The sequence below is a fragment of the Paroedura picta genome, chromosome 3, assembly GCF_049243985.1.
Source record: "Paroedura picta isolate Pp20150507F chromosome 3, Ppicta_v3.0, whole genome shotgun sequence".
NCBI classification, from domain to species: Eukaryota; Metazoa; Chordata; class Lepidosauria; order Squamata; family Gekkonidae; genus Paroedura; species Paroedura picta.
The window spans coordinates 160949525-161092721 of record NC_135371.1 but is presented as its reverse complement, the minus strand read 5'-3'; the positions used below and the strand labels follow the sequence as shown (position 1 = coordinate 161092721).

The 143197-nt window shown below is 48.0% G+C and overlaps 2 protein-coding genes and 2 long non-coding RNA genes across 4 annotated transcripts; 3 read left to right on the top strand and 1 right to left on the bottom strand.

The window, feature by feature from the left end:
- Window positions 1-35731: 35731 nt before the first annotated feature.
- On the top strand, window positions 35732-60841 carry SMUG1 (single-strand-selective monofunctional uracil-DNA glycosylase 1). The gene is made up of 3 exons (XM_077329068.1): window positions 35732-35798; window positions 46927-47189; window positions 52425-60841. Exons 1-3 carry the CDS (start codon window positions 35774-35776, stop codon window positions 52950-52952), a joined length of 816 nt encoding a protein of 271 aa, XP_077185183.1. The 5' UTR covers window positions 35732-35773; the 3' UTR covers window positions 52953-60841.
- A 1019-nt stretch (window positions 60842-61860) lies between these two features.
- LOC143833361 (uncharacterized) lies at window positions 61861-64210 on the bottom strand. Its single transcript, XR_013229625.1, has 3 exons — window positions 64130-64210; window positions 63291-63335; window positions 61861-62330 (listed from the first exon to the last, which is right to left on the bottom strand). It is a non-coding gene; the product is annotated as an uncharacterized LOC143833361 (long non-coding RNA).
- A 3-nt stretch (window positions 64211-64213) lies between these two features.
- Window positions 64214-117944, top strand: LOC143833360 (uncharacterized). Its single transcript, XR_013229624.1, has 3 exons — window positions 64214-64481; window positions 116329-116452; window positions 117756-117944. It is a non-coding gene; the product is annotated as an uncharacterized LOC143833360 (long non-coding RNA).
- Window positions 117945-139463: 21519 nt separating this feature from the next.
- On the top strand, window positions 139464-140668 carry LOC143833357 (ribonuclease H1-like). Its single transcript, XM_077329067.1, has one exon. It carries the CDS (start codon window positions 139491-139493, stop codon window positions 140286-140288), a length of 798 nt encoding a protein of 265 aa, XP_077185182.1. The 5' UTR covers window positions 139464-139490; the 3' UTR covers window positions 140289-140668.
- Window positions 140669-143197: the final 2529 nt, after the last annotated feature.

Below are 143197 nucleotides of genomic sequence, written 5' to 3'. Positions count from 1 at the left end.
AGACAACCTGCAGGCCACCAGCAAAATAAATATATGGAGGTAAAGGAGAGCTACATCCACCTCCAACGACCCGCCCTCACACTCACCTCCCTCTCCCTTACTCCAGGGGACGGGAATTTCTTTCTTTTTTGTTTTTAAGGTGAACTGCCTGGAGCAACGAATAGGCAGAGACACACCTTAGCAAGCAAGCAGATACACAGAAGTACTTTATAATCAGGTTCCCATTTCACACAATTTACAATTTAACTCAGTCTCGCCAATGCAAGATTCTCATTGTGCGCCCAGGAAACCCCCCGCCCCCACCCCCACAAAAAAAGAGATTGTCTCCGCCTTGATGAATATGTGAATAGGTGCTTAAATGAATAAGTATATATCTCTTTTTAAAAATACAAAATTTGGCAATCGCCAGGAGTGCTGGAAGGGGATTGGTTTCCCAAAGTGATTGACAGTGGTAAGTAGGCCAAAGCACAACAAGCCTAATGTGCATTGCTCTCCTCGCTTTTCTGGAAGCGAGTGAAGAGTGCAAGACACGCGAAAAGCAGCTCGAAACATGTGAGACAGCTTGAGAGTTTTAATATAGTGATTCCTAGAGCGGCATGTCACTGTCTGCTCCCCCAGTCTCTATACCACATAATGCTTCCTCTTCTATGGACCTTCCTAGCGCCTCTTGTGGCGCAGTGTGGTAAGGCAGCAGACATGCAGTCTGAAAGCTCTGCCCATAAGGCTGGGAGTTCAATCCCAGCAGCCGGCTCAAGGTTGACTCAGCCTTCCATCCTTCCGAGGTCGGTGGGGGGTAAACTGTAATGACTGGGGAAGGCACTGGCAAACCACCCCGTATTGGGGTGCCATGAAAACGCTGGAGGGCGTCACCCCAAGGGTCTGACATGGTGCTTGCACAGGGGACACCTTTACCTTTACCTTTAAATGCTATCATCTAAGCTGGCCTCGCACTGAACTCTTTTTATCGTTTAGGGTTGCTCACCTCCGTGTGGATTCTAGCCATCTCCCACTATTACAATGAACCTCCAGACAAGAGATGAGTTCCCTTGAAGAAAATGGCTGCTTCGGAGGGTAGACTCCATGGGATTGTACCCTGCTGAAACCCTTCCCCAAGCCCTACCCTGTTCAGGCTGCACCTCCTAAATCGTCTCCACTGGATGCAGCAGATTCCAAGGGGTAGGCTGTTGTAGCACAATTAAACAGGGGCTCAGCAGGGCCTCAAGAGTAATGGCATTTATTCCAGCAAACGCCTTCATGGGGCAGAAATCGGGTCAAAAAGAACCTTTTGAAGCCCGGCAGACCACTGGAAGTTGGTTGAAATGTCCCTGTCTTTGTAGGTTCTTGTCGGATTAGCTGCTGTTCCCAGGCTAGAGTGATTGGGGGGTGGGGGGTGGGCTATTATTTCTAGAATTATATTTTAGAGCCATATTTATGGTTGCATTCATCTGGTTTCTCTTGCCGTTCCATTCTTTATTAGTCATGCCTATTGTTTTTATGGAGGCGGTTGTGTTTAAAAGTGCCTCGCAGGCTGTCTGAGCCAAATGGCAGGGCAGACATTGCAAGGAGATGAAACAAAGCAATGTTTTATGTAAAACTAGGGGCCAAGCCCGTTGCATTTAGGAATACAATGAGTGCTAGATTGGGGAGGGGGGTGGAGTGGAAGAACTCTGCAGATAGTCTTCCCCTCCCCCCCCCAGGATCTGGAAAGTCTGCAGGCAGCTGTTAGGGAACACACTGGCAGGGGCAGCTCTCATGCGGCATGGATCTGCAGCCTCCAAGCCTCGGAGAGAAGTGGAAGGAGGAGGGGGTGGTCAAGGGTGGCAGGCGAAAGGTGATTGGCTGGCTGCTGGAAAGAGGAGGAGGCACTCAGGGCGGGACAGCTGCCCTGAGTGGGTGTTAAGCGCTGAGTGGCACTTAAGCCATGAGACACACTCCTCCTCCAAGCCCTTACCCGAAATATTAAGTGGAACAGATAAGAAATGCCCGTTGATTGGTCCTGTGTTGTGACACAATCCCATCTTTGTGGAAGTAACCCTTTCCCCGCCCCTGAAGCAAAGCATGGCGGAACCTTCCTGCCCCAGCTGCTTGTGTGCACACAGAACTCCGGGGCGGATCAGCTCGGTGCGGCCATCGCTGTGCATAATGGGTCTGAGTGACTCAGTTCCGGGTTTATATCATTGGTTGCTTTTAGCGAGCCTTCCTTTTGGCGTTGCCACCTCCTGCGTCAGAGACTGCAGCATTGCTGTTTTTAAAGGGGAGGTGGTGCTGGGAATTCACAGTCAACTTTTGGCAAGCCTGTAGAGTTCTGAAGGGCTATTCAGAGTCGGTTTGCCATGGCCTGCCCCTGTGTGGCCACCCTGGACTTCCTTGGGGGAGGGGTCTCCCATGCAAGTCCTCACCACGGCTGACCCTGCTTAGTTCTGAGATCTCATGGGATCAAAGCTAGTCCGGAACACCCGAACCATGGCTTTAAAGGGGAATTCTACTGTTCTTATGCAGCAGGGCTTTTATAGAATCCTAGAATCATAGAGTTGGAAGGGGCCACACAGGCCATCTAGTCCAACCCCCTGCTCAACGCAGGATTAGCCCTAAGCATCCTAAAGCATCCAAGAAAAGTGTGTATTTTGCTTGGCTTTTAAGAACTGCCACCATATTCCTGATCTATAATTACTGTTAGCCCCAGTGGGGATAATCCATAGACGTTTGGGTGATAATCCACAGAACACCTGGGGTTTTGCATTGATTGATTGTTGGGGAAAGCTCCTAGTTCTTGAGTTTTGGCTCCGACCTGGAAAATTCCTGCTGTCACCACATGATGGCACATTTCCAGGAACGATTCGGGGCTTGAAAGGGTCGCAGCAAAGGGCAACTTGAGCCTTCAGGGGTCCTTGGCCCGGCAAAGTCTTCTAATGCTATGCCAGCTCAGATTTCACTTGCGGGATGGCATATTTGGAAGATCCAGTTTCAATAGAGAATTTCCTCGGCAAAAGCTTACGTGAGCCTTCCATCTGGAGGGCCGCAGTTTGACTACCCCTGAAATAGACTATGCTTCAGCAGTCTGCGTGTGTGTGTGTGTGTGTGTGTGTATGTGGGGAGCCTAGTTCACCTTTGAGACCCAAAGGTATGTTGTTGGGTGTGGGTGGCTGTATTCCCAGGGACACTCTGGGGAGGCTCTGCTGGGGAATGTCTATGGTGAGCCACTGAAGAATTTGGATGAGGATGGCAGCTTTATACCAATCATTGTTTTGTATGTTATTCATTGATGTACTATTTTGCTATGAACAAACAATAAATACTCTGCCCCGATGAGCTTACAGTTCATATTTCAACAGGAGGCAATCAACAGAGGAAGAGGAGAGCTAGGAAAGGAAAGGTTAGCCAAGTTTTAGGTGCATAGCCGTGTTGGTTTGCACTAGAAAAGCAAGATTGAAGTCTGGGAGCACTTTAAAGACCAGCAAGATTTTCTGGGTAAATCTCCCTTCCTCGGGTATCTTATCTGAGGAAGGGAATTTTGAGGGCATTTCTGCACCTGTTAAATATAGTGAAATGCTTACCTAATATTGTCATTATATTCCAGCCCCTCCATATTACATCGCCAACATCCAGCATCTGGGCAGTAACCGGCTGGCTACATCCTCCATTTGAAGTGCTAGTTGGGGAATCACATAAAGTGGATTCACCAGCATATTTAGTGTGAGCTACAGGAGAGCAATCAGCAGGCAACCAGCAGAGGGAAGGTATGGAGGCTCAAATGTGCTACAGTTGCCTGCCTCATCCCGCCCTCACACCTGCCACCCTCTCCTTTGTACCCGGAGACAGGAATTTCTTTTACAAAATGGCTAACTTCCTGGAGCAACAAATGGGTTGACAAGCGGGCAAGTGATGCCAAAAATAAAAGAGTTTTTTCCCAAAGTTGTAACACAAAGCATGCCTCTCTAAAGCCCCCCTCCCAAAAATCAGGAATGAGATTAATTTTTAAAAGTATCAAAATATTTGTGATTCCATAAGGGGTGGCGTTCAAAAAGCGCTATGCATCTATGATTATATGCATAGACGTTTAAACAGAGAAGTGTGAATTAAAAAGAAATTAGCAAGCATAGTGAGACCTTTAAAGCATGGAGAAAGGGGATTAGCTGCCTGGATTGATTGACAGGCAGAAGAGAGTCGCGTATAAAGCACGTTGCTCTCTCCCGAAATTTCCAGAAGTTGATGTGGAGGGTGAGATGTGCGAAAAGGCGGCAGACTAGAGCGAGACAGCAAAAAGGCGAGGAGGGGCTTGGAGGCATGATAATATTTAACTCTACGCCATTCAGCTGCCGTAACGCTATTTTTAGTGATGTGCAGAAATGCCCTGACTCTATACTCTGGAGGGCTTGTTGTGAGCCTTAAGGTGCTGCTGAACTTGAAGGTTAGCCAAGGGTACAACTGAAGGACTGCTGTTGCCATTGCGTTGATTTCAAATTGGGGAGTGGGGAGGACTGAGAAGTTATGGGCTTCACAGAAGAGGCAAGTTCTGGGATTTGAAGGCAGGGATCGTATGTAAAGAGGACAGTGTTAACGCTGTACTTCTTGGGGATGGGAAGGCTGAGCTGTTAAATTGGACTCAGTTGCAAGCATCTGATTATAAGCATTTGGAAGGACTCTTAGATCTCACCGCAGTTAATTGCTACAAGCAGATGTGCCAGAGCTCAAGGTTGCCTGGAAGCCACAGTCTCTGATCTAGAATCTCTTCTCTTGAAGCCAGAGATCTGTGGCTTCTGGCGGGGGTTATTCAATATGCAGGTAATAGGCTCTGAAGCGTCTCCTCTTTATTGTAGCTTCAAACGTTCTTGGGCTGAGTCCTGGGTAGTAAACAAAGAGCTCTGGTTCAAATTAATTAAACCCTGGGGAACTGATAACGGAGGGTGGGAGGGGGATTCCTCTTTCTGCTGAAGTGGCTGCCCTGATGTATTTAAATTAGGATAACCTTCCCCTTGTTTCCCGCGAGGTGGTTCTTTGGATGTTGAATGTATTCTGTTTCTGTGCCAGAAGCGATGCTGGTGCTGTTGTCTTGCCTGCATCTGAAGCGATCTTAAGACAGGAATGATGTTGTACAGGATGGCCCCATGCAAACAATCCTCAGTGCTGATTTTGCATCTGATAAAGAGCAATCGCATGAGCTGCCCTCTCTTTGTGCATGTCTGTGTGCGCACATGCACACATGCACGTTAGGTTCAGTGCCAATTCCAAAAGCGGATTTATTCTGATTTCCCTCCTCCACGTCTCTGTGGTTGTTCTGTATTTTACGGGTAAAATGCCCACAATGGCCATTTGTATGCCCCAATGTGTATGCACTGAGATCCTTTATATGCAGAGACTTTGTACAAACTCTATGGGAGCATGGGAGATCTACAAGCCTCACCCCTGTCTCCACTTAATTATAACTTCTTCCACTCATTCTCATAGGCTGCACAAGCAGCTCTATTTCGACTATGCCCCCTGCAGGGCTTTACGCTCTGCGGGTATGATTTTGTTGGTCATTCCCTGCCCCAGAGAAGCCCGCCTGGCCTCAACCAGGGCCTGGGCTTTATTGGTTCTGGCCCCGATCTGGTGGTGTGAGCTCCCGGAGAAGCTGTGGGCCCTGCGGGAGCTTTCAGCATTCCACGGAGCCTGTAAAACGGTGCTCTTCCGGCAGGTCGGTGGTTGAGGCTGGGCCGCAAGGTCAATTTGCCCCCCCCCCCAATATCTATACTAGCTATAGCAGCAGTAGCTAAAACCAACTTGCACTCCCATTCTCCATTTGCACAGCTCCGCCTCTTCTGGCGGCCATTTTGTAGTTGCACTTGTTTTTCTGCTATTTCTGCTTTTCCTTTCAATCACACAGTAGATCCATCTGCCCCCCCCCCCCCACCCGCTTTCTGCAAACACTTGGTTGCAACAGGAACCTGAGCTGTATGGAAGGGCGGTATAGAAACAAAATAAATAAATAAAAAATAAAACTGTCATCAGCCTCTACAGTGCCCATGGGCATCATGATGAATACCTCATTCTATGGTCCAGGAGAAATCCCACCCTAATTTCTCCCCTCCACAGTCACTGCCCCCATGTCTCCAGAAATGTCCCAGGCTGGAGTTGGCAACCCTAATAGGGAGCCCATTATACAAGTTAGGGGGGCAGCAATCCTTTTAATCCAAGCACTGCAGTCAGGGGGGTCTCTTGAGGGCACCATTCTGTACAGCAGCCTTTTGACCGTGGAAGAACCCCTGAAATATTTTTCAGGCTGTGGGGAACCCTGGAAGTGGTGCCGTGTCCTCATAGTGAAGTGGGCACCAAAGTAAGATGTGGAAGCCAGCCTGCCAGCCAATCAATCACTTACTGTTTCCGTTGTGGAGAAAGAGCCCATTCTGCACACCATGGTTAATGCACCTTCAATGCACTTTCGAAGTAGATTTTCTCGTTCTGCACAGGAAAATCCAGCTGCAAAAGCACAGCGAAAGGGCATTATCCTACAGGAGCGGAATGCCAGTGATATAGTGATGTCAACGTCCATCTGAACTTCTGAGAAATGATGTATAATTGCTGCAGAGCTCTCACGTAACCCCGGGGTTTCCTGCTCCTCAGGGGGAGATAGAATTAGCCCCTTCTCAACGGCGCCATCTTCTTTTGTCATACCAAACTTAATACGAGCTGTTGCAAACCAAGCCCGCTCCTTTGCATGCTGCCCCACCCTTGTTTATATTTGTCAGCCTGCCACTGCAGTGCGGAATCTGAGGAATTTGGCTTTTATAAAAACAATAGATCTTATCTGAATCCACAGCTGCCTGCTCCCTAAGTCTCAGATCAGCTAATCATTGCTCTAAAAGCAAATATTAAACAGCTTGTTAAAATTCAGCATAGTCTCCCTCATGCTTATAGGCTCCGATTCAAAGCAGAACTAGGGTCACTGAAGGGAACGGGATTGTTACAGCGCCAGAGGTCGACTGTCAGAAGAGGAATCCAGTGTGTTGCTGCTGGTTGTAAGATTTTTACATTTGTGTTGGGAGCCAATCTAACCCGACCACCGATTGAACCTAATGAGTGGGGATTCTCCTAACACAACAGGGGGAAAAACTTCCCGGCTGTCTCAATTAAAAACTACCTTTGCCCAAAAGGAAGGTGATCTTGGATGAATAGCTGTCACTCTAAAAATTGTGAAACGCAAAGCAATTTTGATGGTGAAACACAGAGCTATGACACGGCCATACTCACCATCACTATCAAAGCCCATTACTACCAATGGATCTTTCAATAAAATCCACCCATTTTGAGATAGGTGTGTAGCTCTTTCATTGTACACCCCAAAGGAGAGCAATCCTAAAGTTTAATAATCTCTCTCTCTCTCTCTCCCCCTCCCTCCCCTTTTGGTACATTGTAAACTTGAGCACTCCATAAAGTTTCTTTTTCAGCCTTCTGGAATTTCACTTGCCTTATAAGATTTGATCAAAATTAAAATCAACAGAGCAGAGATCTCCTCTGCCAGCTCCTCCCCCCCCCCCAAACTCTTGGGTGCAATTTATCCCAGGCTGCTGATTTTAAAATGTTTATTCCTAGTAGATGCTGTTTAACATCCTCCCCAGGTGCAGTTTGCCACGGAAGATGGTTCATCATCATTATAGGATATGGATGTATCACTCCGCTTCTTCCCAAATACAGAACAGAAATATTTATTGAACACTTCTGCCTTCTCTCCGTCATTAATAACAATTTTTTCCCCATCGCCCGTCGAGTGATGCCTCCACATCATTGTTAGGGTTTCATTTGTTCTTGATAAAAACTTTTTAAAAAATCCTTTTCTTATTGTCCTTAGCTCTGTCAGCGGCGAGCCTTTCTCCAATAGCTGCCGCTTCTCTTATTAACTCTGCACACCTAATTGATAATTTATATTGATTCTTTGCCCTTTCATTTCCTCATTTGCTTTTCCCCCCTGTTCTAGCCGGAGGAAATGGTTCTGTTTTGGCTGCAGGAAAAGAAGCATCCTTATCGGGAAGGGCTGGTTTGGATCCGACATTTCCCCCGTTCTCCCATCATGCTTTCCACAAGTAGCATCCTAAAGAGAGGTGGGGCATGCATGGGAACCACGTAAAAGCCACAAATCGCTCCACACCCACGTCCATTGCAGCCATCCAGTCTTTCCTCTTCGGAACCCACCCGATAGATGGCACTTATTTATTTTATTTATCATGCGACTTCTTAGCCTCAGGGTGGTGAACAACACAGACTGGTAAAACAATCAAAATAAAAACCAAGATGTATACATTCCTATTAGAAGTATACTAAAATATTTACAATATAAAGGTTAGTCTAAAACAGATTAAAAGCAGCTAGCCCCATGGGGGGCAGAGGGCCAAATGTGGGCCCTCCAAGGTTCTCAGGTGAGAACCGGCACAGCTGCATTCTGGACTGGTTGCAGTGACCGGAACATGAACAAGGGAAGGCCCATGTAGAGCGAGTTACAGTAATCAAGCCTGGAGGTGACCGTAGCCAGGTGCTCTGGGGCCAGGTAGGGTGCTAGGAGCTTGGCTTACTCATGTTCATTCCTTGGAAAAGATCCTCTCCCCCTTCCACATCTCTAATAATGAAGAGATTATAAATATGGATTTGAAAGCACAATAGGATGTCTTGTGTGAGGGTTGCCAACCTCCCGCTGCAGTCTGGAGATCCCCATTGATTACAAATGCTCTCCCAAACAGGGTTTCCCAACCACAGTACGGAGGTACAATACAGTACTCTGAAGGCCCCTCAATAGTACTGCGGTCGGGGGGATTTAAAAATGGCAGCAGGAGAGAGCCCTCCTACCGTGTAAAAGTTTTTTAAATTAAAAAATATTCTACCTTTATTTGGGCAGGTTGAACGCCCCCCCCCTCCCAAAGCAGCCAGTGATGGGCCTGGTGGGGGCAGGAAGGGGAGGGGCCCCAGTCATTTAAACCTTTGCCACCCAAGGCATCTTTCACTTCCAGGGGACATGGCAGGGAGGTGTGGTCAGCTGACATCACTTCCTGGTGATGGGCAATAATAATTTAATAGGCCATTCCTGTGCCCAATGATCTTGCATGCACATGGATGTAGCCTATGAATTTAATGGTTAACCCTGAAGCTGGAGTCTGGGAGTAAGCCCCTTTGAACCACATGGAATTCACTCCTCAGTGGATCCCCATCGGCTTGCTTGTTTCTCAGAGCCTCATCCGCCAAATCCGTCTCTCCGACCCCCAACAGCCTGTGCCACCATGATGCAGTGAATGCCAGATATTCCTGTACGTAGAGCATTCACAACAATCTTGTAAGGTAGGTTGATATTATCTCCATACTAGATGTCTTTTTCTAGGGGGCAGTTATTGATTTGCGTTGCGTAATCTGCTTGGAGCCTCCATGAGAATGATGGACTATAAATACAGTGCATAAATAAATATTGCAGATTTGAGGGGGAGACTGCAGTGAGGGTGGAAGGGCTTGTCTGAGACTCCCTAGTGAATTTATGACCGAGGCAATTGAACTAAGGATTTTCACAGCTCCATCTTTTTTTTAGCTCAGCCTCAATCTGCTAGCCTTCCTGGCTGTACTGTGTTCTGTCAGTAGAGCAAACGTACGGACATATCAGTGGCTGCCCTAGTAGAACCGAGGTCTGTCAATGTCTGCGTTTGGATCCTTGATAAAAGAGTGAATGCCAATCTTCTGCAGTTGCTAGCGTTGCCAACCTCCAGGTGGTAGCTGGAGAGGTCTTGCTATTACAGTGGATCTCCTGGCAACCGAGACCAGTCAACCTGGGGAAAGATGGCCACCATGGAATGTGGGCTGTATGATATTATATCGCATTGAAGTCCCGCTCCTCTCCAGACCCTGCCCTCCCTAAATCTCCAGGCATTTCTCAACCCAGAGGTGGCAACCCTAACAGCTACTGTTAAGCACATATGGGAGAACAGATGCCTACTGAAGTGGAGAGGAAAACTGTCCCTCGGACGCCAGCTTCAGGGTTAACCATTGTGACGCAGCTTGACCAAAAATCTGTATTGTGCCGGATCTTACAAAATGAAGAGCTCAAGCATAACATTGTGTGTGTGTGTGTGGATTCAAATGGGTAGCTGTGTTGGTCTGAAGCAGCACAATAAAACCAGAGTCCAGTAGAACCTTGAAGACCAACAAAGAGCTATTCAAGGCGTGAGCTTTCGAGTGCAAGCACTCTTCCTGAGACTTTTGTCGGCCTTAAACGCCTTGAATAAATCTTTGTTGGTCGTAAAGGTGCTACTGGACTCTGATTTTATTGTGTGTGTGTGTGTTTGTGTGAAGTTGAACAAAACTACTTAAAAGATCTACCAGCAAGAAAAAAAAGACCTTAACAAAGTAGTTTTTTGTGTGTGTGCTGGGGAGCAGTACAGATAGGGAGTGTTCCACTCCCCCTTGACCTTTCTGTGTTTTAAACAAAATCTAGTGGAATGGTGTCAGAGGAAGTGATACATGCTAAAACACAGAATTGTGTGTTTTAAGGAAGGGCAGGCTGGGAAGTTTAAAAAAAACCAAGATCAAGCCAAAGTTGGTTGGCCCTAGAACCAACACAGCAGAGGCCTGGGCAGTTGAGCCCACCTGACCATCTGCCATGGGCCCAAGGGGAGCTGGCAAAAATGTCGGCTGGGGTCCGCTCGCCCCTGGCCATCAGCAACTCTCCAGGGCAGGGGCCCACTGGGAATTTCCACTCCTGGTTTTCAATCTCTCCCAACATCCTCAACTTTCTGAGGATTTAGCCAGGACTTGAACCAGCCTCTGGAACTTGTCCCCAAGACAGTCCCAGTAAAACCAGCAGAGAAAGGCTTGAGCCAATCCCATGGCTTTCACGGTGCTTCCACAAACACCGGATAAGGCACTTTAGAGCTAGGTTTTGCTGCTGCGCACAGGGATATTCAGCTGCCAAAGGACGTCGAAAGTGCCTCGTCCAAGATGGGTGGAATGAGCAGCCCAGGCCAACCCAATCTTGTGAGGCCTTGGAAGAAGAAGAAGAGTTGGTTCTTATAGGCTTTTCCCTACCCGAAGGAGGCTCAAAGCGGCTTACAGTCGCCTTCCCTTTCCTCTCCCCACAACAGACACCCTGTGAGGTGGGTGAGGCTGAGAGAGCCCTGATATCCCTGCTCGGTCAGAACAGTTTTGTCAGTGCCATGGCGAGCCCAAGGTCACCCAGCTGGTTGCATGTGGGGGAGCGCAGAATCGAACCCGGCATGCCAGATAAGAAGTCTGCACTCCTAACCACTACACCAAACTGGCTCTCAGTTAAGCAGGGCCAGTCCTGGTTGCCACTTGGGCGGGATATCTCCAGGGAAGTCCACGGCTGCTACACAGAGGCAGGCCACGGCAAGGCACCTCTAAGTCTCTTGCCTGGAAAACCTTACACCAGGGAGTCTGTGACCTGGTGGCATTTGTCCTGAGAGCCGCTAGCAGGGCCTAGGCCCTAAGCCCTGGAGGGGAGGAGGAGGAGAGGCTGCCAGTGAAAGGAACACAAGCCACTTCTGGTTATGCCTAAGGGGCTCCTGCACACGCCCCAGAAGACACATGCACAATTGGCACACGGGCCTCAGGTATGGAGGAGCGCATCCAAATCCACCCTTTGGCCTCCATTCCACCCCCCTCTTCCCAGCACAGTCCTGGTAGCATCTCTCTTCCCATCGCAACGATGGAGACAGTCTCCGTCTCTCTCGCCCCCCCATCCCCAACCTTGCCTTGCCTCCCATCCGCAAACACCCCGCTCCCCTCCAAGCCCCCCTTCGCCGTCTGCCTGCCCCCTCTCCCCCTGTCTCCTTTTGTCTCTCCAAGACAGGCAGCAGCGTGTCTGCAGGATCGCCCCCCCTCCCCCCTCCCTGATGTACGAGCTGCGGAGGGAAATGTCAGGGAAGATTCTAAATTGGACACGAGCGGCTGCGCGGTAGGGAGGGTGGGGTCCGCGCGCTCCTTTGCTCCAAATGCGCCTTCCCTGCTAAAAAAGGAGCAGGGGGGGGCGCATATCTGCATGGCGGCGGATGGGAGTCTCTCTGCTCCCCCCCCCCCCCGGTCTATGCAAGGGGATCGGGCCAAAAAGGAGGCGGGCAAGCTGGTGAAAACCCAATAGAGATTTTTTTTTTTGCAAAGTGGGGCGGGTGGGGGGGGGAGAGGAGAGAGAGCGCGCGAGAGCAGCCGCAGCAGCCCCGGGCCGCCCGCGACCGAGGCGAGCCAGCGGAGAGGAGCGAGAGAGCGAGCGAGCGAGCGCCCGCCGCTGATGGATGGCGCTTTCATAACTTCCTCTGTATTAAAGTGCGGGTTCACCGCGAGGGCAGGCCCATCCATCACGCCGCTGAATGGGCCTTTGATTTGCTGAGAGCACCAGGCGCTGCGCGGGCTGTCTGCTCTGCCGGCGCGGTTAATATCTATCGCTGCAGCCGTGGGGGAGACGATGACGCGCGGAGGGAGGGAGGGATGGGAGGCAGAGAGGGGGCGAGCGAGGGAGGGAGGGGGGGAATATAGGCCCGGTCGGAGGAGAAGAGGCGGAGGGAAAGAGGAGGCGGCGGCGCTTTGCAAGCCGCGTCGTCGTCATCGTGGTCTTTTTTGGAGGCGAGGAGAGGAGAGCGCGCGCGGGCGCACAAAGGCAACGATGCCTCTCCACCCCCGCCCCCCCTCCTCTCCAGCACGTGCAACCTTCACGGCCGCTTCAGGCAGGACGGCGAGGGAGGCGTTTGCAGGACGCTTTCCTTCCCCCCCCCCCCGGGGGAAAGGGCCGCGAGCGGCTGCAGCTGGAGCGAGCAGACGGCCCTGGAGCCGTTGGGTGTAGCTGGTGCCTTGGCAAGCTGGCGTCTCCCCTCCGAGCGCGAAGGATCAATAGCCGGGGCGCGGGGCGGCAGAGCTCCAGGCGCCTCTCGCTTCCACTTCTTGGGGCGAGGGGGGGGGGGGGTTCAGCCGGGCTCAGTCCTGAGTGGCCACGAGAATGCGCTTCCAACGTCCTTTCTAAGCAGCATTTTCTTGTGCGGGACAGGAAAAACCCACTTCTGAAGTGTTTTGGAAGTGCATTATCTGACCTGTGCAGAATGGAGGCTGCTCCGGTTGAGAGCCTAGAGCAGGGGTAGTCAAACGGCGGCCCTGCAGATGTCCGTGGACTACAGTTCCCATGAGCCCCAGCTCTGAGCAGTACCAACAGACATTCCTCTGTTCAGATGCCTGGAGCAGTTGCATACGTTTTCATAAATAAAGGTTTAAAACAAGGCAAGGGCAGAATGAATAAACGCATGCATGTCCATGCCAGGGACTCCCAACCAGGGGCCTACAGTAGCCTTTCCCCTCCTGCCTTAATGCACTAATGCAGGGGTAGTCAAACTGCAACCCTGCAGATGTCCGTGGACTACAGTTCCCATGAGCCCCACTCATGGGAACTGTAGTCCATGGACATCTGCAGGGCCGCAGTTTGACTACCCCTGCCCTAGAGAGCTGCTGTTGGTCAGATGGGACAGCATGTGACCTTCATGTGCCAGGGGCCTGATTCTGTGCAAGGTGGCATCCAGTGGGCCCAGTGCAATTCTCAGAACACTTGCCTGTCCTGTTGAGGGAGGGATCTCTGCGTTGCTTAATAGAACCATAAGCCTGGTTTTGAGGACTCCCCTCCCCACAACCACATCGAATGTAGAGTGTGCAACCTGAGTACTGGCTCTGGGAAGCCATAGGCAATCCTTTTTGCGCTCTGTGTGCTTATGCAGCACCGGCTCGCCACCCCTGCAAATCCAGTGGTCAGATCTGAGCATCTGCATGACGGTCTGCCATCTTATCATCTGCAGAAGTGTGGTGAGAGTTGGAGAGGGGGTGGGAGGCAAAGATTTGAGGATACAGAGAGAAGAAGAGCTGGGTGTTTGTACCCTGCTTTTCACTACCCGAAGATGGCCCAAAGTAGCTGGCAGTCGCCTTCCCTTTCTCTCCCTGCAACAGACACCCTGTGAGGTGGATGGGTCTGAGAGAGCTCTGTGACTGGCTCAAGGTCACCCAGCGGGCCTCATGTGGAGGAGGAGTGGGGAATCAAACCCTATTCTCCAAATTAGAGGCTGCCACTCTTATTCACGACACCAAGCCGGCTCGGAAAAGGGTTTCTGCTGACGTGGCCGACAACGCATCTCCACTTAACCTCCCCTCTGCATAAATCGTACTGCGTATAATAATATACATTCCCACCCATACAGACACTCTTGCAGTGCTTTAAAGAGTAACAAGCATATGTTTGTTTTGTTAGCATGCTTGCATCCGTTGAAGTGGGTTCTGACTCCTGTAAGGCTATGCAACAAATCTAGGATTCTGTTTCTTTCCTTGACACTCTGGCCTTCTCCCCAACGGGGACCCAAAGCTGCTTATATTGTTCTCTTCTCCATTTTATCCTCCCAACAATCTTGTGAGGTAGATGAGGTTGAGGGCAGGTGACTGGATGAAAGTCACCCAGGGAGCTTTCGTGCCATGAGTGGGTGTTCCAGGTGAGGTCCAGAGGGCCCCATCGAATGAATTGGGGACACTTGTATGCAGAATGTGAAAACACCATGTTAGAATTTACTGGATCATTTTTTAAAAATTGAGTTTCAGCCCATGCAATTGTCGGTCAAAAAACAGCACGACTCATATTCAATTAAGCATTTTGACTTTCTCTTATCCATGGGAATCCATCTTGAAATATGACCCTTGTTCTGATCTGCTCCTGCTTTCACGTATGGTAGACTGCTGGTTCTGGGCAAGGAGATAATTGGAGATTTTGGGGGTGGAGCCTAGGGGGTGGGGTTTTGGGAGGGGATGGGCCTCAGACGGGTATGATGTCCTGAGTCCATCCTCCAAAGCAGCCATTTTCTCCAGGGAAACTGGATCTCTTGTCATTTGGAGATTTCCAGGTCTGATGACCCTGCATATGGCCCATGCTTGAATCAGAATCGTAGAGTTGGAAGGGATCTCCAGGGTCATCTAGTTCAACCCCCTGCATTATGCAGGAACTCACAACTACCTGCCCACCTACCCACAGTGACCCTAATTTCATGTCCAAGTGATCCTTCCACCAAAAATTTCCAGAACCCAGCCTGGCCTAGAGGAAACACCAACCAAAATTTTGTGGATTCCGCCTCAGTCTGTTAAATGTGATCAGATGCCTCTCAACAACATACATTCCAGGATGTGTGGGACTGTGCCACGATAAAGTTAGTTGTTAAGGTGCCACAAAAATCTTTGTTGTTGCCATTGCTGTGCAGTGTTTTTCCAGCACGTGGATTCCAGGGGGTTCACACTGGAGTGACTTGCAAAGCTGGCCCTATGAAACAGCTATTGCTCCAAAAGTGCAACCTGCCCAAAACATTCTGTGGTTTCTCTATAGCAGGCGTCCCCAAAACTTGAGCCTGCAGGCACATTCGGAATTGACACAGCAGGGTGGGCAAAGCCGCAGAATGGCGGCAGCAGGAGGTGGAGCCTGCCGTATAATGCTTCATGCAGTGAAGATCCTTGTGCTGCCGTGGAAAATGCTGACAAAGCAGCATTAAAAAGATCTGCACACCTAAACAAACCTCCAATAGCAAATCAGAATGTTTGCTGGCCAGAGCCCTGTTTAGCCCTATTCTAAAACAAATTGTTAGTCTCCCAGAAAGGTGAAAGGTGTCAGCAGGCTCACGACGGAACTTCTGCTCTGTAGCATAGTGCTGGTCCAGCTGCCTCTATAACTGTCCTAGAGAGCAAAGGAGTTAGGTGCTTAGTGTTACGGAATGAATCCTTGGAAGATTTACACCAGGGATAGTCGGCCATCCAGATGTCCATGGACTACAATTCCTATGACCCCCTGCCAGCAAATGCTGGCAGGGGCTCATGGGAATTGTAGTCCATGGACATCTGGAGGGCCGCAGTTTGACTACCTCTGATTTACACCAACAATTGGGGGGGGGGGGCAGCAGAAAATTCAAGTCTGTAAAAGAACCAGTTAATCTCGATTTCAGTGTGTGTAGAATTCCATTCTTTATCATAGATGCAGATTTGTGCAGACACCATCAGATATAATCCCACCCCTCCCCAAACCCAGAGACAAATTCATTGCACTGGAAAGCCTGCCCCAGTATGCACCATATTCAGTGAGGCATCCCCAACCTATCAGAGTGGTGGAGGAGGAGCGGGGAATCGAACCTGATTCTCCATATTAGAAGCCACCACTCTTCACAGAATCATAGAGTTGGAAGGGGCCATACAGGCCATCTAGTCCAGCCCCCTGCTCAACGCAGGATCAGCTCAAAACATCCTAAAGCATCCAAGAAAAGTGTGTATCCAACCTTTGCTTGAAGACTGCCAGTGAGGGGGAGCTCACCACCTCCTTAGACAGCCTATTCCACTGCTGCTCTTAACTGCTACCCCAAGCTGGTATAAACTCATACATACCTTCAAGTCCAAATTTTCAGGTCGAAGCTCTGTTTAACAGAATGCCTTCTAAAATTTACATGCAGCTTTAAAATATTGTTTGGCATGCCCATATCTTACCTTCAGACATGCAGTGAATATTCTTATGCTGCGGTGGTAGCTTTGCTGGAAGTAATTTTTAATAAAGCTGCACAGCCAATCGGCTCTCCAGTGGCCCATCAGAAGCCTTGTGGAACTCTGCCCACTTTCTAAAAATACTTGAGGGGGATGTCATGACGCCTATAGACACCATGTTGGCCCATAGTTAGAAATTTTTTGGTATCGTTTTGAAATATTGCACAAGTTTTCATCCATCAAGTTACCTGTTTAAAAGGTGAAAGGAATGTCCATTTTAGAATTTGGGGAGCTGGTGTTTCTTTAACACAGATGTCCCCCCATCCCCACAGGCACGTATAACCTCATAAATTCTACTGTTAGAATGCTATGTAACCTTCCCGAAAACGGCTGCCTGGAGGCTCCGGTACCTTACCAGGAACAGGTAGGAAGCTGAGGCCCATTTTGGGCCTCAGTATGGGAGGCGAGGAGCCAAGACCTTGCTAAGTCTCCAAGACTTCCACTAAGTTTAAATTTCCAAACCCAATATATTTTGCCAGCATGTATAGTCGTTATTTTTAAATATGCATGCAACTGAGTTCAATTAATGTTTAAAGAAACCAAAAACGCTGGGAGACAGTTTTTAAAATTGTGCACCATACTCTCCTAATACATCTCCATCTTTGAATACCCTTCTCCCAAATCAGTTTTCCATTTAAAATAAACAGCATTGGTGTTAGTGACACAAAATCATGTATAACAGCCCTACAGACAAAGGCCTTGTCTGCACAAGTTATCTGCGCTGGGTTATCTGTCCACTTCCCTGCAAAACTGTGATGCATTTGGACATTTCTCAGAGTCCTCTGGCTATTATATGATTTTTGTCAGACCTCCTTTGCTCTGGAGTTTTGGGAAAGAACGCCGTGCAGCATGGACAGCTGCTGTCTGGATGAGAACGTTTGGATATTCCCACCTATCTGGGGTCGAGGGGAGGGATCTCAACATGGCATAATCCCATAGAGCCCACCCTCCAAAGCAGCCGTTTCCTCCAGGGGAACTGATCTTGGTTGTCTGGATATCAATTGTAACACCAGATGTCCTGGTGCCGCCTGGAGCTTGGCAACCTTGTTCATGGATTGCAAAAAAAAAAAGAAAAAAAAAGAGGAAGGAAGACCTCCAACAACATTTTCCAAAGGAATATAAGAGCCAGCTATAAGAGGAATATAAGAGCCAGCTTGGTGTAGTGGTAAGGGGTGCAGACTTCGATTCTAGTGAGCCAGGTTCAATTCCACACTCCCCCACATGCAGCCAGCTGGGTGACCTTGGGCTCGCCACAGCACTGATAAAGCTGTTCTGACCGAGCAGTAATATCAGGGCTCTCTCAGCCTCACCCACCTCACAGGGTGTCTGTTGTGGGGAGAGGAATGGGAAGGTGAGCCCCTGCCAGCCATCAATGGGAATTGTAGTCCACGGACATCTGGAGGGCCACAGTTTGACTACCCCTGGAATAGATGATACTGACTTTGATGGACCAAGGGGTTCATGTGAACCACACAGTGGTACACAGTAAGTGAACCACACAGTGGTACGGTGGTCCAGAGCGGACAAACCCTTCTTGTACATCTTCAGGGGAAGCCTGGCCTAACCCAAACCTCACGGAGAAAGAGGAGCACCACGTTCAGACACAGGCTCACGGGAAAAACAGATGGTTAGAGACGGCCGTGCTCGTGCTTTTGCCAACGTAAATCAAAAGCACCGCAAAACGAAATAACACCATCCCCTCATGAGGATTATATGCAGCCGCAGAGCTGTCCCCTGCACCCTGAGGCTGACATAGACAAGAACAGGCTCGTTAATCTGGATTAATCCCAGGATGTTTTATTTCCCTTTGCCGGTGCCTTAACTCATAACCAGGAAGCGGCTTTTATAAAGAGAACAGTGCCCTAGCCGATACCATTCTTTTTGGTACGTGGTATCTGTTTATTGTTATTTATGTTATTTATTAGCCTGCACTGTGTTCTAATTCCGTTCGCTGCAATGTGGGACAGATCGCACCGGTTTCTTTTTCTTTTTTTTTTTTGCTTGCAAATTTTTGTAAGTCGACAACTGTTGCGCTATTAGATGCCTTGTGAGACCATGCAATTTGATGGCCTCGTTTTGAGTCTCAGTGGAGAAAGGTGAGGTATGAATAAAGGAAATAAATAAATACCAGTTGGAGATGGCAGAGGCATTGCGATATGCAGTTCTTTTGCCAGTCGTGCTTTGGTCGGTCAGGTTATACAAATGCCGCAAAAACCTACAAAGCTTGTTTGATCTGGGAAAACAGCCGGATGAGCGATCTACCGCAATAGGTAGGGATCCCTGCAGCCTAACAGAGGCCAGAATCCCTACCCAAATTTGTGCCCCCCCCCAAGCCCCCGCCAGTTTGGTGTAGTGGTTAGGAGTGTGGATTTCTAATCTGGCGTGCTGGGTTCGATTCTGCACTCCCCCACATGCAGCCAGCTGGGTGACCTTGGGCTCGCCACAGCACTGATAAAGCTGTTCTGACTGAGCAGTGATATCAGGGCTCTCTCAGCCTCACCTCCCTCACAGGGGGTCTGTTGTGGGGAGGGGAAAGGGAGGGCGAATGTAAGCCGCTTTGAGACTCTTTTGTGTAGAGAAAAGCTGCATATAAAAACCAACTCTTCTTCTTAAACCACCCTGACAGTAACTGCAGAAGGGGAGTTCAAGTGCCCTACTAAACTAGACCATTAATCTGTCCTGCCATTCTGAGGATCCACTTGCCCATAATACTCTAGTACAGGAGTAGTCAAACTGCGGCCCTCCAGATGTCCAGGGACTACAATTCCCATGAGCCCCTGCCAGCGAATGCTGGCAGGGGCTCCTGGGAATTGTAGTCCCTGGACATCTGGAGGGCCGCAGTTTGACTACCCCTGCTCTAGTATGTATAAACCACCATGCCTATCCCCCTAAAATAAAACAAACCCATCAGAGAGCCTCAGATATTTTGTCCCTAACAAAAAAAAACTCAAAAAATTACCGCAGTTAGTTTGTGCAGGCACCCTTTTGGATTTCTCTGCCGTGTGCGCACGCGCACACTAACCGAGGCAGGAGTTGTCTGTGTGGGTCGCCATTAGTATGCATCGCTCGGCTGCCAGGGGGAAATTGCACAGCGCAGGAATTGCAGCTCTGCCCTTCACCGAGATATTCACGCGGCCCACATGGCCAGCTGAAAAAGGATCGGCTCTGAGTTTTAACTTTCATCGCTACTGTGAGCTGAAATGAGCAGAGAGGACGCACTGGAGGGAGTCGAAGGGAAAGCTGTGTTTCTGGCCGGCAGGCAAGCCGCTTGATTTTCAAAAGCGACAGGCCTCTTGAGGTTGCGTGGGAACTCTGCTGGTTTGCGCTGGGGTGCCACAGCCCATGATGGGGGAGGCACAGTTGAACTGGGCCTCAATCTCCGAGAAAGGGTTGGCAGGAGATCTTCCGGGCTTATGGCCGATTTGCAGAGGACAGAGTTCAGTTCCCCTGGAGAAAACGGTTGCTTTGGAGAGTGGACTTGATAGCACCATGCCCCACGCTTTCTGCCCCAAACCCTGCCCTCCCCTAGCTTGATCTCCCAAATCTTTCGGCATTTCCCCAACCTAAAGCTGGCAACTCCATCAAAGTGGGTGGGGATGGGGTTTTAAATAGTGTTTTTGTGTAATTTTATTGTTGTAACTTTTTGTCTGAAATGTTTTGCTGTTGTGAACCGTCCCAAGCCCCTATGTGGGAGGGCAGTATAGAAATTAGATGCCTGGGGATGACAGGGACCTCAGTGGGATAGAAGGCCACAGAGTCGACCCTCCAAAACATCCATTTTTGTCCCAGGGAACTGATCTCTGTAGTCTGGAGATGAGCTGGAATTCCAGTGTTTTCCCACGTCTCACTCGGGGGCTGGCATCCCTAATTTAAATCAAGCCTTAGCATACAGGGAAACATAGAAACACAGAATCATGGAAGGGGCCATACAGGCCATCTAGTCCACCCCCCTGCTCAACGCAGGATCAGCCCTAAGCATCCTAAAGCATCCAAGAAAAGTGTGCATCCAACCTTTGCTTGAAGACTGCCAGTGAGGGGGAGCTCACCACCTCCTTAGGCAGCCTATTCCACTGCTGAACTACTCTGACTGTGAAAAACTTTTTCCTGATATCTAGCCTATATCGTTGTAGTTTAAACCCATTACTGCGTGTCCTCTCCTCTGCAGCCAACAGAAACAGCATCCTGCCCTCCTCCAAGTGACAACCTTTCAAATACTTAAAGAGGGCTATCATGTCCCCTCTCAACCTCCTTTTCTCCAGGTTGAACATTCCCAAGTCCCTCAACCTATCTTCATAGGGCTTGGTCCCTTGGCCCCAGATCATCTTCGTCGCTCTCCTCTGTACCCTTTCAATTTTATCTACGTCATTCTTCTTTCATAATGCAGGCCTCCTTGAAAATTTTGTAAGCTGACACTTGGGCTTTATGAGGAAGTAGATCTCTCCACACCCCCCCCAGAGGGGTGCATGGGACATTTGCATAATATTTCCCAGCCTAGCATGTATTATTTGGGGTTGCCTGCTTTCCTCCAGTCTACCTTTCGGGCAGGTAGAGGCAAACAGGCCCAGAGTGGGCACATTTGCCATGCGGCTCTGCAGGGAATGCGCCGGCTGCCTGAGCACTTTGAGGCCCACCTGCTCATAAAGCTCAACATGGGCATAAAATAAAACAAGGATGACACCCCTTTCAAAACGAGAGGCTTCCAACCATCTTCTTTCTGATTTGCGGCATAATAAAGCAGAGGCCTCTTTGCATAATCCTTCAGCTTGATTTATAGCTTCCAGTAGAGAGTTCACACAGCCCGATATTTGACTGGTGATTTCCCCCCCAGTCTTGCCCCTCCTCCTCCTCCCCCGACTATCCCACGGCCTTTCCATCACACTGGCGAAGCTGCCTTGTACTAAATCAGGCGATGAGTCCATCAAGGTCAATATTGTCTACTCTGACCGTCAGCAGCTCTCCAAGGCCTCAGGTAAAGGTCTTTTGCATTACCTGATGCCTGGTCTTGCCAGGGATTGAACCCGGGACCTTCTGCAGGCCAAGCACAGGCTCTTCCTTTGAGCCACAGCCCCTCCCTTGGTCATTGCAACAATATCTCCTGTCTAGCTCAGGGGTAGTCAACCTGTGGTCCTCCAGATGATCATGGACTACGATTCCCATGAACCCCTGCCAGCAAACCCTCACAACAACATGGTGAAGTAGGCAAGGCTGAGAAAGAGGGACTGGTCAAAGCTTTATGGGGTATAGGGATTTGTGTGGGTAGATAAACAAAAGGCTTGTGACACCTTTTGAATCCAGCATATTTATTTGTTTAGCAAATTTGTACTCGGCCTCCCTCCAGAGACCTGCCCAACATTGTGGGCAATGTAAAAACAATACAATGAAAATAGAAAAAACATAAATATAGGAATTATCTATTAAAACAAGCCAGGCGTCATTAAAACAACATATTAAAAACATTCAGCAGCTGAAAATTATTTTCATGAAGAAGGACTGGCTTTCTTATACTCGCCTTTTCGCTACCTGAAGGAGCCCCAAAACAGCTTACAAACACCTTTCCTTTCCTCTTTCCACAACAGATTCCCTGTGAGGTAGGTGGGACCGAGAGAGCTCTAAGAGAACTGCTCTGTGAGCCCTAAGAGAACTGTGACCGACCCAAGGTCACCCAAGCTGGCTGCCAGTGGAGGAGTGGAGAATCAAACCAGGTTCTCCAGATAAGAGTCCATGGGTCTTAACTACTACACCATGCTTGTTCTCCTCAGGCTAGGAGATCACAAAATCAACTAAAAAAATAAGACCCTCAGTTAGATGTCTGAGTTAAAAGCCTGACATCTAAAAGACAGGTTGGTACCAGGCAGGCCACAAGGGGTAAGGCATTCCAAAGGCCCACTGAGAAAGGCCTGCCTCCGACTATAGTCCACCTCCTCGCCACAGGTGAGGCCCAGAGAACAGAGCTTGGGAAGAAGATTTTAACTGGAGACAGATGTTGAACACTCACAGGAACTTTTGATTCTGTCTTCCCAGTTTGAGAATCACTAGTGAGCAGTCCATGTAAAGATGGCAGGAGACTGCTAGAACAGGAGCTGCACGGACCACTCAGAAGCTTAATGAACTGGTCTTCACTTGTGTTATCTGCTTGCAGAGAGTTACACAGTGGTCAAACAAAAGATGTTTTCTCTGCCCATCTTCCTTCTCTTGCTGCAAAACTGTTAATGCCCCTCTCCCACTTATGGAGGATAGGTCTCCCAGTGACTGCTAGCCATGGTGACTGAGGGGAGCCTCCATGTTCAGAGGCACTAATCCTCTCAAGGAAGCAACATCAGGAGAAGGTCTCGGCCTCTGGGCCCTGTTGTTTGCCCTCCAGAGGGACTGGTTGACCAGAGGGGAGGCTGAGAGAGCCTTGATATTCCTGCCTTCCCTTTCCTCTCCCCACAACAGACACCGTGTGAGGGAGGGGAGGCTGAGAGAGCCCTGATATCACTGCTCAGTCAGAACAGCTTTATCAGTGCTGTGGTGAGCCCAAGGTCACCCAGCTGGCTGCATGTGGAGGAGGAGCAGGGAATCCAAACCGGCTCACCAGACTAGTCTGCACTCCTAACCACACCAAGCTGGCTGCCAGTGGATATTTATTCATAGGTCTACTTTGAATCCCATTTTTCTTCCCATTGGGCCCCCAGAATAGCTTGCTTTGTTCTCTTCACTTTCATTTTATCTACACAACTTTGTGAGGCGGGTTAGCTTAAGGTGGTTTGACCAGTCCAAGATCACCCAGTGGACAGAAGATTCGCACCTGAGTCACCCAGCACTCTGACCCCTGTGCCACACTGCTTCTCTTTATATTTAAATTGTTTTGTATGAAATTGTTAGATTAATTGGTGTAGTGGTTAAGAGCCAGCTCTGTGTAGTGGTTAAGAACGGTGGCTTCTAATCTGCCATATGCAGGCAGCTGGGTGACCTTGGGTGAGTCACAGTACTGATAGAGCTGTTCTGACTGAGCAGTAATCTCAGGGCTCTTTCAGCCCCACCTACCTCACAGGGTGTCCTGTTGTGGGGAGAGGAAAAGGAAGGCTATTGTAAGCCGCTTTGAGACTCCTGGTAGAGAAAAGTGGCATATAAGAACCAACTCCTCCTCCTCTTCTAATTGTGTTGTCTGCATGGAGCCATTCAGGGGCCAACGCAGAGCAAATGTTTTGAAAAGAAGCCAATTAAGGGATGAGATCTCCTCAGGCAGAAATATCTGCATTATCCACATCGCAACCTTGATCACAAACGTATTTTATTCAGAGGTGCAGCCGATTTCAGTAGCATTATACATTAAAGGAAGAACGTGAAACGTTTCAGCCTTAATTTAAAAATTCTAATCAATGATTCTGTTTCATTTCCTTTTTGCATTTAGTTATAGTTCCCTAGGTAGGTGCTCCTCTGATTTCCTTCCCCCGGAGTGCAATACTAGTTGGAAGACTGCCTGAGCTGTCTTGAAGAAATAGTGCTTTCTGCCAATCGTTCCAGTACAACTATATCTCCCTCCCAAGAGCTCTTGGTGCTGCACATGGTTCTCCCTGCCTCCCTTTTATCCCCACAATAACCCTGTGAAGTTAGTTGGGTCCGCTGAGAGATTTGGCTCAAGGTCACCTAGGACAGAAAGGGGATTCGAACATGGGTCTCTTCATTCATAAGCATTCTAACCACTGTATTGCCTTTAACATTGGTCTGGTAGAAATCCAACAGGATAAGTTTCTCTTGGTGCACTGGTGGCAGGCTTCGCTAGGGTTGCCAATTCTGGCTTGGGAAATTCCTGGAGACTTTGGGGGTGGATTTGGGAATGGGCAGGGTTTGGGGCAAGAGTATAATGCAGTATAATACTATGGAGCCCAGCCTCCAGAGAAGCCATTTTTTCCCCAGGGAACTGATCTCTTTAGTCTAGAGATGAGCTGTAATTCCAGGAGATCCCCAGGTCCTCCCTGGAGGTTGACATCCCTAGCTTCATCAGTTGAATTTATGCTCTGGCAGCTGTTAAAGGTGCAGTATCTCTAGACAGGGGTAGTCAAAGTGCGGCTCTCCAGATGTTCATGGACTACAATTCCCATGAGCCCCTGCCAACTAAGACTGGCAGGGGCTTGTGGGAATTGTAGTTCATGGACATCTGGAGGGCTGTACTTTGCCTACCCCAACTCTAGAAGAAGGGGGGGGGGAGATAGCAACTATATCCATCAGAACTTTAGGGAGAAGTGCAACAGGAAATGAATCTAGGTAGCTCAAATAAGTGAACCCATCAGGGAGCATATAAGGAAATATGGGACAAAAGGTTATCCACGGAAAGAAAGCAAAGCAGGCAGTGCACAGGTCAAAAAGGAGGAGAGTGAGAATTCAACTTTCATTGAGAAGGGTGGAAGGAAATCCATCTGCTATCACCGATTTTTAAACGTTGTATTGGTACGATTCAGGACAAACAAACAGGGTGCATCTTCATCAGGTCTATTTGGAGTTTTCCCATTCGTGTATAAAAGAGGAGGTCTAATTTTGGAGGAGGGGAGAAGGTGCAAGCTGAGCAATATTAAATATTTCCTGCTAATGGCTATAGACTGTCCTACCTGGCTCTTTTCAACTCACCTGAGCTCAGATACCAACAGTGGGCACTCGGGGAGGTCAGCAGGAAGAGAAGAGAGAGACACTTCATCTCTGCCATGTAGTTCTTCTTCTTTATAAAATTAGCCCCCCCCTCTCCTTATTTTGCATATGGTTTGTGGACACATCTGCATTTAGACAGCTCTGCTTTGCCTCTTGCTGCATTAGGGAGAAACTTGGGCTTCTTGCACTACCTGTGCTCAAATCTCTGAAGACTCTGAATTACTTGGCAGAGTCGGTGTTCCAGAACAGCTTAGTTCAGAAGAGGAGCTACTGGAGCAATAAATCAGAAACCCAAAGAACAAAGCATCTTGAACAAGCTCTGATGGGAATTCACACCCTGTAATGGTCACTCCTGAGTGGCAGGTTTTCCTTACCCCGTGTGATGCCCAATTTTGATCACGGCTGTGGCTTTGCTACCAGAGCTTTCACCTTTCCTGCCCTTACCATTTTCACAATGAACAATGGTCCCCACTGAAACCCCCATGTCCATTCTTGAGTTTCCCTAATAGGCCAATGCGTGACCCAATGGACTGTAGCTTCTCTCAACCCCTATTGAAAGGATTGCTGAGCTCAGGGATCTCTTTTGTTCTGATCTATCAAGACATTTCTTATGTTCCTAAGCAAGGATACATAATGTGGCCTAGTTATGTTTTTGGTGTTGCATTCTGAGTGCATTCTGAGTGCATACTCTTGGTGTGCCATTTTAGCACACATCAGTGGCCTATGGAGAATTCTGGTGAAAGAAGAAAATATGGTAAACCCTCAAGGTGGCTTGCCCACTAATGCATACCCACTTCATTAAAAGCTCATGGCCCACTCACAATATTCTGGATTTTAGGGATTTTTGGAAAAAATCGGCAGCCCAGAGCATGTGGGTGCATGCACGCACACATACACACACAAACTAGCTTGTTACCTACCCTGGCCCCACACAAGCTTCACGTGACTTAAAGATAGCCCCAAGAATGTCCAACCAGTGTACCTCTGGATGGCGTTCAGGGAGGCAGGTCTTGGTCCTTTGTACATTGTGTCACCCTTCTTTTAGGAAGTCACTTTAACAACGGTTGACAAATTTGGTTTGAGAAATTCCTGGAGGGTTGGGGGGTAGCGGCTGGGGAGGGCAGGTTTTGGAAAGGGAAAGGAATTCAGTGGGGATGCAATTGCAGAGAATCCGACCTTTGATGCTGCCGTCCCGGAGGGCTGATCTTTGTGCTCAGGAGACCAACTGTAATTCTAGGACAGTTCCAGGCCCCACCTGGAGGTTGGTAAGCCTACCTGTCCCTCATGAGCTCTTCCGCCAGGTTTACGGTTGAGGCTGGCGCTCCAAGGGAAGAGCTGGAACCCCCCAGGGCTACTCTTGGCGGTGAAGGGATAATCGGCTTCGTGCCCGCTGGGATATGAGTGGGGTTGTAGTGTTGTAGTTCTGCCGCCTCTTGGTGTTGTGTTAGATTCTTTTTAGGCTAATGAACTTTTAGTGTATTGGGGGTTTTTATTGGGGATTTTATTGTACTGTAACCCACCACGAGCCTTATGGGAGTGGCGGGCTAGAAATCTAACAACAACAACAACAATAATAACAATAACAATAATATGACCCTTCTACTGAGCCCTGGTTTGGCCTAAGCACCACCCATCCTTGTTCACATTACAACCCTCTCCCTTCTTGTCATGACATGCTTGATGGACAGGCCTGGGGATGATTGAAGGCTTTGGTTGTCATGACAGGGGACTTTTAAGCCATCAACTATTCCTGTCTGCTTGTCACCCAAATTACTTTCCAAGGCTCTGAATTCCCCGGACACGATAGGCTCCTAGCTCCCTCCCTCAGCATGTATTATCCGTTTTGACATAAAGGTTGACTGTGCACCAAAGACAATTCTGGCCTGGTGCGCTCCTGGCATAAAGGCACATATATTTCCAAGACCACCGATCTATCAAATCCCAGATGCTCCAGTTAAAGTTAGTTCTCTTGCTGCCGATGTGGGTGCAACCTTTCCTCTAAGACAGGGGTAGTCAACCTGTGGCCCTCCAGATGCCCATGGACTACAATCCCCATGAGCCCCTGCCAGAATTTGCTGGCAGGGGCTCATGGGAATTGTAGTCCATGAACATCTGGAGGACCACAGGTCGACTACCCCTGCTCTAAGAGGCACACTAACTTCCTAAAGAAGAAGAGGGTTTTTTTTAATTCCCTGATTTTCACTACCTGAAAGAATCTCAAAGCAGCTTATAATCGCCTTCCCTTCCTCTCCCCACAACAGACACCCTGTGAGGTAGGTGGGGCTGAGAGAGCTCTGACAGAGCTGCTGTGTGAGAACAGCTCTAACAGGACTGTGACTAACCCAAGGTTACCCAGCTGGCTGCATGTGGAGGAGTGGGGGATCAAACCCAGCTCGCCAGATTAAAAGGCACCGCTTTTAACCACTACACCAAGCAGACTCCATGCATATCTAGAAGAGATACAAAGAGGGGAGGGGGAGGCAGCCTAGGGGACAAAATTCTCTGAGCTGTGGGTCACCTGGAGGTGCATAGAGCTGGGTGAGTGATGAAGTTAGTTAGCTGTATGAGTGGGGTCTGAGAGAAGGGATCTTAGAAGCTAAACAGGGTTGGCCTGATTACTGTTTGGAGAGGAGAGCACCATGGGGGATCACACAGAGGGAAACCACCTCTCTCCCCTTAACCCCCCCCACAATTTGACTCATGGTGACCTGTGGATTCAGCACATGCCCCCATTATGTGCTCGCCACGGCCTTGTCCTATCCTGTCTCTCTGCCATGCTTTCCCCTTTCAACTCCTGCCACATTCTTTAGTAGCACTGTTATAATAACAAAACTTGAGTCCAGTGGCACCTTGAAGACCAACCGAGATGGATTCAAGGCGTGAGCTTTCGTGTGAGGAAGCGTGCACGAGCACAAACACTCACGCCTTGAATCCGTCTTGGTTGGTCTTCAAGGTGCCACTGGACTCAAAATTTGTTGAGCTGCTTCAGACCAACACGGCTACCCACTTGAATCCACCGTTCTAAGAATACTCCTTTCCCGAATTGCACCGTGCCACAACCGTCTGGAGGAATCCTGGGCCACAGCTCCATCGTTGGCGCCTCGCTGCTGGAGCTCTGTGTCATGCACACGAATGCCTACGCCGCCTGCAACCACCGCCTGTGCATTTCCAGCTCTCGCCAAGAGCCGGCTCCCTGGAAAGCATCAGGCCTGGGGGATGCCTTGAGCTCCTCGGCAGTGCCTTCCTTGGGCCAATAGATGGCGCCCTCTGCACAAGACAGCTCTGGGCTGCTGGGGGAAGGGGGGAGCCGTGTCTGGGCAGCAGCTGGGAGGAAAACTTAACCCTTTCTGTTTCCCAGCAGCTGGGAAGAGGAGGAAACGGAACAGCATTGCAAGACCCAGAGAAGGCGCTCAAGCTCTAGGGTTGCCAACAGCCTGGAGGAAGCAACACCCTCTCCCTCTAGCAGGTTTAAGGGGGGAAGTTGCCGGGAAAATTGAACAAAGGACATCAAAATAATCATCATCTTTATCTTTATTACTTATAAATAGTGCCTGAAGCCGATCTTTTTCTCCTTTGGTTGAATTATCGTCTTTCTGGGTTGGGATCCCCAGTGGAGGCAGGAGGCCTGTGCCCCAAGCCCTGCCCCCAGCCACTGATGAGTGGCTTTTTTACTGGAGGGTGGGGGTGGGGATTATAAGGCGATCGTGTAGAAAGTCACCCAGGGATAAACCCGGATCTGAGTAGTCCAGGCAAGCCTGATCCGGTCAGAGCTCAGTGGGGAGAGAGTGCAGAGAGGCTTGCTTCCCTGGAGGAGCCCCTGAAATAATTTTTCAGGTTTCAAGGAGTCCCATAAGTGATGTCAGCTGGCCACGCCTCCCTGCCACGCCCCCAGAAGTGACATATCACTGGAAATGACATCACCACCTGCATTAATTGGTAGGCTCGAAGAGGAGGACTGGGGGAGGGAGGGAGACAGGGTGGTTAAAGGCGGGAGTAGGCATGCAGGCTGCACTCTCTCCCAGGTGCACAAACCACGCATGCTTGGGAGCGGAGGAGGGGCAGCAATGGAAGTGGCTGTTTCCCTAGTGCATTAGTGCAGGGGTAGTCAACCTGTGGTCCTCCAGATGTCCATGGACTACAATTCCCATGAGCCGCTGCCAGCGAATGCTGGCAGGCGCTCATGGGAATTGTAGTCCATGGACATCTGGAGGACCACAGGTTGACTACCCCTGCATTAGTGCATTAAGGCAGGAGGGGAAAGGCTTCTGTAGGCCCCTGGTTGGGAGTCCCTGGCATGGACCTGCACGCATTTATTCATTCTGCCCTTGCCTTGTTTGTTTTAAACAAACCTTTATTTATGAAAACGTATGCAACTGCTCCAGGCATTTGAGCAGAGGAATGTCTGTCGGTACTGCTCAGAGCTGGCTTCTGCTTAAACTCGAAGAACTATTTTCTTTCTCCAGAGCTTCGTCTCGGAGGAGAGAAGTGTATTTCGGACAGAGTAGAGGGGAAACTTCCAGACTGGCCCCAGAACGGTCTATCTAGTACCATTAAAAACAAACTACCCATGAAGCTGCTTCCTACAGAGTCAGACTTTCTGTCTATCAAGGATATTGTCTCCTCTGACTGGCAGTAGCTCCCCAGAATCTCAGGCAAAGGTCTTTCATAGCACCTCCTAGCTTTTAAGAGGGATTGAATCTGGGACCTTCCTCATGCAATGCAGATGTTCTGCCATAGAGCCAGAGCCTTTCCCCAGAACTGTCTATCCTCCAAGGAGTTTGCAGCAGCATACTTTGTTCTTCCTTCCCCTTTCTATCCTTACACCTTCCCTGTTAGGTAGGCTGGGCTGAGAACATGTGACTGGCCCAGGATCACCCAGTGAGTTTCACAGCAGGACGGGGATTTAAATGTGGGTCTCCTAAAACCCAGTTGCTCTAACACCACTACCTACACTAGCTCTAAAAATGAGAAGCAGCGTGGTGTCGTGGCTATGAGCGGCAGTATCTAATCTGGAGAACTGGATTTGATTCCCTGCTCCTAGTCTAAGTGCAGCCAGCTGGGTGACCTTGGGCCAGTGACAGTTCTCCTAGAGCGCTCTCAGCCCCACCCACCTCATAGGGTGTCTGTTATGGGGAGAGGAAGGGAAAGGTGTTGGTAAGCCGCTTTGAGACTTCTATGGGTAGTGAAAAGTGGAGCATAAAAACCAACTCTTCTTCTACATTTGTCCATATCATTAATGCTTACCAACAACAACATGTTACATTAACCAAGTAGTGGTGAAGGAACGAGGCATTTTCAGTGTGATAAAGCCTTTAGCAGTGTCATTCTAGGCAGGATTAACACTGGCCTCAGATTGCCATAAACAGGGTGCCACCAGAGACAGAGAGAGACAGAGGCAGACCTACCCAAGGTCTCAGTGAACTTCCATGGTAGAGTGGAGACTTGAACCTGGGTCTCATAGATCCTAATCCAACCCTCTAATTCAATCTTTCTCAAGCTTTTTACTGTTGAGAGACCTCTGAAACATTTTTCAGGGTTCCAGAAACTCCATAAGTGGCACAATCGTGCATAATAGGGTCGGGAAGCAGAGCTTACATGCCCATCCGGGGCCCCTCCTCTCCAGGCCCATCACTGGCCATTTGGGGAGAGGGATGGGTGGGTGGATGTGACCCTATACATTCATATCACCCGATAAATGTTTAACAAATTTAAAATATATTTTAAAATTAATTAACTTCCACCCATGCTGAAAACCCTTCCAGGACCATCAAGAAACCCCACGGTTTCATAACCCCCTGGTTGAGAAAGCCTGCTCTAACCACACCACACTAGCCATCATAAACATGTACATGGATTTCTCATAGGTCCAGGCTAGCTGGACCTTGTCAAATCTTGAAGCTAAGCAGGGTTGCTATGCAGAGGGAGGCAATGGCCAACCCCTTCGCTTCTTGCCTTGAAGACCCTACGAGGTCACCTTAATTCAGCTGTAACTTGGGGGCAATTTTTCCTCTCTCATAAATACTCACCGGGGACGTATGTCTGAATTTTCAAAATTCACCGCATGCTTTCTCTCTGTCCTCACCACAACCTTGCAAGGTAGGTCTGCCTTTCCCCCGTCCCTCCCTGTTGGGAAGCCCTTCGAATGAAGCCCAGCTCAGCAGCGCCAAGGACTGACCCATCCATCAGCCAGCGCTCCCGTGTTTCTCTGTAGCTGTGTCCGCTGCTCTCAAGATGCCGTATTGATTTTTGGAAACAGTTCATTTATAACCATTGGGTAGTTGAATTTTCACCCTGTCATTTCCTCCCGATGTTTCTGGGAATTGCTGGAGAGAGGGCTTTGGGGCTTATTTAAAAGGAGGCAAGTGACAGGCCAGGGCATGCTGACGGTTTAACAGATGCTTGCCTCCCTGGCTAGGGATGCCAGCCTCCAGGTAAAACCTGGAGCTCCCTCTGAATTATGGCTCATCTCCAGACAAGAGAAATTAGTTCGCCTAAAACAAACAGATGCTTTGGAGGGCAGACTTTGTGTCCCATTGAGGTCCCTGTCTTCCCCAGGCTCCACAACCAAACCACAATAATGCAGAATATGGTTGGGAAGCATTGCTTTGTACATGCCCACCAGGAGCCCCTCCCCTTCCCACCCCCTCCAGGCCCATCATTGGCCATTTTGGGAGGGAGTGGGTGGATCGACATGACCATATATAATCATATCGGCCGATAAATTATAACAAACTTAAAAGATATGGGCTACACAAACTCCTCAATCCGTGCGTACCGAAGCAAGATGCATGTGTTATCCTATTCCAGGGGTAGTCAAACTGCGGCCCTCCAGATGTCCATGGACTACAATTCCCAGGAGCCCCTGCCAGCAAACGCTGGCAGGGGCTCCTGGGAATTGTAGTCCTTGGACATCTGGAGGGCCGCAGTTTGACTACCCCTGTCCTATTCAGACAATAGGTTGACAGAGGAAATTGGGAGGACTGCGTGCAACACACATTCCATCTGAACAAGCTGAAGGTGGTTGAATATGCATTCCGTGCTGCATACCTGAAGTACCGAGGAGACCATAAGATCACTAAGCCCAGAGTCTAAAATTGCCTAACTGCACCAGTTACCCAAGATAATCTGAACTGGAGACGTGAGGGATTGAACTGGTGTATTCCCGCTCCATTGCAAAACATCTGCTGCACCACTGAGCTATTCCTCTGCCAGATGTTCGTTCGCTCCGGAGGCCTGTCATTATCTTGGGACGGCAGAAGCTAGGAGAGGCTGCTCTAGGGAGGCCAGGAGGGTTATCTGAAGCTTCAAAATATTTGGGTCTTGGAGTGAATCACCGCTCTGATCTTTTAAACACCTACTTACGGCGAGCAACCCACATACAAGGGGGCGGCGTCTGGGGGGTGGCGGCAGAACAGAGCCGGGGTCTGTTAACAACAGAACCGATAAGGGCCTGAGTGTTGACAGAAGCAATAACGAGATCCATTCACTTCTGCTCATTATCAGCTCTGGGAGGCGGGGGGGGGGGGGCGGTGTTTTGTAGGGGGAGGGAATGATCCTGGAATGTGAAGAAGAGACGGCATTGCACATTTTCACCCATGTGTTTTTGTTCTCTGAATTCTCTCAGCGATGGGCCCTGTTGTCCGGGAGGGGGAGCCGCATAATTTGAGCCCTGTTAGCTGCATTCCTTCACACGTAAACAACCGTTTCCCAGTTCAGCCAATATTTATTTTTCACTTTATCCAATGTGTCTCTGGCCTAGGTAGCTGGATATCTCCTGGGATTACAGCCGATCTGCGGGAGACAGAGATCAATCCCCCAGGACAGGGGTAGTCAACCTGTCTACCAACCTGCATTCCCAACCTGCGAATGCTGGCTGGGGCTGATGGGAATTGTAGTCCATGGACATCTGGAGGGCCACAGGTTGACTACCCCGGCCCTGGGAGAAAGGGTCTGCAGTAGAAGGTGGACTCCATGGTATCCATGGAGAGGAATGGGAAGGCGACTGTAAGCCGCTTTGAGCCTCCTTCGGGTAGGGAAAAGCGGCATATAAGAACCAACTCTTCTTCTTCTTCTTCTTCTTCATCATATCTCACTGAAGTCCCCCCCCCCAAACCTGGCTCTCCTCAGGTCCCATGGCCCAAATCTCCTGGTATTTCCCAATCTGGAGCTGGCAACTCAACCCTGGCTCCAAAGGCTTTGCTGGGGAAACTCATGTCAGTACATATAAGAGCTGCCACCATCTGCTCGCAACCCCTGGGAGCTTTCCAGCACAGGGCATGTCAGCATTTGACATCTCAGTATCACTTCCGGGTACATAAGTGGAAGTGATGTCACTGCTTTCCCCCTTCACTTTGATCCTGCTGCTCTGTCATGCATATAAGAACCAACTCTTCTTCTTCTTCTACTAGTAGGAGCCCAGGGGTGGGAAATCTTCTGGCACTGTAGAGACTAGGCATCTGGGAGAGATGCCCTTGTTGGTTCCTGTGACCCTGTCAGTCTCTGCTTCGATCTCCTGCCGAACTTCATTAAAATCTGTAAACTTCTTAGACTTGCAGTGCAAACATTCGGCATATTCTGTTTTAGAGAAGATAAGCTGGAGGATGAGAGGTTGCTTGGTGACAATTCCAGAACCACGAGGCAGGAAGTCTCAAGGACGGAGTTCTCAAGGACGGAGCTCTTGCCAGCGCTCTGGCCGCCCACCACGGAGCTTCTCCTTGCCCTGGTTGCCCATAGTGTCTCCCAGTGGCATTCCAGGTAAGGAAAAATATCTCAGTCCCCATCTGAATTGGGCCTTTATACACCTGATAAGAGTTCCCAGAACACATCTGTGACTGCAGTAGGAGCTTTCCACTGAGGGCAGGTAATCCTATTGTGCCACTACATGGGAAATGAACACGTGACCCAAGAACACTTGAACTAGAGGGGGGACAGAATTACCAATCCCCAGTGGGGAACAATTAGAAGGCACAATAGCCTTAGAAAGAGCTATTGTCATGCTTTACAAGTCCCCGTGAATCCCCTGCCTAGTAAATCCCTGGTTCTTTTTGTTGCGGAGGTGTAACAGGTGCTGTGGCTCAGTGGTAGAACATGTGTTGGACATGCAGAAGGATCTTGATTCATTCCCTAGAATCCCCAGCCCAAAAGGTCAGGTTGGAGGAGACGTGAAAGGGCTTTGCCTGAGACCCTGCACAACCATTGCCAGAGGAGACATACTCATGTCCATAGGTGTGATTCAATATAAGTCTAGTCCACACCAAAGGCACTTTGATTGCAATAGTTCCAAAAGTTTGGGGAAAAATTAAGCAAAGCAGGAGAGGACCTGGAAAGTGGTCAGTTGGAGGCAATGTCATGTGGCTGCTCAAAAACCTAAGAGTGCAGGCCATATATAACAGTTTAGGCATGTAATCCTATCTCTATTCACTTGGGAATAAATTTGTAGAATTTAGTGGTTTACTTCAAAATCCAGCATGCCAGTTAAGATCTTCCCAAACCCCGCTAGCCTGAGGACTCCTTCCTTCCTTCCTTCCTTCCTTCCTTCCTTCCTTCCTTCCTTCCTTCCTTCCTTCCTTCCTTCCTTCCATTTATGTTTTATGCTGTTGAGCGGTGTTGTGTTGTATGTGTTTTTACACCTTGCTTTGTTTTCAAGTGTTGTGTTTGTATTGATGATTTTTTATTATTTCTTTATAATTGTATTTGTCACCCCCCCTTCAAATCTCTGTGGGATTCTGTTCCTGTTTTAACAATTTCATTGTATTGTTTGTGAGCCAGCTCCAGCAGGTCTCTGGAGAATCTGCCAGTACATTTCCTCAATAAATAAAAATGAATAAACTCAATATGCATAGATTTGGGATGAACACAGTGGCGTCTGCCTTCCAATAAACACAGTAGACAGCAAACTGCCATGGGGAATAAATTCCATTGTGCTGAATTTACTTTTGTGTGCAGGATCAGTGGCCTGAAGTACATTATTCTGTTCTCGAGGGTTGCCAACTCCAGGTTCAAATGTTTCTGGAGATTTGACTGGAAGTCTGGGGCAGTGGAGTTTAGAGATGGGATGGAGCTTGTCAGGTCACAAGGCCATGCAATCCAGCTTCCAAACCAGCAGGTTTTTTTTCAGCATTAGTGTGGAATAAATATTTTCAATAAATAATAAACAAGTCATCTATGTGCTCTGAAGATCAGCTGAATTTCTAAATTTCTTTATCCTCCAACTGGGCGCTGGAAAACCCACATCTAATCCAATTAACTACGTTACCTGGTTCCAGGTGTGCCGCGTGGGTACTTTGCAAACCCTCATACAGACTTTCTTCCTTTTTATTTGACCCCCTCCCTTACAAATTCATGGAAGTAAGCCCAATTGAACAGAGCGGGACTTACTTCCGAGCAGATCAACCTACGACTGCGTTGTAAACTTCGCCTAAAACCACCAACCCAACGTTGTTATTCTAGCCTGGGAACTACATCCCCCAGAAATCTCAGCCAGTTTCCCCCGATGGACACTGGGAATTATAGTAACAGGGAGGAGGAGCTGGTTTAAATGACAACATTACCACGTGGGAAGGCAAAGACTACACTTCCCAGCAGTCTGCGGAGGAAATGCATGTTCGAAGGTGGGCTTGCTCCAGGTAAATTGTATTCATCGGACGGAGAGACAATGGGGAAGGGGGGGCGAGAAACGAAAGGTTGAAAGAGAAACTATGAAATTCGGGGTTTTGGTGTTTTAGGCCGCATGCATTTCTTCATGGGTGGCCAGACTGCTTTTCCGGGTTAGATCCGAATCTCCCTGACATTAAGGACTCAGGCAAAGCCCAGCAGCATCGCAACCCAAGTCTGTCCTGTTTCCCGCCGTGCTCTGCCACTTATGGGGAGCCCGCTAGCCGGGACGCCAAAGCGCCCCTTCCCTCGTTCGTATCCAGGGGTTTACTGCCTCGGAACGTGGAGGTTCGATTTAGCCAGCATGGCTAATGATGCACCTGTTCTCCGTATATTTGCTTAACCCCCCCTCCTCCCTTTAGTAGCTGTCACTACTTCTTGTGGCAGAGAGATCCCAAAGCGACTTGTATGTTGCTTGTCTCTCTAGGTGTAGCCCAGCGCTCATGCTCTTAACCGTGGTCGAGTGTCCTTGGGAAGCAACAACAGTGGACTACAGCTAGTGCCCTCCTATTCTTTGCCTCCAGCATCTTGTAATCTGAGATATACTCCCTCTGAATTTGGAGGTTCCATTCTTTTGGATTGTAGGGGGTAACTACTGAGGGATGGGGACCCTACGTTTGTGCTTTAGTGGCCCACCATGAGTATATCGAGCTTGGCTGTTGTTTCTGGCCCTTTGCCTCCTCCTAAAAGGATGCCATATAGAGGATGCAGAAGAGTTGTTGTCTTTTCCCCTGGAGGGACAGACCAGAACAAATGGGATGAAATTAATGCAAAAGAAATTCCGTCTAAATATCTGGAAGAATTTCCTGACAGTTAGAGCGGTTTCTCAGTGGAACAGGCTTCCTCGGGAGGTGGTGGGTTCTCCATCTTTGGAAATTTTTAAGCAGAGGCTGGATAGCCATCTGTCAGGGAGGCTGACTCTGTGAAGGCTTAAGGGGGGGGGCAGATTACAGTGGTGAGTGATAGTGTTGTGAGTGTTCTGCATAGTGCAGAGGGTTGGACTAGATGACCCAGGAGGTCCCTTCCACTCTGTGATTCTTTGTTACCATAATAGTTTTGAGTTTCTACACACACTCTTGGAAAAGCCAGTTGCTCCTAGCGAGATCAGAGAGGCCAAAAGAACTGTGGGCTGGCTGGCTATGGATTTAAAGGCAGACTGTGCCACAGGATCTCATAGGCTAGAATCCTAAACACATTTGCTAGTAAATCCCATTGAACCCTAGTGGAATTTTCTTCTGAATATGCATATTCCAGAAGCTTAACTATGTGGAGCAAAATAACAACAAGAGGTCTTATTTATTTAGTATGGTTTATTTAGTATGGTTTCCCCCTCTGAGCAACATACATTAGTCTCCTCTCCTCCATATTACCCTTATGGTAACCCTGCAAGGTAGCTTAGTTAGGCTGAGTCTGGCCTAAGGTCTGTAGCTGGCATGAGCAGTTGGTTCATAGTCATCTGGAGACCTTCCATGGCCAAGCAGGGATTTGAACCCGTGCCTCCCAGATCTTAGTTGACTAACATTCCCTGATACCTTTGAACCAATGGCCTATTGATATTAAGACACTAATATAAGGAAATACTGTAGGATTTTTCCACACTAACTTTCACTATTGTTACAACAATCTTATATTGGAGGATTCCACCACTGAAGAAAAGATACTGAAAATGGGAATTACCTAGAAACCGTTATGGTTGATACTTTATGTATATCAAAATTGTATTAAAATTGAACATATATTGTCAGAACAAGAGTATTGCCTTGGATAGGTTCCTTGTTTTTATGTTGGTATTCTGTTGTGAACCTTCCTTTTTTCTTGTGATAACTCAAATGAAAGAAGAAATGCTGAACTCTGTAATATGTTTTATTACACATTAAGAAAATTTGCATGACTATTTGCATTTTTATAGTAATACTCCTTAATGTATAAAATATTTTTCCTGCTGTCCAAAGAGAGGGGCAGCATGCTGAATTCCTGGCATCTGTACACTGGAAATCCTGCACTGCTGCAAGAGATGTAGAATGGAAGAATTTCCAGTGCTGTGTTTTCTCACAGAAAAATATTCTGCTCCAATATGTAAATACACTGAATTTATTTATTGTTGTCAGGGCTGATGTGCTACAAATCAGTCGTACTTGATGGGCTAAATGTGTTGCTTTTTCATGCACCAGGCTTGTGCATGGTGTATTTAACTTCTTTTAAAAATGTTATTCTGCAAAAGTTTCTGCTTTAGGTTTTCTTGGAAGACACTGCTTTCCGTTCCCAGATTGTGAAATTATCCCAGGCATTGCTCATGCAATTCCAGGCCTTTCTTATTAATCTTAAGGCCTAGAAGCTTGACCTTCTTTAAAAGGGCAAGATGAACATCTTGGGAGGATGATGTTATGCCCCATGCCTTGTTTTGCCAGAATTCAGCCATTTAAGAGGAGAAGGAAAGAGTCTCTGGTAGAATAGCGCAAAGAAGGAGTTTCAGCCTGTGATGTAAGCTGTTAAATAAGAGCAGTGGCAGACTCCCCACCCCCATAACAGCTGCCTATTATCACCCGGCCCAGAAACAGTTTGTTGAAAGCCTGTTACTGATCAATTTGCCCCCCCTCCCAACTTATGGAACATGAAAGCACAGCTGGCTTATATCTTGACCATTTAAACTATTGCACATTGGGAACTGGGTGCAAAAAGGAGAGAGAAAACTGTGGCTATCCGTGCTGCTTATTTCCAAGGTGTATCTGCAACATATTTAGGTTTGATAGGCTGGCTTGGTGCCCCTGAAACGGGACTAGCATGTGGTTTGTGTGTGCTGCGACTATGGATTTTTTTAGTGGTCTTTTAGCAGGCTAGTGGTACAGTCCTGTGGAGTTACTCCAGTCCACAGACTCTACATAGGGCTGCATTATAGGCCATTGAACAAGTCTGCACTGCAGGTGGAATCACCCCTCTCCCAAATCTGCTTCACTTCCAGCCAGCCATGTGCTAGGTTGCTCTGTGCAGAAGTCAGGAAGTAGCAGGCATAGGAATCTCCCAAACAAGAGGTTATCAGGTTCCAGTTTTAAAATACGGTCCTGGACTCTCTGTCTCGGCAGCTTTGGGGCCTTTTGGTAGTTGCTGCCCTTCTGGTTCAGTGCTGTAGCATGGTGAGGTTCAGGTAAAAAAGAAGAACATACGGGGAGGGATTGTAGCTCATCTGCAGCCATCTGCTTGGCATGTAGTGTAGAACAGTGGTCCCCAACCGGTCAACGCTTGACAATTTTACTGAGGCCTGGGGGGGGGGGTAGTCTTTTGCCAAGGGAGGTCGCTGCTGCTGCCTGAGCCCCTGCTCCACTTGCTTTCCCGCCGGCGCCCCTGACTTCCCACTGCCCGCTGGGGGGTGCTGCCAGCAGCAGGTGTGCAGTCCCACGCCAAGGGGGAGCCCCAGCCATGGCAGCTGCTGGAGATCACCAAAGGTGCGCCAGTGGCAGAGTGGCAGGGCAGCCCCCCAGGCAGCAGCCGTGGAGGAAGATGAGGAGGAGCTGCGGCCCGATACCGACTGATCCATGGACTGCTACCGATCCCCGGACCGGGGGTTGGGGACCACTGGTGTAGAAGATCCTTGGTTCAGTCCCCAGCATCTCCCGTTAAAAGGACCAAGCAGCAGGAAAGACCTTTTTGTGAGACTCTGGAGGGCTGCTGTCAGTCTGAGTAGACAATACTGACTTTGAGGGAGTGATGGTTTGTTTCAGTAGGAGGTGACCCCATGTGTCCATGTGTCTGTACATCTCCTCTTCCCCATAATACTAACAGGAGTTTGGGAGAAGCTACACAAGCATCAATCCTGTTGGTGTCTCTCATTGACTTCCTTGAGAAATGGGGTCCCAATACAGGCTGAAACCCCCTTGAATGTGGCATAGCCCCCCAAACGCACACCACGTGGATTTTAATCCTACTCTAGAAAGCAAATCTCTGTAAAGGGGTTCAAGAATGGATGATGGGGGAGGAGTTCTAAGGTTGGCTTACCTTTGAGGTTACGTTTTGTAGGAGACAATTTTCTGTTTTGTTTATGCAGCAGCAGGTGGAATACATTTTCCTTTCCTGGGGATTTCTGTCTCTGGGTGTCTCTTCTCCAAAGCTAAGTTTCTAGCCCTCATGACTTCTTATGAGGGGTTACCTATGTAAAAATAAGCAGCCACCTCTGCCAAGAGTGAAATATTGGGAGACTGAGATCCCTGTCTGGCCAGAAGGCTCAAGGGAGGCTTGGCTCAATCTCTATCTCTCACCCTGATCTTCCTCACAGGGTTGGTGTGAAGCTGAAAGCCAAGACGGAATCAAGTATGAGTTCCTTGGGGAGGGCACATAAAAATATACTAAATATCACTGCTCATAGAGAAGCTCATAAATGCCTTGTTGCATGTAACATCTTTAATAACAAATATATATTACTTTGCTAGATTCTAGATTCCTACTGCTTTCAAATTTCAGAACTCAATAGTTGTTTATTTGCTTTTAAGTAGCAGATGTTTTTGCCTAAACAACCAGCTTGGCATTTCATTACCTAAGACTGACTGAACAGAGAGAGCTCCAGTTCTTGGTGAAACCTCAGCTAAGACTGCCTCAATTGTGGACAGACCTCCTATGCCTTTAACATATATGTCAGGGGAAGTGTGGTGTAGTGGTTAAGAGCAGCAGCAGCTTCTAATCTGGCCAGTAGGTTTGATTTCCCCACTCCTCCACATACAGCCAGCTGGGTGACCTTTGGCTAGTCACAGTCCTATTAAAGCTGTTCTCGGGGAACAGTTCCACTCAGAGCTCTCTACATTTGGAAGGTCTGCTAACATTCAACATGGTGAAATGGTTAGTGTGTCGGACTAGGATCTGAGAGAACCCGGTTCGAATCCCTACTCTCCCGTGGAATCACACTAGTTATTATTTAAGTATTTAGAAGAAGAAGAAAAGTTGGTTCTTATATGTCGCTTTTCTCTACCAGAAGGAGTCTCTAAGCGGTTTATAGTTGCCTTCCCTTTCCTCTCCCCACAACAGACACCCTGTGAGGTGGATGAGGCTGAGAGAGCCCTGATATCACTGCTCGCTCAAAACAGCTTTATCAGTGCTGTGGCTAGCCCAAGGTCACCCAGCTGGCTGCATGTGGGGGAGTACAGGATCGAACCTGGCTCGCCAGTTTAGAAGTCCGCACTCCTAACCACTACACCAAGCTATTGTATGGTGCAGTCAGGAGATCCGAGGACTGTTGGGCAGACAGGCAAGGGTCATTCACAGGTGGCTTGCCATTTCCTGCCACTTCGTCATGTCCCCTGGTGTTCCTTGGAGGAACTACCACCCAATTCCTTTGAGGTCTCTCATCCAACTACTAGCCATGGTTGGCCCTGCTTACCTTTTTAGATCTGCTAGGATTGGGCTACCCAGTAGGATCCAGCTTACAGCAAGCCCTACAGAATAGTCTATAGACCAGTGATTCTCAGGCTGGGGGTCAGGACCCCTTTGGGGGGTCGAACGACCCTTTCATAGGGGTTGCGGCAGGGCAAGCAGCTTGGCTGGGGGGGCGCCATCTGCACAACAGCCTTGCGGGGTAGATCGAGATAGAGCCTTCATCTGTCTAGAGCAGCGGAAAAGAGCGAGATCGGCATGTTGGGACAGAACTGAACTGAGAAACCCTGGGGGGGGGGGAAACAATTTATATACAATCATGAACAATGGATCTTCACGCCATTGGTCGGTTTTTGTTTAATTTCCGTGAAAGAACACTTGCATAATTTTATGGTTGGGGGTCACCACAACATGAGGAACTGTATTAAAGGGTCGTGGCATTAGGACGGTTGAGAACCACTGGTCTAGACCATACTGATTCCGCAGTAATTTATGGATGCTAATAATTTATCGATGTGAATCATTCCAGGCATGGGAATGTGTCTTTGTGACGGGTGCAGAAGGACCAATGACATAATGCGACAGAAACTCGAGACCGAGACAGTCCCGCTCACCTGCTGGGGAAATGCCCCCTCCTGAGCGACCCTTTGTAGGGAAATGCCCTCCTGGCTGCCCCTCCCCTTTCCTCCGAGAGCCGCTTGTTAAATGTTCCACCATGCTGGGATTCCATCGCTGGCGAATGGGATGCTGTTAATTTGTGCTCTGGGAGTGTGCAGTTCTCAGGCTGTTAACGTCCGGAGCTTCCTAGATTTACACCCTGTGCAGTTGGCGAGGCAATTAAATTTCCCAGCAGCCGTGGCCTTTTCTAAGATGAAGTCCCTTCTCAGATTTTGAAATCGACCAAAGAGAAGGAGGCCTCCCAATTTTCACATGCCAGCGCTCTAAGGGAAGGGGTGGGGGGAATGAAATGGGCCAAGAGCCTTTCCTTCCTCTTGGGTCTGTCATCAAACTTTTTTTGTTCCCAGTTCCTTTCTGTGCTCCCCACCCCCACCTCGTAGGTCAAACAGATCTCCAGCATGTTTTTAATTGCTGAATGGCAGCCCCGGGGCCCTTGATTTTGTTTAAAGCCCTTTGCACCATTTCCCCAAATGCAGGTTTAGCCTTTGAAGCTGCTGCTTGTGTTTTAGAGTGTTTCCTCCAATGGGGCAAATAGCAGCTTTAGGGGAGCATTTGAGGTCACGAAAACAACGGGGTGGGAGGGGTTAATCTCTTCCTCTTCTCCCACCACATCTGGAGCTTTGCATGTCTGCTATTGAGCCATAAAAATGAGTTGGAGGTCCAGCTACAGAATGTCTGTTTGTCTTATAGGAATTTCGGTTGGTGTGGGTCAGATGTAAGGCTTCTGATAGAGAATCCAACTTAAAGAGAGCGTTTATAGCTCTTCGGTTGGCTAGTGACTCCATGCAGTCTTAAAGGCTTAAACTGTGATGTTTGAGGTTAGCCGAATATTATAGTGCTTGTTTCCTTCTTTTATACCCCAGGCCTAAAACAGCATACCGTATTCTCCCTTCCTCCTTTTATCCCTGCAACAACCCTGCGAAGTAGGTTAACCTGGGTGTGAGACAGGCTCACGGTCACCCGGAAAACTTCCATGGCAGAGTGAGGATTTGAACCTGGGTCTCCCAGATTCTTAGTCTTAACCACTACCCCTTGCTGGTGTGCCGTATTAGTTTGTGTGGGAGTATCTTTTGGCACATGGTGGGTTCTCAGGTCCCAACAGTGTCAAAATAGCCTTGAAAACTGAAGGATATTAAGCATTGGTAGCCTCTTGTGGCACAGAGTGGTAAGGCAGCAGTCTGAAAGCTCTGCCCATGAGGCTGGGAGTTCAATCCCAGCAACCTGCTCAAGGTTGACTCAGCCTTCCATCCTTCCGAGGTCGGTAAAATGAGTACCCAGCTTGCTGGGGGCTACACAGTAATGACTGGGGAAGGCGCTGGCAAACCACCCCGTATTGAGTCTGCCATGAAAACGCTAGAGGGCGTCACCCCAAGGGTCAGACATGACCCGGTGCTTGCACAGGGGATACCTTTACCTTTAGACGTGTGATAAAGTCTTAATATCCTGAGAGTTAGCAGAGGACCTTCGTATGGCAAGTAAGCACAGCGTGGACTGAGTGTATGCGGTCAGAAAACAACAAATAAAGGAAGACGCGTTCACCAACCTGGTACTTAACTAAGAACTTTAAGTTAATTCTACATACTTAGAGGTAAAGATAAGGTTCCTTTTCTAATCTAAAGAGCTGGATGGAGAGAGATACTTGAGGCATCATGTTGCAGGCTTGAGAGACAGAGAGACAGAGAGACAGAGAGACAGAGAGACAGAGAGGGGAAACAGGAAATTACCATCTAGGGACAGTGAGGTCAAAGGTCAGTGTTCCTGTCTATCTCACTAACTGTGGTAAAGAGAGATTCAAGTGGGTCCCCATGTTGGTCTGAAGTAGCACACCAAAAATCAGAGTCCAATAGCACCTTTAAGACCAACAATGCTTTATTCAAGGCGGGAGCTTTCAGTTGCATGCACTCCAAAGCTCACGCCTTGAATAAATCTTTGTTGGTCTTAAAAGTAGAGTCCAATAGCACCTTTGTTATGTCTCACAAGTCGGGAGCCGTTGCACGGAGAGCTATTTCTGACGAAAACTAAGGAGGAGCCCAAGGAAAAATTCTGTCGCATAGTCTGGGGGACTGGGATGTGGGGAAGCTCTCCCTTGCGGTTGTGAAACTGCTCAAGTGGCAACGGTAGCCGAAAGGCGAACGGCATCCCTAGAAATACGCCAGTCGGCTCGCACTGCTTGCCCTGCCAAACTAACTTTGCAGGTAACCATTAAAAAGTCTTAGATCTTGCAGAAACTCCGCGTTAATTCTGGCTTCAGAATGCAAGGGTATGCAAAATAAGTGCCTTTGTGTGAAGGTACTAACGATGTAAGCAATTTAGCCTTGTATGCAAAATTTGGAGTTTTTAGCATGGGCATTTGGCATTTGAGGAGGGGGGTTAGGGGAGGGGCCCAAAGTACACATGAACAGTCCTGGGAGTGTTCCAGACAATGCCCCCCCCTGCCAAATCGCCTTCCCCAGGTCCCTAGGTGGGTTAACTGTCTCTCCCCTAAAGTACAGCTCTCAAGTTTTTATCTATTTTTCTCCTTTGCAAGTGAGCCCACGTGCAGAGGTGGGTGCCTTTTCGTCTTCCTTTTTAATCACAGCACAGCGCATTTATAGGTTATTTACAGTAATGTTTTGTATCTTGAGTGAATGCTTTACTAATTATGGTAATAAAAAAAGGCAATAAAAGGAACATTCCCCGTGGAGGAATATATTTGGAGGCCTCGCCCCATTCACTGGAAGCGGAGCTGTGATAGAAATCACTCATCCGCTCAGTGGGGTGAGAAATAAGGCTGTTACGGAATGGGCTGTTTGGGTCGCGCCATGACGGATGGCGCCCGTTCGCATTGGAGATTACCTGGATTGGATGAGGGAGGAGAGAAAGAGAGAGCTCTGGCCCAAAGGGGAGATCTGGAGACTGAGTAGTTAGCAGGGTCAGTTTTCTCGACAGTCCACTAGGCCTTCTCGTGACTGACGCCAAGCCAAATTCTAAAAAGCAACATTGCTTACACTCTGCTGCTAGCAGTGCAGGCCCAGGGGATAGAATCCTAGAGTGGGAAGGGGCCATACAGGCCATCTAGCCCAACCCCCTGCTAGGTGTCGACCAGCCTAAACCATCCAGGTAAAGTATCTGTCCAGCCGCTGCTTAGAATAATTGAATTGTAGAGTTGGAAGGACCATACAGGCCATCTAGCCCAACCCCGTGCTAGGTGTCGACCAGCCTAAACCATCCAGGTGAAGTATCTGTCCAGCCGCTGCTTAGAATAATTGAATTGTAGAGTGGGAAGGGGCCATGCAGGCCATCTAGCCCAACCCCCTGCTAGGTGTCGACCAGCCTAAACCATCCGGGTGAAGTATCTGTCCAGCTGCTGCTTAGAATAATAGAATCGTAGAGTGGGAAGGGGCCAGACAGGCCATCTAGCCCAACCCCCTGCTAGGTGTCGACCAGCCTAAACCATCCAGGTGAAGTATCTGTCCAGCCGCTGCTTAGAATAATAGAATCCTAGAGTGAGAAGGGGCCATACAGGCATCTAGCCCAACCCCCTGCTAGGTGTCGACCAGACTAAAGCATCCAGGTGAAGCATCTGTCCAGCCGCTGCTTAGAATAATAGAATCATAGAGTTGGAAGGGGCCAGACAGGCCATCTAGCCCAACCCCCTGCTAGGTGTCGACCAGCCTCAACCATCCAGGTGAAGTATCTGTCCAGCCGCTGCTTAGAATAATAGAATCGTAGAATCGGAAGGGGCCAGACAGGCCATCTAGCCCAACCCCCTGCTAGGTGCAGGACCAGCCTAGAGCACCCAGGTGAAGTATCTGTCCAGCCACTGCTTGAAGACTGCTAGTGCCAATTCCACTGTTGAACTACTCTGAATGTGGAATCCCCCCGCCCCTCCGGATATCTCACTGATATCATTCTCCACATAGTTTAAACTCATTACTGCAGGTCATCTTCTCTGCTGGCAGCAGGGGCTTATGGGAATTGTAGTCCAGGGACATCAGAAGAGCCACACTTTGGCTTCTATGCCCTAGAGCAGGGGTAGTCAAACTGCAGCCCTCCAGATGTCCATGGACATCTGGAGGGCCGCAGTTTGACTACCCCTGCCCTAGAGGGTGGAACTAGACAAAATTACATGATCTTCTGCAGAAGCTGTACATTGGAGCCTCTGCCTTGCGAAACTGATTCAGGTCTGAATTATTACGCATCAAATCCTAAAAATACTACACAAAGATCTGGTCGCAGGCACTGGCTTAATACTACTTTACAGGTGAGGAACAGGCAGGTGGGGAGATGTGATTATTAGCTCTTAATGAGTTTTTTACACAGCAATTCATATTAGCATTCTTACTTATCAATTAGGTAGACAGGAGCACCTGCCAGAAAGGGAACTAAATTACTGAAGTAAGGGGCGAGGAACTCCCTGGAAAACAAAATGAGGTTTGTCCTTGAATTATGTTTAAGCTAAAGAACACAATGCAATGAGGATTTCTCATGGGTCTTGAGTTGGGAGCTTTGGGAAGCATTGGCTACTGTGAAGTAGCCTCAAATCTATCCTTAGGTCATGATCCACATGTTCACTGACTCTGCTTTACTTTCTGACCATACCAGGGAGGTACCAGGGTAGTATTTTGGTGCTCAACTTTGAATCCTCTCAGATCAGATACTATGGTTGCTACTGAATATTTATCTAATGTCACATGGTGTCCTGGCGCTGTTTGGTGTAGTGGTTAGGAGTGCGGACTTCTAATCTGGCATGCTGGGTTCGATTCTGCGCTCCCCCACATGCAGCCAGCTGGGTGACCTTGGGCTCGCCACGGCACTGATGAAACTGTTCTGACCGGGCAGTGATATCAGCGCTCTCTCAGCCTCACCCACCCCACAGAGTGTCTGTTGTGGGGAGAGGAAAGGGAAGGCGACTGTAAGCCGCTTTGAGCCTCCTTCGGGTAGGGAAAAGCGGCATATAAGAACCAACTCTTCATCATCATCATCATCATCATGTTTGGGACTGAGAGGTCCCCACTGTCCTGATGCCAACTGGATGCTTGTGCTCTGACATAGGACCCAATGTGTTTTTTCCCCCTTATTTGCCAGGAACAGTTCTGATGAGCTCTTCAGAAGGTATCATGAACTTCTGGGAAGGAGACAGCTTGGCTGAGAAGTTTCTCCACATAGAGCGGGAGCAGACTGTACGCCTGAAGGAGCTCACGTTCCTTGATCCTGTCCAGTATGTTTACAACCCACTAGACTACGCCTGGGAACCCCACCAAGACTACGTGCGTAAATACTGCCAATCATGCAAGAAGGTGCTCTTCCTTGGGATGAACCCAGGGCCTTTTGGCATGGCCCAAACGGGGGTAAGCAGACCAGCGAAGGTGGGGTGGTTAAACTGGACCGGGCCAAGGCTTAATCTGAATTAGGGTTTTCCCCCAAGGGCTGCGGTTTGGTTTCACAGGTCACTAGCCTCTCAGTCCTCAGAGGACTGCAGATCCACATGCCACTGACGGTTCCGTCCCCTTGTATTCCTTCCCCTTTTGGGGGGCAACAGATTCAAATCCAGAAGCACCTTAGAAACCAACAAGAGTTCCAGGGAGAGGAAAGGGAAGGCAAATGTAAGCTGCTTTGAGACTGCTTCAGGTAGAGAAAAGTGGCACATAAGAACCGACTCTTCTTCTTTTGAGGGTCTCAGCTCTGACAGAGCATTGAGTACGCGGAAACAGTTGTCGGTCTCAATAGTGATGCTAGAGTCGAATTCACCTGTTCTACTGCAGGCCAACATGGCTGCCCCATGAAACTTTCAGGGTAAATAATTTTACTTTTTTGTTTTGTTTTTTGGCTTCTGGAACAACTGGATTTCCTACTTTCAGAAAACATCATCGGATTTCCAAAACTGTACACGTTGGAGTGGGGTGGAGAAGATGGCGGCTTAGCCGCTCGCTAACTAGCGAGCTTCCGATTCAGGCAGGGGCCGAATTGCAGCTGCAGTCGGTGGAGGCAAGCGGGGTGCACTAGCCCCATTCAGTTTCCTCTCCAGGAGACCATAAACAGATCTTTGGAAAGTCTTATGTGGGGCCAGAGCCTCCTGTGGTGCAGAGTGGTAAGGCAGCTGTCTGAAAGCTTTGCCCATGAGGCTGGGAGTTCAATCCCAGCAGCCGGCTCAAGGTTGACTCAGCCTTCCATCCTTCCGAGGTCGGTCAAATGAGTACCCAGCTTGCTGCTGGGGGGTAAAACGGTAATGACTGGGGAAGGCACTGGCAAACCACCCCGTATTGTGTCTGCCAAGAAAATACTAGAGGGCGTCACCCCAAGGGTCAGACATGACCCGGTGCTTGCACAGGGGATACCTTTACCTTTACCTTTTTTGTGGGGCCAAGTGGGGTGGGGTGGTTGTTCGAATGAAGTTTTGACTTAGAATACGAGTGAGTTTCCTTTACCAGGAATTTGGGGGATACTGCTGTGTGCATTATGTGCCTCCACTAACTCTAGCATATCACCTGCTGGGCTGAATCTTTTTTTTTAAGTATGCAAATTAGGCCAGCTACAGAATAAAAATTACGGCGGGAGTCTAACGTGTTTCTAATGGGGCCTCGGGTGCCGATCAGATTCCCCGTTCCTGAAACGTACCTGCCGACACTCATATCATGATGATGAGTGGTAAGGAAGAGTCTCCCATAACAGCAGTTTTTTTAATGTGCCAGGGAACTTCCCAATCCCAGCCTGTATGAATTCCTGAACTGGAGATCTCCGTTATCTCTTTGGGTTCTTGCATGCGCTTCATGGGTGGCATTGGTGCTCCGTGTCTTCTTCTGTTTGTAGCTGACTCAGCACGCAGACAGACAGCTCAGTTTTGCCCTTGATGCTGTGCCAGGAAGGGAAAGGAGGAAACAAATCGTGAGGGGAGGATCTTGCCAAGATCAACTGAAGCTGAGCTTTAAACATGTGTGGGTGTAAATGTGTAAATTGACTGATTTCCCCTGGATGCCGGCAGTATTTGCTTTACAGGCTACTCAGACAAAATACTGCTCAAGGCCTCTAAAGCAGGGGTAGTCAAACTGCGGCCCTCCAGATGTCCGTGGACTACAATTCCCAGAAGCCCCTGCCAGCGAATGCTGGCAGGGGCTCCTGGGAATTGTAGTCCACGGACATCTGGAGGGCCGCAGTTTGACTACCCCTGCTCTAGAGAGTCAGCATTCACTCAAACTGTGATAGTGCAGGAATTAGGTTCCACGTTTCAGTAAAGCAGCTTCTGTTCATGGGGGAGTGTCCCTATTTTTAGATTTAAACGCGAAGCCAGTGTGGTGTTGTGATTTAGAGTGTTGGGTTCTAATCTGAAGAACTGAGTTTGATTCCCCCACTCCTCCTCCGCATGACGTCTGCTGGCTGACCTCGGGCCAGTCACAGTTCTCTCAGAATTCTCTCAGCCCCACCTACCTCGCAAAAGGTGCTTGTGGTGGAGAGGGGAAAGGAATGCGATTGTAAACCCTCAGGGAGAGACTCCCTCAGGGAGAGAAAAGCAGGGCATATAAACCAACTCTCCTCTTCCCTTTCCTTCTCTACAATAGTGAGGTCTGTGGGTCTGGGAGAGTTCTGAGAGAACTGTGACTGGCCCAAGGACCCCCAGCAGGCTTCATGTGGAGAAGGAGTGAGGAATCAAATCCAGTTCTCCAGATTAGAGCCTGCTGACTCTAGCTCTGTGAACGAGGGGCAAAGAATCCCACGTGTGACGAATGAGGGTGAAGGAAGGCATACTGCAGGGACCCCTGAAAAGTGGCACAGCACATCTCTGTGCACCGTGGCTGTAGGTGCCCCTCCCCTGGAACCTTTAGCATTTGGCTGGAGAAAGAGACTCAGTGAACATCATACATTTTTGCTCAATTGCAAGCATGGCTGCAGGAATGCCAAGGCTAGCACAGGCCTGTCAACACCCTGAGGTGGAGTGGAAGTCTCCCAGTCTTTACGAGTGATCCTCTGCACTGTTTTGACTTCTATTTTCCTCTTTGTGTTTGTTTCTTAGGTGTTTTTCAATGTTTTCTTGGGTGGTGTCTTGGCAATCCAGCTTGTCAAGGCTCGGTGGATCAAAGCAAGACCTTTCCCCATGTATCTAAGGCCCTTGGCGTATCCATGAACATATTCCAAAGCAGTTCAAGTCTTTGGAAGCTCAGCTGAACGGAGTTTCCAAAACCCTTTGCTTCAGTTCAGTCCGTGCAACTTTTTGGATCTCCTTCATTTGAATGTTTTGCAAAACCTTCATTTCTTGGAAAATTCAGATAAACTACCTTGATGGGTGCCCTGGCCTTGACCACCCAGGCTAACCTGATCTAGTTGCCTCTTGAAAGCCGCCCTGCCTAGTATTTGGATGGGAGACCTTCAAGGAATTATAGGGCCACGATGCACACCAAAAGTGGCAAACTGCTCCTGAATGTGTATTACCTTGAAAACCCTCCAGCAGGGGTGGGCAAACGGTGGCCCTCCAGATGTCCATGGACTACAATTCCCATGGGCTTATGAGAATTGTAGTTCATGGACTTCTGGAGGGCCACAGTTTGCCCACCCCTGCCCTACAGGATTCTCATGTGTCAGCTGTGACTTGGGGGGGAGGCGAATCTTGCCAGTTCCTTAAGTATTCCGGGAGCCACGAGCTTCAAAGTAAGTATTCCGGGAGCCACGAGCTTCACGTTCTTCAAAGTAAATGTCAAGAGATATTTCAAAGCAAAATGACTTCCTTGTCTTCATGGCAGTTTTTGAAAATGTCATCAGGCATTGCCCATATTTAAGGGGTCAGAGAAAAGGGTGTGTGAGCATTATATGAGAGCTCAGATTCTCATGGTGTTGAAATCTGCACCTGGTGAGTCTCTATTTTTGTGAAATGAGATTGTGGATTGTTAAACCGGGCTGTAAGGCTGAATCGTACAGTTCTTTGGACACTGGGAGTCCCCGTAAGAGTGGTTTCTCAGCTGATTTCAGAGTGTGAGCCGACAGATACAGGTGACGGCAGTCCTGTAGGCCGGACCCATTTGATTAAATCCAGCAAACTGCAGTGCTGGTATTCCAGCTGCATTTCATAGAATCATAGAGTTGGAAGGGGCCATACAGGCCATCTAGTCCAACCCCCTGCTCAATGCAGGATCAGCCCTAAGCATCCTAAAGCATTTGGTGGATAACTCCTGCTTTTGTGATCTGGGCTGGATAAAGCCCACGATCCACTTGGAGATCCAGATTCCTACTCTCTTATCTTTATCCTTTTCAGTTCTCTCTGTCTAGTCCCATCTTGTTCTAGATTCTATTTAGTCAGGAAGTATCTGGATTCTCCACTAAAGGTCAGGGATAAGTGAGGTGTGTTGAGTACAGGGTCAGACCAGGAGCTGGGAGAGATGCTCTGCCGTGGAAGGTCGCTGGGTGACCTTTAGCCAGTGACATGCTCTCAGTCTGGCCTACCTCACAGGGCTGTTGTGCAGATAAAATAGAGGCAGGAAGAATAGTGTATGCAGCCGCAAGTTCCTTTGAGGAATGGCAGGATAAAAATGTACAAAATAGGTAATAAGTAAAAAAAATACCTCATGGGATGGATTGTGTGTGAGTGGATAAGAGTGGCAGCCTCTAATCTGGAAAAATGGGTTTGATTTCCCAGTTCTTCACATGCAGACAGCCGGGTGACCTCAAGCCAGTCACAGTTCTTTTAGAGCTGTTCTCATAGAGCAGTTCTGTTAGGGCTCCCTCCACCTCACCTACGTACTTCACAGGGTGTCTGTTGTGAGGACAAAAATGGAACGGTGTTTGTCATCCATTTTAGATCTCCTTTGGGGAGCAAAAAGCAGGGTGTAAAAAACCCCTTCTTCTTTGTCTGTTTCCCCTCTTCCGCGATCTAATTTGGGCTCAGTGGCAGAGCTTCTGCTTGGCGTGTGGAAGGTCCCAGGTTGAATCCCTGGCATCTTCAGTTAAAAGATCAGGTAGGAAGAGATGTGAAAGACCTCCACCTGAGGCCATTACTGATCTTGATGGATCAAGGGTCTGATTGAGTATAATGCAGAGAGCCAGCTTGGTGTAGTGGTTAGGAGTGCAGACTTCTAATCTGGCGAGCCGGGTTTGATTCTGCGCTCCCCCACATGCGGCCAGCTGGGTGACCTTGGGGTCCCAAAAGCACTGAGAAAGCTTTTCTTGACTGAGCAGAAATATCAGGGTTCTCTCAGCCTCCCCTCCCTCACAGGGCGTCTGTTGTGGGGAGAGGAAAGGGAAGGCGAATGTAAGCCACATTGAGACCCCTTGGGGTAGAGAAAAGCGGCATATAAGAACCAACTCTTCTTCTTCTTTAGTAATATCAGGGCTCTCTCAGCCTCCCCTCCCTCACATGGCGTCTGTTGTGGGGAGAGTAAAGGGAAGGTGAATGTAAGCCGCTTTGAGGCTCCTTGGGGTAGAGAAAAGCGGCATATAAGAACCAACTCTTCTTCTTCCTGCGTGATTCCTCTTGGAATCACGTGTGATGTTGCTGGGATTAGTTTAACTGGGGGAACCCCAACCCTAGGCCCGCTATGCTCAGTGCACGAGTCCTTCCAACAGTGCTGGATTCCAGTGTCCTGGTTGTTGTTCCCCTACAGGTGCCCTTTGGAGAGGTGCAGCTGGTCCGAGACTGGCTTCAGGTACGTGGAGAGGTGTCCCGGCCCGTGAGCGAGCACCCGAAAAGACCAATCCGGGGCCTGGATTGCCCCCAGACGGAGGTGAGCGGTGCCCGCTTCTGGGGCTTCTTCCGATCCGTGTGCGCCAGCCCCGAGGGGTTCTTCCGCCACTGTTTTGTCCACAACCACTGCCCGCTGCTCTTCATCAGCCAGAGCGGCCGCAACCTGACCCCCGCTGACTTGCCGGCCGCTCAGCGGGAACGGCTCATGCAGGTCTGCGACGACGCCTTGTGCGAGGCCATAAAGTTATTGGGCGTTGGCATGGTGATTGGCGTGGGACGCTTTGCCGAGCAGCGCGCCCGCAAAGCCCTCTCGGCCGCTGGCATGCCAGTGCGAGTCGAGGGAGTGATGCACCCCTCACCGCGCAACCCCCAAGCCAACAAGGGCTGGAGCGCCATCATCCGAGCAAGACTGGAGGAGCTGGGTGTGATGAGCCTTGTCACGGACTGAGCCACTGGGGGAGTCGAGATCCAGGAAAGACCTGGATTCTGGATTTCCCCTGGGACGTTGGACACATCTCGAATGGAATATCCATTGGCATGGGTGAGAACTTACAAGCCAGCTGTTGACGCGACCGCCATGTTTAAAAAACTTCCATTTACACTACAACTTTATTTGTATTTCTGAGATCCACTCATTCAGATCCTTCAGGATCCCAGGCATGAACATTATCAAGAATTTGGGCTTTCCACCCAGATCTATGTATTTTGGTGCTAAAACGTGTTACAGGTTATTTTCTGGACTCTCTTAGTAGGTTCCTCTTGCCCAGTCGGTTGCCAGTGGCTACCACTGGATTCTCCTAAGCAAAGTTGGGGAATGGCGTTTGAGCAGGCTTCTTGCTCTGTATCCTTATAGCCTTGGGGCTGAGTGCAGTCAAGCCATTGGCTATGGAGACCATAATGGTGCCAAGCAAGAATTGCTTATCTGTTGCCTTCTTGTATTGCTCCAGGAATGGACAGCCTCAGAAAAAGCCAAGGGGAATAGCTGCATCACTGTCGCAGCGAAGCATTAATTGATCCTCAAAGTGTATGCACACTAACCATGTTCGACTGACTAAGAGAAAAAGCTTACCTCTCGTAACGCATTCCTACTCTGATCTTTGCTGCCAACCTATCACACTTGGTCACCAGATCTCTAAACAAGGCAGGCGGATCAAAGGAAATCTGCTCTCCTTCAGAATCCTCCATAAGACCCTTCCTTTCTGCATCCACTTTGGAAGAACAGCGACTTGTTCCCAATGGACAGAGGAAGAATGCTTGAGAACAGCCGGCCTTGGATGCAGTTGAGCTGTGCTTCTCACACTTGGCTGGCTGTGCAGTTAGGGTGAGGAGCATTGCAGGAGAAAGTTAGTTCTTCTTTAATGAAGAGTTTCCACTGCAATGAAACGAGTGGAGGGAACAAAGTAACCCCTGTATATATATAACTTAGGAACCTGAAAGGTTGAGCAGCAGCAGAATATTTTAAATATATTAACATGCAAATACTTATTTCAATACGTGTTCACCTAAACAATTTTAAAACATCAACATTTGTCACGCACTATTGCACTAATTATGCTCCACCCATTATGACATCACGTGAGTGTATTTAAATATTTGGCCCCTGGAGAAGACCTCAAATGGGCAAATGAAACTTGTTTGGTTTTCTTTTCTTTCTTTTTTTGGTCATTTATCTGTGTGTCTAAATGTTTTGGATTTGTGCAACAGTGTGTGATATATGTTGATGTTTTAAAGTTTTATATGTGCACATGTATTGAAATACATATTTACATTTTAATCCTTAACACTATTTTGCTCCCTTATATATTTGGGAAACAGCCTCCTGGGAGGAGACTGTCCGGGCCCTGTCCATCCAGGTCCACCCTGATTGGCCCTCCCGTTCCAGCTCCCGCCCTCCCTCCTTGCCTGCTAGAAGCCTTGTGGCTGCAGCCTCCATTGTTGCCCACAAGGAGAGAGGCAGCGACAGGGCTTTGCGGCCTGCAGGTATGCTTCTGCTGGGAGGGAGCCGGGGGGGGGGTGGAATTTGCAGCCTCCCTGCGGGCCACAAAGCCCTGTCACTGACAGCAGGCAGGGGCCTTTCCACTTCTTTTAGCCCGCTTTGCCTGCCGCCCCTTTTCAAAGCCCATTTTCAAAATGGGCTTTGATACTAGTATTTAATATATTCTGCCGCTCAGCTTTTCAGGTTCTGAGTTTCTACTGCAACCAGCTTAGTCACGGAGCACTAAACAGAGGTTGTACTCAAATTCCTAGATTTGTCCTGGAAACTAAGCTATTGCAAATGCACCTTTCTTCCAGTTCTGGAGTGTCTGTGGAATAGATTCTGGATCTTGTCACAATGACCTTTGCTTCTGACATCATGGTTCACTGTATGCAGAATGGGTGTGTTGAGGATCTGGGATGTTGGGAGTACATCCTTAAGTAGCTCATTTGCCCCACACTGGCCGTGCTGTTGCTGAATCAACTTTTGGCAGCTTTCCGGTAGCATGGGAACTGTTGGTGGAACCTGAAAGTTCAAGCATGTGCCCCTCTTTCTGACTGCTGGTGTGGTCATGTGAACTGGCTTAAACTCTGAACAGAATGGGATTGTTCCCATGTGGCTCCAAGAACCCAAAACATAGATGTTTTCGGTTGCCGTGGCATTCTACTCTCAGGAGCACCTGCAGATGTCAGCAGCTGGCTTCTGACAGCAGAGCTAGGAGTTGTTGGGCCAGATGTGATCCCACATTGACGTCTTTGGAAGGAAATCTGTTTAAACAATTCGGGGGGGTTCTTTATTAGGAAGCCAGATGGTGCGTCCTGCGGCATACCTGGACTTTGAAAGGGAGGGATGATCATCTTGTCCTGAATCAACTTTATTGAAAATTTGTGCCGCAAAATTTTGTGGCAGATTTTAGAGCAACAGAAAGGTAACGATATGATTTTAGAGCCCGGGCGGATTATTGGTAGCCTATTTCCATTGGGGGGTGAGGAGAGGTTCAGGCATTGGGGATCCTACTTGATCCCAAGTCCTTGCATCTCCAGTCGTTGTTGTTGTTGTTGTTGGTGGTGGTGGTGGTGATGCTATTATTATTATTATCATCATCATCATTATTATCATTATCATTATTATTGTTAGATTTATTTCCCGCTGCTCTCGGCAAGCCGTCTAGCGGCGGGTTACACAGTAAAAAACCCCACATAAAAACACAACTATAATATCCCCATTCAGATTATGTATCCCGGCAGCAAAAACCTATCCTCCCACCCCACAACAGCAACAGTTAAAAGGCTCTTGGCTCCAAACTTAGATGGGGTGGGAGCAGCTCCTTTTCCTATAGCCCAAGCCTCCCCCAATCATATGTAAAGCAGGAGTGAGGAATTGTAAATTGTAGTTTTGTGCACGTGTGCACATATGTATGCATGCTAAACCTCTTCTTCTGCTTGGGGTTTGCCGCCTCTTGGTTTGCCACCCCAGATTGCAGAAAAGTAGCAGGTTTGGAAAACGGTACTCTCTCCTCTAAAAGAGTCTCTTGTGGCGCAGTGTGGTAAGTCAGCAGACATGCAGTCTGAAAGCTCTGCCCATGAGGCTGGGAGTTCGATCCCAGCAACCGGCTCAAGGTGGACTCAGCCTTCCATCCTTCCAAGGTCGGTAAAACGAGTACCCAGCTTGCTGGGGGGTAAACGGTAATGACAGGGGAAGGCACTGGCAAACCACCCCGTATTGAGTCTGCCATGAAAACGCTAGAGGGCGTCACCCCAAGGGTCAGACATGACTCAGTGCTTGCACAGGGGATACCTTTACCTTTAATCTCTCCTCTGAGGCATCCCTTCTGCTGTAAAATGTTCAACATTATACATCAGTGGTCAACACCATTTGATAACCGAACCGCAAGCCTACTGGATAAGTGGACCGTTCTCTGTTCCGGTTTAAGGCGGAGTCCCATATTCCAAGGGTATTCCTCTTCCAAGGCAAACCACTTTCAATGGAACTCCCATTCTTCATATATCTTTCTTCTTTCCCTAACTGGGCAAAGGAGAGACTTTACAGCCAACTTCCTTTCCACTTTGCTTCTGATTGAAACTGCTGCAGCTCTTCCAAGAATCGTAACCCGCTGCTTGCCCCGAGTTTTAAATCCCCCACGGTTGTGTTAGCCTGTTGCAGCAAAGGAAAATAAAAAAAAAAAAGCGTTTTTTGTTGAGCCCGAGAAATGGAGTTTTCACGGCACATCCTCTTTTGTGGAGTAGGAGGCAGCTCTAGTCTACAAATGTTTATGCCGTAATAAATCCGTTGGTCTTTAAGGTACCGCAAGACTCCCATTTCTGTTTTACAGTGTTCGAGTGACAGTCTTTATTTGAAATCAATGTCTACATCTTCTGTGGTATTGATGGATTTTCTTCGTTTTTTCAAATTTGTTTGGGCTGCGGTGTCTTGGCGGGGACATTCCGCGTTTCATACGATGGGAAAAAGAAAATACCGACGGCTTTTAATGCTGAGTAATAATGTAATAAAAAACATAAGCCGTCGCACGCTGCCGAGAAACGATGCCCGCGCTTCCATATCCGCAGGAACGCACCTGTATAGTGAAGGCTCGGCAAAGTGTGCATTTATTAAAGATAATCAGATTTTGATGTACCTTTTTGATATATGTTATTTCCAGACATACAATAAACGTCGGGGAAGGGATTGCCCCCTGCTGTTTTTTTTTAGCAGCGTTAATGGTCTGAGATCGCCCTTTTCATCTCGTCGCAGCTAAATTGCCTCGCCGGTGCTGGATAGTGGGAGGCAGAAGTGATAGAAATGGTAGGAGTGAGATGGAAGGAGGATTGCCACTGGCCAAAATCACTGGCAAAATTTTATGGCCTTGGTTTGGAGTCCCATGGACAGGCGAATCTAGAAAGCAGGCAGAGCTACTACGCTGGATCAAACCATCAGAATTTGAATTGTGTGATTTAGGCTACCACCAGTGAGTTCAAATTAATTTACCGAGCAGATAATCTCCCCTCCTTCTCATTAATAGTAATGTGTTATTCAGTTGACATAGGAGTTGGAGGAATGATTCTCATGGAATCATAGAGTTGGAAGGGGCTAGACAGGCCATCTAGTCCAACCCCCTGCTCAACGCAGGATCAGCCCTAAGCATCCTAAAGCAAAGGAGTTAGGATCGCTGTAGTCTCATTCATTCTCTAGCCAGGAATCTTTTAATCAATCAGACATAAATAGCCTACATTCAACAAATTCCATTGATCCCTAATATTCTGTCTGTCTTGCCCAACATTCTCTTTCACAAACCAGCCGGTCAGATACCGTCCAAAGGTTTTAAAAAAACAGGGCACGGGGCCAAATTCTTTTCCTACTACATGGTTATTCAGAGAGCTACTACTTCTGGATATGGAGGTTCCATTTAGTCATCATGGCTGACATCCATTAGTGAAGATGTCCTCCACGAACTTCTTTAATCTCCCTTTAATGCCGATTCAGTAACATCCAGTGGCGCTGTTGTTGCAGCTCATGCGCGCGCATTTGTGCATTCCATCAGTCTGAGGTGTTAACATGGTCTGCGTGGAGTTGACGGTTGCATTTGTAGCATGATCACTGCCTCACAAGTTGACTGTTCCCAGTTTTTCTGCTGGTAGCAATGGTTGTCCGGTTGTGTGCTTGATTGTGGCACCTCTAGGTACAAAAGTCCTACTGGGCAGGACCGGTAGTAAAGACAGGAACTGGGAAAGATGGAGGCTGGATCCGATTCTGAATCTCACTTTAGGCCAGCGGTTCTCAGCCTGGGGTTTTGGGACCCCTTTGGGGGTCGAATGACCTTTTCATGGGGGGTTGCAGCATGGCGAGCAGTTTGGCCGGGGGGGGGGGGGCGCCGCCACTGTTGCTGCCCCTCCTGAAGGTGCCCACCAATTTATATACAATTTATAACCAATGTATATACAATCATGAACAATGGATCTTCACGCCATTGGTCAGTTTCGGTTTAGTTTCGGCCATTCTGTAAGCAGCACAGCACCGATGGTGTAGATAGCCACCGATGATGTAGAAAGCAAGGAGGAGGGGGCAAGATTCTGCTGTACGTGAACAAGTGAGAAGGTTTTCTCCCTGGGAGGACGAAGGAACTTGGTGTACGCTGAAAAGTGTCCAACCCTAGGGAAGCACCTCCCAAAGCTGGCAGCCTGAGAAACATGGTGGAGTGGTTAAGAGCAGAGGCTTCTAATCTGGAGAACCTGGTTTGAGTCTTCCACATGGAGCCATCTTTGTGACCATGGGCTAGTCACAGTCCTGTTACAGCTGTTCTCTCAGAGCTCTGTCAACCTCACAGGGTGTCTGTTGTGTGGAGTGGAAGGAAAGGCAACTGTCAGCCACTTTGAGACTCCTTCGGGTCGAGAAAAGCAGAGTATGAAAACCAACTCGTCTTCTTCAAAGGACATCTTCCAGGTACCCCCACCTGCACGCAAGACAGTCGCCCATTTATCTAGAGGGTAGGTTAGCTCTGGGCAAAGAATTCCTTCATCGTTGAGTAAACGTGGTGCTTAATATTTCAGGCCTCTCTTTGAAGCCGGGAGGTAACAGTCAATTCCATCTTCTTGCCTGCCCGGCCTTAATGTCCAAGCGAAGATTTGTAACTTGCTGCTTCCTCGTGTGCAAAGGTGTAGGCTGCCCTCCTGCTCCTTCGGGGCTTTTGAAGTTGTTGCCAGGAGAGACGTATGTCGGACACCCTGCACCCTCTTCCAGTTTAGAGGTATAAACATCTCTCCGCTTTAATCTTGTATCTTAAAGATGTAAAGTTTCTGATAAGGCCGCGCAGAGAGCTGCCGTGCTTGCCGGCCTGCAGCTCTAAGCACTGTCAGAGGTGTTGATGGATGGCGCTGAGCAAAGTGGCCAAAAAGTGAGAGGCGCTCTCGGGTAACTCAATCCATAGCAGCTGTCGCCATAGCCCCTTATCGGCTTTGCTCAACTGTTGGGGGCCTAGGCAGACCCCGCTGCGAGGAGCCTTCCGACTGGCCGGGGAGGCTTAGCCTTGCACATCAAGGCCCGCCAGGGAGCCCAGCAAAATCCACCTTGCTCTAATTGATTTGGGGAGGAAAGAAGGGCTTTTTGAGTCAGAATCTGAGGTTGTGGGTGTGGAATCCTCTGAACCAGAGCTTGTGTTGAATTTCTTTTGGGAAAGGATAAGTTTCCAGTCCTCTTGAAGAAAGAAAAACCACCCTGAGAATTGTGGGGAAAACCTCGGAATAGCATAGCAATTGCATGAACAGCGTTATTGTTTTGAGCAATGACACATTTCTTTCCTTTATTTCTTGGCTTGGTGGAAGGAAGCTATATTTGGATGGTGCTTTCCTTTTGTACTGACTCTGAGTATTGATTTTCATTCTCATGAAAAAGTAACTTGGGGGGGGGGGGGTCAACCCTTTCGGGTTTTGACTGTCTCAAACTTGGCTCGACGTGGGTTTAGTTCAGGTTTTATGAAATAGGAACATTTTCTCAACAAGCAGACTTTCCTCCTTCTATTATCACTACAACTATCAGTTGAGAGCCTTTTTAAAAATCAGGAGCTCTTCTCAGAGCATATAGACCAGGGGTAGTAAAACTACAGCCCTCCAGATGTCCATGGACTACAATTCCCATGATTCCCAAATGCTGGCAGGGGCTCATGGGAATTGTAGTCTATGGACATCTGGAGGACCACGGGTTGACTACCCCTGCACTACAGGACTGAAACCTTGCTCTTTGGCTGGCATCTGTAGTGCAAACCTTCTCTTGGTGAGCTGTCTGCATCCTTTTCTCAAAAAAGATGACGTTGTCCTAGGCCCTTAGGATCCATGGTCTTGAAACATCAGTTTTGGGCTACTTGATTGCATTATATACAGTTCTTCCCATGGAGAGCTTTGTTGGTGCTATTGTGTTCCTTTTGTTGCTGTTACATTTTGTTTGTATTGGGGGAGGGGAGTTGCTTGTTTTATTGGTTGTGCTCTTTTTATTTTCTTTTATTACTGTGGGCAGGTTTATGGAAAGAAAGGATGTTTTTCTTAAGTTCTGACTTTGGCTTCCAGTGGTTGGGGATTAGTAAATCTACACTATTGACATAATTGTGTGGTGTATCCCTCACTTCTGGCTGAAATTGGGGAGCACATTTCTCCCAAGCTACCTTGCTGAAGAGAGGCCACCCAAATTTGCTCACGTCTGAGAGGGAGGCTCAACCGGCACTCTCTGAATCGTTACCAAAAACATTCCTTCAAGCTACTGCAGCGTGATCTGTGCAAGAATCTTTGTAATTATCGTAAGCCACCTTGAACTGTGAGGGGAAGGTGGGATGCAAATGTTTTAATAAATAAATATAAATAAATCTCTTTACACATTTACGTGCCTTGTCATAATTCCAAACGATAACGTTATGATTATGTTGTCATTAAGACATTGCTTGCTTCCCAAAGCAGATTTGGTTTAGGATAAGTTCATGCATTAATTCTTGTCTGACTGCCTGCAGGAATGTCGTCGAGTCAGGTGAGCAATTTGGCTGTAACCCAAGAAGAGATATTTTAGTTCATTTACATCATTTATAGTTTGCCTTTTTCACTGTGACTCAAAGCTGATTGTATAATTAAGCAATGGAGCCGGAGCAATAGAATGCGTAATGATCAACAGTGCAATAAATCAGGATTACACTGCATCAGTTGCATGGACAACCGGTTAATTAACCCCTTAAATCTGCCTACAATTCCATACAAATACAATTCCATACAGATAGTATTTTTACAGGGAGGTTCTGGTTAAAGGTCCCTCCTGGCAACCGGGGGGGGGGGGGAGGTTGGGGGGAGAAGGAGAAAGACTCAGTTCACGTTGTCAGTGTCTCATAGGAAGTGACATCATCATGCCAGCAACTGCTAGGTGACGCTCTGGTATTTGTACAACAACTCTGTAGTGGAAGACCGTTTTACCATAGAGTTTTTGTGCAAATACCAGATTAGCACCTGGAAGTCGATGGTGTGATGATGTCAGTTCTGTTGCAATGCCAGCAACATGGCATGGGCTTTTCTCTTTCTACTGGTAAGTTCCCCCTGCCAGCCAGCTGATGGGTGGCTGGAGGTAAGGGTCAGGTGGGGACCCCTGCCTCCACCAGGGGTTACGGCAACCATATGGAAACCACTGTGAGACATCTTGGGATAGAGAAAAGCGGGATATGAAAACCAACTCTTCTTCTCCAATGTCATCCGTGCTCTTCCATGCTCAGCTTGTACATCTGTTAAAATATAGTATAAAAGGGCACAAATCCTCTAGTATTTGGTTCTCACAAATAGAGTGACCGTGTACAATCTGGCCTCCGGAGCTTTATAGAAAGCAGCAGCCCAGTCTGGCCAGGTTCTGCTGTTGGATACTCCCCTTGTATCCCAAGGGTCTTTTCTTCCCCAGCGTTTAAGGTCATTACCTCATCCCTTGTTTCCCTTCCCCTCCACCTGCCCCACATAGCTTTTGATTGAGACATTAACTTGAAACTTGAGATTTCTCTTTGGAACGAACAGATGGAAAAGAGGGCTGGAGGGGAAGCCACAGGACTGCAGACAGGGGATGGGTGGGGTGAGAATCAAAGCGATTCACTACCTCTTGCATCACAGATCAGCCGTATCAAATTGTTCGCCTTTCCCAGCATATGGTGGGAATTGCCTTTTCTGGAACCAGAGAAACTGGGTGCGGAAATGGCAAGGGGGCTGAAAGGATCCAATCTTCTGACTCAGCCAGCAAAATCCAGAAATTTAATTCTGAGTTGGGGAGAGGTCTGATGATGATGATGATGATGATGTCGTTGTCTGTTCAGTAGTGTCCGACCCTCGGCGATTCTATAGGGAAGCCATGCTACAAAAAAGTCAACATGGGGGAATTATGTTATTTCTAATAGAGTTGGGGGGGGGGACTTCTGACAGTGGTCTATAGCAGGGGTAGTCAACCTGTGGTCCTCCAGATGTTCACGGACTACAATTCCCATGAGCCCCGGGCTTATGGGAATTGTAGTCCATGAACATCTGGAGGACCACAGGTTGACTACCCCTGGTCTATAGACTTGTTAGACATGGGGTGAGACGTTCCTGTTGTTACAAATCCTTCTCCCCCCCCCGCCCCCACCCCTCTTACCTTCTCTTTCAAAACCCAGGGGTAGTCAAACTGCGGCCCTCAAGATGTCCATGGACTACAATTCCCAAGAGCCCCCTGCCAGCGAATGCTGGCAGGGGGCTCCTGGGAATTGTAGCCCATGGACATCTCGAGGGCTGTAGTTTGACTACCCCTGTAAGGAGACAATGGTGGTGCAGCCTGCCATCGCTGGGTCACAAGTCAATCACAATCCAAATGAGTGAACTGTTTGGAAGGCCAGTGCTCTTGGAATAGGGAGCTTCCTAAGAGAGAAATAATAGAGTTTCCTGCCAAAAGAAGCCCAAAACTATTAAACTTTTGCAAGTGCTAGAGAGGCTTCCTTCAGTGCTTCAGTCCTTCAGAGGTGTGGCAGATGCCACTGATGGTTTTATTCACCCTCCTCGTTCTAGAGTTCTGTTGCTTGATCCTGTACAAGCTTCTGAGGGATCTCTGGCAGGGGAAACCATTCGGGAATCCCACCCCCCACGTCCCAAAATTTCCTTTTTGTGGATTCTAAACAACCTGGTTCCCTCTTCTCCTGCTGCCTTAAGCAGACACCTGTCTTCTGTGGAGCATATTTGGTTCTCGTCAGACCAGTTCTTGGTTTCTCCCCTCCTGTATTTTCCTGTATACCAGAGAAGGTCCCCCAAGTATGAAAAAACTCCTACTTTGTCAGAGGCAGCTTACCATTAAATAACGTGATGTATTTGTTGAACTTTCAGAGTTTCATAGCTGCATTTCATAAACCACCAAGACACATGGGATTAAAAGGGAGACCTGCGCATCTTAAAGACCAACACATTTGTCACAGCTGCAGGGGCAAATGCTCTCCGGGTTCGATGATAATTCTCCATATTATGCCTCTGCATAGTGACCCAGCCAAATAGTCACCAGGGCTAACCCTGCTTAGCTTTTGACGTCTGATAGATTGGGCTCACCTGGGCCATTCAGGTGAGGGTGAACAGGGACAGAGAATGGTGGGAATCTGGCTCCTTAAGCAACAGCAGCAGCCATGCCTGCTGAGAGGGAGAGGGTAGGCTGGTGTCACTTCAATATCAGGGCCACTGATTGGCCAGGGATGGAATGGGTAGCCTTCCACTGCCCCAAGCCCAATTGCTCAGGATGTTGTTGGGAATGAGCAACCAATTCCGCACACAAAGGATAATGCACTTTCAATGTGCTTTGGCAGCTGGATTTTCCTGTGCAGAACAGGAAAATCTACTTCTAAAGTGCATTGAAAGTGCATTATCTGTTGTGTGCGGAATAGGCCCTGGATTGGAGTAGGCCAGTACCAAAGATACAAACCAGCGTGAATCCCACCGCATGAGTCGGTCCTGTGGGGAAGCCCCCGGGATCCAGGAGCAACAAGTCCTGGAATAGTTCTGGCGGTGGATCCAGGGGCAAGACTTCAGAATGAAGTCCAAGGGCAGGACTAGGGAAAGATCCTATCAATTTGGAGCTGAACCAGAGTAGAACCCAGCACTTGGGAGTGGAGTACGAAACAGCAGTTCTGGTGTGAGGCAGACCTTTGTGGACTAGGCCTATCACCACAAGGATGTAGCTTTAAAAGAAGGGGGAGTGGAATGTAGCCTCATTGGTTGCTTTTCTGGCAACCTCTCTGAAAGCATTATAAAACCAGTTGCCCAAGAGATTTCTGGTTGATTAGCAACCTTGGTTGCTACAGAGACCAGAAAGGGGTGATCTCAGCATTGCTGTCAAAGTGCCCCCTCACAATGTCTCTGTGACCTCAAAGGGACTTGTGGATGATTGCCTTGGGAAGCCGAGGGAGGGTGTCTGCTGTCCAGGGCTTGTGTCAGGATCAGTCTGGGCTTCGCATTTCTGGAGCGAGCCACAGAAGGCTGGCAAAGAGGCCACGTGGTAGGGAGAAATATTTCTACTGTTGATTTGAGTATTTGATAGCCAGTATGGTGTCGTGGTTAATAGCGGTGGCCTCTAATCTGGAGTATTGGGTTTGAGTTTCCACTCCTCCCCAGGTAGGCAGCTGGGTGACGTTGGGCTAGTCACAGTTCTCTTAGAGCTCTTCTCACAGAGCATTTCTCTTAGAGCTCTCAGTCTCACCTCACAGGTTGTCTGTTGTGGGAAAGGAAGATACAGATGTTTGTAAGCCACTTCGCGACTACTTCGGGTAGTGAAAAGAGGGGTAACAAAACCTCCTAGCTCTTCTCACCTTAGGTTCTCCTTGTCTGTGCTGAGCTACAAATGTCTTTAGTCCTCAGTTTAACCCTTCTTGACTCCCCTATCCCTTTTCTGCCTCTCATGCCCATTGGATTGATTGTTTTTATTTTGGACAGCTCTTTTCTGCTTGATGATTTTAGCCCTAGGCCGATATTTCTTGGAGCCTCATAGTAATGCTGGCCCTTTGAGTGAGCACTCCAGTTTAGCCCTGACTTGGTTGCCTGAAGGCCATTGGTACCAAGCAAATACCCCAGTTGAAACCCAGCCTGTGCTGGATCCCTGTCACAGGTATTTTAAAAATTTTTATTTTCCATCATTTATAGTCTGCCTTTTTCGCTGGGTCTCAAGGCAGATGATACAGCCAATAAAATCAACAGAATGGGACATCCAGTAAACAAGGAGATGGGATTTGGGTTGTAGAACCTGCCAAATAATATAAAAACAGAACTGCAGCAAAATGTAAGTGTTAACATGACACATTAAATCAGGCTATCTCAACCAGGGTTTTGTGAAACCCTGAGGCAGGGGTAGTCAAACTGCGGCCCTCCAGATGTCCATGGACTACAATTCCCACGAGCCCCTGCCAGCGAATGCTGGCAGGGGCTTCTGGGAATTGTAGTCCACGGACATCTGGAGGGCCGCAGTTTGACTACCCCTGCCCTGAGGTTTCTCAACAGCCCTGTAAAGGATTCCCAAATGAGTAGGAGTGAATTATTTTTAATGTACTTTAAAAAGTTCTTCTACATTTATTTATTTATTGGGTGATATGACCGTATATGGTTAATGGCAACCCACCTCCCCAAATAGGCAATTATCAGCCTGGAAGGGGAGGGGGCCTGGATGGGCGTGTGCATGACTATACTTCCCAACCATATTCTACACGATTGCGCCATTTCCAGGGTGTCTTGAAGGCTAAAGAACGCTTCAGGGGTTTCCCAATGGTAATAGCCATCATCATCAAAAAAGTTGAGAAACGCTGCACTAATTAAATAGTAGGATCCCAAGTACAGCAAAATATACACAGCGGTAAAGACCAGTCCCTAACCAGTCTGGCCTCTCTGGGGGCCTTATCTAAGTTGCCGTTCTTGTTACGTTGTTGTTGATCAAGTCCATTGAAATGGTGCTGCTTTAAAACCACTGTTGGATTATTGTTGACTAGACTTAAAGCCCATTTTATTCTGTAATAAAATGGGCGCTAGGTCCCCATCCCCAGGGAAGCCTTTGCAGGGCGAAGGCTTCCCGGGGCCTGGCGCGCCGCGGACACCTGCCCGCGACCTGGGGCGTTCTCCCCGCCCCGGGAACAGCCTCGCCGCATCTGTGACGTGGGAGAAGGCCGCTGCCCACCCACCCACCTGGCAGCAACTCGGGGCCTTCTCCCGGCCAGACCCCCGCGGCCCGCTGGCGCCGCAGCCACTTACGTGGAGCCCGCAAAGTGCTGTCGCTGCCTCTCCCCCTATGAGCGGGCAAGGAGAGAGGATGGGAGGTGGAGAGGGAGGGCCAATCAGAGTGCCAGGACAGTTTCCACCCCCAGGCCTGTTTCACAAATATATAAAGAGGAACAATGGATAAGGATTTTTACTGTGCAAGCTGCCTTGTGTTTTTTAAGCCCTCAATAAAACATTCACTTTTACGCAATCTATTCCAACTCCCCCTAAATTTATCTTAAAAGTGTATATTTTCTTTTCCGTCTGCCTTCTGTTTTTTATTATTGTTGTTGTTGTTGTTGTTTAATTTGTTACCCGTTTTTGTTTTCCGTCTCTGCTTTTCTTCTATTTCCTTTCCTCTCTCATCTTCTTTCTCCTCTTCCCCAGAGTTCGTCTCCAGACTGATTTCCCAGTCATTTTCTGCCAATCTCATCTTCTTACTGTTGAACGTTGTATAAACATTACAGAAATGGGAAGACTGCTGACAAACATAAATAAATAGAAACCAGGGCTGACTATTTCCGAATAAATGAATACGGAATGCAGCGGAGCCTTTAGCCCTGTGGAGTGGGGGGTTGGGGTTTTGAGCTGTAATCCTTCATATGAGAACAGGGGTCTTGCAAGAATGTCCCTATTTTCCTCTGTGAAATGTTGGAGGGCATCATGCATCATTAGCTGGCAACGGTTCCCATAGGTTCTCACTGATGGGAAAGTCTTGCACGCCATTGGTGGAGGAGATGTCGTTAGAGGTAAATTCTCCGAATCATCTGGAGGCTTGTGTGCATAAATACCCTTTTTGTAGCGTTGACCTCCCCCCCCCCTCCAATCTTTGACCCTGAGATAATTGTCATTGATTTCCATATCACGCTACATGACGACTGCACACCCTCTGGTGAAGTTTGTCAGGGCCAATGAATTACCTCTAGACCTTATTCGGGGGTACATTTCCAGCTGACTCCGGAGCAAACCGACAAGGACAGGGAGAAATATTAAATGTTACTGTTAATTTGATTATTAAATATATTCAACATCTAAGTATTCCTTTGAATACTTAAACACACAGTTAAATATGAATAAGAGGCTGAAATGTAGGCCTCATTCTAGGCAGTCAACCCACATGTGGACTCTGACTGTGGAGGATGAGTGGGAGGAGGCTGGTGGACTTGAATCTGGGTGAAGAAAGTGACTTCCAATATCGTCGATATTTATTTACAGTATTTGCTGGCGTATAAGACTACTTTTCCCTCCTGAAAAACATGCCTCCAAGTGGGGGGGTTGTCCTATACGCCGGGTGCACTTCAGTTGGGATAGACATAGCTGCCCATAGTGGCCCATAGTACTGTAATGTAATGTAACAAACTCTATATTTTGAGTGGAAATGTTGGGGGGTCGTCTTATACGCCCAGTAGTCTTATACGCCGGCAAATACGGTATTTGGATTTTTATACCACCCTTCCTTACGGCTCTGGGCGGTTTACATGGAACGTTGCACAAGATTACATAGAACTTTATGACAATCTATAACGTTGCACAAATTTCATAGAACATGACAACAATATGTCAGGTAACAATCACAACACAACATGAATAACAACACTTATACTTATTCGCTTCACTTATACTCCACTTTCCTCCCCAGCGGGGATCCAAAATGGCTTACAGCATTCTCCTTTTCTCCATTTTAGCTTCACAACAGTGTTGGGAGGCAGGTGAGGTCACTTGACCAGCGCTGTCAGGGCAGTAAGGGGAGCTGAAGCAGAGTCTCCCAGATCCTAGTTTGACAATCATAGAATCATAGAGTTGGAAGGGACCTCCTGGGTCATCTAGTCCAACCCCCTGCACTGTGCAGGATACTCACAACCCTATTTCTCATCCACTGTAACCTGCCACTCCCTTGAGCCTTCACAGATTCAGCCTCTCTGTCAGATGACTATCCAGCCTCTGTTTAAAAATTTCCAAAGATGGAGAACCCACCCCCTCCCGAGGAAGCCTGTTCCACTGAGAAACTTTTAACTGACAGGAACTTCTCCTGGATGTATAGACGGAATTCCTTTTGAATTAATTTCATCCCATTGGTTCTGGCCCATCCCTCTGGGGCAAGAGAGAACAACTCTGCTCCATCCTCTACATGGCAGCCTTTTAAATACTTGAAGATATCTGATCCCTTCTCAGTCGTCGGCTAAACAGACCAAGGTCCCCCAACCTTTCCACATACGTCTTGGTCTCCAAACCCCTCACCATCTTTGTTGCCCTCCTCTGGACACACTCCAGTTTGTCTACATCCCTCTTCAACTGGGGTGCCCAAAACTGAACACAGTAACTCAAGTGAGGCCGAACCAGAGCAGAGTAAAGTGGTACCATCACCTCCTTTGATCTGGACACGATAATCTAACACGGATCCTCAATCAGGGTTCCAGGGAGCCCTGGGGTTATGCGAGAGCTCCCCAGGGGTTATGTGGCCTTTCCCAGAAGTTCAGATGACTGCTGGTATCACTAAAGCCCCCTTCCCCTGTTGCTTTACAATTCTAGTCTCTTTCTCCACAATGGAAACAGTTTGCATTAACTTTGGTACAACTAAGTAGAAGGGCTGTAGTCAGGGATGCAGTTGAGAAAGGGCTTGTTCTGCCTCTCCCTGTAGAACAGGGATTCCCAACCAGGGTTCTGGGGAACCTGGGGTTACGTGAGAACTCCCCAGGGGTTACGCAGCCTTTCACGGAAATTCAGATGGATGCTGACATCACTAGACATCACTGGAGCCCACTTCCCTGGTGGTTCTTCAAGCCTAGTCTCTATATGCACAATGGAAATGGTAAATGGTCAATTGATTTATTGATTGGCTGCCATACCTTACTTCCACAACCGCTTCTTTGCTTTAGGATGCTTAGGGCTCATCCTGCGTTGAGCAGGGGGTTGGACTAGATGGCCTGTATGGCCCCTTCCAACTCTATGATTCTCTGATTCTCTGATTCTCTGATTCTCTGAAGCAGCACGTCAACACTTCCAGGGTTCCTTGAAGCCTGAAAACTATGAAAAAATATGAAAAAAGAGGCCTCAACAAGAGCCAGGGCCTTTTCAACGGTGGCCCCAACCTGGTGGAATGAGCTCCCCAATGAGATCAAGGCCCTAAGAGGGCCTACAAAATGGAGCTCTTTTGACAAGCCTCCGGCTGAATGCCAGCAATGGGAGACTTCCCTGCAATCAGATCCATCTCTGTTAGGCAACTCTACCCAAGCTCATAGTCTCCTCTTCTCCAAATTACCGCAGTTACTGTTCAATGGTCCCAAATTATGTTTTTGATGTTGATATTATGACTGTTTTTTATCTGTTTACTGCTACAAAATAGTTTGATGTATGCTTCCAACATTACTGGTTTTATGTGCACAGCCCCGAAACATCATAGTGAGGGGCGGAATATAAACTGAATGAATGAATGAATGAATGAATGAATGAATGAATGAATGAATGAATGAATGAATGAATATTTTGGGGGTTCCTCTACAGTCAAAAGGTTGAAAAAGGCTGTTCTAGCCACTACACCATGCTGGTTCTCATGTATTTAATAAACGTATTAAACAAAATGCCTCTCCAGAACATAAATCCCTTAACAGAGAAAATGAGCATCTTGTCACCATTTGCAGAATCATATGCTCTGAGCTGCACTGTTTGTGTTGATCCTCTTCCTTCTCAATCTAGCCTACCTTACAGGATTGTTTGCAAAGATATAATGGAGGCTAGGAGAAAGATGCAAGCTGCTTTGGGTCCCTGGAGTGGGGAAGACAAAACATAAATGAAGTATATCAATAAACAATTGCCCTACTGATTGTTTTTTGGTCTGACTTGAGCCAACAGATTAGAGGTCCTTTTGGCCTTTAAATCACTGGAGGACTGGCCATACCCAGGCAGAGAAACACAGTACAGAGCAGGTGGAGGTGAGTCATCTCACCACACATAACAGTGAGTGGGGAAGTTGACCTTGATGCTAGGAATGAGAATAGGGATCCTATTGACTCTTCACATTTTATTTATTGATTGATTGATTGATTGGATTTATATACCGCCGATCCCGTCTGGGCCCACGGCGGTTTACAAGGATCAAAGAATAAAATGCAATAAAACTCCATAATTCCCCTTAATAATAAATATTATTATTATGGTTATGGTTATTTTACTTTGGTTTTAACGGGATTTTTTTACATCTATTATTTGTGAGCCACCTTGAATTACAAGGAAAGAAGTGTTGTTTTTTTTACCCCTCTTTTTAATACCCAAGGAAGTCTCAAAGAGGCTTAGAATCGCCTTCCCTTCCTCTTCCCACAAGATTCAAATGAGTAGCCGTGTTGGTCTGAAGTAGCGCAATAAAATCAGAGTCCAGACTAACAAAGACTAACAAAGATTTATTCAGGGCGTGAGCTTTCGAGTGCAAGCACTCTTCATCAGACTAAGAGCTGACCATCATAACAGTAGGAATATATAAGCAAAAGTTGATCTTGTTACATTGCACTTGAAAGCTCACGCCTTGAATAAATCTTTGTTGGTCTTAAAGGTGCTACTGGACTCTGATTTTATTCTCCCCACAAGAGACATTCTGTGAGGTAGGTGAGTCTTGGAGAACCCATGGTCCCTCACCTGGCTGCATGTAGAGGAGGAATGGGGAATCAAACCTCATTCTCCAGACTAGAGGCTGCTGCTGTTAGCCACTACACCAAGTTGGCTCTCAAGGTGGAGTATAAATCTTGTATGGCATGTGGCAAGTGAGCAATCTGCTTTTCCAGGTGCTCAGGACCCAGAATCCCTTCTAGTCACTTTATAGGGAGTAGGGCAAGAGTAGGCAGTTCCTGGCATGTATGCCAACAGCAGCAACTGAGACCTTTTTGCTAGCGCCAGGTCTCTGGCCAAGCAACCCAGCCACTGGTAACCCAACCAGGGGTCAGCAGTATAGGAGATAGTGTTACCTGAAGATCTCCTACAGAGAGCCTGCTTGGTATAGTGGTTAGGAGCACAGCCTTCTAATCTGGTGAGCTGGGTTTGAATCTGCGCTCCTCCACATGCAGCCAGCTGGGTGACCTTGGGCTTGCCACAGTACTGATAAAGCCGTTCTGACCAAGCAGTAAAATCAGGGCTCTCTCGGCCTCACCCACCTCACAGGGTGTCTGTTGTGGGGAGAGGAAAGGGAAGGTGACTGTAAGCCGCTTTGAGACTCCTTTGGGTAGAGAAAGGTAGCATATAAAAACCAACTCTTCTTCTACTTACTACTATTACAATTGATCTCCAAATGACCAAGATCAGTTGCCTTAGAGGAAACGGCTGCTTTGGAGGATGATTTCTATGGCTTTATATCTTGCTGAGGCCCCTCCTCTTCCCAAATCTTGCCCTCCCCTGGCTCCACCCCTTAAATCTCCAGGGATTTCCCAGCCCAGAGCTGGCAACCCTAATAAGAAAAGACATTGCACTGCTGCCCGCTGAGTCCAGCAAGAACCCTTGAGATACAAACAGCATCTCTGGCTCTCAGGCTGCTTGTTGTGTCTGGCCCAATATAACCCCTGTCTTCACCCCTTCAATTTCTTTCCTGGTACATCAACCTCTTCACAGGTAGATTTTTTGGGGAGGGGGGGGGGGCTCTTGGACCAAAAAGGTTACTTATGCCAATGGGAAAGTGAACATCAATTGCTACAGCTGGCCAGGGCATGAAACATCTAGATTAGCCAGCCTTCACATGTTCTCCACATGCCCTTCCCAATCCATGTGATACCTTGTACTTTTCCTGAACTTCCCAGGGGTTGAAAGGGAGAGGTGAACTCCCTCCCCCCCCCCCCATCCTCCTCCCCGAGGGGTGGATGTTTAAGCAGACTGACAACCTCACCTGAAAAATGTACAAACTAGATAAATGATTGTTCTTAAGCGTTGCCTCCCATCTTTGGAAGATAATTAGAGCTTCCTGTGAAATAGAACGGTAGGGCCTGCTTCACCGCAAGCGATGTTCTGTCCAGGGAAATTGCTTTCATGCAGGAGTAATTTTGCTCCGGGCTATAGGCGTACGACATTGATTAATTCTTGCACAGCTGGGATGCTCCGTAAGAGCCTGCCTGGCTCTGGATGCACGGGGAAGGGTGCCGCGTCGGGAGCCGGGAGGATCCCATTAACACCCGCGAGAGTTCCCGGCATCATCTCATCGGCAATGATGGGAACCGGTTTTCCGCCGTTCAGTGCTGAAGTTGACCAATGGAATCAGCTTTCTTTGTGGGCTGGCGTTTGTGAGTCCTTTGGTCGCTTGCAGCATGAAGTAAAAGAAAATTAATAACAGCACTATACAAATGCTTGAGGTCGTGCACGGGAATTCGGAGGAAATTTGCATTAGACAGAATGGTCAAAACATGTCTGTGAAGATGTGTTTATTACTGAGATGGACCCAGCTGCTTGCTTTGTGGTCCTGTCCCACCAATCAGTAGAGGAGCTCTGTTGTTATCTTCCAAGAAAGAAAAGTGATCTATGGGACAGCAACACAACAGTCCATAAGCTGTGATTGAGCCGGCTAGATATTTATACCCCACTTTTCTCACCAACAGGCATCCAGACTGGTTTATAATATCTTCCCTTGAGAAAGAAAATTGCCAGTGATCATGTTGATCTATGCAATGGTCACAGCAATGCACAAACTACAGCAATGATTTAGCTAGTTAGCTGTTGGGCCCCACTGTTCTCCCCAACAGGAAACCAAAGGGGTTTATAATATTGTTCCCCTCTTCCATTTTATCCTACCAACCCTGTGAGATAGACTAGGTGGAGAGATTGGCTGTCCCGAGGTCACCCGGGAGACTCCATGACCCTGGCTCTCCCAGATTCTAGTCCAACACTCTCCTGCTATACCATACTCACTTGCTTGGTGTTGAGTTGTTTCTCAAAGAAATGACATTACAACACATTTTTATTAGGACCAACCAGACTATCACAAAGTGAGAACTTTTGCAAGTGAATGGCTATTGAATTCTGTAATGCAGAAGTCTGTAAAGCAGAGGCTTCAACTAGCTTTACCAGGCTGTTCCTCAAGAAGCATGACTTGGCCACAGAAGTCATGCTTTGATATTACATGCCGGTTAGATTACTGTAGCGAACTTAGAGATGCCATTTTCTCATGGTGGAGTGGCATTACATCACTTCTGGGGAAAACCCAGAAATGCCGCTGCACCGCTCTAGGAATTGTTGGGAACTCTGTGGTAATACCATACATGGTTCATTGATTTCTAGATGATGACATTACTGGGTTTCCACTGGAAGGGAGGTAATGCTGATGCCCCTCCATGTCCATGTCCTCATGGAGCCCCACTCATATGGCCAACCACAGCCATAAATGCAGTTCACATGGCTCTACCTTTTAAAAAGTTGGGGGATGAATGAAGGTGTGTATACTTTAAGATAGTGGTCCCCAACCACTGGGCTGCGGCCCGGTGCCGGGCCGAGAACGCCCTGGCATCGGGCCGCAGCTCCCTCTCCCCACCCACCCCCACAGTAAAAAACTTCCCAGGCCGCAAGCTTGCGGCCCGGCAAGCTTCTTACTGTGGGAGGGGGGGAGAGGGAAGCAGGGCCGCGCACGCCGCGCAATCGCCTTCCCTGCTGCTGCCGGTCCCCAACCTGAAAAAGGTTGGGGACCACTGCTTTAAGAAACTCCCCCCCCCCCGATGACTTAGTTCCTGTTTCCTTCTCAGAACCTGTAAAGGAGGGAAGTTGGGCCTTGTGTTTTGGTGGTGTTGTCCTTCCTTGGCCTTTGGTAGTGTTTCCCCCCCCTCCCCAGCTGGAAACAGTAAAGCTTTTGGAGTCTGCTATGTACAAATGAGTGAGCCTCTTGTGGTGCAGAGTGGTAAGGCAGCAGACATGCAGTCTGAAGCTCTGCCCATGGGGCTGGGATTTTGATCCCAGCAGCCGGCTCAAGGTTGACTCAGCCTTCCATCCTTCCGAGGTCGGTAAAATGAGTACCCAGCTTGCTGGGGGGTAAATGGTAATGACTGGGGAAGGCACTGGCAAACCACCCCGTATTGAGTCTGCCATGAAAACGCTGGAGGGCGTCACCCCAAGTGTCAGATATGACTCGGTGCTTGTACAGGGGATACCTTTACCTTTACCTTTATGTACAAATGAAGGGCAAACAGGTTGCAAGAGATTCAAGTGGGTAGCCGTGTTGCTCTGAGAATGCATGCGCTCAAAAGCTCATGCCTTGAATACATCTTTGTTGGTCTTAAAGGTGCTGTTGGCCTCTATTTTTACTTTGGTTGCAAGAGAGGTAAACTTACTTGGGGATGTCAGCCTCCAGGGGGGGGCGGGAAATAAAGCTCATCTCCAGAGATCCGTTCTCTGGGAGAAAGAATGATGTTTTGGAGGCTGGACTTTGTGGCCTCCTACCTCAATGAGGTCCCTTTCCTTCCCAGGCTCCATCCTCAAAGCTCCAGGAGATTCCCAGCCTGGATCTTGTAACCCTACTGATGGCCAGGAGGGACCAAGCAGTCTCACTTGCCATGTTCAGAGGCTGCTTCTCATTAGGAAATTCCAGTTGGTACCCAATGAAGCAGTGAGACTGCTAATAGGAATGGACAAGTGGGGAATCCATAGGACCTGTTGGGGTTATCTCATTTCCCCTCCCCCTGCTTGCTTCTTCACAGAATCACAGAATCATAGAGTTGGGAGGAGCCATACAGGCCATCTAGTCCAACCCCCTGCTCAACGCAGGATCAGCCCAAAGCAACCTAAAGCGGGGGTAGTTAACCTGTGGTCCTCCAGATGTTCATGGACAAATGCTGGCAGGGGCTCATGGGAATTGTAGTCCATGAACATCTGGAGGACCATAGGTTGACCACCCCTGTCCTAAAGCATTCTTTCTTATCGCCAGCCAACCTTTCTTTTATCCCCTATCTGGCGATAGCTTTGTGACTGCTCTTTTGTTCTGTTTGTGTTGGTTTGTGCTATTTTCATTTTTGGACTGCTGGTGTTGAATCTTTATCTCTCTGCAGTGGTTGTAAATCCCTACGTTTCGATTGAATGCCGTTCTGTCTGTAATAATTTTTATGGTGTCATTTTCCGTATTTTAACTTGTTTGCTGCCTTAGAAATCTGTTGAAAATCAGTAGATAAGTATGTCTAAACATCCTTTTGGTCTCATTGAGGAATTTAAAGGAAAGTATTCAAAATGCTAGATTTTATATTTTCTCACTTTAAAAGTGGTTATTGCCTATGTCTACAGATACTTTTGCTCCTCTTTGCAGACACAGGCACTAGCCAACTTTCACTTAGTGCTAAAAAAAATTTTTTGGGGGGGAGGGAATTATAGAATCATAGAATAATAGATTTGTAAGGGATCTCATGGGTCATCTAGTCCAACCCCCTGTACTATGCAACCCCACAATCCTATTGTTCAACCACTATAACCTGCCACCCCCTTGAGGCTTCACAGAATCATCCTCTCCGTCAGATGGCTATCCAGCCTCTGCTTCAATATTTCCAAAGATGGAGAACCCACTACCTCCCGAGGAAGCCTGTTCCACTGAGAAACCACTCTAACTGTCAGAAACTTCTTCCTGGTGTTTAGATGGAATTTCTTTTGAATTAATTTCATCCCATTGGTTCTGGTCCATCCATCCCTCCGGGGCAACTCTGCTCCATCCTCTACATGGCAGCCTTTTAAATATTTGAAAATTGTTATCAGATCCCCTCTTAGTCATCTCCTCTCCAGGCTAAACAGACCAAGCTCCCCCAAACTTTCTTCATACGTCTTGGTCTCCAAACCTTTCACCATCTTTGTTGCCCTCCTCTGGACACGCTCCAATTTGTCTACATCCCTCTTCAACTGGGGTGCCCAAAACTGAACACAGTACTCCAAGTGAGGCCGAACAAGAGCAGAGTAAATTCTCAAGCACAATTTCCCTAGCATGAATTTGCTTGCAAAAGTTTACTAATTCAAATTGCTTTTGACATTTACCAGGTCTTGGATATTACTGGATTCGGTGAAAGATGCAATTGAATCTAACACGTTGGAGCTGTGATGCAGTTCCCCTGAAATTCTTCAGTTTGTAAGCACCAAAAGCCTTTCACATCCATTATCATATCCATCACAACAACCTGGATAGGTAGGTCAATATTGGGGTATCCATGTTGCAGGCTGGTGGCAAAAGATGTCAACTGTGTCATTCTGTGTCCATCGCTCTGTTGCAAAAGGATCATGGAAAAAAATGAAATCACCTGTAAATAAATGAATAAAGCTGTCACCACACACACATATATGCAAGTCCCCTTTAAGTAATGTGTGTGTTGTGTGTTTTCAGTGCCGTTAAGTCACTTCTGACTTACGGCAACCCTATGCATTCATGACCTCCAAAGTGTCCCATGGCCCTTGCTCAGATCTTGCAAACTGAGGGCCGTGGCTCCCTTTATTTAGTCAACCCACCTCATGCTGGTGCTTCCTCTTTCCCTGGCGCCTTCAACTTTCCCCAGTATTATTGTCTTTTCGGTGACTCTTCCTTTCTCCAAATATGACCAAAGTACAATAGCCTCAGTTTAGTCATTTTAGCTTCTAGGCTGGTTGAAAAAGGCTGTTCTGGGGAGTTCAGGCTTGATTTGATTGATCACCCAGTTATTTGTCTTTTGGCCGGTCCACAGTTTCACCCCCAGAAATAGTACCTTGGCGTGAAGTAACAAGGTCTTGTTCGCCAGAAACACATCCCTGCACCTGAAAATCTTTTCTAGCTGCTTCCTGGTTGCCCTTCTCAAGAGAGTGTCCGTCTCCTTCTGATCTCTCGGTTGCCGTCTCCCTTTGGGTTGAGGATAGAGCCTGGGAACAGAAAATCTTGAACAATTTCAGCGTCTTCATTACCTGTGTGTAATCAATGACACTGTTCTGTTGCAGTATGTGTATAAATTCTACAAGTCCATAAAAAAAAAGGTAAAAAGAGCCTCTTGTGGCGCAGAGTGGTAAGGCAGCAGACATGCAGTCTGAAAGCTCTGCCTATGAGGCTGGGAGTTGGATCCCAGCAGCCGGCTCAAGGTTGACTCAACCTTCCATCCTTTCGAGGTCGGTAAAATAAGTACCCAGCTTGCTGGGGGGTAAACAGTAATGACTGGGGAAGGCACTGGCAAACCACCCCGTATTGAGTCTGCCATGAAAACGCTATAGGGCATCACCCCAAGGGTCAGACATGACTCGGTGCTTGCACAGGGAATACCTTTACCTTTACCTTTAATTGGGCAGGGCCAATTACAGTAACATTTTCTCCCAGGGCAGGGAGTTCTCAAGTTCAGATCTCATTGCTGACATGAAACTGACTAGCAGTACAATCTGAGAGCCAGTTTGGTGTAGTGATTAGGACTGCGGGTTTCTAATCTGGCGTGCCGGGTTCGATTCTGCGCTCCCCCACATGCAGCCAGCTGGGTGCCCTTGGGCTCGCCACGGCACTGATAAAACTGTTCTGACGGAGCAGTGATATCAGGGCTCTCTCAGCCTCACCCACCCCACAGGGTGTCTGTTGTGGGGAGAGGAAAGGGAAGGCAGGAATATCAGGGCTCTCTCAGCCTCACCCACCTCACAGGGTGTCTGTTGTGGGGAGAGGAAAGGGAAGGCGACTGTAAGCCGCTTTGAGCCTCCTTCGGGTAGGGAAAAGTGGCATATAAGAACCAACTCTTCTTCTTCTTCAGGTCTATTCAAGGGGGCTTACTCCTAGGAAATTGTTCAGGGATTAGGGATGCCCGTGCCCTGGTTTCACAGCTCATCTTCAGGAGACAGAGATCAGTTCCCCTGGAGAAAAGGGCGGCTTTGAAGTGTGAACTCCATAGTGAAGTCCATGAAAATCCGTCCTGGCCACAAATTTTGCCTGCTTCTGACTCCACCCCCAAAGTCTCCATGTATGTATGTATGTATGTATGTATGTATGTATGTATGTATGTATGTATGTATGCATTTGTTTGCTTGTTCGTTCTCATTCTCATTCATTTTCATTTTCGTTTTTATTAACCGCCACTCCCGGACCCTGCCGGCTTGTAGTGGTTTACAATAACATTTAAAAACCCACATAAAATGCATAACAATACAATGTAATACAATACTGGTGGCAAAAAAAACAATCTATAAACCTTCCCCCTCCCACCCATCCGTACCCTGTGGTAGCAGCCACCACCACCCCAGGGGGGGGCATCGTCTGGTGATATCCAGTCCATGGGGCCTGTACTGGGAGGGACCCAATCTTCCTAGCCTGGTCACAACCAAATGCCTGGCAGAAGAGCTCCATCTTGCAGGCCCTGTGGAACTGGGATAGCTCAGTCAGGACCTTCAGCTCTTCCGGGAGCTTGTTCCACTGGTGCCAGTACTGAAAAAGCACTAGCCCTGGTCGAGGCCAGGCATGCCTCCCAGGGGCTAGGGACAACCAATAGATTCAAACCTGCAGAGAAAAGAGCTATTTGGGGGGGCATAAGGAGACATGGTCCCTCAGATTTGCGGGGCCCAGGCCGCCGATGGCCTTAAAGGTAAGAACCAGAACCTTAAACGTGATCCAGAATCTAATTTCCCAACCCAGAGCCGGCCACCCTATCCGGGATTGCACTGTAGTCCTTCTCTCTGCTTCAGCCTGCCCTTACCCCAGCCTGCAACAGAGACCTCGCAATACTGATCTACCTGGCAGCATCGCTGTCACGATGGAGAGAATTGCTTTGAAGAGCTTTGGGTGCTCGCAAACAGCCCCTTGCCTGCCCTGGGCAAGCAAGGAGGGCCCTTTCCTAAGCCGGACGAGGACAAGCCAGCGGGCTAGTTAACCACACGCGGGAAAGTGGGTTAATAAGTTCTGTCTCTCCGCAAGGCAGCTCATAAGCTCCATCTAAACGCTAAGTGTTATTATTTCTCGGCGTTGTCGGGATGGATGTTGTGTCGACATCATTTGCGCAAACATATTGTGGGTCTCTTCGGTAAGCGTTTGAATGGGCCTCCATCAGGCTGGGAAGACGGCATCGTAAGAGGGAAAAATTAACTCGCCGGGCTGGGGATGTCTCCATAAATCCGCTTGCCGCGAGTCACGAGCCGCTCTGCCCGCCGCCGCCAGCCAACTCGGGGAGAATTTTGATTACCCGTATGCGGCTCCCAGCGTTCCGGCTGGTGTGCTGGCCCGCAGCTACTCGTCAACCCAATTAAATAACATTTAAATGCATAACAATCCCGCCAACCTCCACCGCTGATGGAAATCGTCAGCTCGGAAAGTGGAATGCGTTCCGCTGTCCCACGTTGGGTTTTTTTTTTTTTATTATTATTTTTGTGCACTCAGCAATTCTGGCAGCAATTCTGCGGCGAGCGAGCGCACGGCTTTATGGTTGCACTTTTGTTCTTTGGAAACTTTTGAAGATCGTTCTGCCGCGATGCTAATTAATTTGCAAAGCGCTGGCGTGCCAGGCAATTTCAGACTCGGCATACATGGAGGTCCCTCCCTCCCTCCCTCCCAGCCTGGCTCGCTCGCTCGTTGACTTTCTTGGATCTGCCACAGCTTGTCTCGTGCCTCAGAACTGAAGACGGCCATCCAGAAACCAGGCCTTATCTGTAGAGTTGTTAATGTCCAGGAAAGACTGGAGATATCCTGGCAACAGACAGAATGGCTGCCTGGGGGGGGGGTGGTGGTGGCATCATACCCTGCCGAGGAGCTTCCCCTCCCCAGGTTCCACCTCCAAATCACCTTCTTTTGATGTGCACAAAGAGATTTTATTTCAGTCCAGGGCTGATTCTGCACTTACGTGGTTTATTCCGTTGGGGATCCTGCTGAATTCAGATAGATTTGAACTCAGGCCTTCCTCTATCGCCCCCTCCCCATTTAAACAGAAAAGTGTCCTGCACATGATTAGGGAAGCTCAGAAGGGAGGGGAGCCAAGTGCAGCAGGAGTCTCTTTCTTTCTTTTCTTGAATGGGAGGGGGGAGGATTGGAGACAGCAGAGGAGGGGGAATAAATCATAGAATCATAGAATCATAGAGCTGGAAGGGGCCATACAGGCCATCTAGTCCAACCCCCTGCTCAACGCAGGATTAGCCCTAAGCATCCTAAAGCATCCAAGAAAAGTGTGTATCCAACCTTTGCTTGAAGACTGCCAGTGAGGGGGAGCTCACCACCTCCTTAGGCAGCCTATTCCACTGCTGAACTACTCTGACTGTGAAAAACTTTTTCCTGATATCTAGCCTATATCGTTGTACTTGAAGTTTAAACCCATTACTGCGTGTCCTCTCCTCTGCAGCCAGCAGAAACAGCATCCTGCCCTCCTCCAAGTGACAACCTTTCAAATACTTAAAGAGGGCTATCATGTCCCCTCTCAACCTCCTTTTCTCCAGGCTGAACAGTCCCAAGTCCCTCAACCTATCTTCATAGGGCTTGGTCCCTTGGCCCCAGATCATCTTCGTCGCTCTCCTCTGTACCCTTTCAATTTTATCTACGTCCTTCTTGAAGTGAGGCCTCCAGAACTGCACACAGTACTCCAGGTGTGGTCTGACCAGTGCCGTATACAATGGGACTATGGCATCTTGTGATTTTGATGTGATGCCTCTGTTGATACAGCCCAAAATGGCATTTGCCTTTTTTACCGCTGCATCACACTGCCTGCTCATGTTTAGTTTACAATCCACAAGTACCCCAAGGTCTCGTTCACACACAGTGCTACCTAGAAGCGTATCCCCCATCCAGTAGGCATGCTTTTCATTTTTCTGACCCAGATGCAGAACTTTACACTTATCTTTATTAAATTGCATCTTGTTCTCATTTGCCCATTTTTCCATTGTGTTCCGATCTCGTTGAACTCTGTCTCTATCTTCCGGTGTATTTGCCAGTCCTCCCAATTTGGTGTCATCTGCAAACTTGATGAGTAGTCCCTCTACCCCCTCATCTAGATCATTAATAAATATGTTAAAAAGTACCGGGCCGAGCACCGAGCCCTGAGGTACCCCGCTACTCACCTCTCTCCAGTCTGATGAAACACCATTGACAACAACTCTTTGAGTGCGGTTCTCTAACCAATTCCCTATCCACCTAACTATCTGAAAATCCAGATTGCAGTCCTTCAACTCAGATGCAAATCTCAGATGCAAATCTCTGCCGAGAGTAGTTAGGGCTTCTGGAGCTTCTGCAGAGAGAACTTAGGGCTTCCCCTTTAAGGGAAACCTTGCAACCTGGGAATGAGGAAGCCTTTGACTTGACACCCTGGCCAATCAGGGTTTTTCTACAGCATTGGAGGCTCGAGGCAGCAAGTTATTTCGGGGAAAGCAGACATCTGCATGCTTACTCATGCAGATTTTTCAAATATCGAGGGTTATATCCAGGATATTGCGGGGAAAAGGTAGGGTCACTCCGGATCAATCATGCTTGTTGCAGAGGGAAAATTTAAATTGCCCAAAATCACAATGGAAATCACATTCAGTATAGACGGCAGGGACTGAATTTACCTGGGATTGGAATAAAAGCTCTGTGCAGATTCAGCCTAGGAAAGGTTTACAGAAAAGTGTCTGCCTGTTAATTGGGAATTCTGTCCATTGCAGTATAGACCCAGGATATTTATTGGCAGCTCTGTGTAGTATGGACTTTATGCAACCTACCTCACTGTAAAAAGATTTTGTTTTGGGGTATTTATATATGTGTGGATCTGTAATTGACCTCTGAAGAAATTCCATTTGGATAAAAATGTGCCTGGTTGGTTTTTTTATAGGTTATTTTACTAGGGCATATTTTCAGTTACTCATAGCATTTTTTTGTATATTTTCTACTGAGATTCTAATGCATTGTCTTTAATTGACCTCAACCCTGCCCAGTAAAATGTGTCTCTTTCCCTATAATAAAACCTGTATCGTGATCCCTACGACACACTACTTAAAACAGGAGCCGATTGGCCCTGAGTGGGGGTGTTACACCAATAGGAAAAAGACAGTTTGTTGGATCTGCCGGGCAACTACTGTTGAAACCAGGATTCCCTTTTCCTATTGGTCAAATATGTCCCACCTAGAGAACAACTGCTTCCTTCTTAGGGCTGATCCTGCGTTGACGGGGTTGGACTAGATGGCCCCTTCCAACTCTATGATTCTATGATTCTATGATTCTGCCCTGGAGTTTCTCTGTTGCTGTGACGGGATGGGGTGAGGAGGTGTGGTCAACACGGCTCCTGTGAAGGGCTGCTAGTTGGAGCTGGTTAGGGCTGCACTGGCTGCCAGGGGCTGATTGACTGTGAGGGAGCCTCAGCCCTCGCACCTCTGCCGGTTTCTGGGTCCCCCCCCAGTATACTTTATTTATTATTCACCGTTCTCCCCAGCTGGGACCCAAAGCAGTTGACATCGTTCTTCTCCCCTCTGTTTTATCCTCACAACAACCCTGTGGGGTAGATCAGGCTGAGAGTATGTGACTGGCCCAAGGTCACTCATCCTGCTAGACGGCAGACCAATAGGACTAGCAGGTCTGGGCTGGAAAATTCCTGGTGATTTGGTGGAAACAGAAAAGGGAAGGGAAAATGAACAAATCCAACCTGTAAAACAAGCTAGAAACCAAAGAAGCTGAGGAGGCTAAAACATATTATCATGAAATATATTAAACTAGTAAGGATGTCCGTTGCGACAACGGGCTTTGGAAAATTGGGGCAATGTCTCTCTTGGGGAAGTCAATGGGCAGAAGGGAAGGCAATGGGTGGACACACTGAGGCTGCCAGCTCCAGGGCTGCCCCCACACTGGCCAAGGCTTGGTTGTGGGGGAGGGAAAGGCCACATCACTGAGCCTCCAGAGTCCTGGCTTGGCTGCTTGACATGAACATGCTGTCTGGGGCCGAGGCCTGTCCAGGTCTGGTTATCTGGTGAGGGAGCACAGGTGGGCAGCTCTTGGGTCCAGTGGGGTAGGCGGGCACAAGCTGAGGTAGCCAGCTGTGGGGCTGCCCCCACGCTAGCTGAGGCTTGATTGGGGGTGGGTGGGGAAGAGTTTGCATCTTTGGGCCTCTTTGGCTGCTCCATCCAGATACGAGGCTTGTCCAGGCCTGGGTGCCTGGTCAGGGGATGCGGGTGGGCAGCTCTTGAGGCTGGTGAATAAACAGGAAGAAATTTCCAAGCTGGCGATGGTGAAAAGCTTTATTCAGTACGGGTTCCTAGGTATAAAACCTCGTTTTCGTATGTTACGTCCTCAGTAAACTTATTTCTTAACTGGGTTTGTTTCATGGATGCAAACAAAGTCTTCAACCCACTACCTCATTCTTATATTTTATATATCTTATACTTTATATTTTAAGCCGTATAATTTGGGTCTATTAGTATCAAAGGTCCATAATGGTAACTATCTTATAAATATTGGCTCATTTATGAGACTACGATCAGCTTTCGGGAACTCGCAGCGTGCTCCTCTTTGTGTTATGGGGACCCCCAAATTTGAACCAGGCAGGGCAAAGATCCATCCTTGCAAGAGTTCTGGGTGCCTTTCTCCTACCTGCTAGTCCCGGCGCTGGGACAGGACACAAGGGGGAGATTGATAAACCTGAGCAAGACATCTGCAAGGATCATTGAGCTAATTAACAACCTGGCAGTAAGAAAAATGCTCCTCATCAAGGAGAGGGGCAGGCTCCTTTGTGAACAGGGCATGTCGGTTACGGGGCGGGGAGGGATGCAGGCAGGAAGGGGGTGGGCGTCTCCCCCAAACCATCCTCCAAAACAAGTGGAAGGAGGGCCACATGTCTAGGTTAGAGCTGAGATCGGTCTAAGTGGGTCTGTTCGTTCAGGGCAAAATCTCCTGTAAGGCAGTGGTCCCCGACCTTTTTATCACCGGGGACCACTCAACGCCGGGGACCACTCACTGGGGACCACTCAACGCCTTTTACTGAGGCCCGGTGGGGGGGGGTAGTTTACTCCTCTACTCTCAACCACTGCCCTAACGCTCTCTGATCGCTATGGTAATGTTTAAACATCCCTTCAAAATAAGATACAGACGCCACAACAATGAACATAAGGAACATTTTATTTTCATGGAAATTTTAACTCATGACAATGACAAATCAATGGGAACCCTGAGCTTGTTTCTCTGCAACGAGATAGTCCCATCTGGGAGTGATGGGAGACAATGACACCCAAAGTGTGTTGTAAAGGGCCGGGGGGGAGGGGAGAAGGCGTCCTTCGGGGCCCACCTCCAATTAGTCGAAGGACCACATGTGGTCCGCAACCCACAGGTTGGGGATCGCTACTGTAAGGGACCAATTCTGGTGCATCATGAGAAAGAGATGGGTAGAGCTGTCAGCTCAGCTTCCACCTGACCTCTGAAGGGGTGCCAAACTCCAGGCAGCACCTGGATATCTCCGGCTATTACACTTGATCTCCAGACAGCCAGGATCAATTCCACGGGAGAAAATTGCTTCTTTGGAGGGAGGGCTGTATGGCATTATATGGTCCCTCCACTCCCCAAACCCCATCCTCCCCCAGATGCTACCCCTCAAATCTCCAGGTATTTCACAACCCAGAACTGGCACCATATCTATAGTGGGTGGCAGAGTTCACCTTCCTCCCTTAAGTTACTTCTGCATCTGTTGAGAAGCAGCCCAGGTTGGTCCCCTCCCAGTGAGCTGCTAATGCCCTGGCCGCCCTATTCCATTTTAATATCGGTGTGGAGAACAGATGCTTAATTTACTTATTTATTATTTATTTTTATTTATTTAGAGCCTCTTGTGGCGCAGAGTGGTAAGACAGCCGTCTGAAAGCTCTGCCCATGAGGCTGGGAGTTCAATCCCAGCAGCCGGCTCAAGGTTGACTCAGCCTTCCATCCTTCTGAGGTCAGTAAAATGAGTACCCAGCTTGCTGGGGGGTAAACGGTCATGACTGGGGAAGGCACTGGCAAACCACCCCGTATTGAGCCTGCCATGAAAACGCTAGAGGGCGTCACCCCAAGGGTCAGACATGACTCGGTGCTTGCACAGGGGATACCTTTACCTTTACCTTTATACCGCCGCTCCCCGATTGGTCTCGCGGCGGTTTACATCATAACATTTAAAACAATAAAACCCCAATTGACCCAGGTTACACAGTAAAACAATATCACAATGGCAACAGTGGACATCCTTATAATTCCTTCCCACCTTGTTCAGGGTGGGGCCATGACCTTCCTCTAGTTGGGAGCGGGAGCTGGTCTGATGGAACTTGGGATCCGGTCGGAAAACCATTTCGTTAACCTTTCCAATATGCATTGCTAGCAAGGAGTGTAGACCTGGGTCCTTGCCCTCTGTGATGAATGAAATGCTGATTCCGTGAACTTAGGCAGACATGAGTGGGTGAGCAGAAGGGATTATGTGGGTGCTTGGCTCCTGTGGCCCTTTCCTGCATGCTCAGGGAAATGCCTCCTGGGGGTGGGTCGTGGGAGGCAAATTTCTTCCCACCCACTCCCAGTCTGCCTTGGATTCTGGCATTGTCACTGTGAGTGGGCAGGTAGTTGCAGGGGGTGAGACTAGATGACCCTGGAGGTCCCTCCCCACTCCATGATTCTATGACTGCAGTGAAAGATCCACCTATTACAGGGCTGGGATCCCCATCCTATCATCACAGTTGCATATCAGGTTCACCTGAGTTCCCAGGTGCACCTGATTCAGACTGTGACTGGTGCCAGTCGCAAAGTTTTCTGTCTGTCCACTGTGTTCCTGACTCCCAGGGGTGTGCTGTTTGGCCTGTCGAGGAAACCCACATAGGCCTTCCAGGGCTTCTTCAACCAACCAAATAGCACTGTTGCCTGGTCCGTTTTAGATCAGAAAAGTGGTGTATGAAGCTAAATTTCATTTTCTAAGTGTGCCACAGCCAGGATCTGCATCAGGGACCATATACACAGGAATTGAGGAGTGGTGTGTGAGAAGAAACCAGAAGGGAGACTTTGGATCCAACCTGCAGCAGACATGCAGTTTGAAGCTCTGCCTATGAGACTGGGGGTTCAATCCCAGCAGCCGGCTCGAGGTTGACTCAGACTTCCATCCTTCCGAGGTCGGTAAAATGATTACCCAGCTTGCTGGGGGGTAAAACGGTAATGACTGGGGAAGGCACTGGCAAACCACCCCGTATTGAGTCTGCCATGAAAACGCTGGAGGGCGTCACCCCAAGGGTCAGACATGACTCGGTGCTTGCACAGGGGATACCTTTACCTTTACCTTAGTTTCATAGGAATGGAGTTTGCTGGGATGTTTCTGAAAACAAGCGCCCTTAGGGGAGAACTTCTTTTTTCAGTAGCCACTGAATGAAGCCTCAATTTAGAAATATTAGTAATTAGTAATATTAGTAATATTAGCCAGAAAGATGCTTCCTGTTTTTTTTTTGAGGGAGAAAATAATTTCAAAATGTTGTCGAGGTGACATTTAGTTCCTGTGAATTACCAGACACCAGATGATAAATCTTAGAAGAGTAGCAGAGTAAACCCAGATTAAACACATATGTGGTAGAAACACAAGAAGGCTTTGGGGGAAGAGTTAATCTAATCAGAGGAATTATAGGACATTCAGTCTTTTGAAATCTGGTAGTAATTTTCTTAGATGGAGTTTGGAGACTTGAGAAAGATAGGGAACTAGAGACAAATGTATTGTGGGCTTTGAGAATTAATTACCAAATGTGAAAACATGAGAATAAGGAAGGCCCCGGCCAAGAGGTTTCGGATGGCTGTGAGGAGCGTAGACTGTTCTTGAAAGAAATGTTTGGCTTTTGTGGAATGTTGGAATGAGAAACATTTCGGAAGACAGGGCAGAATATAAATCCCCAAATAAATAAATTCATAAAAACGATACAATCGTATGTGCCTGAGACTATATGGGGAAGAGCTGTCGAAAACAAACAGAAAAGGCTCTTTTCTGATGAAGGCTGCATTCAGATGTTGTAGTAAATTATTTAACTCGGGATGCCAACCCCCCTGGTGGGCCTCCAGATTACAGAGATCGGTTTCCTTTGAGAAAATGGATGCTTTGGAGGGTGGATTCTGTGGCATTGTACACCACTAAGGGTCCTATTCTCCTTAGCTCTACCCCAAATCTCCTGGAATTTCCTAACCCAGGGTGTTTCCGCACAAAGACCAATGTTGCCAATTGGTTCCACACAGCGGAAATGCTATTTTAAAAAGTGGAATCTCAGTGTTCCGCATACCTGCATTTGTAGTGGAATCCAGTAGCGTTTCATTCGTTCCCCACAGGTTTCCGGTCTCGCAGGAATCGCTAGAAAGGAAGCTATTTTTTCTATGCTTGGTCCCACCCCTGGCCGTCAATCAAACGAACAGCCAATGGGCGGTTGTTATCATGCTCCGGAAAAGCCCCTTTCCCTTTAAGCACAGGTTTAAAACACACACACACACATGTTGCAACGAATATGCGTTGATTCGTTGCAACGGAGAGACCCATCTAGCTGGCATGTGAGCTGGCGATTGATTGTTACAAAGCTCCCCCGAGTGAAAAAAAAATCCCCCCCCCCCGCACGGGCGCGATTTTCGGCCGAAAATAAAGGGAACTTGCAAACGGGGCTGTGTTGTGCTTGGGGACTTAGGGGAGCTTTAAAGCACTTATGTGGAGGGACTGTAGCCGGAGAAGCCTCGCTGGGTGAATGAAGCCTCGCTGGTTCGTTGCTTTCCCCACTCGCTCAGAGGAAAAAAAAATGGCGATCGCTTCGCTGGAATTTTGGAGGAGAGAGCCAGGGGGAGGGACTTTGTTGGAACCGCAACAATGAGAACACACAGGTCTTTTTCGCTAGTGTTGCAGATTGTTTGCAAGAGTGTAGCGCTTTTCGAAGGGTGAATCCACTTTTCCCGATTTCCCTAGAAGCGCTACAACGAATCGCTTTTCGCTGAACTGTTGCAGGAGTGTTGCAGATTGTGTGCGACGTCTTGTGGAACTGCAAATTAGTAGCGTTTACAATATGAAAGCCTTCTGCTACATTAAACTCGTGTGGAATGGCCCCCAGAGTTGGCAACCCTGTCCCCGACCCCCTGCTGGTGGTCAGGAAAACTTGGCAACCTTGAATTAATCTGAGATAGCACAACACATAGGTGTGGAAGCCTGAAAAAAAATCTGAGGGAATAATAGTTCTGCCTTCATTTTTTCTCTTCATGATTAAACAAAAAATTCTGATGGGAAAATTGGAAAAATTAGGGGATCAATGAAAAAAAAAACCCTCCTCTGAACTATTTTGATTTTTGGGATGAATGAAATGATACATAAAACAAAGGTTTTCTCATTCAAAATGTAAAGCTTGAAAAAGCCTGCTGGGTGTGTTCAGTTTTTCAAGTGAATAAAAAAAAAAGAAATTTTGTGGATCATTGAAAATGTTTTCCTATAATTCCAATCCCCCTTTCTTGAATGTGTTGAATGAGATATTAAGGTGATGTGATTATATGAAAATGTTTCTAAGTAATACACTAAGTAATACACTTCTTTTGTTTACTACAAAATTTGTTCCCTGTTTCTCATATTTATTTTTTTCTACCTCTCAGATGGTGGAAATTAAGATCCATGTGCTAAGATAGTAAAGGCTGCAGCAACTTCCCCTCAGGTGTTGGGGTATATGTGCAGTTTTTCTTACAGAAACAAAGACATTTAAATTTCCTAAATATGTTGAACGGCACACTTTAATATGCTAAATAAGTTGTGAGTGATGCATGTCACGTTGTGAAATCAATTAAAATAAGTATAAGTGTGAAAGTAAAATAAATATTCTATATATTGGTGAGTCAGTGTAGCATAGTAGTAAAAAGTGTAGGATTAGGCTACGGAAGAGTCAGGGTCAAAACAAGAGGCAGTCAGATAGTGCTGCCAATTTCCAGGTGATCAAAATAACAAAGTGGAAATACATACTGAAGAAGTTTCATAGCGAAACTTGATTAAATTAAAGACTCGGAAGGCAAGAACTTCCCTTCATGCTTAAGGTTGACCTCTGCTAGGAACATAGGAATTCTTCTGTTAGCGATAAGATTTATTGAGCCACACTTCCCGTTCCCGCACCGCACTTGTATACTTCCAGGTAGTAGTTGGAGATCTTCCATCCTTGCAACTGATTTCCAGCCAACAGAGATCAGCTCACCTGGACAAAATGGCTGCTTTTGAAGATGGACTCTATGGCATTATATCCCCATTAAGTTATTTATTTATTAGATTTATTGGCTGCCACTCCCTATAAGAAGAAGAGTTGGTTCTTATAGGTCGCTTTTCTCTACCAGAAGTAGTCTCAAAGTGGCTTAAATTCGCCTTCCCTTTCTTCTCCTCATAACAGACACCCTATGAGGGAGATGAGGCCGAGAGAGCCCTGATATTACTGCTCAGTCAGAACAGAAGAAGAAGAGTTGGTTCTTAAATGCCACTTTTCTGTACCAGAAGGAGTCTCAAAGCGACTTACAATCTCCTTTCCTTTCCTCTCCACACAACAGACACCCTGTGAGGGAGATGAGGCTGAGAGAGCCCTGATATTACTGCTCAATCAGAACAGAAGAAGAAAAAGAAAAGTTGGTTCTTATATGTCGCTTTTCTCTACCAGAAGAAGTGGCTTAAATTCGCCTTCCCTTTCGTCTCCCCACAACAGGTACTCTGTGAGGGAGGTGAGGCTGAGAGAGCCCTGATATTACTGCTCAGTCAGAACAGCTTTATCAGTGCTGTGACTGGCCCAAGGTCACCTAGCTGGCTGCATGTGGGGGAGCGCGGAATCAAAACTGGCTTGACAGATTAGAAGTCCGTGCTCCTAACCAGCTAACATCAATAAAATACATATACAGGCGGACAGGTGGGACAGTAAGCGCATTTACCCACTCTGGCCTGGAAGCATCTGAACACTGTGGCCCTGGCCAGAAATTTGGGGGTGAGACTAGATGCCTTGCTGTCTATGGAGTTACAGGTCACGACAGTAACCCGTCAGGCATTTTACCATCTTCGTCAAGTAAATGGTAGCAGTGGGGAAAAAGATGATATATATAAAATACATAAGAATTTGTTCTTCTAATCATGGTGGTCAAGCTGATGGGACAAGTAAAACTAAAAGTTAAAAAAAAATCCATCTCAACCAGAGTTTCGTGAAAGCCTGGGATTTCTTGACAGTTCTGGAAGGGTTTTCCAAATGGGTGGGAGTTAATTAATTTTGCATGTATTTTGATTCTCCACTCCTCCTCTTGCAACCAGTTGTTAAACATTTATTGGATGATATGATCATTGGTCATGTCAGCCTCACTCCTTTACTAAAATGGCCAATGATAGGCCTTGAGGGGGTGAAAAGGGGAGGGACCCCAGGTGGGCGTGTCCACATCTATGCTTCCCAACCCTATTCTGCACGATTGCGCCACTTCTGGGGTTTCTTGAAGCCTGAAGCATGTTTCAGAGGTTTCTCAAGGGTAAAAAAAACTGAGAGAGCCTGCTGTAGGTTGGCCCCATGTGCCTCCTTGATATTGGTGCCAGAAGAAACCAGTGGAAGAGGCAATGCTTTTAAGGGAAGCTGACATTAGAAAAAACTGGAGGAGTAGACTTGGAGAAGGAGAATTGGGGTCAGTGAGCAGACCGGCTATTTCCCTGCGCCTTTTTCCATGAAAGGAGGGGGGAAAGGAAGAACAGGCTCTAACTTGGCACAAGGTTGTCACTTGGAGGAGGGCAGGATGCTGTTTCCGTTGGCTGCAGAGGAAAGGATGCGCAGTAATGGGTTTAAACCAGTGGTCCCCAACCTACGGGCCGCGGCCCGGTGCCGGGCCGCAAAGGCCATGGCACCGGGCCGCGGCTCCCTCTCCCCGCCCCGCCCCCGCAGTAAAAAACTTCCCAGGCCGCAAGCTTGCGGCCCGGGAAGCTTCTTACTGCGGGAGGCGGGGAGAGGGAATCAGGGCCGGGCCGCGCCTGTGCGGGCCATGCCCGCTCGGCCCGATCCGTGGGCGCGGCCCGCGGGCGCGGCCTGATCAGTGGGCGCGGCCCGGGCGCGGCTCGCGGGCGCGGCTCGCGGGCGCGGCTCGGGTGCGGCCCGATCCGCGGGCGCGGCGTGGGCGCGGCCCGCGGGCGCGGCCCGATCCGCGGGCGTGGCCCGCACGGGCGCGGTCCGCGGGGGCGCGGCCCGATGCCCTGCCGGTCCCCAGCCTCGGAAAGGTTGGGGACCACTGGTTTAAACTACAACGATATAGGCTAGATATAAGGAAAAGATTTTTCACGGTCAGAGTAGTTCAGCAGTGGAATAGACTTCCTAAGGAGGTGGTGAGCTCCCCCTCACTGGCAGTCTTCAAGCAAAGGTTGGATACACACTTTTCTTGGATGCTTTAGGATGCTTTGGGCTGATCCTGCGTTGAGCAGGGGGTTGGACTAGATGGCCTGTATGGCCCTTTCCAACTCTATGATTCTATGATTCTAAGGGGGGCTGGAGCTGCTCCTTGCTTGAGGCTGGGGTGGCCCTCATAGGTAGACAGCTTTAGGTTGGGAAATTTCTGGAGATGTTGCTGGTGGAGCCTTCAGAGGGCAGGTTTTGGAGAGGATGGGACGTCAGCAGGGTACCATGCCATGGAGTCCTCCCTCCCAAGCATCCATTTCCCCCAGGAAGCTCTGTCTCCTGGAGAGCACTTGTAATAGCAGGGGACCTCCAGCTACCACCTGGAGGTTGGCAACGCTGTCTGAATAATGCCTCTTCCTTGAAAGCCTTATGGGGTCACCCTAAACCGACTGCAACTTGATGGCTCTACTGATGGAGTTGGTTTCCCTGGGCATCTTCCAATGGTCTTCATACCCATTCCCTCTCCTGCTTGGGATGAGATAAGCACCAAAGGGGAGAGGGACAGCGGAGGGATGCAAGCAACAAAAAGGGAAGACACCCAAAGGGGCATTGGCCTTCCCCAACCGGTGGGGTGGTTCTGGGCCCCAGATGTGGCCTTCCGTGACTCCGTAGGTTTTTCCTGGACTTCCGTCGCCCCGTCCTCTGTTTAAACCGGCTTTTTTGTTTGTGCCCCCTCCAAGATGATGGGTGGGAACGCAAAGGCGGCAGCCAGCTGGTTAGGACACAGTGTTCGCTTGTGTCCCCACCATGCACGTCGGCAATGGGTGATTTATCGCGACGGGTTGGTGATTTACTCCCTGCTGTTGCTACTGTCATAAATCCCCCGTGCAAGTGGCTGGCCCTGCATCACAGTGGCCGACAGGCAGCGTAATGAACTGGCATGCACGCTGCATTGCTTGGAAGGTGCAATGCGTTCGGGGCTGCCACAGCTAGAGACAGGCGGGGCGGAGTGGATTTGCACCCCCCCCTCCCCAGATTCCTTTGGGAAGGCTTGATCGATAGGCTCCGCTACCGAGTCCAGCTGGTCACCATATTGGGGGGCTCAGAAAGGATTTACTCTCCCCCTGGGTCGGATTGGCTAAGTAATGATTTTAACCTGTGTTTCCCTCCCCCCCCCCCTTCTTCATATATTATACTCCATTATCAGATAGCCCCCTCTGCACAGGAGGAGGAAACAAAGGGTTAACTTAGTAGTAGATTCACGTAGTTTGAAGAATTGTCTGTCCCCGGGAAGGACTTGTGTGATAAGTTCTTGCAGAATTAGGACAGTCTCGCTGTTGACCTGATGGTGGTTCTGGGGGCAGGGTGGCTGAAAGCCTGGGATGAGAGCGTCACCCAAAAGGGTTGTGTGAATCATGGGCTCCGTTTCAGATCGCTGCCACCAATAGGAGAAAAGGGGCTTCTTGGACACACCTCATGAGTTATGATGGTAAGGGTTGCCAACAGGCCTGGAGACAAAACGCCCTGTCTAACAGGCGTACGCCGTTTGGACATGGGCAGCCAAATGGCAGAGAGGGACATAACATAACACGGAAAACAACATCCTATTAACCCTCTGTCGAAGGGACAGGACTCCCCCCACCCCTCTCCAGGTAGTTGGAACCCAAACTGTGATCAGTCCTTGTTGTTGCATTCAGCTTTTGGGGGCGGAGAAACACCCATCATCTGTTTCCAACCCAAATCTTGTTGCAGAACTTAGTTTGAGAAACGGCCTACGCATTACACAAAATAACTACACATTAACGTCTATCCTTCCACAGGGATTCCTCCCCCCTCCCCCATGAAAAGCGGAGTGCCCCGAATTAAATGGGAGCATCTGCATACATGACACGGTGCACATTCTGAGCATAAATTGTGAGCTTCCCAGGATTGGATCAAAGAACGTTCTCCTTTGATCTGATTCAAAGGGGGAAACACAGCCTGACTGCAGGTGGAGCATCTGCATGGGCGTTTCACCTGCAGCCACTATGGGGAGGTTTATGAAGGTAGCCATGGTGGTCTGCAGAAGAACAATGAGATTCAAGTCCAGTAAAAGCTTGGTGTAGTTGTTAAGAGTGGTGGTTTATAATCTGGAGAGCCAGGTTTTATTTCTACTCCTCTTCCACATGCAGCTACCTGGGTGACCTTGGCCTAGTCACAGTCCTGTTAGAGGTGGTCTCACAGAGCAGTTCTCTCAGAGCCCTCTCAGCCCCACCTACCTCACAGGCTGTCTGTTGTGTAGACTGGGAGGGAAGACAATCGTAAGCCTCTTTAGACTCAAAAGTGGGCTATAAATACCAAAATGTCTTTTTCTTCCTAGTAAGCTGTGATGGGGAGATGATTGGACCTCTGCTCCACTTTCAGAAAGCTTGTTGTTGTTAGGTGCAAAGTCATGTCCGACCCATCGCGACCCCATGGACAATGATCCTCCAGGCCTTCCTGTCCTCTACCATTCCCCGGAGTCCATTTAAGTTTGCACCAACTGCTTCAGTGACTCCATCCAGCCACCTCATTCTCTGTCGTCCCCTTCTTCTTTTGCCCTCAATCGCTCCCAGCATTAGGCTCTTCTCCAGGGAGTCCTTCCTTCTCATGAGGTGGCCAAAGTATTTGAGTTTCATCTTCAGGATCTGGCCTTCTAAGGAGCAGTCAGGGCTGATCTCCTCTAGGACTGACCGGTTTGTTCGCCTTGCAGTCCAAGGGACTCACAAGAGTCTTCTCCAGCACCAGAGTTCAAAAGCCTCAATTCTTTGACACTCGGCCTTCCTTATGGTCCAACTTTCAGAGCCATACATTGCAACTGGGAAGACCATAGCCTTGACTAAATGCACTTTTGTTGGCAGGGTGATGTCTCTGCTTTTTAGGATGCTGTCTAGATTTGCCATAGCTTTCCTCCCCAGGCGCAAGCGTCTTTTAATTTCTTTGCTGCAGTCCCCATGAGAAAGGTATGGGGCAGTATACAGCTGTGCTCCTCACCCATCTCCCCTTTGGCCCAGGAGGCACCTCTTTTTGAGCTTTCCCTGCTGAGCAGTGCTGAAACTACAGTGTGACCTGATAGAAAAACGGTGTCCTGGGCTGTGAGTGATCCACACTGGGACAAAAAACCCCAACCATCTTCAAGTATCGGCTAACAGGGTCTAAACCAGGGGTAGTCAACCTGTGGTCCTCCAGATGTCCATGGACTACAATTCCCATTCGTTCTGGTCCAACAACTCTGCTCCATCCTCTATATGGCACCCTTTTAAATACTTGAAGATGGTTATCAGATCCCCTCTGTCGTCTCCTCTCCAGGCTAAACAGACCAAGTTCTCCCAAACTTTCCTTATACGTCTTGATCTCCAAACGTCTTGGTCTCGTTTTCAAATCTTTCTTCAGTGGCCAAGACTGTGAACAAAACCTTATCTGGTTGGGAGAAACCAGAACCTCAAAGGGCGTCCTAATGAGCCTCTTCAGTCTTTTTTTTCTGGGACCTTCAGTGGTCTCAGGCAAAGAACATTACCTGGTTATTTCCTTCCCTGTCTGTTATGGGATAGGATTTTAATGATGTTTTATGGGGGGGTTGTATATTGTACCCTTCCACGAGTCTCTGGAGAGTCTCGGGACAGAAAGACAGACGATAGATGGCAGGCAGGCAGGCAGGCAGGCAGGCAGGCAGGCAGGCAGGCAGGCAGGCAGGCAGGCAGGCAGGCAGGCAGGCAGAAGAAGAAGAAGAAGAAAAAGAAGAAGAAGAAGAAGAGTTGGTTCTTCCACTTTTCTTTATCTGAAGGAGTCTCAAAATGGCTTACATTCACCTTCCCTTTCCTCTCCCCACAATAGTTACTCTGTGAGGTAGGTGTGGCTGAGAGAGCCCTGATATTACTAAAGAAGAAGAAGAGTTGGTTCTTATATGCCACTTTTATCTACCCAAAGGAGTCTCAAAGCGGCTTACAGTTGCCTTCCCTTTCCTCTCCCCACAACAGACACCCTGTGAGGGAGGTGGGGTTGAGAAAGCTCTGACAGGGCTGCTTTGTGAGAACAGCACTAGCAGGGCTGTGACTAACCCAAGGAAGGAAGGAAGGAAGGAAGGAAGGAAGGAAGGAAGGAAGGAAGGAAGGAAGGAAGGAAGGAAGGAAGGAAGGAAGGAAGGAAGGAAGGAAGGAAGGAAGGACGGACCCAGCCTTCAAAGTGACAATCTACTAGATCAGTGGTTCTCAACCTGGGGGTCGGGACCCCTTTGGGGGTTGAACATCCTTTTCACAGGGATCGAGGCAGGGCGAGCAGCTTAGCCAGGGGTTGGGGGGTTAGGGGGTGCCACCATTTTTGCTGAGATTGGCATGGTGGGACAAGAGGCCGAACTGAACTGAGAAACCCCGGGAAAAAACAATTATATACAATCATGAACAATGGATCTTCTTCATGCCCTTGGTCAGTTTTGATTTAATTTCTGTGAAAGAACACTGGCATAATTTTATGCTTGGGGGTCACCACAACATGAGGAACTGTATTAAAGGGTTGGAGCATTAGGAAGGTTGAGAACCACTGTACTAGATGCTTCTGGGATTTGGTCCCTTGCAATGTAGGGCCCAAAACAGTTGCCTCTGTTGCTCTTGGGTTATGACTGCCTCTGCACCTACTAGCCAAGGTAGAGCTGATGAGACCAGGATGCAGGAGACAGTATGCAGGAGACAGGAAATAGCCTGGAGAAATGCAAGGGACAAACATGTCTGAGACTTGGAGCTCATCTGGAAGCAGCAGCTTTTATGGGGTGAGTTGCTTGGGCCAGTACAAATGTAAGGAGCAATCTGTTTGCGGATTGTCGTCTGGCCAATAGCTGCCCTCCTTGCTTTCTAAAGCTTGCTTTCCCATCTGCAACTTCTCCAACAGCCCATGCCCTGTGAAGGATTCCCCTGCTGGCAGCTGCTAAGTCATTCATGGGGGACGGCGCCATCTGCCATCTATTACCAGGAGAGATTTCCACCCCAATAACATTGATTCCTCGGTTCCTGGTTGCCATAACTCAGAGCCCCTATTAAAGTGGTTGCTTGGAGCCTTTTGCTGCAGCTGGGAGTCCATGAGTTGCGATGGTCTCTGTTTAAAGAAAAGAAAAGTCTTTTAAAATTCTGCTTTAAAATAAAAAAGAAAATTCTGCAATCAGCTGAGCCAGATTCTGCACCAAGAAAAATGGAATTCTGCAATCCATTCTAAATTATGCAAAGGGTGCTAATTTGCATAGATTATTTATTTTATGGACTTTGTTTAGAGCCTGACTTTCCCACTGAGATTCAAGATGCCTTAAAAATATTAGAAGATTGCATTGGACAGCATAGGACATCGAATAAACAATATATACAATTAACAATGCAAGAGGCAGCAAACCCATTCCTTTATAAAAGCACCCATTATATTGCAGTCCTAATCTCTTTATAAAAACTGCCCTCCTCTACATTTTGCAGTCTCTGGAATAATACAAACACAGGAGCCTTCCTGACCCCCTCAGGCAGGAGAGGAGAGGAGTTAGGCAGGGCAAGACCAGTGTCACAACAGAGAATCCACGTATGCTGGCAGTGGTCGATCTTGTTTTATCTTATTGGCTTAAGTTATTTAGGTTTCAAGGTATTCTCTCAGGAATTCTTGCTCCTAATGGATCACCTTCTTTGGCTTCTGAGATTTCAGCAGTCAAGCAATCTTTGGAGCTGTAGGGACTAGAAACTTGATTTTTTTGAGTGGATGGCATAGACAAATATATCACACCACCGCAATTAATTAAGAAGAAGCAGGGGAGAGGAGCAGCAGATAAGTCCTTGCTGGATGTTTGGCACTGCAGGAAAAACAAGTCCTTCCTATTTTGGTCAAATGGGAGAGAATGCTTCTCTCAAGAAATAAAACCAAAGCAGTCATTCTCAACCTTTTTTTGGCCACGGCCCTTTGAAGAGCTCTTCTGAGGTTCCAGGACTCCCTGCAGTAGGCTGGCCACTTGAGCAATGAGCTAGGCTAAAAAAGACCTAAGCTAAGGGTGAACTAACTATACTCACTGTACCTCGTCTTATATATACACAAGACAGATTCCTAGAAAATTTGACCAGGAGAAGCATGTGCGTTCATTTTTTTTTTCTTGGATGCTTTAATTCGAACACACACAGACTGGATTACATGATTGATTCTTTCCTACCCTTGTCAAAGGTCAAGCTTCCTAGCAATCAATGAGGTATTTCATAGGTTCAGCCCCCCCCCCCCCAAACACGTTGGTCCCTCCTGCTCACATTTTCAGTCTGTGCCCCCCTTCAAATGTGCCAGGGCTCTCCAGAGTTCCATATGGCCCTGGTTGAGAATGAGTATTATCAAGGAACAGGAGAAGGGGACTGTGCTGTTTTGGAGCTAATGGATGACTTATAGTGGTTTTCTCCAACTTTTCTTCTGAGCAGAGGACCCACTGAGCTCTCAGAACATGGCAGGAAGTCCTGTGAGGCCAGGGACATGTGAAGGGAAGAGGAGGAGTGAGAGTTATGATGACCTCACTGCTGTCAAGCCCAAGACCATGGCCCACAGAGCAAAAGAGACCATGGCCCACAGAGCAAAAATCGAACTCTAGGAGATGCATTCCGATGAGCACCAAGCCAAGGTTCAGAGCCCTGGTGGAACTCTGTACCGCTGCTGTTTTTGGTGTGCATGCGAAGAGAGGCAGGAAGTACGACATTTTCAGTCTCTATACAGCTGGCCCTTCCAAAAGAAGACAGCCAGTGTGGTGTCGTGGTCAACAGGGCTGTACCCAAATCTGGACAACCATGTTTGTTTCTCTACTCCTTTGCAGGAAGCCTGCTGGGGGGTGACTTTGGACCGCTTGGTGTTCTTTCCGAGCTCTCTTAGCTTCACCTGCCTCACAAGGTGCCTGTGGTAGGGAAAGGAAGGAAAGGTGATTGTAAGCTGCTTTGAGACTCCGTAGGGTCGAGAAAAGCGGAGTATAAAACATTCTCTTTTTCTTCTTGAAAAGATAGGGAGGGGAAAAAAATGGGTCTGTGTCTGACCCATCTGAGGATTTTGACACACTGACAAATGTCTGCTGATTTATTATTACGTGGATGGGCTCAGGATGGTTCACAACAGTAAAATAGAAACAGGATACCGAACCCTTGGTAGTCTCTCCTTCACCCTCTGCCATGCTCCTGATATCTTTTGAGTTGCACTGTGATGAATCTTGAGAACTGCACGTGTGTGAAGTATGTGCATTTTTTGAAAAAACAATTCCCCTGGCAGAGCCATTTGCTGTGTGAATTTGACATGTTAGGTCTGTTTTCTTTTTGGAGAAGCCATCTCCCAAGATTTCCAGGTGCTAGTGGCAGATAAAACGAGATCCCCCCTCCCCCCAGTCTAAATGAACATTTCCTGTTGGGTTAAGCTGTATTTTTATGCGGGCTACCTATTCTTTCTTGGGAAGAAGAACAATTCTGCTTTTTCACATGGAAACCTGAATTCTATGATTCTCTGACTAAGGAGAGACATGTTTAGGTCTTAGGGATCTATGCCAGGGAAAAATATGGGTATGTATAGATGGGTATTTTAGGTTCTTCTATGTTGAAGTCCCACCCCTTGTTCTTCCAGTCTGTGGTTAAGAGTTGGGGGAGCCAGTCTCCAAAATATCCACTAGAGGGCTCTCTGTCTCCCCCCCCCCCCGAAATGATAAATTCCATCTTTCATAAATCCATAATGCTACAGACCACATACTCGACAACCACAGGGTCCAGTAAGCATTGAGCTGAGGTTCTCGCAATTTCGATTTTATGGTGTTATTGTTATGATCTTGTTAAGTTATTTTTGTTATAATATTATTGCTGTTGCTGTTGCCTGTTACCATGTGTTAATTGTATCCTTCCCTGTTTTCTGTAAACCGCCCTGAGCCCTCGGGGAGGGCGGTATATAAATATAATAATAAATAAAAAATAAATAAATAAAATAAACTATCTTTGTTTCAGAGGGAATAAATATCTACTTTTCACTGCTAATGTAATGCTCCAATCAAAACATGCCACCTAAGCTTGTCTGACTTTTCAAAGTGCCTCGATTTATTTTTGATTGTTTTCGCCTGACTTGAGTCACAAGAGAATGGAAACTTTCAAAATATAGAAGGCCAAAGGCTCAGTTCAGCCATCATATCAAACTGTGGTTTGATCGAACTAACTGATAGTTCAAGTTTGCTAACTACGGTTAGTTGGGAAATATCAAATAGGATTCCCGGCTCCAGTCTTCTGGAGATTTAGGAATAGTGCTTGGAGAATGCTAAATTTGGGGGGGGGGGCGTTTGCTGGGGATGTGAGATCACTTTAGGATTTCTGTGAATTTGGAGCTCTATGGTATACCATAGAGTCTACCCTCTAAAGTTGACGTTTCCTCCAGGGGAACTGGAGATCAGTTTTCATTCCAGAAGAATGGTAGATCCCACCTTGAATTTGTCAACCCTAAGAGCCTAGTCTGCACACATAGGATAATGCACTTTCAATGTGCTTTGGCAGCTGGAGTTTCCTGTGCGGAACAGGAAAATCTACTACAAAAGTGCATTGAAAGTGCATTATCTGTTGTGTGCAGACTAGACCCAGGATACAGAAGCATGCCTTGATGTTGGTTTTACCGATGGTTTTATGGGACGTATGAATGTGGACATCTTAACATGTCCTGTGGCGCTGCCTTGGTTGCATTGGAGGCTGGGATACCTGCCAGGTCTTTGCAGGAGCAGTAAAAATTGATGGTGATTAATCCTGTGCCAAACTTAACTTGGATTTAGGAGCTTGCCTTAGAGCTAGATCAGGATTTCATGAACTTAACCATCATTCAAAGAAACCACGTTTTTGTGTTCCATCTGAACCGAGTCCATCTGAACCAGGAATGTTTAATAAACTTCACTAACTACAGTCAGAGATAGAACAGGCAGGACTAGTCTGTTACCTTGGAAATGCTACTGTGCTTGTGTCAAGTGAGGAGAGGGCCTTCTCTCTAGGCATTTGCAAAGTTTTCTAGCTAAGGTGTATAGATAATGGTGATCGTGTGACATTAGGGTTGCCAATCTCCAGATAGAGCCTGGAGTTCTCTTGCGATCACAGCTGGTCACCAGGACTACAGAGATCTGTACTTCTGGACGAAGTGGCAGGTTCAGAGGGTGGACTTGCCTCTCCTCAAGCCACAACCTCTCTAGGAACGGCCTGCAGATCTTGAGGAATTTCGCTGCCCAGAATAGGCCACCCTAACTGCTGGCTCAGAAAACCACTCAGCACCGTGCTGCTGAGTCAGCAGTCTCTTGAATTTACTATTCTCAGCCCCTCACTTTAGACAGAACCATAAATGAGAGTTAAATCCCCCTCTGCCTCCACTGCTCTGAGGCAAATTGAGGCAGCATGAGCCAGGAATCTGCATTTTAAGGACATTCGTATCTTGTCTTATCTTCGGCTGATCATGTTCCCTGCTCTTGGCTTCCCCAGAGGCTGAGAAACAAACTTAACTTCTGTCAGGATAACCTATGATTTCATCTGCACGGTTTCATTCTGAGTTTTGTTTCTTACAGTCTGATATGTTTGGACAGTGAATCATGCTGTTTGGAATCCGCATTTAGATAGAGTCATATTGTATAGCAAAGAGTCTGATGGCTAAATATCGGTAATCATGCAGTTCTGAACCTGTGGCTCTCCAAGACATGGGGAATCGTATCACGGTTGATACACATAAATGCATTTAAAATCCAAGGCAGGAAAGGTTAATTTGGAGAAGAATAGGCAACTAGTCACATCAAAATCACAAGATGTCATAGTCCCATTGTATACGGCACTGGTCAGACCACACCTGGAGTACTGTGTGCAGTTCTGGAGGCCTCACTTCAAGAAGGATGTCGATAAAATTGAAAGGGTACAGAGGAGAGCGACGAAGATGATCTGGGGCCAAGGGACCAAGCCTTATGAAGATAGGTTGAGGGACTTGGGAATGTTCAGCCTGGAGAAAAGGAGGTTTAGAGGGGACATGATAGCCCACTTTAAGTATTTGAAAGGTTGTCACTTGGAGGAGGGCAGGATGCTGTTTCCGTTGGCTGCAGAGGGGACACGCAGTAATGGGTTTAAACTACAAGTACAACGATATAGGCTAGATATCAGGAAAAAAAATTCACAGTCAGAGTAGTTCAGCAGTGGAATAGGCTGCCTAAGGAGGTGGTGAGCTCCCCCTCACTGGCAGTCTTCAAGCAAAGGTTGGATACACACTTTTCTTGGATGCTTTGGGCTGATCCTGCATTGAGCAGGGGGTTGGACTAGATGGCCTGTATGGCCCCTTCCAATTCTATAATTCTATGATTCTAGTCTCTTACAATAGGTATAAAAGTGTAAATCAGGTTGAAATTCTGAAGAATAAACGGTGACATTAAAAAAGAAGAGAAAGAAGAGCTGGTTTTTATATCCCACTTTTCACTACCAGATGAAGTCTCCATATATGAACCCAAATATATGAACCCATGCCTTCATAGCTTTCGAGGCATACCACGTTGATGTTATAATACATTTTATAAATATACAATTGAACCGTTTTTGGTTGTGCATGTACTACAGAGTGATGGTGTGTTGCTCGTGGATTTTCCAAGGCAACACAAAATTGCGCCCAGGAGGAGCTGGTTCAACAGAGAGCGCTTCTTCATTCCCATAGTCTTCGTCTCCCTCGCCAAGAGGACGGAGGGGACCAGGCGAGGTGAGGCGAGACTCTCGGCTGGTGTTTCCACGTGGCTGCAGCACTTCATCTTGTTTGGGGAGAGTCTCTGCCGTTTGATCGCTGGGCTTAATGAGCTATGGGGTTATTTATAGTCCTGTGCTTGGAGAATCACTGTGGATTTATCGCTGGCTTCTGTAAATAGCCTGGCAAAACCACCGGCAGAAAGAGAAGGTTGTAGGGAAAAGGGAAGAGGAGAATTGAGGGTGGGGTGAGGTGGGCTGGAGGGGAACGTGGACGCTGCCTGCCTAGTTCCAGAACTCCCTGGGTCAACTTGCCCATTCTCTTTCTGAAAGACAACCCCACCTTTCATTGATCATCCCTTCCTTTGATGCACGTGTAGCACAGAAAATGGCTTGTGTTCTTTTACATGTTTATGTATGGTTGCCAACTCCGAGCTGTAAAATTCCTGGAGATTTAGGGGCTAGAGTAGGGGTAGTCAAACTGCGGCCCTCCAGATGTCCATGGACTACAATTCCCAGGAGCCTCTGCCAGCGAATGCATCTGGAGGGCCGCAGTTTGACTACCCCTGGGCTAGAGCCTGAGGAGGGATCTGAGTGCTTGCACAGGGGGATACCTTTACCTTTTTAATATAAACTTGGTCACATGTTGGAGGGAATCTGTGCACATCTGTTCGGAAGAAACAGCCAACTTGCTTTCACTTTGCAACTGAACCAGGGAAGACCAGTACCAAGATAAACATGTGGTTTGTATGACCCATTCAGCTATACGTGTATTAAACGTAACATGAGAATTACCCGATTCATGTATTGAAAATAAGCAAACTGAATGAGCATTCACTGTATCTTGTGCACAAGACTTACGGCCTCCCCTAAACTGAGTTGGGATGGATGCCTGCAGTTTCCTTAACTGGCTATAGATATTTCCAGGATGGGCAATTCACCTGCAGGGGCCGGGCCAGTTTTGGCACCTGGGAGGGATGGAAAGTGAGGGAGAGGCAGGGCTGTGTCTACCCTGCCACATGCCATGCCCAGCCCAGACCTGTGCAACAGAGGTGGGCGGGGAATCAGGCATGAACTGGATGGCATGCTTTTAAAAAACATGCTGCTAGATGACTTGGAAGTGCATTGTCAATAAAGAAGCAAGCATGCAATATTGCTTCTTCACAATTCTAAGGCAGGAATTTACAGTAAAGGCAAATGGAACTTACAGATATGTTATTTGTCCATAAATATGCCTGCTGTGGTAAGGGGTTGCCATCTCCATCTTGGGGACCTCCTGGAGATTTGGAGGCAGTGCCTGGGGAGGACAGAGTTTAGGGATAAGAAGGAGCAGAGCAAGAATTTGATGTCACTCTAGGGCTTCCATTTCTCCTGGACTCTGTGATATACCATAGACTTGGCATCAACATGTATGGTTTGGACATCAGTAGTCATTCTGGCAGAACTTCAGATGCCATTTAAAGTTGGTAACTCTAGCTGGGGTCCCTAATGTGGACTGTAGCTAGAGCGCCGTGGAAAGTGATTTTTAAAATTATTATTATTACTAGGGGGAAAGCTCATTTTATTTAAAAATAAAATGGGTGCTAGGCCCCCTCCCTGGTGCTTGGCCCCCTCCCCTGCCTGGAAGTCCCACAGCCAGACATGCCGCGCTCCCCGCCCCCCCCCCCCGCAGCAGGGGGCACTCGGCGCGGGGAGAAGACCATGGCCGGCAAGTCAGAGACATGGCAGGCCCAGTCTTTGCGCCGTGGTGAAGGCCTCGTATCCGTGGCGTCGCATGGCCGCCCTCCCCGCCCATGGACCATGGCTTGTGGGCGGGAAAGGAGCAGGGCCATCGCGTCTTTGATGCTCCTTTCCCACAGCCCCCCTCTCCGGCCAAGCCGGCTGCGTGGCCAGCGGGAAAGGAGGAGCAGGGCCAGCGGGAAAGGAGCAGGGCTGCCGCGTCTTTGACGCGGCGTCCCTGCTCCTTTCCCCAGCGTAAACGGACCCCGGCTGGCAGACTTACCTCCGGGGAAGCCTCTTCCCTTGGCGCGGCGACACCCCGGCCGGGCGAGCCAAGGACGGGCCAAGCAGCCAATGGGGAGCCGTGCTTTGTGCAGCTTCCCATTGGTCACTTGGCCCTGGAGTGACACTTGGAGGGGCCAATCAGGAGCCGCTTTGTGGCTCCTGATTGGCCCCTCCAAGTTTTTATCATGACTTGGCCCACCCCTTCTCCTCCCCTTTACCCCTTAGTCTTTTATTTATACCGCTCCACAGGAGTGGTTTAAAGACTATTATTGAAATTTATTAAGGCTCAGGGCACTGTACATCTTATTCAAATTGACATAATTCGATAAAATCATTGACGTTGATAAAACCAATTGACTTAAGTCAATGTCCAGTTATGCTGACATTTTAGGGGGGGGTATGTTCTGAGAGGAGGGGAGGACCCATTGATTTTATTATTTTAAAAACCCTGTTCCTCAGACATAGCAGTTTTCCTGACTGGAAACGTTCATTCCCTGTTTTTTAAATTTCTCAGTCTGGGATTCACATTGAGCAGGGAAATGGGGCAGAGCGCCCCTCCCCTGGGAATCAAGTTTCCAGTCCACACTGCCCTCCCTTATAGCTGCTGCTTCAGGCCAAAATACACATCTGGAATCCTTGTTATGAGATGACTGCTTGACACTGAAATCAGGGAGGCCTTCAAGATTCCATTGCAAAAAAGTAATACCGTCTAAAGAGGATTTGCTGCGGTGACTTCCTTTATTCCTTTGGTAACCAATACAAGCCAGTCCCTTTTTTAAAATGTAGGGGTTGCTATGCACATGCAGTGCACTGGCCTGTTTGATGATCATCCACTGAACCGGCTAGAGAGATGAGGTGACAACCGCAGCTTTCAGCCTCCCAACTTGGTGCGGATGGAAGAAATTGGATCCAGCTGTAACGGAACCACTTACATAATGAGGATCACTTGGCTTGCTTCTCTTTGACCATGGAGGAGTGTCCTAGCATTGAATAAATGCTAAAAGCAAACGGTGTAGATCTGAGGCCAATTGTTTTTGAGTTTGCAGGTGCTGTGGAATGCTGACAGTGTGGTAGGCTCAGTCACAAAATGGCCGCCGCAAAATGGCTGCTGCAGAAATCAGAGCCCGCCCATACAGTAGCTGGCACAGAACTGACCTTTAGTGACACAGTGATGATCTTTGGGCTGTGGTGGCAGCTGCTGCTGAAGAGACATATTTATTTATTTGGATTTTTATACCTAAAAATATTGAAAAAATCTCCAGGGGCCAATCGGAAGCTGGGCAAAAGCCCACCTGGCCCCGCCCACTTGTTGAGGGCCATGAAATGTGCTGTTGAGCACACAATTTTGGGTGTGGAAAGCCTTTCACCAAACACTGTCAGTCATGCTTGGAAACTTATTTTCCTCACACATAAAAGGATAGACTCTCCACTTCCCCATGATGTCTAACTTGGTGTATTGGTTAAGAGCAGTGGCCTCTAATCTAGTGAGCCGGGTATGATTCCCTGCTCCTCCACATGCAGCCCGCTAGGTGACCTTGGGTTAGTCACAGCCCTGATAGTACTGTTCTCACAAAGCAGCCCTGTCAGAGCTTTTTCAACCCCAGCTACCTCACAGGGTGTCTGTTGTGAGGAGAGGAAAGGAAGAGGATTGTAAGACACTTTGAGACTCCTTTGAGTAGTGAAAAGCGGGGTATACAAAACAATTCTCCTCATGCCTAACTTTCTTCCTTGTGACTTGCTTGTGCAGATCTGTGAAATGTAGATGGCCACGGTGACAAACTTATTGCTTTCCTATTTAGGTGACTGCCGTCGGGTTGCCAACCTCCAGGAGTCTCCCACCCTGCATCTGGCAACCTCATCACCTATTGGTGCCCAGGATACAGCCTGGCAGCCCTATTAAAAGGACAGGATGTTGTTTCTCCTGGCCAGTTGACCATGCAAAGCCACTCTGGTCTGGCCAGTGGCGATGCTCCCTACTGATGGTCATTCACTGGAGCCGATGTTGCATGGCCCTCTTCCCTTTTGAGCCTGCCATTCAACAGTGCCTGCTTGGGCTTGCCCCCAGCCCCTGTTGCATTCAGTAGAAGAAGAAGAAGAAGAGTTGGTTCTTATATGCCGCTTTTCCCTACCCGAAGGAGGCTCAAAGCGGCTTACAGTCGCCTTCCCATTCCTCTCCCCACAACAGGCACCCTGTGGGGTGGGTGAGGCTGAGAGAGCCCTGATATCACTGCCCGGTCAGAACAGTTTTATCAGTGCCGTGGCGAGCCCAAGGTCACCCAGCTGGTTGCATGTGGGGGAGTGCAGAATCGAACCCGGCATGCCAGATTACAAGTCCGCACTCCTAACCACTACACCAAACAGCAGTAGAGGCCTGCTGAAGAAAGTTTCGCTGTGATCCTGCCACGCTCCGGAGGCCGAGGAATAGATGGTCTCCTCTTGCCTGCAGGATTTTTCTTGTAATCCAGCCAGACTCTCTGAAGCCCTGCAAGGAGCCCACCCCCCTGAGTGATTGTGTTGTCAGTCTAATGTCTAACGGTGGCATTCAGAGGGTGCTGTTCTCAACTCATCAGGCAGCCCGGCCCGGCACGGTTTAAAGGGCAGCAAGCAGAGGTGGGTGTGTTTGTCAAACATGCCAATACAGGTGATGTATGTGCCCGGGAGGGAAAGTGCATGGGAGGGTGGGGCTCTCTCTCTCCATCTCCCGAGTTTGGCACTCGGGCTGTGGCAATTCAGATTGGGCCTGAAGTTCAAAGAGGAGGAGGAGGAGGAAAGGGGAGGGGGAATGCCTTTCTTCTGTTATCGCTACTGTTGATCAGACCCTTCAGGGAAATGCATATGCCTCCGACTGCTTTAGCACCAGAGACCACACTGGAAATCTGTTACACCTTGGCACATCCCAGCATATGGGCATATTTTGATTTACTCCAGACCTACTTAGCATAATTCGCAAAAGATAAAGGTAATTCCTCCCATAATGAGCAATCGCTCCTAACCATTGTTTCCTTGACTATATCTGACATCGGGAATGAATGAGATGGCATCAGACTGGCAGAGCTGCCTTTGTCTTGAGGTATGCTTCCCATCCAGCGTGGTGTGGGGGTTATGAGCGGCGGCCTCTAATCTGGAGAGCTGGGTTTGATTCCCCGCTCCTCCACATGCAGCTGTCTGGGTGACCTTGGGCTAGTCACAGTCCTGTGAGAGCTGTTCTCCCAGAGCAATCCTGACAGAGCTCTCTCGGCCCCACCTACCTCCCAAGGTGAAGGGAGAGGAAGGGAAAGCGATTGTAAGCCACTTTGAGACTCTTTGGGTAGTGAAAAGCAGGGTATAAAAACCTCATTCTTAAATCCAGAATAGGGAGAAGATTCACATGGGAAGCTGTCATGCTTCTGGTGCATGGGCGGATGTGGAGGGGTGGGTGTGGTGTTGCGGTAGATGTATTGCACGTGAACATTGGACTTAGATCTTGCTTATGGTTTTACTGAGGAGTATTTATTTATTTATATGCTGTTTTCCTCCCTGGGAATACAAAGCAGCTTACAACAGAAAAATGGAAACAGGGAATCGAAGGGGGGAGCCTTCTGAATATGGAGCAGCTCTCTCTCATTCTGGCTCACTCAGGCTTGTCCGCCCCCCCTCCCCTTGGGATAGGGGTTTCCATGCCCCAGCTCCTGTTTCCTAGCACCTGAAGCTGGCAAGAGAAAAACAGGGAGGGAGGATGGTCATTGGGCTCCAGCATGACCTGACTCCCAGGAAAAACCCAGAAGTGGTCAGTCTAGGGTCACCAACTTCCAGGGGGAACCTGGACAACTTCCGCTTTTCCAACTGATATCCAGAGGGAAAATTTCCCTGGAGAAAAATGGCTGCATTGGAGAATGGATTCTATGGCATTCTATCCTGCTGAAGCCCCTCCCCTCTCCAAGCCCCACCCTCCCCTGGCTCCACCCCCAGCATCTCCAAGCATTTCCCAACCTAGACCGGGCAACCTGATGACACCTTGTTGTCAGAGAAGCCAGAAACTCTCTGGTGTTAACACAATGCCTAGAGTGGCCTTTTGACTGTGGAGGACCCCTGAAATATGTTTCAGGATTCGAGGAACCCCAGAAGTGGCAACAAATCCGTTTGGAGCAGTGGGTGTGGAAGTGAGATGCGGGAGCCAGCCAGCCAGCCAGCCAGCCAGCCAATCAATCAATCAATCAATCAATCAATCAATCAATCAATCAATCAATCAATCAATCAATCAATCAATCAATCACCATTTCTATTGTGGAGAAAGAAATTAGGCCTGTAGGGCTCCAGTGATGTCTAGTGATGTCAGAAGCCATCCAAATTTCTGAGAAAGGCCATGTAGCCCTTGGGGAGGTCACTAAGGCCTACAGGCAAGACATCACTTTCAGGTTTTCTTGAAGTGACTACTCAGGTCCTCACTGGCAGTCCCCCTTACACTGATTCCCAACATTTTTGGCATGGTGACCCACCAGTCCAAATTTACTTTGTATAGTGACCCACCAGTCCAAATTTACTTTGTATGGTGACACTTGCTTGCTTTCCAGAGATATCTGGCTGGCCACTATTAGAAACATGACGTTGGAATAGTGGACCCCTGGTCTGATTTGGGAAGGCAGCTTCTGTATTGTGTTTTGCATTTTTTATTCAGGTCACAGCAGTTTTTCTTGGCATATAAATTGCGCTTTAAAAAAACAAACCACTACAGAGTCTATGCAGCCTTGCCTATCACCACCGTGATACATATTGATGAATTTCCATCTGGAGGGAAGAGGAGGAAGAGAAACCTTGCGATTTATCCCCCCCTCCCCCTATTTCCATGGCTTTTATTTCAATATCTGAATGGAGGGGAGTTAATAAAAATCTCGTTCGCCATAAATATAGGCAAATAAAAAATATAAATAAAGGTAAATGTAACCGTGCAGACAAAATAACGCTGCCTATAAAAATCGAGCTACTCATCCAAGAATGCTCAAAAGATTATTGTCAGATATTTTTCTTGTTAACAAATGCTGAATGATCCTTTCACAGGTGTTGAGCACTTTGCAAATGTGATGCCCTTTGGGGAAGAGGAAGCTAAATAGGGAACAAGTTGCCTCCTCGTAAATTATATCTTTTTCTGACAGATGTTTCTATATCCATTTCGGCTGCCACTTCTGGGGCGAGGCGCTATTGCCTTGGAAAATCTCTGACAGCTGATCAGAACTGGAATTTTACGTCCAATTAGAAGAAGAGCTGGGGAGACTGGATTTTTTTCCTGCATTTATTTGTATGTTTTCTGCCCATGATAATCAGTTTGGTGCAATTTTATAGCTAAAAGAGAATGAGTGGTGAACTTTCAGGTTCTGGTTCAAATCCCTCCCTCCCTCCCTCCCTCCCTCCCTCCCTCCCTCCCTCCCTTCCTTCCTTCCTTCCTTCCTTCCTTCCTTCCTTCCTTCCTTCCTTCCTTCCATCCATCCATCCATCCATCCATCCATCCATCCATCAACATATCCTCCCTCCATTCCTATCCATCTATCAATGTTTCCTTCCTTCCTTCCTTCCATCCATCCATCCATCCATCCATCCATCCATCCATCCATCAATGTATCCTCCCTCCATTCCTATCCATCTATCAATGTTTCCTTCCTTCCTTCCTTCCTTCCTTCCTTCCTTCCTTCCTTCCTTCCTTCCTTCCTTCCTTCCTTCCTTCCTTCCAAAAAGCTGGGAGACAATATGGTGCAGTGGTTAGAGTTCTGGAATAGGCTCTGGCTGACAGATTCCAATAACTTCTCTGGAAGCTTGTGGGGTGATTTTGGGTGAGTGATACGGGCTCAGCCTAACACATCTTCACAGTTTTGTTGCCAAATTTTAAACTCCCCCCCCCCCGGCAGTCCCATTACTATTGGTTTGATCTACAGCAAATCTCTCCAAGTCAATGAAAAGCTTTCCCTCACCTGTCCATTTCTAAAGATAAAAACTCTGTTTAAGGAACAGGACATTTTTATCCTGGCCAGTTGGTAATCCTGCTTCACAGGGTTGTTGGGAGGATAAAACAGAGATGGGAAGGACCCTTTGTGTTCCCATTAGGGAAAAGCTGGGATATATATGAAGTCAATAAATATTTTGTCTCCCCATTCTACTATTATTCATCTGCAATATGGGAATAATTTGAAGGGTTGTTCTAAAGCAGTGGTTCTCACCTTTCCTAATGCCACGACCCTTTAATGCAGTTCCTCATGTTGTGGTGACCCCCAACCATAAAATTATGCAAGTGTTCTTTCACAGAAATTAAACCAAAACTGACCCATGGCGTGAACATCCGTTGTTCACGATTGTATATAAATGGTTTTTTCCCCCGGGGTTTCTCTGTTCAGTTCTGCCTCTTCTCCCACCATGCCGATCTCGCTCTTTTCCATTGCTCCAGACTGACGAATGCTCTATCTCGATCTACCCCGCAAGGCTGTTGTGCGGATGGCGCCCCCCCACCGGTCAAGCTGCTTGCCCTGCTGCTCCCCCTGTGAAAGGGTTGTTTGACCCCCAAAGGGGTCCTGACCCCCAGGTTGAGAACCACTGCTCTAAGGAATAATGTATGTGAATCATAGAATCCTAGAATCATAGAGTTGGAAGGGGCCATCCAGGCCATCTAGTCCAACCCCCTGCTCAACACAGGATCAGCCGTAAGCATCCTAAAGCATCCAAGAAAAGTGTGTATCCAACCTTTGCTTGAAGACTGCCAGTGAGGGGGAGCTCACCACCTCCTTAGGCAGCCTATTCCACTGCTGAACTACTCTGACTGTGAAAATGTTTCCCCTGATATCTAGCCTATATCGTTGTACTTGAATCCCTTCAAATATCTGGAATGTTGCATCCAGTTATAACAAGTGCTGTCAGAAAAGGCTCTTTTCTGGCTCTTGCACCAAACGAGTTAGGAAAACCGCTATGACTGTCAGGAACTACAATTTGTTGCCTGCCACTCCCGGCAAGGTGGCCTCTGGTGGGTTACACAATAAAAACCCACATGCAATAAAATCCCCAATAAAACCCAGTAAAACATCCATACAAAAATCCCAGTGATACAACAATGATTGAATCAAAGTCAAGGATTGTGCCTAGAAGTGCTGCACTTAGATGTATAGAATTCATGAATTAGCACCCAAACCCATGGAGGGTTTAATTCAGGTTGTGTCCATGCATGTGATAAGCTCAGCAGATTTTCTCTGAGTTTGTTGGGCGTGATTATGATGGCCAGTGCTCAGGAACTGGGTAAGTTAAGACGATGGCAAGCAAATGCTGAAAAGATTAGAGCAATCTGTCCTCTCCCTCCTGTGTTAGCGACACACTCCTTAATATTTGTGTGTTGCTTGGTTTCCAGGAATTGTCCCGGGCAGCCTGTAGCAGTGAGGCATGCATCTTTGGCAGTCCATCAGAAGGAGGGGAAGGTCCACTCAGAGAAAACTGGCAAATTATTGAGGACGGGATTCTACTGTGGATGTAAGGCGAGAGCCACTGCCGAGGCAGTTGGGAGGGATGCCATGCAGCTGAGTAGGCAGAAGGGAGCTGGAGACCGTACAAGGTCATCTGCAGGTCATCTTTGCAGCATCCCACCGGGTACCACTTTGCCAACAGCCTATCAGCTCCGAGCTGCCCTCCGATTGGCTGGGAGGCAGCGTCTGATCTCTCCCTTTCCAGCATCTGTCAGCTGGAGATGTGATGGATGGAGTCGCTGCTACCTGTGCCGTGTGCCTGCCAGGTGCCTCTGCCTGCCAGCCTCTTTTCCTGTCTCCACATTGAAGCTGGAGCCCCCTCGGCTCCCCCCCCCCTCCGCCTACCAGGAAGGAGAAAGAAGGACAAATGCAGCAGTTGCCTTGTAGCCTAGTTAGATGATTTCCTCTCTTCAGGTCTAATATATATCCATAGCCAAGCAACAGTGAAATAGAATACCACCAGTGCTAGCTTGGTCATATGCATATGCTGATCAGAGGCATTAGCCCTTTTAACCCATGAATAATTCAAGAAAGCGCTATACACGGGCAACATCTGTACTGGTAGCAGAATGCAAGCAAGCCACTGGTAGTTCTTGCAACATAATATGCAAGCCCCTGTATAACATGAAACCTTGGCAGCTTGGTGACTCATGCCACAGGGATGCGGAGCTAATGCTAACTTTCAGAGTGGATATGTTTTATGTCCAGAGTCATGCATGTTTTGTTTCTGCTTTACAATTTGAAGCTTAAAATACCCAAGTCCTTGTGTGTACACCATTAAGCAGAGGGTTGGAGCCAGGGCTTTTTTCAGGGGGAGGGTGAGGGTGAGAAAGTATTGGCACCTTTTGTTTGGAGAGGGGGGAGTGTCTCCTAAATATTGAAGGGTTTTTGATGGAAATCAGCTCAACCTTATATATGAGTACCAGTACTTTTCCTTCCTTCCTTCCTTCCTTCCTTCCTTCCTTCCTTCCTTCCTTCCTTCCTTCCTTCCTTCCTTCCTTCCTTCCTTCCTTCCTTCCTTCCTTCCTTCCTTCCTTCCTTCGAATCATGGAGTTGGAAGGGACCTCCAGGGTCATCTAGTTCCTTCCTTCCTTCCTTCCTTCCTTCCTTCCTTCCTTCCTTCCTTCCTTCCTTCCTTCCTTCCTTCCTTCCTTTCTTTCTTTCTTTCTTTCTTTCTTCTACACACACACACAGAATCTCCACAGAGGGAAGGGATTTCTGCCAGATAACGTCTCTGCCTCAGCCTTCCCTCTGTAGCCCCAAATATCCCCTAAAATGCTGTGGGAGGGGGAATGACAAAGAAACAGCCCACCCCTGCCAAGATCAACCCTACAGGAAGGATGAGTCATGGGTCTGCCACAGGGGAAGTAGATATCAACGGATATTTCTCCTCCTTCTGCCAGGAGAAATTTGCTGCTGGTTCTAACCCTAAATGTGTGAAGCAGCTCACAATGGGGCAAGATTGGGAGAGTGCTAGGGTTGCCAAATTCCAAGTGGGGTCCAGAGAATGCCCAGAGTGACTGATCTATCTCCAGACTGCAGAGATTAGTTTCCCCGGAGGGAACGGCTGTTCTGGAGGACAGAAGTCAAGGCATTTTACCCTGCTGAGGTCCCTCTCCCGGTTCCTCTCCTCAGGGCACAACTCAGTTAAGAGAATAGCTGTTTGCTTCCTGTTCCTTTTTATGTTTATCCCATTTTGCTGTTACAATATACAGTAAGATATATATATTATTTATCTCACCCGATATTTGGGAGCTGCCAATCCGCCGGTTATGTTTTATGCTGTATATTAAGCTTCTCATGATTGTCTGGCTTTAAATCTTCCTCCCTCTGCTATATTTTACCGGCTTTCCTGCTGCTTTGGAGGCTTGTCAGAAAAGTAGTTTATAAATACTGGAAAGAAAATAATTTTGAAAAATACATTCGCCCGTGCGCAGCGGGGAGGGGGGGGGCTTGGAAGTGACCATGCAAGAGTGACATTGCGGCACGCGGAAGGAGGAAATATTTTATGAGCTGAAGTTTATGAAAGGACATTTGCCCGGAGGCAGCTAGAGATTTAGGAGGATGTGATCTTTGCATGAAGGGCAGTCTTGTGTTCCCCCCCCTCCCCCTCTCAATAAGCAAGCTTTCCCAGAAGCAGGGTTTTTCAGATATCTTCTTCCTTTGGGGGCAATTGAGGAACCATTCCTACACGATTTCTTCTGTAATGCCAGAAGAGAGCTTGGAGGTGATCTGCCTTCCTTGCCGATCGATCCAGGGAATTCCCTCCTGTTGTTATCAGGTTATAAAAGAGGTACCGTTCAGTGCTTTAGGAGGGCAGAAACATCTTTACTGGAAGAGAATCTGATTCTTTTTTAAAAAGTGAAGTGATGATAACATTGGGCCGAGGGTTCCTCTGGCAGCCTGGCTGAAGGGTTAGCGTTGTGCTTGAGGGGCATGATCTCCCCCCACCCCTCTTTAAAGCAGCTCAGGTAGGGATGCCAGACTCCAGGTGGGACCTGGGGATCCCCCAGTATTAAAGCTCCCCTTCAGACTACAGGGATCAATGTCCCTGGAGAAAATGCTTAGGGGGAGGGGGGTTCTATGGCACGTACCCCACTGAGGTCCCTGCCCTCCCTATGCTCCCCCAAATTGCTAATAGTTTCCCAACCTGGAGCTGGCAACCTCCCCACCCCACCCTGTATGGCTAGAGCAGGCTTTCTCAACCAGGGTTTCATGAAACCTTCGAGTTTCTTGATGAACCTGGAAGGTTTTCTGAATGGGTGGGAATCAATTCATTTTAAAACATATATTTTTTAATTTGGTAAACATTTATTGAGTGATATGACCATATATGATCATGTTGACCACCCCCCCTCCCAAAATGGCCAATGATGGGCCTGGAATGGGTGGGAAGGGGGGGGCCCTGGGTGGGCGTGTCCACAGCTCTGCTTCCCAACCATATTCTGCACGATCACACCACTTCTGGGGTTTCTCAGAGCCTGAGGAATGCTTCAGGGGTATCTCAATGGTAAAAAAGTTGAGAAAGGCTGGGCGAGGGGAACCTCACAGCCCTAATCTTTCCAAACAAGAAAACAGTATGGCAGGAAGTTAACTCTCCCACCCTCCCAATACCAGGCCTTCCTCAAAGCATCCTCCCTTGACTTTTTCACATCTCAATTAGACGTTAGGAGAGCCCACCCCTGAGGAAGTGTGTGTGCACATGAAAGCTCATACCTTGAATAAAAATTGTTGGTCTTAAAGGTGCCACTGGGCTCTATATTTGTTCTGCAGACCCCAAATGTCACTATATTTGTTCTGCAGACCCCAAAATCGGGTGAGATAAATAATATATATATATCTTACTGTATATTGTAACAGCAAAATGGGATAAACATAAAAAGGAACAGGAATGTCTGTTCTGCAGACCCCATTTTGGCCCTGGCGACCTACTCAAGAATGCAGAGAGGAGGAATTCTATGAGTCCGTCTTGCTTTTCCCAGGGATAGAGTGTTTCTGTAAGAAATTAATGAACTGTGTGAAGGAGGCATAAAGCATAGCTTCCTAAATGGAGTATGCTAGAGGGCATTTAACAGAATAATTCAGTCCTGTCTCTCTCTTTCTCTCTCTGGATAGACCTCAGGTTGTCTTGCTTTCTCTTGAAACCCAACCCAGTGGTCTTTTTCTGTCATAAAGAAGATCTGTTTTTTTTATGCCCCACTTTTCCCTACCCAAAGGAGTCTCAAAGTGGCCTACAATCGCCTTCCTTTCTTCTTCCCACAACAGACACCCTGTGAGGGAGGTGGGACTGAAGCTCTAAGAGAACTGCTCTGTGACAGCGGCTCTAACAGGACTGTGACTAGCCCAAGATCACTCAGCTGGCTGCATATGGAGAAGCATTTGCTGCCAGGGGCTCATGGGAATTGTAGTCCATGGACATCTGGAGGGCCGCAGTTTAACTACCCTTGGTCTACCACCTTTTTGTGCTTCTCACCCGCTATTTTTTTTTAAAAAATTCACAGTTCTCTGTTAAAATGAGTATGCATATAACTTTTAAAAAATATTCTTTTTCCGTTTTTTTTTTTTTGGTGGGGGGACTTTAGAGAGGCAGGATCGCCATGTGAAATCAGGCCAAGGGTCTGGTGAGTCCAACATCGGATCTTTGGCCCATTGAACTCAACTTCTATCCCAAATGGTAGTGACTCTCCAGGTCTCAGGCAGGTTGCCAACCTCCCTGCACGGGGACACACTCAGGGTTTAAATTTTAATTGTAGATATGTGACTTAATTTTCCCCCCAACCTAAATAATCTAATATAGATCATTTATGTCTCTTTGAATGTTTAAGACTTGTTGTTATCCTCCTGGGCCACACAGGGAAGGGCAGGCTATAAAAGTAAAGTTGTCATGGTAGCTGTTATCAAAAGATGGGGAAGAGATGGCGGGCTAGTGAGTTGAACGGAAATCGACTGGTACAAAGAAGGTGAGGCTTGGGGGGGGGAGTACCCCCTGGGAAGAGTCAGGCTTCCTTGGGAGGTGGTGGGTTCTCCATATTTGGAATTTTTAAACAGAGCCTGGAGAGCCATCTGACGGAGAGGCTGATTCTGTAAGGCTCAAGGGGGAGGCAGGTGACAGTGGATGAGCGATAAGGTTGTGAATGTCTTGCATAGTGCACAGACTAGATGACCCAGGAGGTCTCTTCCAACTCTGGTATTCTATTATTCTATTCTATGATTCTATGGTGCTATGATTCTATGAATGTCATTTTAAAAACTGCAGGTGCCCAGTTCGTCTTGGAATTGCCGCACAAGAGGAGGAAGAGGCAAGGATTTTGTTCCATCATTGTAGAGCCGTACATGCTCAGAATACTTCAACGTCCTGTTTTTCATCCCTGTCCACTCAGGTGCGTTCAGTTAGCAGGGAACGGCCTACCCCTGTCCCCGGTACTCAGAGCTATACTGCTTCAATCCATGGAGGTTCCATTCAGTGTCTTGGTGAAGCGCTGCAGATTGACCTGTCCCGTACGGATCTGCAGAAACCTGCCCCCCTCCCCAAAGCGAATCTCGTCATTCGCCACCTCTTGTGGTGCTGAATGTTAATGATGTGTTGCGTGAACAAGTACTTCCCTTTGTCAGGGGGGACAGGAAACGGCTTGATGAATGGAGCGTGGGAGGTGGGAGATGGTAGAGAGGAAAGGGGGTGTGGGGAGATGAGTCTGCTGCTGATACACGGGAGAGGGCTGGCCGGAAAGATGGAGGTCTTCAAAAAGAAGAGCTGAAAGGTGTCTTCAGCATGGTGACTTCTATCTGCAAAGTTTACCCGATGAATCTGTTAATCACGGGGAACCATTGGGGTGGACTAAATGCTGTTTCCAGCTGCTGGGGTGAGGGTGGGGGTGGGGGTGGGGGTGTTTATAAAACCAAAGCATCACCTTAGAAGAGGCTTTCCCTCCTGGATGAAAGAAAAGGGAAGGGTTCTTCTTTGGAGAGGGAGTCCTCTGCAACTGATAGGGGCATCTTCTGAAAACAAAGGATGCTTTTTCTATGGAGCTTTCTTCACTTGTCCGCAATTCTGTTCCGATTTCATTGACTTGGTCTGTTCAAATGCATGGTGTCAGCTGACGACATGCAATCTTCTTTATTTATCTAGATATTTAAGGCCTGCTTTTATTCTCAATGGGCACCCAAAGCAGCTTGTGCCGTTCTCCCCTCTTCCATTTTATCCTCACAACAACAACAACCCTGTGAGGTAGGTTAGGCAGAGAATATCTGACTGGCCCAAGGTTACCCAGCAAGGTTCCATGGCAGAACAGGGATTCATTTCTGGGTCTCGCAGATGTTAGGCTGGTGTTCTGACCACTACAGCACAATGGCTCTTAATCCTAATCCTTACAGCCAGTTGTGTGGACACGGCAACTCTGCCGGGGCAGGGGTGGGGATCCAAATTGGGCAACCCTTCAAGAGCATGTGAGGTGATCTAAAGCATGGGCACCTGACCAGCTAGAAAGGCCTCTCCCCCCACTTTCATGGGGCTTCCAGACCCACCTTCTCATTAGGATTTCATTTGCCACATGGAAGTATGGAAATCGGCTAATAAACTACAAATAAGCTTTGGCATTTGTGCAGAGCTGTCGCCTAAAGGGTAAAACACCAGGTCCCGAATGTGATTGTCGCGCAGCCAACCAAACTATTTTCGATCTCTCACAGGAATGTGAGCATCAAGCTTTCCAAGGAGATGTGACAAAGCTCTTTGTACTCTCCCCAGCTGCGATGGAGTGGATGGAAAACGTAGATCTTCATGTTTAAGGGGACTGCCCAATCTGTCTGCATAACTGTTGTATCTAATTGGCTACATGTTTTGTTGTGTTTCTTAAAACATGCTTCCTGCGTGTAATTCTGTCATGTGATAAACAATAAAATATATAATCCTAAAGTGAAGTGCTGGTCCTTGAAAGTGTGCATCTTCTTTCCTTTGCCCGAGCCTCATTCGGTCGGTCGAGACCTCCCGTCCCTGTTTCTTGGAGAGGCTGTCTCGGTTGGAGAGGAGGCTCCCCGGCTCACAGCTGTATGAAGGCGGCAGACAGATGGGGCAGGCAAGGAGTCATCCATCATACCACTGTCCCCAGAGTGGAATTGCCAGCGCGGGTACAGAGTGCGCACCTTGATACATGCTTGCACGCAGGATACGGCTGTGCAAACAGGAGAGCAGTCTTGGGGCTTGCTTTCCCAAGCAGGCCTTGCATCATTTTAAAAAATAAAATAAATCTGGCTCACAACACACCCAAATGCTAATGCCGGTATGGTTTGCAATGAAATATTAATCTCAAATGCTGGGCTGCATGTTTTTTTTAAAAAAAGAAACTTATTTTTCTAGTTGATAATCCAGTCGAGCATTTCTTGTGTGAATGGCTAAACTCATTTCAACCCCGATATTTGGTTCCACAGGCTTGTGGACTGGGTTGACTGGAAGCCGTGCCTTAAAAAGAAAATTGCTCCTCTGGATGATGTTTGTGAACAATGTTTAGGGCAGGGGTAGTCAAACTGCGGCCCTCCAGATGTCCATGGACTACAATTCCCAGGAGCCCTTGCCAGCATTCGCCAGCGAATGCTGGCAAGGGCTCCTGGGAATTGTAGTCCATGGACATCTGGAGGGCCACAGTTTGACTACCCCTGGTTTAGGGCGTATGTGGATGTGTTTTGCTCCTGAGTGGAAAACAACACTGGTCATTTGGGGTTTGGGAAGCGGAAAGGGAGATTATGAAGGGGAAAAAAAAAAGAGAGATCTGTTTTCAATCTGTTTCCCAGAGGAAACCTTTGGGGCTAATCCAGCTGAAGGTAGACTTCTTTAAATGTCATTGATTCCAGTGGAAAAATTGTGTCTCCACTTGTTTTGAAATCACGGGAACTTCCAAGGCCTTAACTTTGGCTAGGTTGTGGCCATTTTCTCTCAACCACTGAGACCAATGTGGTTTCATGAAATACTAGCCCTAACATGGGAAACAAAGCCCACAATCTGGTGGAAATTGTGACTAAACTCCCCAGACTAGACTAGTGGGTGTGGGTGTGAATTTATGTGTATTTATGCCAACACTTGACCTGCCAGTTCCTGAGAACTTTGAGGAAGGATAAAATATGTGGAAGGGGATCACTGATTACCTGGAAGTGACATCACTGCATCAGGGCAACTCTAGGAATTTCCCTGGTCTCTATGGTAAAAGATATAGAGGTGGGGGGGGATTGTTTGAGATTTTTCAGCTGCACCATCTGGAAGTGATATTTCTCGGGTTGCCAACTCCTGATTGAGAAATAACTGGAGATTTTAGAGGTGGAGCGTGAGGAGGGGGGTTGGGAAAGGGAGGGGCTTCAGCGAGGTATAATGCCCTACAGTCCACCTTCCAAAGTGGCCCTTTTCTCCAGATGAACTGATCTCTGTCCCCTGGAGATCAATTGTAACGGCAGGAGATCTCCAGCCACCGCCTGGAGGATGGCATCCCTAGACATTGCCATGGGAGTGATGTCGCTGCATCCATGATATATCACTTTCCATTTCCTCCCACTGCTCCATGGCCCGAGAGGGTTGTTGGGGGGCGATTGCCAGCCCTTGGTCTCCTGTCTGGGCCTCAAGGGTGGGGTTGGGGGAGTCTGTTTGATGCCTTTTGGCCATAAAAACGGAGTAGGCAGATGAAAGGAGCTCAGCACAGCCGTTTCCCCTGTCCTTATCTTGTTGTGTTCTGGTAGTTTTGACATTTCCATTTTGGTTCTGATTCTGGCATTAAGGAGTGCTGGAAAAAGCAACAGTGTAGAAAAGTAAAGCCCTGAAGATCTGTGTGGTGTGGGGTAGCTCTTTTTGAAGCAACTTTTAAAAAATCTGCATGTCCAATCAGATCTCCACTGGCCAGTGAGAAGCAATATTGGACAGACAACCAGGCTTACAATAGTCATAACTAACATGTCCTATTGATTTCCATCAGAATCACAGAATCATAGAGTTGGAAGGGCCATCCAGGCCACCTAGTCTGACCCACTGCTCAGTGGAAGACCATTGTAGCAGCCAACCAGTCTCCTCGAAGGGTCAACAAACTGGACACAGGCCAAGGCCTCCCCCCCCCCCGTTTCAATGGGGGGGGGATAGAGGAAGACCCGAGTTCAAATTGATCTGAATTCAGCAGGATCCACAACAGAAAAAAACAAAGTAAGTGCAGAATCAGCCTAGATGCATCCACTGATACTAACCACAGTGAGGGAAGCAAACTTGCATGTTTAGGGGAAATAAACCTTGGAATGCTTGTGCTGATTCCATGATTCTCTGATTCTATTCTGAGGGGAAAAGGATGTGAGACTAGACATACCATTGATTCCTTATTCCCCAGTCCCATCACGTCTAGCCCGGGTGTTGTGGACAATTTGTGATTTATTTGTGATCCCGCTTGAAATCTGATGGAAATCAATAGGACATGTTAGTTATGACTATTGTAAGCCTGGTTGTCTTCAATGGGACATAGTCGTGGCTAACTTTAGCTTCATTGAGGCTTAAGTGTTTGATTGAAGGACAGCCAACCGATTAAAGAGATTTTGGGGGGAGAAATTGATTAACTGTCTGGCGTTCAACCAATCAACCAATCAAAACTGAAATATTTTTTGCATACTGTAATACGTCAATGAAGGCACCTGAAGGCTAGAAGGAAGACGGCCATTTGTCTTGTGAGAGAACCTATCATGGCTGAACTATGGCTGCTCTCCTATGTGAGCATCCAGCCCTGGCAGGAGGCCCACAGGGCAGAGTCAAGGTCACGCTGAAACAGGCCCTCCATCAGGGTACTTTGTCTGTGGTACAAAGAATCCGGAAGGACTGTAAACAAAACTCCAAAGATAACGCTGCCGGAGTTACTAGATTTCCACAGGGCCTGCAAGACGGAGCTCTTCCGCCAGGTGTATGGTTGAGGCTGGGGCAGAGTCCTAGGATTCCAATTTGGACCCCCAAGGTCCGTCAGACCAGCTCCCAGACTCATAGAGGATGTGACCACTGCACCGCCGTGTCTGTGACGTGGTGGGCCTGCTCTTCTGGCCACGTTGAAGCCTTCCCACCACTCCCCTCCCCCCGCAAAGTCCATGGGTCACCGGTGGGAAAGGAGCAGGGCCCATGCGTCTCCAACGCGGAGTCCCTGCTCCTTTCCCAGTGGCGAAGCCCCTTCCCCCGGAGTGACACTCGGAGCTTCGCGGCTCCCGATTAGCCCCTCCGAGTTTTTATCACAGACTCAGCCCGCCCCTTTCTCCTCCCACTTTGCCCTGTTTTATTCATACCGCTCCATAGGAGCGATGTACAGATTGGGTAAATTATGGGGTTTTATTGTATTTTAATGTTTTATCATGTGAACTGCCACAAGACCTGTCGGGGAGTGGCAGTATATAAATTAAAAAAAACAAACAAACAAACATCTTCTCCCAACAAAGGGATGCCAGTCTCCAGATGGGACTTGGGGATCTCCTTGAATTATAGCTCCTCTCCAAGCAACAGAGATCAGTCCCCCCCCCCTGGAGAAAATGGCTGCTTTGGAGGGTGGACTCCATAGCTTTATACTCCACTGAGGCCGCTCCCCAATCCCTGCCTTCCCACAAAATCTTCAGTATTGCCCGACCATGAGCGGGCAACTCTACATTGTAATGGGTGGTAGGAAAGGCCATGGAAGAAAGACATTACTTATCAGAATCAAGACTATAACTTGTGGACAATTTTGTTTTTCTTGGAACAGGGTTCCAAAAACTTTTATAATGAAAGAGCCAACCTGCGTCAACATCCGGAGCCCGTAGAACAGTGAGCCCGTAGAAGAAAGCTTGTTTGTCATAACCAAAACTACTTAACATTACCAATCAATGGCATGTTGATTAAGAGCCTATAAAGTTTCCGCAGGCCAAATGCTACTTGTCATGGCACCCACAGGGTCTCACAATCGTAAATACATACACAGTGGCACCCATGAGGGCTCGCAATTGGTAATAAATATACGCAGACAATTGTTTTAGTGGACTGGCATAAATCTGCCCATGGGGTCATATCTGGATTACTGGCAATGATTCCACCCCTCTTACTTTCCATTTTGGGAAATATCTCCAAGAAGCCCTTTGGTCCGAAACCGATCTTTGTCTGCCAGTTCCTTCACGTACCAGTTGGTCTGTCACCCCACTTACCTTTCCATGGTACCTTACCTTAAAGATTGTGTTTCTTTTTAGACAAAGAGAAGAGTTGGTTTTATACTGCACTTTTCACTGTCTGAAGGAGTCTCAAAGCAGCTTTCATTCACTTTCCCTTTCCTCTCCCCACAACAGACACCCTATGAGGGAGGTGAGGCTGAGAGAGCCCTGATATTACTGAAGAAGAAGAAGAGTTGGTTCTTAGATGCTGCTTTTCTCTATCCGAAGGAGTCTCAAAGTGGCTTACATTCACCTTCCCTTCCTCTCCCCACAACCGACACCCTGTGTGGGAGCTGAGGCTGAGAGCCCTGACATTACTGAAGAAGAAGAAAAGTTGGTTCTTATATGCCTCTTTTCTCTACCTGAAAGAGTCTCAAAGTGGCTTACTTTGGGCCTTTCCTCTCCTCTCCCCACAACAGACACCCTGTGAGGGAGCTGAGGCTGAGAGAGCCCTGATATTACTGCTCGGTCAGAACAGCTCTATAAGGACTGTGGCAAGCCCAAGGTCACCCAGCCATGCAGAGGAGGAGTGGGGAATCAAATCCAGCTTGTCAGATTAGAAGCCACCACTGCTCTTAACCGCTACAGCATGGCCATGTTTGATTCCTCACTGAGCCACGCTTCCCTCTGGAGCCATAGCTTGCTGACCCATGACTTTCAAGAAGGCCTTAATGGGCCTGATGTTGTGGGAGGTTTTGCAGCAACTAGAGCTTTTGGCACCTGATGATCAGCTCACTCTGATTGTGATGTCAGCCTGATGCCATTCCCAGGCTAGCCTACATTTGCACTCTATTGTGATGCCAACTTGATGTCACATCTGGCTTGTCTGTGTTTCCACTCAGGGTGAGGGAGCAGTGCCCAGCTCTGTACCCCCAAGCTCTTCAGTCTGTCTGGTGGACTATGTCTTGTTGGGGTGGGATGCCTGTACGCTCTTCCCAGGCTGTGGAAGGGGCAGCTGTAGGTTGGTCAACCTCCAGATGGACCCTGCAAATCTCCTGCTAGAGCAATTGATGTCTCAATGACCAAGATCATTCCCCCTGGAGAAAATGGCTGCTTTGGAGGGTGGACCCTATGGGACTAGGGTCCCTCCTTTCCCCAGACCACACCTTCCCCGGGATCCACCCCCAAGATCTCCAGGTATTTCCTGACCCAGAGTTAGCAACTCTTGACAGATGCCTTTGAAGAAGAAGAAGAAGAGTTGGTTCTTATATGCCGCTTTTCCCTACCTGAAGGAGGCTCAAAGCGGCTTACAGTCGCCTTCCCATTCCTCTCCCCACAACAGACACCCCGTGGGGTGGGTGAGGCTGAGAGAGTGATGATATCACTGCTCGGTCAGAACAGTTTTATCAGTGCCATGGCGAACCCAAGGTCACCCAGCGGGTTGCATGTAGGGGAGTGCAGAATCGAACCCGGCATGCCAGATTAAAAGTCCGCACTCCTAACCACTACACCAAACTGGCTTTCTTACCTGATTCTGTCTTGGCTACTTTACCTGGCAGAAGGCGAATCCTCAGGAGTTAGGGTGAGGAGGGCCTCTGAAGTTCAGCAATATTCATTCATTCATTCATTCATTCATTCATTCATTCATTCATTCATTCATATTTTAACTTATATATTGCTGCTCTCAAAGACTCGAGGCGATTTACAATAAACCACCACATTCAATCTCTATCCATAAAGCATTTGGTACTGTCAGCCGGAGACAATTTTGCGTAGGAATTTTAAGCATGCTGTGCTTGGCTGGGTCAAGCCAGTCTGTTTCTAATACCAGCAGTTAGATGCCCCTGAGAGGCTCATCCCAGGAGCAAGGCAGGAAAGCAAGAGACATCCTCTGTGGTGTTCTTCTTACAGATGTTCTGCTTCTTACAGATATACTCCCTTTATTTGAGGAGGTTTTATTTAGCCACCATCACGCTGTTTCTGATTAGGCGGGTCCGGTTGGATAAGAACCTAATCTGTGTGCTAACTTTTGTTTGGACCAATCCAGTGACTTGTAACGGTGTGCAAGTTCACCAGAGCCCCTCGTCAAGAAAGATGTTAGAAAATATTTTAAAAGGGATCAGATTATTCAGGTCACTGCCAGGATATTATCGGCTTTCCCTACATCCTCCGACCTATTGGCTGTGCAGCCGGCATGACTGGTTTCAGGATGATCTGGTTTTAAAGTTTTAATATTAAATGTAAATTGCTGTTTGTGATGTATGTTTTAATGATAAAATGTTGGGAGTCGGCCCGAGCCAGCGCACTGGGTCGGAATATAAATAAAATTAATAAAATTAATAAATCCTTCTCACCCAGCAACATGCTTTTTATTCTGCTCCCCATCTCCAACGATATTTATTCTTTATTGACTTCCTTGGTCCCCTAACTTTCTCCACAGTGGGGACCTAAGGCAGCGAAGATCATTCTCCTCCCCTCCATTTCAACAACTCTCAGAGAAAGCTCAAAGTATGCTAACAGCACAAATAAACCAGTGAGAGTTCATGGCAGAGAGTGGATTCGAACCTGGGTCTACCAGAAGCTCTAACCCAGGGGTGGGCAAACTGTGGCCCTCCAGATGACCATGGACTACAATGCCCATGAGCCCCTGCCAGCGAATGCTGGCAGGGGCTCATGGGAATTGTAGTCCTCGGACACCTGGAGGGCCACAGTTTGCCCACCCCTGCTCTAACCACTATACCACACTGGCTATTGTGGGGTGGCCGCTGTTGAAATGTAGCAAGCAACCTATTCTGGATGAGAAATACACGATGTGTGGTAGCAAGTCGCCCGGCTCTTATTTCCTTTGGCTCCTTTAAGGCAAGAAAAGCTCCACCAGGAGGCAAACATTTGTCCGGGTTAGGGGAGAAGCGGGAAAGGTGGGCTGCTGCTCCGTTCCGGAAAGCTCCCCTTGCGCGAACTTCTTTTTCGCCTCTCCGGGAGACGCCGAGATGCGTCAAGACATCCGTCACCACCAGATGGCGCTGCTGCACACGATCGCCCCAGTCCCCGGCGCGCCTGCGGAGGTGCCTCCTTGAAGGGTCCCTTTCGCGGCGCGCCCCTGACAGGTCGGGAGACACCGAGGTGGAGGGCAGGCAAGGGGCTTGCCAACTCCCGGGGGAACGAAGTAGAAAGGGGTGAATGAGTGAGCGGCTGTCGGAAACGTCCAGAATGACAACTGCTCTCCTGATACGGTTGCAACCTCCGGGTTGGGAAATACCTGGAGACTTTGGGGGCCTGGCATCCCTCACTCCTGACTGCACCCCTGCTCCGTATTGCACCCCATGCGGTGTAGACTCTGTTGTGCCACTTCCTGGCTGAGCTTCCCTTCCCCAGATCCCCCCCCCCAGGCATTGATCCCCAAACTTCAGGGATTTGGCCAGCCAGAGTTGGCAAGCCTAGAAAAATGAGAATGGAGATTCCGAAGAAGAGAGGATTTTGCCTTCGATTTGTAATTGTAACAGAGAGGTAGACTTAAACTTTCCGTCCATTGCTGCTTAGTTCTGAGAGCCAATAAGGACCTGGGACAGAAGGCTGAGGAGATGCTAAAACATACTTTTTTCCCAAACAATTCTCCTTAGACGCTGCCATGGTCAGCCATAGGTAAACACGCAATATGTCTATGCTTAAACAGCTGAATTGTGTATTTGTTTAACTGTCTCTATCCCACTCTTCTGCCCAGTAAGGACCCAAATGTCACTATTCTGCCCTCCATTTCATTCTCACAACAACCTAATGAAGTAGGTGGGGGGGGGGGAAGAAGAAGAAGAAGAGTTGGTTCTTATATGCCACTTTCCCCTACCCGAAGGAGGCTCAAAGCGGCTTACAGTCGCCTTCCCATTCCTCTCCCCACAACAGACACCCTGTGGGGTGGGTGAGGCTGAGAGACCCCTGATATCACTGCTCTGTCAGAGCAGTTTTATCAGTGCCGTGGGGAGCCCAAGGTCACCCAGCTGGCTGCATGTGGGGGAGTGGGGAATCAAACCTGGCTTGCCAGATTAGAAGTCCGCACTCCTAACCACTACACCAAACTGGGGGGAGAGAGAGAGAGAGAGACTGGTGCAACGTGAGCTTCCATTGCCATGTGGGGATTTGAACCCATATCTTAGTCCAACACTGTAAACCAGCCTTTCTCAACTTTTCCACCATTGAGAAACCCCTGAAACTTTCTTCAGGCTTTGAGAAACCCCAGAAGTGGCCCAGTCATGCAGAACATGGTTGTGAAGCAGAGCTATGGACACGCCCACCTCGGCCCCCTCCCCTGCCCACCCTCTCCAGGCCCTTCATTGGCCGTTTTGCAAGGGAGACACAGGTGGACATGACCATATATGGTCCTAAAGGTAAAGGTAAAGGTAACCCCTGTGCAAGCACCGAGTCATGTCTGACCCTTGGGGTGACGCCCTCCAGCGCTTTCATGGCAGACTCAATACGGGGTGGTTTGCCAGTGCCTTCCCCAGTCATTACCGTTTACCCCCCAGCAAGCTGGGTACTCATTTTACCGACCTCGGAAGGATGGAAGGCTGAGTCAACCTGGAGCCGACTGCTGGGATTGAACTCCCAGCCTCATGGGCAAAGCTTTCAGACGGCTGCCTTACCACTCTGCGCCACAAGAGGCTCTTCTATATGGTCCTATCATCCAATAAATGTTTAACAAAATTTAAAAATATTTGGGCCATCAAGAAACTCCAGGGTTTCATGAAACCCTGCTACACCATTAGTGTGATGTAGTGTTTAGGATGAGGGTCAGTAGTGAGGAGACTTGGGCTCAAACCCCTGCTCAGCCCCAGAACTCACTGGGTGATCCCGGGCTGGTCATTCTCACCTTAGCCTACCTCACAGGGTTGTTGTAAAACACCCCACTGATGCAAGCTTGTCACCAGCTCTTTGCAGGGCGTTTTCATCAGCCGATGGCGGTGAAGCCAACATCTGCAGGCCGCTTCCATTTCCTCTTAACTCACTACTTTTAGAGGCAGATTAAGACTCTGAAAACCGGAATTATGTTTTGGAAGGCATTTAGAACTGGAATTACGTTCGTCAAGCGGGGTGTTTATGCGGCGACTGGTTTTTTATGGGCTGCTTTAGGACATCTTTTGGTAACTGTAGTTAGAGCTCTAATTGGATTTCAAGGTTTTTATGTCTGCTTTGAATCAGGGGGCCAGCCTGAGAGTCTATCAGAGGAGAGACAATACGAGGATATTATAAATAAATATAATCAACCATAAAGGCTGATTGCAGGTGGGGCACGGGGAGGACCTGGCGGCTTCTCCCAGGAAATAAAATCCCCGATGAAAGAAGCCTGATTCTCAGCAGACTTTGTACATCAGTCAGTGGTGTCCCTTAGCCAAGGCTGGTTTAGCCATGTGTAGTATGTGGTATGGGCCCCACACTGCCAGGGATCCCATAAGGAACCTTCCCCCTATGAAACAGGGCAGTAACCTCTCTTCTCCCTCCTTTTCCCTCTTTAAGGAGGGCCTTCGGAGTGAGACCCCTTTCCACTGTGGGGGGCCCCCTCTGCCCCCAGTCTGGCTGCTCCCACCCAAATTGCACTCTGCTACGGGCCCTGCAAACCCTTAAACCACTCCTGCCCTTGGCCCTCCAGGGGCCCCCAGACATTCCAGGTCAAAAGAATCATATCTTGGATCCCTTGACAGTCCTTACAGTTTTGGTGCTCAAACGATGCACCTGGCCCATTTAGAAGGTGGCCCTGCCAGAAGGATGCTCTGGGCTGATCCTGCATTGAGCAGGGGGTTGGACTAGATGGCCTGTAGGGCCCCTTCCAACTCTATGATTCTATGATTCTATGATTCCCTTCTCAGAAAGCTGTCATGGCAGAGCATCAGGGAGAGATGGTCTGGCAGACAGGAGGGCGCACTGCAGGTCCCAAGGAAAGGCATGGACATGCAGGGGCTTCCTCTGAGTCAGTGAACATGCCTCTGCATGCGCCAGCTGTGTGCAGTTCAGCGTATGAGAAGGGTGAGCCCCAGAAGCATCTGAAGGGCTGTGGTTGTGGGCCTTGCCCATCTGCAGGCTGGCACTTTCTGACAGCTTCGCCCAGCTGAGCAAAGCCTTCCAGTGTTCTGACCGGGGGGGGGGGGGGCTGTCTCCGTTGCTGGCCCAGGTGAGCATTGGTTCTGCTTCCTCTTGCCTACATCTTCTCGAGGAGGAGGCCGTGCAGCCTTTTATTATTAATTTAAAAATTATTTCATTTGTATACTGCCAATCCCAGCACAGCTGGCTCGGGGCAGTTCACATTGCATAAAATACAAAGTAGAATTAAAACCAACACACTGCACTCAAGCTCACTCCACTCCACCCTTGATATCATCTCCTGCCATGTGAAAGACGGTCCATGCCGACACTCACCAAGGGTGGGGTAGGGAGGAAGGATCTAACTGATGTTCCACTACTTGACTTCAACCAAATGCCTGGTGGAAGAGCTCCATTTGACAGGCTCTGGGGAACTGGGAGAGCTCCGACAGGGCCCTCAGCTCTTCTGGAAGCTCATTCCATCAGGTTGTGGCCAGGACCGAACAGGCCCTGGCCCTGGTCGAGGTCAGGCGGACTTCTCATGGCCCGGGAACCATGAACCAGTGGCCCTCTATATTTGTGGCTCTCCAAAAAACAAATGGCTGCTTTTATCCCAGCGTGATGGAATCAGGAGCATGAATCAGAGATGGGTGGGTGGACAATAGTCCTCAGTTCCTCCAGTGCAGAGATTTGTGTATGTTTCCCTAAACCAGAACCTGATTACCAAGAGCTTCGTAGGTATTAATTTCTGCCTTCCCCCGTTCCTTGGGAATCCGTTTCATGTTGACAACAAAGAGAAAAAACAAAAAGGAGGAGCGGTTACCTTTTTGTTCTGTGGAATGCTTTTCCGCAAAACGTTTGCCCTTCATCTCTCCAAGAACTCTTGGCCAACACCCAGCAGATGAAGGGTTTGGAGATGCTGAGATGTTGTGCTCCAGCCATGGTAGAGTCTATCCCTGGCACAGATTGTTTTTCCTCTTAATTTGGAACAAGCACGGGCAAAACAAACGGCAACTACAAAGCCATTCTATTTTAATCACCCCATGACGGCAAACCCATGCGAAATGCATCTGATCCCAAAGCAGAGCTGTCTTTTGCTTCCTAACCAGTTCGTTATGGGTTCATTATGACTTGTTCAACGGGTGATTTATAACACATCATGAAAGAGTATTGGCAACAATTGGGAGAGGTGGGGTAGACCAAAAATTATCATGGTACATTATAAACATTTTGACATCCTTTATTTCACTGACGGTGCAGGTATGTTTGTTTATATCGTATTTTATATCCTATTGTTTATGTTTATATCGTATTTTTTATATCGTATTTTAGGGAATAGCCATTGAGGAAAAGGGGTTTACCTTGAAAATGGGTGGTTTTTAATGCGGACTCCATTTTGGATCGCTTTTGTTTTTGAAAAATGTACATACATGCACATCTTTCAAAAAGAAAAGGGAGCCAAAATGGGGTCTGGATTAAAAAATCACCTGCTTTCAAGGTAAACCCCTTTTCCTCACTGGAAGAGGTGCTTACTTTTTGGAATTATTTATTTTTGGACAACATAAAGAGAAACCTCAAAGGAGTTGATTTGAAATAAATTTCTTTTTCACCTCCACATTGTTTTCTTTCCTTCCCTTCCTGAATTGTACAAAGCGGCTTGCCTCTTTTTTCTCTCCTAACCAGTTCCCAGCGCAGAACCCTTCGTGCCAGCCTTCTTTGCCCATGTCTGCTTCCCTGGCCCTGGCGGTGTCGTGTGTGACCTTTGACCCTTCCCTGATGTGTTCCTGGATACCATTTCCAGCCATTCTGAGCGCAGAAGCCATCAAGCCGCCCTGACAGCTTGCAAACGGCCAGGGCTTAGCAGGCTTTTCCAGGGGGAAAAAAAATTCAAAGCAAATGGTCCTTTTCCAAAACGATGTTGTTTTCTTGAGCTTCACAGATGTGGGCTCCTCTGTGCAAAGAGGATGCAGGAGACTCTTGGAAGGCACGGGAATGAATGAATGAATGAATGAATGAATGAATGAATGAATGAATGAAAATGAATGGTGGTACCGTGCCAAGGAGGCGATTGCCTGGATATCACAGGCAAAAGGAGCATTCTTGGCCTCGGGACCATTTCTGGGCCTGTGCAGACTTCTGCCCAGGAACGACAGGCTGCATCAGAAGAGCAGCCACCAGATGCTAAATGAAAACTGGGCAGTTCTGGGGGAATGGGCAAGGGCTCTCCGAGGGACGCGGCAAGAGTCTGGACCGGATGGATACGGAGGCCACCAGCTGTAGCCTCACAGACTAATGCTCAGCAGAAGGACCAGTGTGGACATCATGGCTGCTTCTCCATCTGGAGCAAGGACTCAGCTTTGCTGGCAGAGCTAGACTCAGGCAAAAAGCACAGAAAATTTAGGGCAGAAGCACTGAAGATGTTTCCCCCCCATTCTCCGATGTCTCAGGCTTTCCCGGACCCTGATTAGTTCCAACCTTCTCACTGGCTGTGAGACTCAGGTTACCAACACTCTGTCAAGGATCTCCACTAAGCAAATCCCAGGACCTTGCTTTCTCCACCTGCCTGGCCCTTATGCCCTCATCCTGACCTTTCCTGGCCGCTTGCGCCTGATTCTGGCATAGTGTTCACTTTCTGGAAACTGCTGCTGCTAGTCTTGCCTAAGTCCTGACCTGGATGGCCCCAGGCTGGTCTGAACTTGTCAGAAGCTGAGCTGGGTGGGCCCTGGTTAGCAGTTGGATGTGAAACCACAAAGGAAGTCCTGAGTCATTATGCAGAGTCAGGCAATGGCAAACCACCTTGGTTTATCTCTTGCCTTGAAAACCCCATGGGAGTCACCATAAGTCAGCTGTGACTTGATGGCTCTTTACATTCACATTTTAGTGTGAAATTTGCCTCACTCTGCGACAGAGACAAGGTATAATGCCCAGTGGAGCCAACTTGGTTGCCAGACTCTCAGTCAAAGTCTTTTGGGTTTCCTCTTATTGGTTAGTTGCCAATAAGAGGCTAGCTAGTAGGGCCATAATAAGGGGATAAGGTGATCTTGGGTAGGATGGACTTGTGACCTTGCGTGACCTTGACCTTATGGTTCACTTGGAGGAAGGACAGCCTCTGGCCTTCAACCTACATAGAGAAGTGAAGGCTTACTTTCACCTATGGATTAAGTCATGGACCTTCAGACGGTGACCTTGGACTCGTCACAGCCCTGATAGGGCTGTTCTGACCACGCAGACCTGTCAGAAGCTCTCTCAGCCTCACCTACCTTACAGGGTGTCTGTTGGGAGAGGAAGGGGAGGCAATCGTAAACCGTTTTGAGACAACAGTTTTTTCTGCACCAGGACCGCTGGGTGTTTGCAATGGGGTAGTTTTCCCCTCCACTTCCTGTTTCCTCATGGGAGATTGTTCAACAGGATCCGCAATGGAAAGAAACAAAGTAAGTGCGGAATCAGCCTAGGACACTGGGGGGCTTTACGCACCGGGATCTTTGTTGCAAATTGGTCACTGAACGAAAAATCGCCATTTAAAATAGTGGAATTCGTCGTTATGCATACCTGCCTTTGTAGTGGAATCCAGTTGCGTTTTGTAGCGTTTCCCACAGCTTCCGGTCTCGGCAGAAAAGGAAGCGCTATTTCCAAGCTCGTCCCGCCCCTGGCCGTCAAGCAGCCAATGGGCAGCCGTTAGCATGCTCCCAAACAGCCCCTTTCCCTTTAAGAAAGGTTTTTTTTATAAAAAAAACAGACCCATTGTAACGAATCTGTGTAGATTCGTTGCAACGGAGAGACCCATCCAGCTGCCTAATGTGAGCTGTCATTTGATCGTATGATCGTTGCCACGCTGCCTCGAGTGATAAAAAAAAATCCCCCCCCCCTCATGGGCCCGATTTTCGGCTGAATTAATGTGTAAAAAATAAAGGGACTTTATTTCAGCAAACGGGCTTTTATGTGGTTTGTGCTTAGTGACTAAAGGTGAAGGACTGAAGCCAGGGAAGCCTCTAAACAGAGAGAGGCTCGCTGGTGCGTTTATCCCCGCTCGCTCGGAGAAAAAAAAATGGCAATCGCTTCGCCGGAAGTTTGGAGGACAGGCTCAGGAGGAGGGACTTTGAAGAAACCGCAACAATGTTAATGCACAGGTCTTTATCGCTAGTGTTGCAGATTGTTTGCAAGAGTGTAGCGCTTTCCGGAGGGTGAATCCACTTTTTGGGATTCCCCTGAAAGCGCTACAATGAAGCACTTTTTGCTGATCGGTTTCAGGAGTGTTGCAGATTGTCTACGACGTCGTGTGTTATGGCAAATCAATAGCGTTTCCAATTGGCAACCATTGTGCGATTTTGAAGCCGTGCAAAAAGCCCCTGGGAGTTCATTTCAACTCTTTATTCTGATCCCAGCAACGTGGTACAAAGAGCAAAAAATAAAACCAAAGGACCCCACCAGAACCCCAACTTATATACATGCACAAAAAAGGGATCTTCCTGCCAGTGCATGCTATAGATCAGTTACAGTTTAAACTGACTGGATCCTGTGGTCCGGATCTAGCTGCTCATTGGCTGACGCAATAGCAGAGTTCTGATCCTGTCTCGGACCACAAGCTTGGTCCTTGGCAGGTCTACAGACACAACACCTTGTATCCTGAGAATTCATATTCTCCCTATGGGAGTCTAACCTTCTCAGAAGTCATTGTGATCTTCCTGCCTCAACAGGAAGAAATTACTGTCTAGCCATCTGGTTGTCCAAGTCTCTGATCCTTGCAATGTGACATACTAGCAAGGTGTGAGCTGGTAAGCCCCTTTGTTCTACTTTTACCAGAGCCGTTTGCTTTTGTAAACGCTGAAGTTCTCTGTGTTTGGGACTATGGTGCATTCCCTGCCACATTCCCTCTTTTTGTTGGCTATGAATTTGCAGCTGGGTTCAAACTCATAATGAAGGGTAGTCCCACTGGTTGAATTACTGGGGCAATTCTAGAAAGGGATGGATTTTTTTTAGTTGAATAGCAGCATATAAAGTAGCCACTGATTTTCCCATTCTGGTTCATCATATCCCTCTTTGAATATCTGCCAAGGGCTAGTCTTCATTACTTACTGTTTTTGTAGATCTCAGGGTGTGCAATTCTCATACCCTCCTGATCTTCTCCTTACCTCTGTCTTTTTTTAAAAACAGAATTGTAATTTCCTGGAACTCAAAGTGGTCGTTGCTCGTGTTTGGCTGGGCAAATAATTTCCTCCCACCTTTCTGCCTGGGATGTCAAAAGCACCAGTGAAATGTTTCTCAGCTACAGAAGTTCATCGGCTTGATGTTATTTCTTTTGGGGGAAATGGGAGACTCATAAGTCAGACTTGTAGCTACACTAATGCCCCCACTGTAGATTTCACAGTGGTCCAGGAAATGAAGAAATAGAAGGAAGAGCCGGCCACTGAAAGCTTCCATCAGCCTCACTGGCCAGGGGCAAAAGCTATCAGACTGTTGAGTGCTCACAGCTCCCCCAAACACTTGATCAATGCCTAAAAGCTAAACTAATGTGGAATCTCTGTGTGTACCCCATCAGAGCTAATAGGAGCTCTATCAGATCAGGAAGAAGCACAACAGAAAAGAATAAACACTCCTCCACGCATACTCATGGTCCCAGCCTAAGTCAGGGTTCCATGTACCAAATGTTTAAAAGGAGGGGAAACCCTTGGGCATAGGGTTACTTGGGAGAATAGAACAGCATCATAGAGTTGGAAGGGGCCATACAGGCCATCGAGTCCAACCCCCCTGCTCATTGATGTTTGGGAAGCTGTGATGTGACTTCCTGGTGATGCTGTAGGAATTTCCCCTGATCTCTATGGTATCATTATGGACAACCTTTTCCAGCCATGTCTAGTCTCACATCCTGTTTCCCTCAGAATAGAATCACAGAATCACGGAATCATAGAGTTGGAAGGGCCATCCAGGCCACCTAGTCCGACTCGCTGCTCAGTGGAAGACCATTGTAGCAGCCAACCGGTCTCCTCGAAGGGTCAACAAACTGGATACAGGCCAGGGCCTTCCCCAGCACAAGGATTCCAAGGTTTGTTTCTTCTGGACATGCAAGTTTGCTTCCCTCACTGTGGTTAGTATCAGTGGATGGATCTAGGCTGATTCTGCACTTACTTTGTTTTTTCCATTGTGGATCCTGCTGAATTCAGATCAATTTGAACTCGGGTCTTCCTCTATCCCCCCCCCCCATTGAAACAGAAAGTGCTCTGCACTTGATTGGGAAAGCTCAGAGCGGGGAGAGGAGCCAAGCGCAGCAGGAGCCTCTTTCTTTTCTTGAAGGGGGGGGGGGAGAGGATTGGAGACAGCAGAGGAGTGGGGAATAAATCCAAGAGGAAAATCTCTGCTGAGAGAAGTTAGGGCTTCTGGAGTGCAGTCACTTTAAGACAAGCCTTGCAACCCGCCTTGCAACCCAGAACCTGGAAGTATTTGAACTGATGCCCTGGCCAATCAGGGAAGACTGCTTTGCTATGAGGCATAGAGAAGGAAATTAATTCACAAAAAGCAGGAATCTGTACACTTACTGATTTTGATTTTTCAAATATCGAGGCTTATATCCACTTCTGGATATCGTGGGGGAAAGGTAGGGTCACTCCGGATCAATCATGCATGTTGCAGAGGGGAAATTTAAAGTGCCCAAAATCAAAATGGAAATCGAATTCAGTGTAGATGGGAGGGAATTATTCACAGTGGGAGTGGGTAAAAAGCCCCATGCAAATTACACCCTAGTCTGGAAAATGGCATAGGATGGAACGCCGAAATGTTGAAGCATCTTCTCAATGTGTACTGCGGTTCCAATCTGAATGCCAAAGCATGGTTTATCAGCAAACAAATATAGGCAGCCACAGGAATTGGTTTCAACAGTGATAAAAACCATGGCATAGCTGGCGAACACAGCTATATAACAATACAGAATTCAAAAGTCCATTAAAAGTTGGCTTCTTTTATTCTGGTTTTTCTGTATTGATATGCAACAAGATTCTGGTATTAAATACCTTGTTTCCCCTCAGCTTTATCAGAGCATAAGAGATTGGATATGTGTTATGCAGGTTATTATACCACTTGGGAACTATTCCTTTTGTCTGTGCTGAAATATTATGCTGTGATGAAACTGAAGCAAAACAAGGTATTTAATACCAAAACCCTGTTACGTATCAATACAGAAATACATATGCAACCCGAACATGTGACCCTTTCTTGCATGCCCAGGGAAATGCCAATCGCAGGGATTCTGGGTGTTTTTTTTTTTGTGGGGCACTATCTGGGCATGGAATTGGGGTCACTGTGAGTGGGCAGGTAGTTGTGAATTGCCTGCATTCTGCAGGGGGTTGGGCTAGATGACCCTGGAGTTCCCTTCCAACTCTATGATTCCAATAAAAGAAGGCAACCTTTAATGGACATTCAAATTCTTTATTGTTATATAGTTCTGTTTGCCAGCTATGCCATGGTGTTTTCTCTTGAAAGCATAGTTGAAACCAGTATTTGAGAAGTGATTTCCTGCCATTTGGGTCTCTGGACTGAGGTCTACTCACAGTTAATAGTCCTGATTAGCCTGGGGATTTTTCCAAAGTCAACTCGCAATGTTTCTTTTCTTCTTTGCCTTCTCTCCCTCTCAGTCCTGCTTTATCTTATCTCCTGGCTACTCTCCTGCTCCCAGTGCCAATTCGTAAGGTTCCCCAATTCCCATCTCGGCTCCTGTCTCAAGCTCCCAGTCTTCCTTTGTTTGCATTCAGCAAATCCCAGCTTAACCTTCCGAAGGGCTTACTGTTTACTGTCTGTGATGGATTACTCCAATGGCTATCCATAGCAGTTGGCCTGCGTTGGATCACTTGGTGGGGTCTGATCCTGTCACTGCCTACGCAAATCCAGAGACAGCCCAGCACAAAACTCCCCTCTCTCGTATGACGGTCTTCCTTCCAGCCTTGCCCTTTCGGTCCCGCCCCTCCTGGCTGCAGCGTCTCGGCTGTCTTCCTTCCTCATGGTAATGCTGCTCCTTAATTTGAGCCATATCTGGCCACCCTTGATGGCGACGATCAATCCAGATTTATTCACAGGGCATTCATTCCCCCAGTTGGGCCTCGTATGTGTGTCCCCGACGGAAAATTGCAGAACCCAATTTTTTTGTTAAAAGGAAAAAAAAAAAAGTTCTTAGATTTATTTTTATCTCCGGCCTGCGATAGCAATGATGACCCCGGTGCAGCGTGGGATATATCCCAGGGAGTAATGACTGGCTGGGGTTAATGGTCCATGTGTGCTCCTTCGTCGATCAGATCCTCCCAGCTGGTCATTCGTTCCTGGGAAGTACCTGGGCGCGTAGATCATTAGGCCTTAATTCCATTGCATTTTTCACCAGCGCACGTTCACGGTGCCAAAGGCCCCCTGAATAATCAGCGCGGCATTCTGTGTGGCACCAAAGGTGCTTAAAAGCAAGCGGAGGAACCAGAGGGCTTGGAATGTGCAGGGGCCGCTCCCAGAGCTCTCGTTGACTCTCGGTAGGCGCTTGGGCGAGCCATTTAAACTCCCCGAGCCTTCCTTTCTCAGCGCCTAATACCACGATAATTCACGTGTTGCAAGGCCGGGGGGAGCCATTAGGATTGTATAATCTGACCTCTCGAACAGCATGCGCTGTAGATTTCAAGCCGGTTACTCCCACATATATCGCTTGACACCTCGAAGCTGGGCTAGGCAAACTATCTTTGCAAAATGGAAGTGAGGAAATAAAAGCAGCCACCCAGGGTAACTGTCAAGGATGATTTTCGGATGCCAGGAGCCTATAATTCAACAAGCATGGGCCAAATGGACAGAGGAACAGGCGGGTCTCTGAGATGCGGGCTCAGTTTCCTAGTCTGTAATAGGCTAAGATTCACTTTATTCATGGTGGTGGCAAAGGCATCTTTCATGGGGGGGGGGGGGCTGACCCTTTATGGATGAAGCAGCCATTCTCAATGGGGCCCTATGGCTCTGGGGGTAGGCATGGCACATTTGAAGGGGGCCACAAATGGAAAAATGTAAGAAGGGGAGCCAGAAAAGTTTATGGGGGCCCTGGTAATGGAACCGATGTAATGCCCTTTTTGTCACATATGACTTCATTAATTACTAGAAAGTCTGATCTTTGTCAAGGAAAAGAAACAGAAATCATGTGATCTGTTCTTTTGTGTGTGCTTGCATTAATGCACTCGAAGGGAAAAAAAATGAGCCCATGTGCTTCTCTTGGTCGAATGTCCTGGAAGTCTGTCTCTCGTGTATATGACAAGGTTCACCAAGTATAGTTATCTCCCTCTCAGTCTTAGGCCTTTTTAGGCCTGGCTCAATGAGCAAGTGGCCAGCCTTCCACAGGGGGCCTAGGAACCTGAGAAAAGCTCCTAAAAGGGCTGTGGTCAAAAAGAGGCTAAGAATGACTGGTATAAAGAAGGGGCCACAATTTAAAGTGTAAAGTGGACAAGGTTATCCTAAATCTCCCCGGTCTCATTTTGTAGCCTTGGATCTGTTGCTGTGCTCCTTCAAGATGTCACCCTCCTCAGAGCAGATCAAGGAATTGAGTGATCTTAAGGCAGATTCGGGCCTACCTGCAAACACAAAACATTAGACCAGTGGTCCACAACCTTTTTATCATCGGGGACTGGTCACAGCTTGACAATTTTACTGAGGCCCAGGGGGGGGGTAGTCTTTTGCCGAGGGACGTCACTGCCACTGCTTGAGCCCCTGCTCCACTTGCTTTCCCGCTGGTGCCCCTGACTTCCTGCTGCCCACTGGGGGGCACTGCCAGCAACAGCTGCACAGTGCCATGCTGAGGGGGAGCCCCAGCCATGGCGGCTGCCGGAGAGCACCAAAGGTGAGCCGGCGGCAGAGTGGCAGGGCAGCCCCCGAGGCAGAGCCGGGGAGGAGGACGAGGAGAAGCCGCGGCCCGGTACCGACTGATCCGAGGTTGGAGACCACTGCATTAGGCTATTTGCTCATGTTTCCAGTGCTGAGTTCCACTTTGCAAGCTGAAAAGTAACAATGCGAATCTCAATTGAATTTCCCCCCCAATAATATGTTCACTTCAGACATTTGCTATCCGGCCTGTTTGTGGTATCTTACAATATCCACTACAACGACTACAATTTAAAACAGAGAAGTGCAAGACTTCTGCCATCAGAACAGCCAGAAATCCCCTTCCCCATGGTTCAAAGAATGCCAGATAACAAAAAAAAAAAGTCAACAATTAGTACAATGCTCAGATTTGCTCCTCAGTGTGGACCTTGTCTCCTTAACAGTAAGGCAGAATCCGGCTGGAAATGTATCTCCTCTTTCGCTGCAATATGAACACCTTTTAGGGAGGCAAAACATAACTTTTACAGGAGCTGTCTTTCCTTTGTGAAAGAGAGCTGAATGGAAAAAAAGAAACCCCCGATAGGCTTTTATTGTTCTTTTTAATCACAGCACCTTGGGACCTGGCTTCTGAAACTTTCCGCTCAGAAGATCGGCTCAGTGAAATCACCTCATGGTGGTTAGCCGGTTGACAAAAGGCAGAAGTTAAAGCCAGCCCAGGCTCTGGCCTGTACATCCTTTCAGACAGTCTGCTGTATTTATTTCCACTTTTGTTTTGTTTATAAGGACTGTTCATGGCAGGCTATAAAACACACGATAAAACCTTTCACAGCGGCTGTAAAAATCTTGGCTGGCTGCCAGAAGGACCCTGACAGGACTCTGCTTGGCTGCGCTGAAAGGTGAATATTCGAGAGAAGGGAGAGCTCAAGTGGATAGAGGACCCTGGGAAATAGTATACATGCTTTACCCCGCCACTGGATGGCTGGATGACTACAGCTGTAAATAGCGCGCATACTTTTGCAGGCTGCATGATGACGTGCTGACCAGGAGTATAAATAGCGTTTGCGCTTCCATGTGCCACAGGATGGCATGATGACCAGGAATGTAAATAGCATCTGTGCTTTCACATGCTCTGCGTGTGTGTGTGTGTGTAGGGGGTGTGTGTGTGCAATGACCACGAGTGTAAACTAGCATTTGTGTTTTTGCATGCCACGGGATGGCAGGACAACCACAAGCATAAATAGCTGTCATGCTTTCTCGTGCTCTGGGAAGCTGCGATGACCACAAGCCTACATTGTTTTTTAAACCACAGAGGGTGGCTAAATCGGGGGGGGGGGGTAGAAAAAGCAGGGAAAGAAAATGGGATTGAGCAAAGTGTCCATAAGAATATTTGCGGGGCTCCCCGGCAGGGCCAGCGGTGGGAGCGGGAACATGTTCTACGCGGTGCGCAACGGCAGGAACACCGGGGTGTATCAAACCTGGGAAGAATGTAAAGAGCAAGTTGACAAATACCGATATGCTAGTTTCAAAAAATTTGCCTCGGAGGGAGATGCTTGGAACTTTGTAAATGGCGAGTCATCAAACTCTGCAAGTAACAGCAGTACGGCTGATCAAAGCCCTGGATATGGTACTCACAATTCTACTTCATACTGGTCGGATTATAGCTCATACAGGACACAGAATGAAGAGCCCTCAGAAAGCTGGCAAGAAAGAAAATATACAAAATACACTGAAGTGCCTCCCACAACTTCGGGGAATAATTTCTCATATATGGGGGACCGTGTAGTTGTTTATACTGATGGATGTTGCTCAAGTAATGGGCGTGAGAAAGCACGTGCGGGAACAGGCGTCTATTGGGGACCTAATCATCCTCTAAATAGTAGTGAAAGACTTCCTGGACGGCAAACAAATCAAAGAGCTGAAATAAATGCAGCCTGCAAAGCTGTAGAGCAAGCAAAGAGCCAGAACATCAAGAAGCTGATGATCTATACTGACAGCAAGTTCACCATTAATGGCATGACAGACTGGGTTCCAAACTGGCAGCGTAATGGTTGGAAAACCAGTAATGGGCAAGATGTAGTAAACAGAGAGGACTTTGAAAGGCTTTCTAAACTTTCAGAAGGCATGGACATCCAGTGGATGCATGTTCCAGGTCATTCGGGGTTTAGGGGAAATGAAGCAGCTGATCGTCTAGCAAGAGAAGGTGCTGGCAAACACTCATCATTTTGAAATTATGAAGTTTATTTTGACCGCAATAACAATATGGATTTGTCAACCCGTGACAGCATTCCTAGTTAACATGCGGTTTTTGATGCATTTCCGCCCGACTTCGTTGGCTTTCAGAAGACTCAACTTTTCCCTGTTCTGAAGAGGCATTTTCAAGGTTCTAATTGAAATTAATTCCATTTCTCTTGGAATTAAGGTGCCTCATGTTTTTAGGCACCGCATTTACATAGTGTATTTCACAGCTGTGAGCTTGAAGTTTTGTCAGGCTACTTAACTTCAGAAGTGTTTAAACGTATCAGTAACGAAACACAGTTTATTTGCTGGACAACAGAATGTTTTCCTATTGAGCTCTGAAATAAAGATTTTTGTTGCTTTCTCTAAAAAAAAAAAAAAAGAAAGAAAAAAAAAAAAGAATATTTGCGGGAAAACACAGCAGACAGAATCTTGCTACAGCCAAGGATGGTTTATCCATTGAGCGCATGTAGCACATGCTACATGCGCCGCACTTCCAGGGCCCCTCGCAGTGCCTTCCCTCCATGGAACAGGGAGATAGTCTCTCTCCTCTTCCCTTTCCCCTCTTTAAGGACACGTGGAATGACACCCATTTCCACTGTGGGGCCCCCCTCTGCCCCCAGTCTGGCTGCTCCTGCCAAAACTGTACTCTAGTCTACTAGGCCCCCTAGAACCCTTAAATTGGCTCTGGTGAAACGGGCCCCACGAATCCTTAAACCACTCCAACTACAGCGCATGTATAGCAGAAGCCACACAACTTTCAATCATCATTTGTTAGAGAGTTTAGAAAACATTCCTGAAATAATTAATGGAGATTTTTTCACAATCCAATGTGTAAATTGCTATTTGGAGGCAGTGGGGTCTCAAACAACGTCCTTCCTCTGCTGGCTGTCCTCCACTGTTGCAGTGGAAGAAAACGAAGAGAATTGATATCAAGGACATGGTGATGTCACTTCCAAACTCTGCATACTCAACACTCTAGGAATTTTTCCAATCTCTATGGTTCTTACCATAGAGATGGAGGGAATTCCTAGAGCAGCTTGGGGTTGAGGCAATATCACATGAGTGATGCTTCTCCTGAACACTCTCCACCCCGCCAAAGAGTCTGTGGTTGCCTGCACAGGCACAACCTGAATGCAAGGCATGTACTTTACTAGTAAGTCACAGCCCCTTCTGATAAACTGTGAAACATAAAATGCTTCATATATCATGCTGAAAAAATTAACTACATAAAAAGCTCTTAAAATGCACTGCTTAATTTTTTTTTGGGGGGGGAGAGCAATTTACTTGTGAATATATCCAAGCAAAGGCATCATTAATCTTGGTTTGAAACTTGCTTCCTAAGATACCCCCCCCCCCATAATGGCTTTGTGTCATCTTTCCCACATTCTCCATTGATGCCCTGCCCGCGTCTCTGATTTTGCTTAGGGCTCGAGGCTATTTCAAAAGCAATGAGAGAGAAGGAAGTCGGAATCTTGAGGTGTTTTCCACAGAAAAAGGGGCAAATGGGATAACATTTCACCAAATTGCAATCCATTGGGAAAAAAAGTCACAAGGATACATGCAGTGGACTCCATGTCCACCTCCCATTCCTATACCAAGAACAGGGTTTCAAAGGACAAATCTGCAACATTTTGACTCCTCTGTGTACTTGTAGCAATCCCTGCCTAGTAGTGAAGATTCTGTGTCTAAGATGTCCACCTGTAACCCTAACCTATTAGAATTTACTTCAGCAACCTGATACTCTGACCTTGCAGCCTCAGCCTGTGGATCCTACTGGAAGCAGAATACTTCACCAACAGCTCAGAAAGTCCCACCTGCCTCAGAAAGTTCCTTCTGTGTCTTCTGAGCCTTAGTGTTGCATGGACTGGCAAAGGCCTCAAGAGCCCTGAAATATTCTACCGGCATTTTCCCTCCTGAACCTACAGCCAGAGTCAGAAATACTGCCGTCATAAGTCCTGTTCAGAAATAGAGGTGAGTGCATGTACAGTTTGTGTACAGTAAGGGTCCCTGGTCGTTTTGAGCTTACAGGCACATTTGAAATTCTAACGTGGCATGGTGGGCTCAGAGACAAAATGGCTGCCACAAAATGGCTGCTGCAAGAGGCGGAGCCAGTTACAAAATGATTGCCGCCACTTTAACTTCAGGCACACAGTGTAGATCTTTCTGCTGTAGTGGCATGGGCAACTGATGCCAAAGCAACATTTAAAAAATTCTGGAAAGCCAGTCATTAGTCCTTCAGAATCCTTGCTGGGCAAAAGCTCGACCTGGACTCACCTACTTGCTAAAGACACTTGGGGAGGGGAATGAGAAAAGGTGCTGATTGAGGGCATTTGATCGTTCTTTTTAGATGTGTGGAGTAATTCCCAGATTACATTTATTTATTACTAGATCTAAAGCCCATTTAACTTGGAAATGAAATGAGTTCTAGATGGGAGCAGGCCCACCCCTCACCCGTGGCTGTCTGGAGCAGCTGGGCAGATTCCCTGGGTGGGTGAAGCAGCCAGTGGGGCCAGGGAGCAACCCATTGGCTGCTTGGGGCGGGATGGACGCTTCGCGGCTCCTGATTGGCCCCTCCGAGTTTTTATCCTGGACAGGGCCTGTCCTAACTCCTCCCACACTGCCCTTACTGCTTTATTCAGTTTGACTACCCCTGAGCTAGGTGGTTCCTCAGATATGTGGGGCCCAAGCATGTGCAGTTGAATGCATGAATGAAACCCCACATTTACCTGAATACAGGTTCCTGGTTTCATTTGTAAAGTCCTTAAAAGCAGGTGTAGCCACGTACATGCCAGATGTGTTCACTATAACATGTAAACAGGGCTACAGCTGCTGCTCACAAATGACCCACAGGGCACTTTCACAAACTAAATAATGCAGTGCCAATCCATTTTGGTGAC

What these genes read in the sequence shown, in the direction of transcription:
- SMUG1 (XM_077329068.1), top strand. Translation starts at nt 35,774, where the DNA reads ATGTTCGAAGGTGGGCTTGCTCCAG. An exon ending in CGAAGGTGGGCTTGCTCCAG is followed by an intron (nt 35,799 to 46,926) that starts GTAAATTGTATT and finishes CTTATTTGCCAG; the next exon opens with GAACAGTTCTGATGAGCTCT. An exon ending in TTGGCATGGCCCAAACGGGG is followed by an intron (nt 47,190 to 52,424) that starts GTAAGCAGACCA and finishes GTTCCCCTACAG; the next exon opens with GTGCCCTTTGGAGAGGTGCA.
- LOC143833357 (XM_077329067.1), top strand. Translation starts at nt 139,491, where the DNA reads ATGTTCTACGCGGTGCGCAACGGCAGGAACACCGGGGTGTATCAAACC.